General features: G+C 46.7%; 2 protein-coding genes and 1 long non-coding RNA gene across 3 annotated transcripts in view; 2 read left to right on the top strand and 1 right to left on the bottom strand.

The window, feature by feature from the left end:
• The first annotated feature begins 7,721 nt into the window (after positions 1-7,721).
• On the top strand, positions 7,722-14,206 carry LOC116913811. Its single transcript, XR_004389643.1, has 2 exons — positions 7,722-8,331; positions 12,914-14,206. It is a non-coding gene; the product is annotated as an uncharacterized LOC116913811 (long non-coding RNA).
• A 599-nt stretch (positions 14,207-14,805) lies between these two features.
• On the bottom strand, positions 14,806-90,191 carry Grap2 (GRB2 related adaptor protein 2). The gene is made up of 8 exons (XM_032918113.1): positions 90,091-90,191; positions 40,035-40,126; positions 29,691-29,782; positions 25,806-25,925; positions 20,812-20,980; positions 18,347-18,571; positions 16,697-16,813; positions 14,806-16,197 (listed from the first exon to the last, which is right to left on the bottom strand). The coding sequence occupies exons 2-8, from the start codon at positions 40,110-40,112 to the stop codon at positions 16,018-16,020; spliced, it is 981 nt and encodes a 326-aa protein (XP_032774004.1). The 5' UTR covers positions 40,113-40,126; positions 90,091-90,191; the 3' UTR covers positions 14,806-16,017.
• Positions 90,192-98,082: 7,891 nt separating this feature from the next.
• Positions 98,083-119,436, top strand: part of Enthd1 (ENTH domain containing 1) — a 115,849-nt gene continuing 94,495 nt past the window's right edge. The window contains exons 1-2 of the mRNA XM_032890885.1: positions 98,083-98,132; positions 103,015-103,506. Of these exons, the coding sequence (XP_032746776.1) occupies positions 103,158-103,506 (349 nt within the window). The 5' untranslated portion in view covers positions 98,083-98,132; positions 103,015-103,157. The remainder of the gene's footprint in view (positions 98,133-103,014; positions 103,507-119,436) is intronic.

The following is a 119,436-nucleotide window of genomic DNA, read 5'->3' as shown; positions in this document are numbered from 1 at the left end:
GACAAACTATAGAAACCTCAGCTTTGTGTATTTATTGATTTGAGTCAGGGCTTTGCTGTGTGGCCCTAGCTGGCTTTGAACTCAAGACCCTCTTGACTCGGCCTCCAAACTGATTGAGTGGATTATAGGTAAGCCACCTCTGTCTGGGACTCGACCTTAGTAGCCTCTATGCTGTAGCTACAGTGGAGCCACTGAGGGTCGAGAGACTGACAGGATTGTAACGATCCAGCAGCAATTGCTATGCCAGGCACCATGCTAAACATTCAGTGTTTCCTTCGAATGAACTGTAAGTCCCATTGGAAAGTCTCCCATTCTTGTTTTCCATGGGAGTTAGGAGAACACAGAGATGTTTAGAGCGCACGTTAGCCTCCTCAGGTTGCAATGCTGCCTTAGTTGAAGATCCGAGAAAAGGAGAGTAGGAAAAGTGTTTGCTTTGTCTGGTAATTTAACCCCTTCGGTAGACACTTGCTAAGGGCTTAGCCTCGTGCTTAGAGTCAGAAGCCATTCAGTTTACCAGCCACTTACCAGCTCTTTAAAAAAAAATAACTTTTTATTCCTTCTTTGTGAATTTCACATCATAGGCCTCAATCCCACTCATCTCCCAGTCCCTTCGTATCAGCCCTCCACCCTTGCAACCTCCCTGCCCCCCCTTTCAAAAGAAAAAAAAAAGAAGATAAAAAAATAAATCTTAGGGTTGGGGATTTAGTTCAGCGGTAGAGTGCTTGCCTAGCAAGCGCAAGGCCCTGGGTTTGGTCCCCACCTCCCCCCCCCAAAAAAAAATCTTGTCATAGAAGCTATAGTGTGTCCCAGTGTGTCCCAGAGTACACCCTCTTGTCCACACATCTTACTTGCAAATGTTCATTGCAGTGAGTCCTTGGTGTGGTTTGAGGCTTCTGGCTTCTGCTACACTCTGAATACTGGATTCTCACTGGGACTCCTCTTGGGTATCCTCGTATCCTGTGTCGTGGAGATCCTGCAGCTTTGGACCAGCCCCTTCATGCACTCCAGCAGTTCATAGATGGGATAGAAGTTGGGGCAGGGCAACTCAAAGCCCTGGATCTGGGCCTGCTTGGTAGCTGAATTGGTCAGTCTTCCAGCTCTCCCACTCTTTATCGATCCTTACCGAGCATCAGGCCCTGTAGAACAGGGAAGCAGCTGCAAGCCAAGCCAAGCTCACTCCAGGCCTACACTAAAGAAGAAGGATTAAAACACATTTCCCACAATTCAAGAGCCACACATATTATGTGACAGGACTTGGGTTTGGACAGAAGAAGGTTAGACTATTTTAGAAACGACTCACAATGGAAAAGATCTTTCTACATCTGATGGGAAACACACTGGTTATTAATAAAGCTCACTTTTACATACCAAAGACATACTTATTCACTCTACATTTTTGAGAGGTTAATAAGTACTAGGCAATATGCTTGCCACTGGGAATAAGAAAGAAGACTGGTACATCATGGGTGACTTCTCTGGTGCCTCCTGTATGTAGTTCAGGTAGATGGTAAACATTCACAATAACAAGAAGCTGGGGTCGCTCAGTGTAGATCACTTGCCTAGCATGTGTGAGGCCCTAAGTTCTATCCCCAGTCTTGATCTTCATAAGACAGGTGATAGTGGCAGAAGGGCTGTGGGTAGGGAGACAGAATGCACAATTACGAAACTGCATCTGGCTTCCTCTCCCTGAATCTGTTAAAGTTGGCTCTGAAAGGGATTGTAGTGAGATGCTACAGGTGGGCAAACTGAGGCTTTTAGAAGTGAGATGTCCCCTTTAAGGTCAGTGCTGGGACACTTAGTCATATGGCTTCACCCCCAGACCTTCACCCTACCCTATAGCTAAACACTATAGATTACTGTATAGATAAAAGAAAAGAAAACAAATAAAACAAACACTCTGATTTCCTTTAGGTACCTGTAGTAATCTTAATGGCTATATGATCTAGGTCCCCCTAGATCCAAGGGCACCCTGGGAAAACCCCTGATACATTATTGGTCTCTCTAGTTCTGGGTCTGGAGTTTCCCTGAGTTGGGTGGGGTCCACCCTGGTGGCATTTCCAACTCCACCTTGACCAAGGTGACTGCTGCCTTCTGAGAACTGTGCCTCCCCCTAACAAGTCCTTTCCTGCTGGCTCCCTCCTCCTTCCTCTGCAGGACTACCCCCCTCCCCCTGGATACTTGGCTCCAAGTCACCTTCCTCTCACCCTCCACAGCACTCTCTGCAGGCTGTGCCTTCTGCATTCTGTAAAGATATGACACCTTATAGTTAACATTAATTGTAGCTGTGTTCAGCCCCATGCATGTCTATTTTCCTAGGCCCTCCTGTGTAATTTGAGTCCCAAAATAACCCATCTCATGATATATTCTTAGATAAGTTTCCCAGGGGTGACTTTTTTCCTCTGTAGCAATTTGTGTCACGAACGCCTGTTATAAAACTTTGGGGACTCACTCACACCTTGGTTAAAAAAGATTTTTTTTCCCTTGCTGCTGTGTCCCAGAGAAGGTGAGAGAGTGAGGGGAAGAGGTTTCTCTCGCATCCAGAGGAACATAGATCCTGGGACCACAGTGGAGTAACCTTGCTCCAAGAAACACGTATATGGAGACCTCTTGCTTGCCCCTAAAACTTTTCGCTATCCATTGAGGGGGGTATGACCTTTTATGTGTACTGGTATACATGAACCCATGCATCCCACATCCCAGATATCTCATTGCCCTTGCCCCTTCACCAATCCTCTGGTGGTGACCTTGGTCTGCATTTACCAATAATCCTGTTAGGCTGGTTTTCTCCAGAACACCCCCACCCTACGCATACACCACCAAGTCATTTCCTCTTTGTTCTTTCTGTTCCTGCCCACCCTCATACACTAGTCCTTTCCTATAGGTAACTGCCCTCACAGTCTGTTTAAAGTTCAGACCAACCCCTCTACCCCAGTATTTATCCTTGCTTCCTCTGTAAATACATTCTCCCTCAGCGTGCTTTACCTCGTGTATCTGTGAATGATGTTTCCTTGAACAGATACCAGCCAAGTGAAGGAATTACCCTCAAAGAGACAGCACCATCCTGGGTCACTGTTAACTTCCCTTGGGTCTCTATTCTTCGACCCCATCCAGATCAAGCACCTTGTTGCCTAGACAACTTTACCCCGTCACTTCCTTCTAGAAACTAGGCTGGGTTGAGGCAGGTCATCAGGATGACTCTTGCTTGACCCCTGAACTTTGCCCTGAATTGCCATGTATTGCTCTTCTGATAGTGTTGAGTAGGTCTCCCCACCTGGCGGTAGGTGACCTTCATTTCTATTTACTTCCATTCACATCAGCTGTTCTCCATCTTGCTAATTCTACAACCCTTTGATATCTCATGCTGTGGCGACCCCCAATGACAAAACCATCTTCATTTCTACCTTATAATTGTAATTTTGCCATTATAAATCATGATGTAAATATTTGACATGATTATTTGATAGGCAAACCCCAAAGGGGTCATCACCCACAGGTTGAGAACCGCCGAGAGTTCCCAAGGCTTCCTAAAGTCACCTTTGTCTCTACCCTCGACCTTCTGTCTGACCCTTCTTCCTGAGTGTACTCTACCGGTCCTAATCTATGGACCTCTAGCATGTGACTTTCAGGTTCTAGGTCACCAGGACAGGGATCAACAAGCACTCAGGAAGTGATCATTCTGGCATAGGTCCTTCAGTTGGTGTGGTGACTGTTAATCTTCACTGTACTCAGGAAGCCACGTCTCTAGGTATGCCTGTGAGGACATTTTCTAAGAGGTTTCACTGAGGAGGGAAAACCCACCATGAATGTGTGGGACACCATCCAAGAGGCTGCTGTCCTAGACAAAGCAAGCAAGCAAGCAAGAAAGAAATAAAGAAAGAAAAAAGAAAAAGGGAAAAAACAGCAGTCTTCATTTCTCTTTGCCTCCTGAGTATAAATGTATTGTGACCAGCTGCCTGCCCCATGCTCCTGCCGCCATGCCATCTCTGCCATGATAGACTGAGCCCTGGAGCTATGAGTCAGAGTAAACCCTCCTTCCTTAAATTGCTTTTGTCAGGTGTTTGGTCACAGCGACAAGATACGTAATGCAGCTGGGATCAGAGCTGTTTTAGAAATTGTCTCCAAATGTCCCTATGACCACCAACTCTCAGGGAGAGGAGACAGTCCACTGTAGTGGCTCTCTGCCAGATTAGGGTAAGGCTGGTCTCTGCTTGTGAGAGTGCTCTGTCCTGAGCCTGTTTTGTGTTCCTGCCTACAAAAGGGAAGAAAAGACTCTTCCTCTAGAGGAGTCCCTTCTATCCAGTGTCTCCTAATCTCAGAAAGGGAGATACCCTCTTTTTTATTTTTCAACCAACGAAGTTGCCAGAGTCTGTCTTAGGCTCTCCTCAATTATGTTCCTGAGCACCACTGCTGCTGCTGTTTGCTCTGGGTTAAGATTCACTATGTAACCCAGGGTGGTCTTGAACTTGTGAGCCTTCTGCCTTTGTAGGATTATAGATTAGTGATACCACACCAGTTCCAAGTACCATTTAAAATGAATTATTTTCTCTCTCTCTCTCTCTCTCTCTCTCTCTCTCTCTCTCTCTGTGTCTGTGTGTGTGTGTGTGTGTGTGTGTGTGTGTGTGTGTGTGTGTGTGTGTGTGTGTGTGTACAGGCACCTGAGTAGGCCAGAGGAGAGCATCAAATTCCCCAAAGCTAGAGTTACAGGCAGTTGTGAGCCACTGGACATGGGTGCTGGAGACTGAATTCAGGTCTTCTGAAAGAGCAGCAAGTGCTCTTAACTGCTGAGCCATCTCTCTAGCACCACCAAGAACCATTTCTACCCTGCCAGTCCATTTCTAGCTCTCAACCACCAACAGAATTCAAACAGCTTGCAATTCAATGCAGGAACTTCCGTAAAAATCAGTTTTCTGCATCATCTCTCCTCTCTGTCATTCCCCATCCCTGAGATACACAATTTACCTATTCAGACACATGTGCTTACAAACAAATTTACTTACACACACACACACACACACACACACACACACACACACGTCGTGAATTGCACTAGACGGTGTAGAGTACAACTGCATTGATTTACACATTCATCTGTTCGATACTCTTTCAGGATTCAGTCTGTTTCATGGCTGAATGTTCCTGTGTCCTCGCCTTCAGCTCCCTCTAGAATGCCCCACACTCATCTTCCAAGTCTCCAAGGCCTTTAAGAACTAGCTTGAGATGGGGTTGGGGTTTGGGTGGGTGCTGGGAAATGGTGGTGGCTCACACCTTTAATGCCAGCACTTGGGAAGTAGAGGCAGGCAGATCTCTGAGTTCGAGGCCAGCTTGGTTTAGAAATTGAGTTCCAAGGACAGCCAGGGCTTCACAGAGAAACCCTGTCTCAAAACAACTAACCAACCAACCAACCAACCAACCAACCAACTAAACTAGCTTGAGGTTCACCTTCTGGAAAAGCCTTCCAAATGTCCAGGCCTCTGGTAGCTCTTCTTTTGAGTTCTGTAACAGCCAGTGCCCCCTGAAAGAACTTTCTATGACAATTCACACGTTCACCATAAGGTAACCACCCCACCCCACCCCCATACCCAGCCAGGAGCAGTACCCAGGTAAGAAACACAGAAGTCCGGGTAGGGCGGGGGAGGACTCAGGTTGATAGCTTATCTCCTTTTAGTGAGACCTCAGTTAGGGTCCTGCATTCAAGAGTTCATGGTGGGCTGACTCTGACAGATGACCGGAGCTGGACTGGGAGAGGGGCAAAGGCAGGGGATTCATAGAAAGGGCACACTCTGTCCTTTTCTGATCCTGCTCCTCCTCCATCAGTTGGAGGAAGGACCTCATTTGGTCTGTGCCTTTGAAATGCTTGCTGCCTTTCTTTTCCTTTGTTTTGTGTTTCATTTTATCTGTCTGGGCTTAAACTCTTCTTCCTCTTTCTCCCAAGCACTGAGAGTACAGATGTGCGCCATCTGTCAGCACTCTTGTTTTCTAGAAAAAATGATTGAAAATGTGCACCGTGTCATATTTCTGACAAAACAGCCTTGATAAATGCACACGTGCATGTGTGACCTTCCCCCCGCCCCCATCCATCCACACACAGATACACAGTCATGACGTTGTCCACCTGAATGCTGAAAAGACACACGTTCAGCTGAGTGGTCTGCCTTCCGTCTTTTCACCGAGGTGGGCATGCACTCCAGTGCTGAACTACATCCCGGTCCCCGAGGCTATCAGGGACCTTACATCTTGGGGACACAGACCTTCAGGCCCCTGAGTCTGAGCACTAACACAGTGTATGTATGCAGAAGGGACCAAACCAGTTCAGGAAAGACACTTGGGAGAAAGTGGCAACTAGGTGAGAACAGAGGACCTGGGGAGCCTATGCAGGTAACTAAGAAATGTGTTTTCACAGTAGGAGCCAAGAGCAAGGATAATGGGGAACATTATCCAGCAGAATGAGCCACAGAGGTGGGGGCTGGGACAAGACACTGGTGGAGAAGCTCTTGAAACAATGCAGAATGGCAGTGGTGAGGAGGGGAGGGTGGTGGAATCAGGGATGGATAGGACTTGAGGGAATAAGACAGAGGAAGCCTTTTTTTTTGTCCAGTGACTGTGAGGAGAGGAAGATAATGAAAAGGAGATATTCATTTTGGATGTGGGAACTTAGGAGGACCAGGAAAGGGACCCTCTAGAATATGCGAGATGGGAGGTGCCATGGGATATCTGACAAGAAAGTCCTGACACACTGATGTGAAACTGAGGAAGGTGTCCTGGGGTGAGCATAAGAATCAGTGAAGCAGCTGGGGTAGTAGTGGCTCACGCCTTCAATCCCAACACACTGGAGGCAGAGGCAGGTGGATCTCTGTGAGTTCGAGGCCAGCCTGCTCCACAAAATGATTTCCAGGATAGCCAGGGCTACACACAACAACAAACGACAAAGCAAAACAAACAAAAGAATAGACTAGAGCGTCTGAGGATGTGGTGCAAAGGTAGAGCACTTACCCCGTGTGCACGAGGCCCTAGGTTTCATACCCAGTAAGTGGAGAAAGAGAAAAGGATGTGAAGAAAGAGGAAGAAAAAAGAGCCAAACTCCAGGCTCAGACATGGAGCTGGGGAGCCCCAAGGTCTCAGAGCTTGGCGGCTCATTCTTTTAATTCCAAAACAGGAGAGGTAGAGGTGTGGGTTTCTTTGAGTTCGAGGGCAGCCTGGTCTACATGAAGAGTTCCAAGCCAATCAGGACAACATGATGAAATCCTGTCTTAAAACAAACAAAAGTTCAAGAAGTTAAGTTTACCAATAGAAGGCCGAATTGCCACAAGTTCTTAATGGAAACGCGTACTCGATAATCCTTCTATTGCTTTTTCAAAAGAGACACTTACTTCATTCCTTGTCTGCACCCAGCCTGAGTTGTACCTTGCCTAAGAGGGGTCTGTGGACCAGTTCTTCACAGAACATATGCTGTTTACACACACTAAGGGTTTAGAGCAAGAAGAGAACCAGCCACGCCTTCTGTTTACGGATGAAGAAATTGAGGTTCAGACAAATTAAAGCACTTCTTTAAACTCCAGTAGCTCTGGAGAGAGTGAGGACAGCCAAGGCTGCTGTGCATACCCCCTCCTTTTTCTCTGCACCCCCCCAACCCATCTGGACTTGCCATGGTAACTAAGCCTCCTCCAGCGTGGGAAGCAGTTTCCTAGCAACTCCCCATAACCAGGTCAGAGCTGGGGAATGAGACGCCACTTGCTGCCTCCCCTGGGGAATTCAGAAGTAGAGAAATGGGATGGCCACAGATGACCTGCACAGAGGGCTAACTGGAAGCACCTAGGTAAAGGGATTTCACACCGGGGTCAGCAGAATGCGACGGCATAGTCCAGGCTAGCCCGGACGTTGTCCGCGGAGCAGACACAAAGCCCCCTCCCCGCGTGCAGCGCTGATTCTGTTGAATTAGTGCGGATGAAGGAGTCCATCGAGAAAGGCTGGTGGACGGCTATAGACATCTGTGTTGACGCTTCATTTTCAGGGAAGCTGAGGGCTAATCACTCAGCCTCCTTCTTAACCCTTTATTGTGCCAAGAAAATGTTTATGGGATGGCCTGCTGGTCATAAACAAGCTGGTTCTTCCTCTAATATTCCCTGTGTACCTGATCTCAGCAGTCATCCTCCACGCCGCCCACCCGCATCTCCTCCCCGTGGGCTCCCGGGTTCTGCCTTCTATAGGTAGAACCTTCTCTCTCTAAAGGCTAAGCCAGTGATGGTTGGCTCATTCTCTTGGACGTGGCGGGTTGAGGAGTGGCATCCGGTGTTGCCCGTGGCATCTAGGAAGATGGCTGCTGAGAACTTCTGGGTAGGTTTATTCCACTAATTAAACTTGGGGGTGGGGTGGGGAGGAGCTCTTCTTCACCAGACATTGCCATGTCTGCCTGCCATACCGGGAATTGCAACAGCCACTGAGAGGAGACAGTGCTGATGCTCAAGGGATCAGGGGATGGCACCGTTGTACCCGTGAAGCAAGCAAGCTAGGCATTGCCCACTCTTAGACTCCTCATTCAGGTAGAAATGGCAACCTGTGTTTAAAGTGCTTCCAGTCCAGGCTCCATGATCGCCATCTCAGGTTCAGACTGAGTGGGGCTCTCGGTAGATGCCTGGGACAGGTCTTGAAACAAACAAACAAGCAAACATCCCCAGGTAAAAATCACTGAACATGCATCTTTCTGAATACATCTAAGATAGGACCGGCTCCCCAGTCTTTTATCTCCAGGCTAGATCCATGGTCTACCTGCAGCTGCATGCCCAGCCTCTTGCACATCTGACATCCCTTCCACACCTTCCCACGCCTAGGACGCTTCACTGGAACAGGAATGAGGTCATCCTGCAGTGGGTTTCCATTTGTTCCCCAGAACCAACCAAACACACGTCTCTGCCCCACTGCAAGCTCAGTGAAGTCCCCCACGGTGACAGATTATCTATCTATCTATCTATCTATCTATCTATCTATCTATCTATCTATCAATCATCTATCTATCTTATCTATCTATTTGTAGAATTTTCTTTTCAGTGATTTTAGGCTCACAGTAAAACAGGAGATACAGAACTCCCCAGAGGGCATGCATGGCCTCCCCTAGTTTCAACAGCCAGTGACAGAGTGGTGTGTTTTCTGTAATTGATGGATTTGTACTGAAGCATTGTCACCTGAAGTCCACAGCTAATGTCAGGGGTCACACTTGCTGCTGTCGTTTCCATGGTTTCACAAAACAGATATGGACCTACTCTGTATACCACACAGAGTAGTTGACCTGTCCTAGAGGGTACTGGTGTTTGGTCCAGTCATTCCTCCACCCCCTGCGACCCTTAGCAAACCGACCCTTTTACTCTTATCACTCGAAAAGGTTCTGCTGTTTTGGCTTTGTTGTGACATCTTCATTCATACATATCTTTACACTGAGTTCTTATTCCTTTTTCCACACTCCTCCCCTTTCCCTCTCTGCCCCTTCTGCTGCTCTCTTGCCTCCTGACACGCAGTTTCCCCTTTAGCCTTCATAGTATATATAAGTATAATATTAAAATTTAAATAAGATCCTTTATATAAAACTGTAGATGTGTTATTGCCTTTTCTGGTTTCTCCCTCCCTAAGTTGTCTTTGGCAAAGATTTTCTTGAAGGCTGTGCTTTTCTTCCCGTTCTTCTGACCCGCAGATTCTATATCACGGAATTGGGAGAGAACACTAATCAGTGCTTTTCTCTCAGAGCTGCTTGCCCTACCAGCAGAGCCTGCGTTCATGTATCAGCCACGCGCTGATCTGTGATCTGTTTGCCTTGAGCTATCCAATCTAGGTGTGGAGGCAGGTCAACAAATCATCCACTATAGCTTAGTGTTTTGGGTACTGGGACAGAGGCAGAGCAGGGTGGACCCATTCGTCCGTCCTAGTAAGGTAGCCACTCACCACGCAAGTCTATTGCATTCGCTTGGTTTAAAGTATCAGTTGTGAGCTGGGTGTGGTGGCACATGGGTATAGTCCCAGCACTTGAGAAATGGAGGACCAGAATTTCAAGGTCATCCCCTGCTACATATCCAATTCAAGGCCCTTTCAGACAAACCAACTAAATAAAAATTTTAAAACATAATAACCAGAGGCTGGAGAGATGGCTCAGTGGTTAAGAGCACTGGCTGCTCTTCCAGAGGTCCTGAGTTCAATTCCCAGCAACCACACGGTGGCTCACAGCCACCTGTAATGGGATCTGATGCCCTCTTCTGTCATGCAAGCACACATGCAAACAGAGCATTCATTTACATACATACATGCATAAATCTTCAAAACAGTACAACAGCCAAGTATCTAATAGCGACACATAGTGAGTGGCCACCACACCGAACAGAACAGTTGCAGGACTAATTTATCATCATTCTAAAAAACAAAAACAGTGAACGACAAAGTGGGAAAAAGACAGTCCAAGCAAAAGGGACAGGAGGTGGGAAAGTCAGAGGCTGGAGGTAGGATGACTCATCCTGGGACCTCAGTGGGGCTGATTGAGAAGGCTCAGGAGAGGAGAGCTGGGGACGTGACTGAACAAATATGCAGCAGGCCGATGACAAATGCCTTGGGTGGAATGCTAAGGACTTGAGACTGAGAGCTACGGGAGCCCCTGAAGGATCTGCACAAGAGCCTAATGTCATCTGCTTTACATGTTCATAAGCTCTGTCTGGCAGCCATTGGAGGCTAGATCAGTGGGGGCCTAGGTCGGATAGGAAGCAAGGGAGCCAGAGGAGAGACCAGTGTAGCCACTGGGAGTAAAGTGAAAAATGAGGCAGCTGTGGGGGAGCCTCGGATTGGACAGAGCAGGGAGAAGAGAGCGAGGAACTCTGGGGCTGATCTCATCAGACCCCAAGAAGTGCTACATAAACATTTGCTGATTTAATGACCTAACTGTGGCCAAGCTCCAACATAAAACTGTGCTATGCACTGGCCCCTATGCGCACAGATGAAGCAGCGTGGGGCAGTTCTCTCCACCCGAAGAAGCAATGAGCACCAAGGAGGGAGAGCGCACAAGATGGAGAGAGGGGAAGGTTGGCATTCCTGTTCCATCTAATAGGCTCAGGTGAGAAGCACAACCAGCTCATGGGAGACTGGGAGGGACCCAGCCCAGCTGTGGTATACTTTTAGAACTGAGCATGGGCCATTCTCCAGCCCACATGGATCCCCAGGGCTGATTCCATAGCCTAAAGGATCACACCATTTCACCATCAGGCACATGTGATCGGGGTGATCCAAAACATAGTCAGTGGAGGATGCATGGCACGATGGACAGGAGCAGACGGAACAGGACTCTGTAAGTACCCAGGAACTCTAGAAGTACCCAGAGGAGAATCTGAGGGAAGTTGTAAAAGCTTCAACCACATGAACGTCACATGGAAAACCCCTTTGTTTGCAACCCCTGTAGGTCTGGCAAGCTTCAGGCACTTGGGGTGAATGAATAGACAAGATTGGGCACCTACTACTTGTTCATTGTTGTCTGACTATTCCGGGAAGACATGAACAAATGTCTATTCAACCAGACAGGGAAAAAGTATAGATACCACCAACATCCAGTGTGTTAAAGCAATGAGTTTACTGAGGTTACTTACAGGGGCAAGGGTAGGGATAACTTACAGGAGCCAACCCCACCCCAGCATGGGTGATAGCTCCTGAAAACCGGAAACAGAGTTCATTGCACAACCTTCAGGTAGCTCAACAGGTTGGAGAGTGTCCTTTCTGGTGGCTCGATTGGTCTGAGTCTCTTCCAGGCAGTTTAGCTGGTCTCTTCTTCTTCTTCTTTTTTTTTTTTTTCCCGGGCTTTTGGCTGGTCTTTGCTTATTCTAGGCTGCTTTGTTTCAGATTCTTCTAAGCATTACAGCTGTCTTTTCTGCTTATATACTACTGAGGAGAGAGTGGCCTAGTTAATCTAGTCAGTTTCAGGGACTTCCTGAAGGTATTTTGAGTTTTTACTTCCTGTTTTAACTTCCTTTCCTTGTAAGATAAAGTGTTTCACCTCCCTTTAGAACATCTTGTCTCACCCCCTTTTTCTCATTTTATGCCTGAGTTTCCCTCCAAGATGAACACAACATCATTCATTACACACATATGAACTGATACCTTCCCCATGTGCTATGAACATACAGCATCTACAAAACACAACAATCCCCACCCCAAGAAACATACAGCCTCAATTGAATGAGAGGTCCCACCACTCAATCTAGTGCACATGGTGTTCAAGAAAAGCATGGGACTCGAGAAGTAATCTAAAGAGATATTTTATTTCACATTGTGGTTATGAGAGGAAGTGACGTGTAAACCCAAGTCTGAACAGCAGTCAGCTGGAAAGCACAGGATGTGCATCCTGGGGGGACCCACAATTATGAAAACCCCCCCAGGAAGGTTCTTAGCCATCTGAAGGAAGGACAGTGGGGAAGGGGTATGAAAGTAAAAGGAGGTTGGAGAGAAGATCCCGAAGGGGCCAGACCTTGTAGGACCAAGTTGGGATTTTAGGTTTTAAGTGCCTGTGAAGAAAAAAGTGGTGTGATTGGGTTTGTCTGACCAAAGATTGTCTTGATGTCTGAGTGGAGAGTGTGGAGGAAGGAATGCAGGGCAGCAAGCACAGAGGACAGTGCAGTTGCTATGGGAGACGGAAGGGTGCCTTGGCTGGGAGATGAAGTGGAAGGACTTGAAAAACAATAACAAAAATAAATTTGTTTTAAAGAATTGCAGTGTTAGATTTTTTTCACACTCTCGTCTTACAGATAGTCACGTTGAAACTAGACAAAATAATTGTGCTATGCAATTATTTTGACCAGGCCAATCAGTCCCCTGTGTGGGTTGTGAGCTGAGATCTAGTGATGCCCCCCTGCCTTGCCCAGAGCCCAAAGTGATGGGCATTGATTTTTTTCTCCTTCAGGATTTCCGGAGAAGGCTTCTGCACCTACTACAGCTTCTGCTCCTGTTAAAGTGATTTCTAGTAGGGAATTCCTGTTGGAGTCTCCAGCCAAATGCCTGTCACTTGGAAAATTTCTGATTCCTGATGAAGATGCAAAAAGAAGTCACCGGCCGCCAAACAGAAATGATGTCATAAAGACAGTAATGAGTTGTGCCTGTCCCAAAGCCAAAGTGACTTATTCGCTAGCAACAAAGAGTAGTGGCTGACTATCCCCAGAAAAAGAATCCAATTAGGTCTGTGAGGCCGATGCCCTTGCTGATCAAAGCACCTGGGAGCTTGTTAGAGATGTAAGGCTGAGTCAGAACCCACATCTTAACACGGTCCCCAGACAACACTCAGGCACTTGAGATTTTGAGAAGCATTTCCTTAGATCAGCCCGAGACCATCTAGTGGTGAGTGGGCCACGGTAGCTGCTGGATATTCGAAATGAAGTAATTTCCAGCAAGTGGGGAGGAAGCCCTAACTGGTCCAACAGGAACTGGCTCTTCTCTGGAAGTTCTCTGCTCAGATGTCATGAGGTCGCACCTAAGGTGTGGCGGCCATAATCAGAGATTATGTGCTGGCAGTTGGCTGTGCAGCCAGAGAGAAGCACTGGGTGGACACACTCCCTTGCCTCTGAGAGGCTGGCATGTAGAAAGTAGATAAGAGATAAGAGTTGGGGGTATGATGCCTCATGCCCCCCACATAGTGGCAGTAGCAGAAGCCAAGGAGATTTGAGCCCCAGGTAGACAGTTTGGTCTTCTTGACTCAGTTCCTTATGAGTCCTTGGTCTCCCTCAGTGGTTTGGGTGACTCTCCTGTTTCCTTCTGAATTGAGCCCTGCTAAAGATAATACCTCAGTAAACATTTCTCCTACCTTCTCCCACCAGGAGAGCTTCTAGCAAGAGCCCGTTCCAGGGGTTTTAGAAACTCTGTATCTTCAAGCCTATCACCCCTGCTGCCCCAAAGTAGGAAGTAACCCCTTCTCCTAGGGCTGTGCCCCATGGACACCAGATCCAGACTGGCAAAACTTTATTACTGTATTCTCATACGAGTGTTTCAAGGCATAGTAACTAGACCAGAACCAAGCTAGTCATCTCTGCCTCAGCCAGGGCTGCTCCTCCCACAGAATCAGCCAAATGGATGAAGTTTGTGGGCTGTTTAAAGCATATGGTTTGCAAATACTGTAAAGCCAAACACCACTTTTGGCGTTTATTTACTGTAATGTCTCACATCACCTACTACCAAGCTTGCTGATCAGGCCCACTTTGCCTCAGCTTCCGGTCTCATTTTTCCTCTTGGCGCCTCCTCTGCTCTTTGCCTCCCTGCGATGCACTCTTTCCTCACCTACACTGGGGGTGGGGGGTGGGGGGTGGGATGGGGAGGCTTCTTTCTGTACCAGCTGCCCTTGCCTGCTCTCACTGCCCCACTTGATGCCGCCCCCCTCCCTGTCGCCCATCTTCTGACAACATTCCCTGCTTTCCCATCCCGGGGCTGCAGCTGCTCCTCACTCCTGCGCTGCTTCCCTGAACCTCCAGGCTATGTTCTCTCCCCTCCTGGTCCCTCTCTTTCTCTAAAGGGAGCCCAGGGATCAGAGGATTGTTGAATCAGAGTCACAAGGGACGGAGTGTATGCCACACTGCAGTGACTCGTGAGTCACAGACTGTTCTTTTGTCTCCCTCAGTAACAGACGCCCTCCAGTCCCTCCCTAAAGCAGGGGAGGACATGGAGACAGGCCCCCTCTGTCACATACGCTCTCCCCATCGCTTTCGCCCCAGCTCTTCCTCTCCTATCGGAGAACATACACACGGACACCCTTGTAAATGCCTTCTGCTAGCCTCCATCTTCCAGGCTCCACAAAAGCACCGAGCTTCCTCTCATGTCCTTCTCTGTGCTTTATTTCCGAGGTTGGGCGCCAGGACACACAATTCTGGTTTAAGGTGACAGAGGGACAGCGGCAGTGGGGTTCCTCTTCCTAGGTGGAGGGAGGCTAGGGGAGCCTAGCACTCAAACAGAAGAGGAAACTCTTCTTCCATGAAGCTCCAGTGAGGGTTAGAGTCCGTCTGTCAGTCTAGCTATCGATCTGCAGTCAGTGCTCTTGGCTTCCCTCTCATCCACTGGCAAAGATGTCCTCAACCACAGAAAACCGGGAGCAAAACCCAATTGAGCTCCCCAGAGACACTGTTGTTACCACAGAGTGAGGCTGCTGACACATCCCACATTCTCAGCCAGGCCTTCTCCGAGCACTTCGAAGAATTTAGGCTGCAGCTTTCTCTGCAGCTTGGGGAAACAGAAGCTGCATTCAAGTAAGCCACAGGGGCCTGTGGAGAACCCCTGTGCATTCCCTAGCACTGGGCTCTGCAGTGTTCCTGTGTTCTAACTCTCTTGTCAGCCATGGAGGAAGAGGATTACCCCAGGGACAGTCTCTGATGGAAAGTAAAAGTCCCAGCCAGTCATCGACTAGGCCTGAGCTTGTAGGGCTCTCCCACACCAAGCGGAGCCTCCCAACCACACCCTTGCCCGCTCCCTGCTCAGACTTGCTTGGTGCCTAAAGCCCTGCATCTGCTACACCTTAATTCTCAGGGCGCAGCCCCTGCTCTGGGCAGAAGAGGAGAGCTGCCCTGTAAGTGGACAGGGCCAGGTGAACTACCTAACATGCCCCGCCCAGCCCAGCCCCATGCTGTACGTTCATCCCAGGGGTGTGATCTCTGCTTAGCTGCTTGCTCTCTTAGACAATTCCCAAGCCAGGAAAGAAGCCGGTGAAAGTTCAAGGGCTGGGAAAAGACGATTCCCTGCCCTGCTCCCAGCTCCCCGCTGCCCTCTCACACAGAGAAGAGTCAGGCAAAACGCCCCCCTCTCCACCCCAGTTCCTTCTCACGCCAGTCAACCAGCCAACCCTGCCTGCCAATAAATTACTATTATAAACTGTTGTGTGTAGACATAGGCGTCCATATACATGTTGTGTGTACACAGGCGCACACATGCACATGTATGCATGTATGTGTAGTTATCGAGTTCAGCTTTTCTCCCTTGCCCCCGTCTTGCAGGAGGCTTCAGACGAAAAGCCCCTAAGCCTCCCAGCATGACTCATCGCATCATGGGGGCCACATAGTTGGCAGGGAAGAGACCCAGTTTGTTGTGCAGGCGGCCGGTCCACCAAGACGGGTTGGAGCTGTCCAGGACTTCGACCACCTCTCCACTTCTGAGCCCCAGCTCATCTTCCTCCAGGGCCTCAAAGTCATAGAGTGCCCTGGCCCAGCGCACTCGCTGTAAGGGAAACAGGAGACATTCTGATGAGCTCACTAGGCTGGTCTTTGGTACAACTGTTACACAGAGGAACCGTGAGCTTCTAGATTTATCCTGAGTACTCTGAGCCCTTCTGAAAGGCTGACCACACCGCGATCTAAAGCAGACCTGGCATGCGCAGCCCTGGGCACTAAGGTCCTGGGACTTACTACCTTTGCTCTTGATATGGTCTTGTTCTGCTATTGTGGTAGGGGGGTGGAAGCTGGGGCTTCAGCTATGTTAAGTAAGCACCCTATCATGTTAAGTAAGCACCCAATCATGTTAAGTAAGCACCCTATCACTGAGGAGGTCCTGAGGCCATGTGTACCGGATCACAGGGATAAAGCTCACCCATCCCCCACTGCCAAAGGAGGGAGAACAGGGTGAAACCTCAACAGAAAGTTTGAAAACAGCGTCCTGGGTGAGCCAGGTTAAATAAGCCCTCTCTGGAGACACCTCCTCCCACTCTCTACTCACTCACCCCTGCCGCTTGGAGTTGTACGGGGTCTGTATGTCTCCGGTGCATCAGGGTGGCATTCATCTCACTGCCAATGCCGAGGTGTCCATCGTTTATGTCCAGGCTGCCTCCACGACGGTCCTAGAGACAGGTAAGGGAGGGCCGCTGCAAGATCGGTAGGGGTGGCTGTCACAGACTACCCTACCCTGTGCCTTGCTTGGGGTGCTGTCTACAGAATTAACACCCAAGAAGACTTGTGATCATCATCCTTCATCTTGGAAAGGGCACAGGGGGGAATCTGAAGGGATCTTGGACTCTGAAGGCAAAGATGATGGCCTCCATTTATTCAATGAAATAGCAGTAATTTGGGGAGTCGTGTTTACCTAGGCCTCAGGATTGCAATCCATCCATCCATCATCACCATCATCATTATCACCACCACCACCACCACCACCACCACCACCACCACCATCATCATCATCATCATCATCACCACCACCATCATCATCAGTCTATGTATATGTGTGAGTGTAGAGGCCTGAGGGTGACATGGGGGGTATCCTCTGTCACTCTCTGTCCACTTGAAGGGTCGTTTCTGAACCTGAAACTCACTGATTCAGCTAGACTGGTTGACCAGTGAGTTCCTGGGATCTGCCTCAGCAGTGAGGTTAAGGATGCACCCCAATGCTAGCTTTTTTTGTGGGTGCTGTGAATCTGATCTCAGACCCTCTGGTTTGCCTAGCAAACACTTTATCCATTAAGTCATCTCTCCAGCCTTAGTTTTTTTCTTTTAATCTTAAGACAGAGTCTTGCTTTGTAGCTCAGACTGACCTTGGACTCACTATGTAGCCCAGGCTAGAGTTGGGCTTTTAATCCTCCTGCCTCAGTCTCCTAAATGTGGGGATTGTAGGCATGCATTGCCGTACCTAGCTTGTATGGTTCTTTTTCTATTTACAAATAAAAAAATCAGGAAGGTTTACTGGTTTAGAGGAAGAACCATATACAGTGATGTGCTAGGTGAACAGGAACAAAAGTGTCCAGGGGTGCCCAGTTAGATCATGGAAGGCATCTGGGAAGAGGTGATGCCTGGGTCAGGAAAGACTCATCAGGCAGACAGAGAGAGAGAAAATGCACTGAACCATGCAATGACAAAGTGTGGTGCCGTTTGCTGGATTGCGTGTTTGCTCGGTAGCAGGGGTTGGTAGCAGGATATGGGCCTGGGAAAGTAGATACAGGCAGCTTACAAAGGACTGCGTGCCCAGTGGAGGAATGTAGACCAATGTTATCGTGTTGTATTGTCCATCTCCGTAAGCCTCTTGCAATTCCCTTCTGGAACGGGCAGAGGTAGATAAACAATCAAGGTTGTGCAGGTGTTAATCCGGTTTTCTTCTTACAGGTTAAGGGGCAGGAATTGAATGCTGCTGACAGGAGAATTAGTCTTCGGGAGGTGTGTGTGTGTGTGTGTGTGTGTGTGTGTGTGTGTGTGTGTATGTGCACACGCGTTTGTGTGTGTGTATGTGTGTGTGTGTGTGTGTTGGGGGGATGGGCCCCGGAAGTCAATATCTTTCCGTCTCCCCGTCTGCCTTATGTTTTGACACAGCGTCTCTTCATGAACTTGGAGCTCACTATCCAGCCTTCGCTCTTTGCCCTTGTCCCTTCCTTCTCTTCAAATACCTGGTGAAAATGCTGCAGATAGCGCTGCTGTGGAGGGGGCTGGGGCCCTGGCGGGAACTGGGGGGGCAGCTGCTGGTGCGGGTGGAACTGCTGGGTACCCAGAGGAAGGTGGTCTGACAGCTTCCGGTTCATCAAGGGTCGGATTTCTTCTCCTGCAGTCCCACTTGGAACCTCCCTGGGAGGGCCTCCCTGGGTTCTCCTGTCCAGGCTGTTGCCCCGGTGACCCTGGGAGAGAAAACAGGAGATCCAGACCCATCCTTTCCCTAGCTCTCCCGTTCCTGTCTCTCTTCTGGTACTCACTGTGTGGTGGTGGTAGATCCTAAAGAAAATCAAAGGTTTAGACGTCCTCTTTATTAAAAGTGGCCTCCGAATTCTCAAGTCTTCCCTAGTTGAGGAAGTTCAGGCCTCTGGTTGACAATCTAACGGTTTCCATGTGGTCTCTGCCCAATCCATTCGGTCTGGGTTTGTTTTTCTCTCTGTAGTCAAGCTTAACTATTCTATTTGACAGACGGAGAGGTGGTTTGAAAAGGACACGCGTGCTCCCTCCCAGGCCGTAGCTGTTTTCAGGACTGGCATATTACAATCACGAGAGGACATGAGCACACAGGGGTTCAGAAGAGAAAGCAAAGGCCAACCAAGATCAGGTGACCAATAATCCGCATGTGGTCACTTGTTGCCAAACTGCCGGACATCCTACCCTCCAGATATCTCTGCTCTTGACTTTGCATCGCCTGGAGCTGTCATTTACAGCCTGGTGACAGCCACCCCAGGCAGCAACTTTCTGGCAGAACCATGGAAACCAGGCCTGGTGCCCCATGTGCCAGGAAGGAACCAGGTCTCTCTGTTTCACACTTGACAGCTCACAGAGCAGAAATACTTTATTGTCATTTTTTATTTAACAAACAACTGCACGGAGCCTTGGGCTCCGTAAATACTAGCGCTGTGCAAATATTAGCTCGTTTAAGCCAGTTTAACAAAACTTTATACTGCCTTTCTTATCTCTGAGCACCGCATCCTACTGAGTTAATACTTCTGTTTCCTGGTTAGAGTAAACCAGGAGATTCCATTGACCTTTATTTTCTTTCCTGAACTTCTGTGTGCTCCGGTTGGGAACGCCCTCTTCTCTGATGACTCCAACACCCCAGCCTTGAGAACAGCTGGTGACTTGGAAGGGCGGGCTTACTTCCCCAAAAGCACGAGTGTCCTTTTCAAACCGCCTATCCCTGGGATTCCAGCTTGGCCACTCAAGGCTCCTTCCTTGATTGTGCCTGTGTTCTTTTCTTTGAAAAACAGTTTGTCTGTGTGCACACCTGCACGCATGTGTGTGGACTCCCTTGTGCGAAGTGGTAACTTCTTTGGTCCCTGCCTGCTGTGGACCAGATTCTGCGGCAGAGCCTGTGGTTACAGCATCCTCAGTCTTTACAAGGGCCCAGCGAGAGCGATACTATTGTGCTTTCCATGCTGAGAAAACATATACTCAGAAAGTGTCTTTTTGTTTGTTTGTATGCTGTTTGTTTGTTTGTTTGTTTGTTTATTGGCAGTGTCTAACTTGCCATAGCTCACTATGTAGCCCAGGCTGGTCTTGAACTTGCAACCCTCCTGCTTCCACCTCCCAAGTGCTGGCTATGGTCATGTACCATCGTACCCAGCTTCAGAAAGTTATTTTATTTGTGGTACATGTCTGTGTATATGTGTACTATATGTGTGAAGATGCCCAAGGAGACCTGAATGGGGCATCAGATCCACTGGACCTAGAACTCCTGGTGGTTGCGAGCTGTGTGACGTGAGGCTGGGAATTAAACTCGGGTCCTCTAGAAGAGCAGCAAGTCACCTCTGCAGGCCTCAGAAAGTGTTCTGAAGTTGATCGGGTGACACAGGTAGTTAGGAATGAAGTCAGGATTAAACCTATGCAGTCCCTGTTCTCCTCGAGGCCACCAGGAAACTGCCTGGTGCTTTACACCTGGCCCCTAGGCTACTCTCTAGTACTACTGCTGTCCTGACCCTTGAGCAACCCCAGACCTGGGCTGAGAACACTCGTGTAAGACCCACAAAGAACTAGACAACAGCATCCGCAATATGAGCCAACATCTACAGTCTTTTGTAACGTGTGGTTAGGAGTGATGGGAGAGATTGGGAGACATCAGATTCTTATGCTCATAACCTCCTGAACCCTGTGTTTATGCCGTCTTAAAGGATGAGGAAACAGGATCTGAGGGCCTTCTAAAGCCACACAGCTAGGAGGTGTTAGGAAGTGTTCAGCTAGGATTAAACCTGAGATCTGACTGCTGGGATCAGCTCTCGGCTGGATCAGAATACCTTTCTTTTCTTTTTTTCTTTTTCTCCCTGTGTGTGTGTGTGTGTGTGTGTGTGTGTGTGTGTGTGTGTGTGTGTGTGTGTGTGTCTTACACAGGAATTCAGGCTACCTAAAATCTCTGGCCTGGAGTCTGTCTGAACCTAAGGCGTACCTGCTGATCTTGGGTTCCATCCCGAAGGAAGATCTGCTTCTGTTTGGAGATGGAAGTTGTCCGGTAGTAGTCCACCAGCTTATTTAGGGACGGGAACTTCTCAGTCCACAGGAAGTAATTGCCCTTGGTGTCTCGCATGACTTTGAAGTGCTGAACATCGTCCTCATGCCTGGAGATCAAGCAAACTCAAGTTGTATGTTGGATGGAAACAATACCCCTGCTGAGGGTTCTGTTTGCACCCAGGGATGGGGAAGTTCTGTTTGGACAGGCATTGTATGAACATTTTTTGGGGTCAGGGAATGACATAAGCATCTGTTTCACCTAGACCGGGCACCAATGACAGAATGAAGTAATGATTCCACTCTAGTCTGTCTTTGTCAACCAAGGAGTTTAATTAGAGATACTTATGGTACCACAGACAACATACCACGGAAGAGAATGTTTCTTTCCCTCAGCCTCTATTAACTGCCTTTATAGCCTTATGATCTTTTCCCCGTTTCATGACGAAACATGAGCCCACCATCTCAGGTAGGTCTCATGTAGGCAATCAGCTGCTGAGAATTTAAGAGGCCAGTGGCCCCGTCATGCCACAGAAGAGCTGCTCATTCTACAGCAGGCAATCTATATACAGGCAGTCTGAACCATGCTCTAGGAGCAGAAGGGTCTAGTAGTAGTGGGAGGGTCCATCAACAGAAGGTGATCAGGCGAACTAGAATCTGTCTTGGGTGCCGGACCAACATTTGAAAGAAGAAAGGGGGGCTCGTGAAATGACTTAGCAGGTAAAAGGTGTTTGTTAGCCCTAATAACCAGTTTGATCCACAGAGCCCACAAGGTGGAAGGAAAGAACCACCTCCCCCAAGTTGTCCTCTGACCTACACACACACACACACACACACACACACACACACACACACACACACTAAACACACACACACACAAACAAACAAACAAACAAACAAATATATGTAGAAAAAGGTAGGTCAAGAAAAGGAAAATGTTCCAAATGCGTTTACAATTTTGCCTTATTTTAAATTACATATATGTCTGTGTGACTGCCATGTGTGTGTAGGTGCCTGTGGAAGCCAGAAGTTGCTTCTCTTGGAGCTGGAGTTATAGGCAGTTGTTAACTCCCTGGTGTGGGGGTTGGGATCTTTTGCCAGAACTCTATGCTCTAAACCACTGAGTCATCTCTCCAGATCCGTTCCCAGTAAGGAGTAAGCAATCAGAGACCTTTCATAATGTTTATTTGAAAGAAGGCAATAGCAGAGTCCTGTCCTCTGCAGAAGAGGATTTTTTAAAAGACCCGGCTATTAGAAATGGCTCGACCCACCTCATTTAAGTCTAGAGCTGAGCGGCGGGTAAGAGGCTACCCTTTCCCCTAAGGAATTAATCACTCTATGCAATGAGATCGTCTTGATCTGGGTTTAGTTTATGTTTTGTATAAATAAGACTATAACGTGTTTGTACTTTGGGAGGAAACACATTGTACAGAGTAGTAGATTTAAATTGGAAAAGACCTTGAGGATAGTTTGGCCTTTCCTGGTTTACAGGCGAGGATACCAAGACTGAGAGAGACCCAAGGGCTTAGTCAAGGTCAATAGGTAGCAGACCTGAAGAAGAACACCCTGTCTGAACCAGCTGTGCTGGGTAATTATGCTGACCGCCTTTACATCCGTTCCTTTTGCTACCAGTCGGGTCTGCAGAAATCGGAATAACTGTCTGATGAAAATAAGGGGGTAGATTTTACTCTCGGCTCTGGTCTTTCTCCACAGCTAAGTCTTGGCTATCAAGTTTTGTTTTGTTTTGTTTTTCCAAACAGACTTGCGTTGGTGTGTTGTAGCTGTATGAGCCTCAGTGCTGTCAGTGGTTGGTTCTAGTGGTCAAGAGGTAAAGGGCTTTGGGGAGTCGAGATTCCTCTGAAGGTCAGTAGGGGATTCCTAGGGATAGTTTTAGGGGTTTGTGTTTGGAGGGGATGGGGATTCTGGCCTTTATTCTCTTCTTTAATCTGGGTTCTGTTCATTGCCAAGAGAAGTCAAAGGTTATATACAGCTACCCAACTGATTTGGGGTAGAAACTGACACACAGCCATCACTGCTAGTCTTCCCCAGGAGTTGGGACATTCACAGTGCCATTTCTTCAAGATACAGCATCCCAACTCATACAGGAGGAAGTATTTCTTGTATATAATAATCATATACCCAGTCCCTCTTAGCAATCCCAAGGGACATCATGTTGCTGCTTGACACCGTGTCTATGATGTAGGATGGCCTACTGGTACTGAGGAGTAAAGAGGGGGATGTGACTTAGCAAAGGCTAAGCAAGAGAACCATCACGGGCTCTTAACCCTTCGTGTCCATGCCATATGGTATCTGGACAAATAAATAAAAGTGGTTTTGCTTTGGGATGTATGGTACATGTTTTCAAAAGATAGTGTGGAGAATACTCTAATGATCACAAGAAGTTGCCTTGCCTCAGTACCAGGCAAAACTCTGGGAGAAGTAAGTCTAGGCTAAACATTGTATACAATTCATGTCAGTCAAAGAATATGACCCATAACTCCTAGCTGAAAAAGTCAAGGTCAAGATTCTGAAAATCAAAGGCACCAAAAGATGCACTTCAGGCTAACAAACCGCTCGGTGCAGTTTGTGACTGAGGCCCTTAAACACAGGTTTGATTGGGGCTAGAGAATTGGTTTAGTGGTTAAGAGTACAGGCTGGGGGTTGGGGATTTAGCTCAGTGGTAGAGCGCTTGCCTAGCAAGCGCAAGTCCCTGGGTTTGGTCCCCAGCTCCGGAAAAAAAAAGAAAAAAGAAAAAAAGAAGAGTACAGGCTGCTCTTCCAGGGAACTGGGGTTGGATTCCCAGCAACAATATGGTGGCTGACAACCACCTGTGATTCCAGTTTCTGGAGATCAAACGCCCTTTTCTGGCTTCCATAGGCACTTCACATGCATGATATGCTGACATACATGCCAAACTCATACACACAAAATTTTACCAAAAAAGCGAAATATAAAATTAAAATAGGATTGGTTGGTTTATTTATTTATTTTTTTTAGAATTATTTATTATATATGAGTACACTGTAGCTGTCTTCAGACACACCAGAAGAGGGCATCAGATCTCATTACAGATGGTTGTGAGCCACCATGTGGTTGCTGGGAATTGAACTCAGGACCTCTTAACCACTGAGCCATCCATCCAGCCCTGGTTGGCTTATTAATAGACCAAATTTTCTCTATTGAAGATCCAAGGAGTTTAGAATTTGATATATATACTAATATTGGCTTGAGCTAATATTTATGACTACCTGAGATAGGAAGTTTTAGTTAAGGAGAACTAAGAGTACAGGGCTAGTGACATAACTCAGTGGGTGTGATGGTTTGAATAAGCATGGTCCCAATAGGTTCATATATATAAATGCTTAGTCCCCAGTGAGCGGGGCTACTAGAAAGGATTAAGAGGTGTGGTCTTGCAGAGGAAGTGTGCCACTCGAGGTGTCTCTCCTTCCCTCTCGTCCACCCCTCTGTCTTGGCCTGCAGATCAGGATGTAGCTCTCAACTACTTCTCCAGCACCATGTCTGCCTGCTTTCTGCCATGCTTCCCACCGTGATGATAGTGGGCTCGCTCTCTGAAACTGGAAGCCGGCCCCCAATTACATGCTTGCCTTTGTGAGAGTCGTCTCGGTCATGGAGTCTTTTCACGGCAACAGAAGAGTAACTAAGACAGTGGGTAAATGTGCCTGCCACCAAGCTTGATGCCCCGAGTTCAGTCTCTGGGACCAACATTATGGTAGAAGGAGAGTCTCAAGTCCCTAAACACACACACACACACACACACACACACACACACACACACACACACTACATATATGTGTTCTTTTTGTTTTAGAAGATGTCAAGGTTGGTGACATTAAGGTGACGAAGGTATTTGCAGGCACACTTGAGGTTCACGTGCCTAGAGACAACTGCCCCACTGTTTATTAGTCCTTCCTGCCTATGCTTTAAAAAGTCTCTCTCTCTCTCTCTCTCTCTCTCTCTCTCTCTCTCTCTCTCTCTCTTTCTGTAAATAACAAAGCAGCCAGTTTATCACCAGAGATTAGATTTCTGCACTGGAAGCAGTAAAGCCTCACACCTTTAGAACCTATCAACTAAGGCAGGGTAGTGCTGCCTGTCAATTCACCAGGCAGGGGGTGTGGCCTGGGTAGGCTCTGGCCTCCTCTGTTAAGAGCTGCATTTCTTGCATTACATGGTCACCAAGTCTGACTTGCAGTCTTTGACATGTTGACCACACACACTGCATGCAGATCTAGGGTTTCTCAGTTCAGGTCTGTGTCATGTCCCTGTCTGGACTGAGTCACTTCCTGGAAGGTGAGACACAAGGGTTACAGTGTCGAAGTTCTTTCTAATCCCCCTCACCGGGTGCCTCCCTCATCTCTACCCTGCTCTTTTCAGTTTTGCTTTGCTGTGACCTTGCTGGGGGAGAGCGACCTTGGGGTTTCTGCTTCTCCAGCCTTTCTTCAGCCCTCTATTGACAGAAACAGAAATGGTTAAGATGTAAACTTCCGTAGCCAAGTGGGAGTTCCCTTTCCTTCTTCCTCTCCTACTTCCACAGACACTCCTTGATGTCTGCAGGGTGTCCGGTGCTGTTCAGAGCACACACATAACGCGGATCAACTTGCTTTCTGAAAATACCTGGGCAGTACGGAGAAGCAGATAAATGCACACCGTTCTTTTTTCTCTTCAACTGTTCTTAATAGGCAGCCTTGACTGTCCTGGAACTCACTATGTAGACCAGGCTGGCCTTGAACTTACAGAAATCAGCCTGGCTCTGCCTCTTGAGTGCATGGAATTAAAGGTATTCCTCACCACTACACAGGTCATTTTGAACAGAAATCCAAGTATGGATTTGTTGAGGACACATGTTTCTCGTCAGTGATAATCTCCCAGCTTCAGCAGGCTGAGAAGGATCAAGGTGGGTTTAGGAGTAGCCGGTACCTGACAGAGATGGAGAAGTCTCCTGGCGAACTCTGGCTGGCCCTGATGACGAAGAATCCAATTTCCTTGCCCATGAGTAAGTTTTCTGCCTGATGTCGAGAGAGGCCTTCATGGAACCACCTATCGCAAGACAGGGCAAAAGAATTCTTGGAGACACATGATGGTGGCGCGGAGGGAGAAGGGACATGGAGAAGCGGTGACTCAAGGGAGGGGGTCAGGGACCCTGAGTCAGGGTTTGGGGCATGCATTCCAAAACCAAGCAATGCCAGCTAACTGCTTTCAGGGAAGCAATGGACCTCTTCTCTCTCTCTCTCTCTCTCTCTCTCTCTCTCTCTCTCTCTCTCTCTCTCTCTCTCTGTCTCTCTCTCTCTCTCTCTCTGTCTCTCTCTCTCTCTCTCTCTCTCTCTCTCTCTCTCTCTCTCTCTCTCTCTCTCTCTCTCTCTCTCTCTCTTCACGTCCTTCAAGAAGTTTCTCTCTAGCTTGGGAAACTTGAATCATGGGAGTTTGCTGCTGTACCCAAATGGGGGCCGTGTGGGACTGGTTCACAGTGGGGTGGAGCTACCTATCACCAGGAAAGGACTTCAGAGCAGAGAATGCATGGGGTAGAAAGGGCTGCTGCAGGCATGGAGGCCGGCGGCCAAGCCAGGATGGCAGACAAGGCCTGGGCACCCATTCCCTTCCCGAGATGTCAGTGGCCGGGCACTTTTCCCCAGGAACATTTGGGATGGTTCCAGCTCAGGGGTTAGGCTCTTTGGGCTAACACTGGAGCCTCAGGGGCTTGACATGTTGTGTCCAGCAGAGACTGCCAAGTGTTCAGAAAATCTTACAAACACTTGGAGCTGAGCAAATCTAACAGCAACCTTTACAGCCAACTTCTTTAACTCTTTTTGTGAGCCATTCCCTGCCCTTCGAGGTCATCCACCTAAAAATATGAATCCAGGTCGGATGATTCTTTATGGAGGAAACAGAGGTATAGAAGAGAAACTAAATTTCCCAGAGTGCATACAGTCAGGGCGACAGTGACCGGAATGTTCCAAAAAGTCAAACGTACTGGGTTAGGCGAACAGTGGCTGCAGCTTCGACAGGAGAGCACAAACTCCTCTCTACTCCGGAATGGAGGTTTCTGTCATAGCTGGTAGAGGCTGAACCCTGTCACATTGCTTCTAGGTGGCTGCTCTAATTGCTGCCATCGAAAGGCTAATTAATGCTCAAGTCCCTTTAGGGCGAATGCGGGGGAGGCCTCTGTGCTTCATAGGATCTGAGGCCCCTGACTCCGGACTCAGATGACAGGAGGGACATTCTCTCTCCAGACCTGGGCCACAGCGGTAGGCTGGAGCCTGGGGTTTCTGGTGTCCCACACCTCTGCAGGGCTGAACAGTTGATTGCCACATGGAGAGCACACACCAGTGACAGGAGTAGGCAGGTGGTGTGGGCCACCTCAGCCATAGCTCCGAGGGAAGTTTATAGCAGAGGCAACAGGCAGAGAGACCTTTGGAAAGGCAGAGGCTACGTTCTCTAACTAGAATAGAGTATGAGATTTTTGGTTGCTTTTTTTTTTTAAAGACTTCCAGAATTTTCCACACATTTTGTGTCGGACACAAGCGGCCAGGGTTCCAATCTTCCTTATTATTCCAAGGCTTATTTTTCATTTTATTTGACATCTTTTATTTATATTTTTGTTTGAATTAGTTAATTAATTACATTGAAATAGTATATCTCTACACAATCCTGGATATCCTGGAACTCACTGTGTAGACCAGGCTGGCCTCAAACTCACAGAGATCTGGCTGCCTCTGCTTCCCAAGTGCCTGGAATCAATGGTGTGCACCACCACACCCAACCTATTACTTTTGTTTTGGGGGGACAGGGCCTCACGTAGCCCTGACTGAATTTAAGTTTGTTATATGTTAGAGGCTGGCTTTGAACTTCTGATTCTATTTCCTCTAACCGTAGGTGCTGGGACTAACCTTTTATTCCACTTTGGCTGGGTCTGGCGGCTTTTACTGACCACCTTTGAACACTTGGGACCATTTTCTTGATACTAGGAAAATAGTGGTGAACAGAGCGGACAAGTGACTTCACTCTCGGGAAACTAACATTCTAGGTGGCCCGGGAGACGCACAATAACAAGAAGATAATCAAAAATGGCACACCAGGGGATCATGAGCCAGGAGAGAAAATGGAAACAAAATGGACAGGATGCTGGGGGTGGGAAGTCATTTAAATTGGTCAGGGGAGATGGCTTTGAAAGCGTGAGAACCTGAATTGTTATGGTCCCCAGTTCCCACATAAAAGCCTGCCATGGAGATGGGCGCCTTAACCAGCACTGGGGAGACCAACACGGAGGATTCTTGAGGCTCACTGGTTGGCGAGAGAGACCAGTGAGAGATCCTGTCACAAAAGAGGTGAATAATATCTCTACAGGCATCCTCTGGCCTCTGCATATGGTATAATCATACACACCGCTGGGGAAAAGGAAATGGTAATAAGAAAGGTTTACTGGAGACAACATGGGGGGTGGGGTTGGAGGGTGGGGGGAGCAGGGTAGCAAAGGAGCCTGAAGAGGAGAAGCCAGGGCACTGGAGGACCAAGGAGAGGAAGCCAGAAGAAGAGGCACTGTGGAGGTGACAGAGAATGTTCTAATGGGAAGACGTCCCATGCTGCCAAGGTGGCTGAGAAAGTAAGGCTGTAGTCTGTAGCTGGCTGGGACCTTCTTGAGTCTGGGGGTGCGTGCGCGGACGGAGTTGGTAATAGGGAAAGCAAACACCTTTGAGGGAGTGTAAGAGAAACCGGAAGGAGCTGGGAGCAACAGTTTTGTGGTTCTGTTTTTCATTTGGGTCTTTGGCCGAGGACGCGGTGACTACAGTGAACTGGTCATCTGAGTACAGAAGGTAGGTGGGAGTAGGGGTGGTGGGAGTGGGGGTGTTTATGGGCGAGGCACCGGGCAGCTGCATCTGAATGTGGCAGCAGGGGGTGTTGGCCCGGTGGGAGTGGGCCTGAGGGTGGGGGAGGAGATCGAGGTCCTTCTCTTCCCGTGGTTTCCCTCGACAGTCATACACCTGGGAGGAAGGTGGCAGAGCTGAGAGGTAGGTGGGAGACTGAGTGGCCTCGAGTGGCCGCCTGGTGGATGACAGCAGTGCTAGGGCCCATGGGGGAGGGGGTTTGTCAGTGGTCAACCTGTTGGCTCAGTGGTCTCTCCTGGGTCATGGAAGGTGACTGCTTGAGTCACCAATATTAACTATGATTTTCTTACAAAGCCTATACTCTTGGGGCTTGACCCTGGCTCTGAGACAAGATTAGATTTCAATCTAACACTTGTGGTCAATTCTTGAGACAAACACAGCCCAATCTGTGTTTCACTTCCTCTTTCTGGAGGGAATCCTCCCTTCCTCCCCCCACCCCGGACTGGGGTGAGCAGGCCCATACAGTTTGGGTTCCCTGCTTAGGGTGGAAGGCAACATTAGGCAGTCAAGAACTTTGCGGAATGGCTTTTGACGAGTGATGTCCAACAGCGCCCCCTTTGGGATTCTAGGAGATCCTGCAACTGCATTCATTATAGGTGATGTTAACAAGCTTCCCCTCTCCCCGCCCCTCTCTCTATGTGTATATATATATATATATATATATATATATATATGTATATATAATTAAATAGGCGATTCATGCACATGGTGTAAACTTCAGAAGGGAATGTGATGCCATGCAAATAAATCTTCCTCCCACCCTGGCCTTCCGCTGCGGGGTTCTGGAGGCTGGGGAGGGAGATCTCCAGAGGCAGCCATTTCTGACAGTTCCTTGGGTATGCATAGATAATTTTAGTGACGACTGAAAAAGTAAGGGGAGCATGTGTGGGCTGACCCATCTTGGCAGGCTGGAAATACTTACTCAGGAAACTCGATATCTATAAAATTCTTAGGCACATATCCTTCTTGGCTTCCAAGCTCCGCCTTGAGCCACTCCTCCTGGTTGCTTAGGATCTAGAAGGAAAAGAACAAAGAATTCTGATGAGAGGAGCTGCACTGAGCAGCAGAAAGGGGCTGCAGAGCCTCGAGGAAAATCAGCCTAAGGGATTGGACGGGACATCAGCTCTAGAGCTTAGTGGGAAGGAGGGTAGAGCATGGCTTGCTTCTCTAGAATTTGGCTTCTCTTTACATCATTATTTTTCCCCACTCATGTCACCCTATCAGAGCTCAGACCTGGTGCTCAGAGACTGCCCTGAATCCCTTCTTATAAGTTTAGTACTTTACATGTCTTTATGTGCATGCATTCATCTGTCTGTGCGTACGAGTGCGCCAGAATGCGTCTGTGGAGGTCAGAGGACAACTTCTGGTTCTTCTCCTTCCACTTTGTGGGCACCAGGGATCAAAGGTATCTACTAGCTGTCTTGTCAGCCACCAATCTGTTAACTCATCCCTTATTATTTTTTTGAGAGAAGTCCGTATGTAGCCGAGCTGACCTGGAACTCACTATGAGGAATGGCTTTGGACTCCTGATCTTCCTGCTTCTACTTTCCAAGTGCTAGGGGTTATAGAGGTATAAAAACCATGTCTGACCAAAAAAATTATTTTTAAACCAGAGGATTAAAGCTTAGATATCCAAGTGAGACCAGCTTTCTAAACTATAATGCTTTATATTCTAGACTCCCGTTTTGAATTTTGAAAATGGGGGGATGGAATTCAGGATACTTGGGATGACAGTTCCGGTATGTTCCGGTGTCTCATGCCTGTCATCTCATACTCAGGGAGGTGAGGCAGGAGGATTTCTGTCAGTCCGAGGCCTGCCTGAGCTGTGTGGTCACAGTGAGAACTTGAGAGGGAGGGGTGCTCTCTACGGAGATTGCCCTGCCCTTTGTAAACAGCGTCAGAAGAAACCAAGAGTCTCTTCTGTTAATACAGGGACCTCTGTGACTGATACCCACATATGGTCACCTGCATCAGGCCACTCACATGGCTGTATTGATTTCAGAAAACAAACAAAGAAACAAATGAGACAACCTTGAAAGTCTTTGCCATCCCCACTGAGAAAGTTTCCAGAGAATGTGGGCTTAGGCTAGAACAGTGAGTGTCTCTACCCAAGGATGGCAGCATAAGAGACTGGGAAAACTTTGATGGCGCCCTCAAGCCTCTGGAGTCACTATCCCACAGCCCCCTACCCCTACCCCCTACCCCCTACCCCAACCCCTTCCCTGGGCTTGGAGGAATATTAACTCTTTGCTATTGTTCTAGTCATTGTTTCTCTCTTGTAGCTGAAAATGTTTCCATGGGTAGAGATGCTAGGGTGGAAGGAAGAGCAGAGGGTAGATGGGAAAGACAGCGGGAGACCTCCCCAGGCAGCCAGATGAGCTAATTGGTCCAACTGTGATGACCCAAGACTCTCATCTGAGGTACATTCTTGGAGTTTGGTGGCTTTGCTCTAGCTGGGTTTTATTAGCTGGAGGAGGGCTTTGCATAGGGCCTTGCAGCCCATGGTTGGAAATTCTGGATTTTTTTTTTTAATCTTCAGACTGATAAAAAGGTTTTTAAGTCAGGAAATAACAGTAAGAATGAGAGTTGAGGAGGGGCTTGGAAGGGGAGCTGGGGGTGAAGCAAAACCAGGGGAAGGACAGAGGGAGATGGGTGTAGCCCACCCAGTAAGGGACAATGGGGTCTGAGCTAAGAAGAGGAAAAGACCTGTTTTGGAGGATTCGAGGAAGTAAATGCCGGCAGGATTTTGTAACCATTTAGGGGAGCTGAGAGAGAAGGGGATTCTGGGAAAACTTTGGGTTTCTAGCTTAGGAGACTGAGTGGGTGGTGATGTCTCTTCTGAAATAGAGAGGAGCAGGAGCAGGAGGGACCCGTGGGTTTCAGCTTGTAGCGGGTGAATTCCGGCTGTACTTCTTCAACCGAGAAGAAACACTCAGTGAGCGGTGGGCGCTGTGGATGTATGTGTTGGACGTAGGAGAGAGCTGGGGGCTGGGGACTGGGGTTTCCAAGACTCAGCCAGGAAGGGTAGGTGTGGAAGTCCTGACTTCCTTGGATTTCTCTCTTCCACATCAAGAGCTAATGCTGGAGAAACCCATCCCTCCCTCCCTCTCTCCTTCCCTTCCTTCCTCCCACAGGGCTTCAGCCACCAAATCCTGAGGCAGCCAAGGGTGGTCGGGAGTTTCTGATCTTCCCGTCTCCATGTTCTGAGCGCTGAGGTTATAGGCAAACAACGCCACATCTGCTTTCTGCTGTGTTGGGAAAAGTCTCCAGGGCTCTCCACATACCCCGTGAGCTCTCTGCTCCCTGAACTTCATCCCCAGCCCTAGACTCCACATTTTAATTTCTCTCTTGAGATAGGGCCTCACGATGTAGTCCTGGCTGCCCTAGAACTCACAATGTAGACCAGGTTGGCCTCGAACTCACAGAGATCAGCTTGCCTTTGCCTCTCTAGTGCTGGGGTTAAAACTGGGGCGCCATTGCCTCCAAGATCACTGCTGAGGTGGAAGAAAAGAGCCATCAGGTTTGGAACAGGAAAACCTGGTTTCTAGCTTGAGCTCTGTCACTAGCTGTGTGACACAGGACAAATCAATTAGCCATCTGAAATGCAGCAGCTCACTCGAGCCTTACAGAGCTTGGGTGAGGACAGGTTGAGCTCTGGCTTGTGTTTTTTCCTTCAAGACAGGGCTTCTCTATGTAGCCCTGGCTGCCCTGGAACTTGCTCTGTAGACCAGGCTGGCCTCCAACTCAGATCTGCCTGTGTCTGCCTCCCAGTTGCTGGGATTAACCAAGCTGGCAAAACATTCACACACACACACACACACACACACACACACACACATATGTATGTGTATACACGTATGTATGTATATACATATGTATACTCACACATATATACATACATATGTGTGTATATATATACATCATATGTATATACATCGTATGAATATATGTATACACACACACACACACACATATGTTTTGTTATCTTTATGAGGGAGGACTCCAGTTCTAATGGACATAGAAGGGCTTGTAATTCTTGCAAGCATTGTTCATGAATGTTTGGGCTGTGATCATTCGTTTCTGAAGCAGTTAAAGCACGTCCCATATTTGAGCTCAAGAATTGCTGAGAACAGAAAACTTTCCAACATCAAATGTGTCTCTCAGCTTTGCTGAGGATGGGTGTGGGTCTGTGTGTGCTGAGGGAGTGAGGGGGCGGGAAGGCACAAACTAGGTCAAGGGAAGGCGAGGAAACTCAGCAGTGGCGTCTCGTATCCACTGAAAAAGCACGAGAACGTTCCCCTCCATGCGCTGCTCTGGGAATTGACAGCTTTGGAATTAGTTTCTCCTGTCACAGTCGACCCTGGGGGAGGTGGGGGTTGGCCAGGGTAACCAACATCAAATCCTAATGGAGCAGAGGTGAGGGGGAAGGAGGCCGCCGTTCGGAAATTGGCTTATCACAGTACGAATCACACGAATCACACGCTGTAGCTTGCTCTCTGACCGGAAACCAGCCACAATCCAAGTAATCATGGCTAGCACTCATCCACCTCCTGTAGAAACTAAAGATTGTCCGGGGCTGCCAGCCATTTGTCTCTACCGCCTGGGGCTTGATCTGCCTGAGACCGTGTTTCCAGAGAGGTGAATTTACAGGCCTTTTTATGGTGTAGAGAGGCTTTTTTTTTTTAATCTCTCATTTTCTGCAGAGAAAAATGGTTTATTTTTTTTCTTTTGAGGGGTGGTGGCTTCCTCCTGCCGTTGTGGGCCCTGAGCCCCAAAGCTTCCTGTTCTCATCTCTTCGAATCAGTTCCCCTATCTCTTTGTATCCCTCATGGAAGCCCGGGCAAAGAGTGTGGCCCAAACACATGAAGTTCTACACTTAAATTGCTGTGTCGTCGTCCTTAAGATGTTCCCTAGGAGAATAATTTTCTGGGTTACATGGCCTGAGAATAGGCTAGGTGTGGGAAGAGAAAGGCCAGCGTATGTCTGGGAAGGAATGGAAGATTGGATGGAAGGGCAGCTCTTGGAGGCACGGCGGAAAGCCAGAGCATCAAGGAAGTTAATTGTGTGGGATTAAGTCAGTGCTTTTAGGCCTCCCTTAGTAGGAAGAAATGGGGTCGGCTTGGACACATTATAGAAACAGGTAGGAACAAATTGGGTCAAAAGCCGTTTCCCAGAGCTGCAGGCAGATCCCAGTGTAGACTTGTGCCCTGCGTAGCCACAGGTACAAACTCGAGGAGTGTGATCCCCAATGTCCTTTCCAAGTGTTTATTTCCCTGGAGAATAAGGAGCAAGCCGCTTGGCAGAGGTTCCTCATCCACCATCTTGTCTGCTATCCCGTGTGGGTCAGCATCTAGTAAGCGCCTGCTGTTTTAGCTGGGAAGGCAGAGAAGGGGCAGGAGAGAATAGCCGGTAAGCTAGCCAAACACGTCTTTGTACTTCTCTAATGAAAAAAAGTCTGCTTAATCGTTCGAGCTGAAGGCCAATCAACCTGAGCACCTCCAAGTGACTTTCTAGGGCACTCAAGGGCTGCCCTTGAAATGGTCTGCAGCGGTCCCTGGGCGTGTTTTCTCAGGCTAGCGATGACTGACATGATCACTAATGGCCACCATTCAGACATGAGAGCTCTAGCACGGGCTCTCTGTGGTTTGCTCTTTAACCACTATGGCTGCAAATGTGCAGAACTGGAAAAGGTGGACAGAGTTGGCTTGCTGATAGGAGTCTAAGTGGCCACATAAATGGCCGTTCCCCAGGTCAGGGCATATGTACTGGGTCCCTGTTTGGGGACGTGGCTTGTGGTAGATGCTGGGAAGGTACAGTCTCTCTGCTCTCAGGGAATTTCTCAATGGAAGAGCAAACCACCATTCATTCATTCATTCATTCATTCATTCACTCACTCACTCATCTAACATTGTTTCGAAGTAACTTTCTGCTCCTAGAGATGCTGAAGTATGTGTAACCCTCTTCCCTACAAAACTTTGGCCAGTGGGGTAGCCAACAGGCAAACGGGCAGTTAAGATCACATGTGGTAAGGAACTATGGTAGTGACAGATGGCCCTGGAAGTACAGCTTGTCTGAGGCAATATTGTAAGTGTGTGAGACCCTGGAAAATGTATCTAAGAAGGTTTAGTTTTGCTTGGAACGTGGGGAGTAAGGAAGAGAGAGGATCAGGAAAGGTGGGAGGGGTGTCTCTAGAAAGATGGTCGAATTCAAAAGGACACTTGGAGGAAGAGGGAGGGGAGGGCTGAGATAAGATGATGTATACCACAGAGGGGAGCAAGGACAGTGTCCTCAAAGATGTGTGCTGTGTGTACGTGTGCACCCACGGGCCTGCCTGTGAGACTGGATAGTAGGTTAGATCTCGACAAGTTGGTAATGGCAGTCATGATGCTTTTGAGCAAGGAAATGATCTGATCTGCTCTGTCTTCGGAAAGAGTCCTTCTGGCACCAGTGTGTAAGAATGATCGAGGGAGGAAGAGACAGGAGATGACGACATCAGACGACCGTTGGCCAGTTATCCGAGAGGCCGAGAGAGCAGGAAGGTTTGCCGTCGTGATAATATGACCACTGCTTGCTCAGTATCTGCTTTGGACCAGGGCCATTCCCTTTCATTCCTCTCCTAGACTCTGCAGGAGAGGTCATCCTTTCGCAGAGGCCAATACTGATGCTCAGAGCGGTGGTGCCTAGGCCCTGGCTACATAGCTCACAGGTTGGGAACTGAATCCGTATTCACGTGGTTACAAGTCTGTGTTCCTTTGTTCCAGCTTCGCACTGTTCCTTTTTCTAATGGAGAAGGACTTCCCTTGGGGGACTTAGGGAAAGAAATGTATTTAGAACAGAAATAGTACACAGGGAACAGAGAGAGCTCCACGCAGGCCCTGGCTCAGTCGCTGTCAACCTGTGTGATTTTGACAGGTTGTTTCATTCCTCAGCCTCCCCGTTTCACATGGATGGAATGGAGAAAGTGCTCCCGACTTCCTCGGTTTGCTGGGATGCCACGATAGTACACGCATCCCCTGTGCCAGCCCAGGCTTGCAACAGAAACTCAGCTGGCAGCAGTCCCGAGGATTTGGCAAGAGAGGTGTGTGGTGACTGGACTTTGATGCTACTTTGATTACCGACAGAGGAATGACTTGGGTGGAAGTTGGGTTGGGTGGGTCTAGGGGGTCGTGTGAACCCGATGGTAGGAGCTAGAGTCTATGAGGTAACGTCCGGCAGACAACTGGTTCTGGGGTTCAAGGAAGAGGTTAGTGGGGGAGCAAGGTACAGAGTGGGGCACCTTTAGAATAGAGTCAGAGAAGGGGGTGAGGTGGTTCTCAGCAAGAAGGAGAATCAGAAGGGCACGGACAGAGCTTCAGGGAAGTGAATATATCAGATTAGAGAGAGGACAGGAACACTCACAAACAAGACCGGTAGGAGAGAAGAGAGGAGGAAAGGGAGGGGAGGAGAGGGAGAGAGAACAGGATAGGAATACCATTGAGAAGGGGAAAGAGCCCGGAGAGGGGTGGCCAATAGAGTCTCTGATTTGTCTTCTAGAAAAAAGTCCTTCTGGGAAAAAAAAAAAAAAAAGAAAAAAAAAAAAAAAAGAAAGAAAATCCTTCTGGAATGTGTGTGGAATGATTGTAGGAGGAAGAGATTGGAGGCAACAACTTCAAGGAGCTGTCAGCCAGTCATCTGAGAGGCCAAGAAAACGGGAAGGCACATGGGTGTCTTGGTAGAACATTCAAGGTCATGAAGGAGGTTGCAGCACGTGCTGGGTAGTTTTTAACTTGACACAAACTAGAGTTATCTAGGAAGAGGCACCCCTCTTGAAATCACATTGGCCCATAGGCAAGTCTGTGAGACATTTTCTTAATTAATAATTGATGCGGGAAGGCCCAGCCCACTGTGAGCGGTACCATTCCCTAGGCAGGCGAGTTATATAACAAAGGTAGCTGAGTAAGTCAAGAGTCTGAAAGCAGTGAAAGCAGCAAAAGCAGTTTTCCCCCTCCTCCATAGTCTCTGCTTCAGTTCCTGGTTTCAGGTTCCTGCCTTGAGTTCCTGCCCCTGTCACTTCCCTCAGTGACGGACTTCGATGTGCAAGTGTAGGATGTGCAAGTGTACTTCAAACAAAATCCTCCCCTCCCCAAGTTGCTTTTAGACACGTTTATCCTGGCAACAGGAAACAACCAGGACACAAAAATAAAAGCAGACTTCAAAGGGCCATGGAGCCAAGAGGAGAAGTGGAGGGCACCCAGCACAGAGAACTGTTTCCTTTTAGCAAAAGGGACAGGAAAATCAATAGGGAGCCAGCCTGGGGAACAGAGCTGAGGAAACGCTCATTTGCTCGGTTTTCCTCTTGCTCTTCTGGCTAACAGAAGATAACAGGGGAGCTTAAGCAAGGCATTAGGTCTGTGTATGATGAATATGGTGGCAGGAGCTAGGCTGAGCAGTGGGCGCTTCTATGTGCCAGTATCTGAATGGTCACAGTGCCCCACAGAGGAGGGAGGAGAGACACATGACAAGTGTCTCTGTGACCTCAGTAAGGATCTGAAGATGCAAAGGCCACATTTTCCTCAATCAGTAGCCTAACTTACTTGAACTTATAAGACTTCAAACTTGGGGTCAACCACAGCCTAAGATCTTTCAAACTGAAAGCAGTTAGAAAGTTATACACTAAGTGCGTGTGTGTGTGTGTGTGCGTGTGTGTGTGTGTGTGTGTGTGTGTGTGTGTGTGTGTGTGTTAGTTAAGTGACAAATGAAGTCATTCATTCTGTTCTACATGCCTGTGCTCTGTGGTTACTAACCAGGTTGCCCTCTGACACTCCAGCAAGGGCCTTTGTATAGCCCACAATTCTCCGTGGCAAGACACAATAGTGGCCTTGCTGATTCAGACCTGTGAGGGGACTACCTGGACGACTGAGGACAAGAGATGAGGAATGCTCTTGGAGGGTGCCCTGAGGTCAGACAGGTGTACACTGCCACCACATAGTCCTGCGTATCCTGTGGACAGGCGTTTATATTCCTTGGCAAATCACAAGGGCTAACTTTTGGAGTATGTGGATGGACACCCGGAATGTGGAAGAAGTCCAAGGCCACTTTGGCTCTGCAAGTGGCCACTACAACCCAAGTGGGACCCGGAAACAAGTTTTAAGGAGCCTCTTAGTGGCTGGGTATGCATGGCCTCCATTGAGCCACCTCAGGTCTGTTGCCTCTCTCTGGCTACCTCCACCTGCACCTTTTTCCTTTGAAGCCTGGCCTTGCATTTCTTTGAGTTTTCTGTTTCCTGATGTTCCCACTGCCACACTTTCACATGGCCTACCCTTCAAGGTGGAATCCCATGTTCCCCACCCCTGCTCCTGAGCACTGAGCTGAGAACATCTACCATGGCCTGTCAGAGGCGTGTGCTGCCCAGTTCACGACACAGGTGGGAGAAGGAGGGTGACTTACACCAACTCTGAGTTTCTGTCACCCAACCTGGTGTCTAGCACACAGGTGCCCAGAAGGAACGATTTGGAGGGATGTGGACTTCTCTTTAATGGAACTGAAGTGGGCAAGGCTTCTTTAAGGATGGCATCTCTGAGGCTGGAAGAGGATTCAGGCAGTAAATAGCCCACCATTCAAGGTCTTGAATTCATAGCCCACCATGCAAGCATAAGGTCTGTAATTCAGATCTCTGGATGTGGAGGCCTGTCTCTATGATCCCAGCACAGGGGAGGTAGAGGCAGGCGGATCAGTGGAGCTCATGGGTCAGCCTGCCTAAGTCAAACAGGTGAGCTACAGGTTCGGCGAGAGATCCTGCTTCAAAAATTGAAGGTGGAAAACAAAGGCGGAAGATGTTATGAGATATAATGTGGTGAGGGGCTGCAAAGGCGGGCTCATGCTGAGGTGTGCCCCTGAGTAATTACACCATGCAACAGATCTGATATAAAAGGGGCTACTGGGGGAACAAGATTGGCAAGCCCCACACTGTGCCATGCAAGGTGACAGGCTGCTGTGGCTCTGTGCTGGTGCGTCTCATCCCTGCCCCCAGAGGCACTGGCATTGTGTCTGCTCCTTTGTGCCCAAGAAGCTACTGATGATGGCCGGTATAGATGACTGCTACACTTCAGCCAAGGGCTGCACTGCCACCCTGGGCAACTTTGCCAAGGCCACCTTTGATGCCATCTCCTAGACCTACAGCTACCTGACCCCTGATCTCTGGAAAGAGACTGTGTTCACCAAGTCTCCTTATCAGGAATTCACTGACCATCTTGTGAAAACCCACACCAGAGTCTCTGTTCAGAGGACCCAGGCTCCAGCTGTGGCTACCACATAAGGGTTTTTATAAAAGAAAAATAAATGAATTAAGTCTGTTAAAAAAAAAGGGGGGGGGGCTTGCTTGGGGGAAGGGAGAGCATTGAGGACCCCGGGGAAGGAGTAGAGGCAGCAAACAAGCCATGAGGGTGGGGTGGAGGGCAGGGAGGGAGAGAAAGGAGGAGAGAGAATACCCAGGACAGAAAGTGAGCTGGGGTGAGGGGCGGTCATTTTATAAACGGCACGCACTTAGCACACCTGGTGGCGGCCAGCAGGTAACAGCAGTAGTTGGCGTAAGCTGTTGCTAGGTCTCTGAGAGGAGCCTAGTGGAAGACACCTGATATAAACTTCTGGACTCTACACTTATGGGCACACATGTACACAGGCATGCATACACATGTGCACATGTACACGTATGCATGTGCATGCACATCTTCATACACACTTACATGTACACACACATACAAACACACACACACACACACACACGCACACATACATGCATATATACATGATGACTCCTGTTTGTCCAACTGGGGAGCTCTCATGATGAGGGATGTAACACTGTGTCCTCCCTATAGCAAAGGCCTGTTCCTCTGTATGCTTTCCCGGCACTACTAATGGGATAAAGGCTTGGCACTAGCCAAAAGCTGTAGTGTTTTTATACACACAGGTCATCAGTAGATTACCAAGAAAAACTTTGGTGCTCCCCCCATCCCTCCGTTTTGTTTTGAAATAGGGTCTCATGTAACCTAGACTGACCTCAAACTCACCATGTAGCCAAAGCTGGCCTGGAACTCCTGATCCTTCTACCTCTACCTCCTGAGTGCTAGGGCTGTGGGCATGTGCCCACATCTGGTTTTTGGGAGAAAAAAAAAAAAGAAGTCTGCACGCTTTTTTCAGCAACAGAGGCGTAGGTTGCCAGGTGGCCTTGATGACCAGGCTCAGGGACCCTCAGCCCCTCACTGCTCCCCTGGGACCCGATGTCACCTACCTTCAGAATATCTCCAGTGTGAAAGCTCAATTCGTCCTCACCCGAGGCCATGAAATCGAACTTGGCAATAGCTTCCATGTCTTGACGAGAAGCTGGAAGAGAAACAATGTGGTCATTGTGTCTTTCCACCAGGGACGGGCTGCAGAGCAGATGGTGCTGCCTGGCAGGCTCAGCAGTGGGCAGGAGGGTGGCCCAGTGGATGTCTGCAGGCTGGAGAGCTAGGCTCAGGCGGTCGAGAAGGCCGTGCAAGGCCGGAGCTCATGTTTGCAACAAGAGCTGCTGCAGCCTTCCAGATCTGGTTCCCAAAATCATTCTCTAGATACCAGAAATAGGAAATACAGCCAGTGACAGCCCAGCCCCTCTCCCTCCAACTCCCTTACCCCCCTAGCCCCTGGCCTGTCACTGCTTCTGGGGCCATCTCTGTTTGTCACTGATAAGGACAGAAGGCTTGCTATCAACTGGAACTTGAGGCCCAGGGGGCTAGAAAAGACTGCTCAGTAAACACTGTCCCGGGGCTGTCCCTCAGGAGTTATATTTAACCAGGCAGTGTTAATTAGACAGATGCCATTTTCCCTTTTACATCTGAATCATTTAGGAGAATTAGACAGTATTGGCCAATGGGGAACTCGGCATCCTTCTGCCCAGTTTGACAGTAGGAAAGCATTTTCGTTTTTTTGAACTGGGAAACATAGTTGGTCCGATAGCTTATTGTAACGTCCTGATGTAAGCCCAAGTACATTTCAGAAATTTCAATTTCGACAGTTCTGAATCAAATTAACCTGTCTTGCAGTAACCCCTGTGTACTACAGATCACTTTGTCTATCCGGCTAAATATGAAAAAAGTTCAAATTCAAGGAACTGAGTGGAAGTGGTATGTGTGTGTGTGTGTGTATGTGTGTGTCTGCATGTGTGTGTGTGTGTGTGTGTGTGTGTGTATGGCTGTATGATATCAGTCAAGTAATTAAACCTTTGAGAGTCTCAGTCTCCTCATCTTTGGAATGGGCATCTTAATATCCAGTGGATCAAGTTGTGAAATGGAGTCAGATGATAGTCGTGAATACTGCGTAGAGTAGGGCTGGAGAGTATTTGTGTTTTAAGATCGTTTTATGGGCTGAAGAGGTAGTTCTATTGACGGAGTGCTTGTCTAGCATGCGTGAGGAATTCAATATCCAGCACCACACAAACCAGCATGACAGCACACCCCTGTAATCCCGGCACTCAGGAGGTAGAGGCCAGAGGGTAAGAAGTTCAGGGTCATCCTTCACTACATAGTGAGTTGGAGGCCAGCCTGGGCTACATGGCATCCTGTATCAAGATAATAATGACGGTCCTAATTTTATGGGATAAATCTCTCCCCAGCAGAGGCAGCCAGAAGCAGAGAAGAAGACGATATTGCCCATCTAAGCTGTTCCCCCTCACTGTGGCATTTAATCAGCAGGACTGTCACATCCTCTGATCCTCTCCTGAAACAGCTTACTGCTTACTGTCAGGGCTGCGTCTGGAAACTTAGGGTTCAGCGCTTAGGTTTTACAAAATTTAGCTAATTCTCAAGCTCTTTGGGTGGGTTAGTAAGTTAACCCTTGGACACAGTGGGCTCTCAGTGATCAGGAAACTGTGGATGCAGATAGTTTCCTCCGGAACTTCTATCCCTCTCAGCAAGATCCGGGGAAGGCAGCAGCAATAGGTGGCAGGGTGCAGCTGGGAGCTCTTGGCGGATTAGAGCCGACTCACTCAGGATGAAAGCAGGGCGATATCAAGGGGCTCAGGATGCTGACTTCCTGCATTTGCTTTGTTTCCCCGAAAGGCGGATGTGTGAGGTGACCATTACCAATCTCCAAAGGCAGACAATGAGTAAAGCATCACTCAGGAGTCAAATAAAATGCCGTCCGTTGCTGACTCCGTGTCTCCCTTTAGTCACAACTTATCTCCATGTAGTGGCAATGCAGATGCGCTCTTTTTTGTACTCTTTCATCAAGATCTGTCCATCTGAGGCAAATTAACGCGTTGGTTGGTTGACCCACAGAGCAGGGAGGAATACTCTGCCCTTCTTCCTTAAGGCTAAATGCTTTTGCTGAATGGACTCGCCCCATTCTGCTGCCACTCTGGAACCTTTCCTAATTAAAGCCTTGTCTCTGGTTCACAGGGAGACATGACTTCCGGGGGTCACCATCACGGTATCCACAGTAGATGCTTTTGGTCACCTCGAGAGATCAGGTGTCGGGTGAACGGTCCTGAAAACCATGATCCCATTTCCACGCAAATTTACCTTAATAAGCGAGGTGAGAACAAGGGAAGGCAAATGCTAAGTGTATTTAAAAGTCACACAAAGTGGAGAGGAGAAAAGCTGTGAGCTCTAGGTGTGACCTTGAGCTTGGGAGGCTCAAGCCTGAGTGCTTGGCTCCCGGCAGCTGTAAATCACTTGGGTGAGAAGGCCCAGGCTGAGGTAAAATTGCTACAGAATAGTGTCACTTTTCTGTCTTCCCCCAGGGAAGGCTGGCAGTGCAGCAGAGCAGAGGTACGGACGTATCACACAGCCCCTCAGCTTGTAATATTAATCCTGGCTCTGAAAACCCAATTAAACAAGCCTTCTCTTCCTGAGATCCACTCCCATTTCCGCTTGTGAAATAAAATCTGTTTGGCTGTGGTTTTATGGGAGAGAAATATTCAAGGTGGGGGAGGGCGGTTTGGTGAGGTCACAGGGCTCTGCGCTCCCTCCCGTCCCTGTCACCTTCAGTTTGGCTGTTGAAAGGCATGGGCCTTTTCTAGTTCTTGGTTCTTATATATTTATTAGTGTTGATTTGGAAAAGTTTAACAAGGACCGCTAGGGAAGAGGGAAATTGAACTATCGATATAGTTTATTCGGTAAATATTGATTGGTTTTTATTTATTTATTTTCTGTAATAGTCTGCACCTGTCACCACTACATTTTACATCTGGGAAGCAAGTTTCTATATTTATATAGAGATGACTAGATTTCAAAAAAAAAAAAAAAAAGGTAGTAATGGTGAAAGGAATGAGGGGAGAAGGCAGGGAAGAAGGTGGGGAGAGCGCAGCCTGGATTCAAAAGTGTCTTCACGCTGTCCTCTGTAATTTCAGCGCTCCTGACCTCTGGGAGAGATGAAGAGAGATACCCCTTTCCAGAGTTCTCCATCCTCACAGATGGACTCAATGCAGGTTCCCTGCCAGGGACTGGCTTTAGAAATGGCTAAAATGCCACCTGCCACACAGCATGAGAAGCTGCAGCCTCCAGGGGCAGCCAGCCGCCTCCAGCAGCCTCCCCCCAAGCCCTACCCCACAGATGATGCCATTTGTGGGGCTCTAATGCCAGCCAGCTTCCCTCCTGCCCTTTGTAGCTCTCTCACGCATTCTCCATTAGCAGCCCTGAGACACAGATCAGCCTCCCGGCAGGGTGACACCACACAGAAATGCCTGGGCTGATCATCTCTGCCCTTGAATTTCCTTGTAAGCTGCTTTTACTAGGGATGGGGGCGGGGGGGGATCACCCTGGAAAATATTCAACTGATATACAAGGAATTGTTTATCTACTTTTAGAACCTCATCGGCACAAAAGGCACGAGGCAGTTCTTCAACTCGACTCCACTTAGAAGCCACATTAAATAGATTTGTTTGAAGAACTAGTTTTCATCAAAATGGTACCAGGCTAAGAAACTTCTTGAACAATTTCAGCTCCTCCTAAGTTGGCTATGAATAGCCAGGGCTTCCATTTTATGTCTCTCTTAAAAGGAGCAATTGCATAACAGCACATAGCTAAGTGAGACTCAGGCTCGGGACCCAACCGAAGAGGAAGCCGGGTCCTAAATTGAATCAGCCAGACCACTTCCTATTTTGCTGGGGACAGCTCTAATTTGAATGCGTGCCCCAGTTTGGGTTGTAATTCAGACAGCAGAATGTCTTTGTACGAGAGAGAGAGAGAGAGAGAGAGAGAGAGAGAGAGAGAGAGGAAGAGAGAGAGAGAGAGAGAGAGAGAGAGAGAGAGAGAGCTTTTATGAATGCTGACCACATTATTTATCAGAACATTAGCCTAATGTGATCTTTGTTGGTTTATTTACGTAGGATACAAAGAGAACAGTGATGAGTTTACCATTTCTGAACTTTGGGGTTTGGGGGACAAAGAAGAGCTAGAACAATTCAGTAAATATTGATTGGTTTTTATTGATCTGTCTTCTGTAATAGTCTGTACCTGTCACCTATCAGGGGTGAAATTATACCCCGAATGCTTCATGATGCAGACACCTGGAGGCTCCAGCCTTTATACTGTTATTGTTATTATTATGCCGAGATGGGGTCACCTGAAGTATTGCTTTGTCAATCAGACTGGCCTGGAACACCTAGGCTCAAGCAGTGCTCCTGCCTCAGCCCTCTAAAGGCTGGGTGCAAACAGGCGAAGCCCCTCTTGCAGACAGTCACTCAATTACTGTTCAGAAGTAGGAAACCTTATGCTGCTAAGTCCCACTGAACACAATGGGAAGGTTCTTGGAAAGTTATTCTGAATAGACTGTAAATGGCATCGTATTAGCATGTATTATAGAGACTCTACACTACAAAGGAGCCCTGCGGTGAAGCCCTTACGAAGTGAAAAGGAAACTTTGTTATGCAAATAACTACCTTTTAATTGATCCATTTTAAAGTCTGAGCTTGTAGGCATTAAATCGTAAAAGGAACACACCTGTGTATCACCTCTAGCTTCCCCACGCTGGGGGCCAAGTAAACATTACTTGGGCATCTCGCTCAGCTCTGAAGGTGCTTTTACAAAGCTACTGATAGAGACGGAACGTTCTACCTTGGAGTGTTTTTCAGGAAAGGGCCTGTAGCTTTGGGGGTGGTATGGTCTCCGTTATGTACTGTGGTGGCCTCTAGGTCAGCCACAGATGAATGGGTATGGTTGGGTTCCAGTCATAGTTTATCGGTGAACATTGGCATTCATTTCTTCTTGGGTTTGAATAAGGTCTCGTTGTATCCCAGGCTGATCTCCAACTGGCTTAGGGAGACTAAGGTGTCCTTGAACTCTTGGCTTCCCCTGCCCTGCTGAACTTATAGTCAAGCACTACCACAGTAGGCTTAGCAGTAGACTTCTTAAAGGGAGAGGTGATAGCTAGTGGAGTGAGGGTTAGGAGTTCAGAGACATGAACTGGAATCTGTAATAGGCTGCCTGCTTCCTAGCTGTTGTGTTATCTCTTCCACAAAACTGTAAGAACCACAGGTCCTTTTCGTGTAGCCCGTAACCAAGATATATGCAGTAGCCGTGTGTGTTATTCTTACAGTCTTCACAACCCCCAGGCCGTGCTTAGTAGATATTTCATAAGTGTTTGTTGCATTCATAAAGGTGTAATTAATAACGTACCACCAGAGTGACATTTCATTCCATCAGGGGAAGGGACCTGGGCACCTAAGTTTACAAGGAACAGTTAATTTCCTACTCCAAGGTGCCATGACTAACACAGCAAATTCAGCCAGAGACAGTGAAGCACACACCAGCTTTAAGAAATCTGCCTCATTTAATCCAATAGAGGGCAATGGTGCACCCTAAACTGTGGTTTGCACCTTGTAACTTTTCTTTTTCCTCCTTCCCCTCTGAGGCCTTATAATCTTTACCTACGCAGGTTTGGTGACTGTCCCCATGCTCCCTTGTGAGTTGTGAGGCTTATAAACCGTCTCAGAGTCTAGCACCTAGGAGACTCAACCTTGCTTGGATGGCAGAGAATTAGACACCACCTTCTCTCACACACTTTCAGGGGTTTAAATTCCTTCTGAATACCATGGGAAGATGGTTCCTTTCATTTCAGGGTTCTGTCCTTTTTTTTTTTCTCCTGCCCTTCAGAAACAGCATCTCATTTTGTAGCCTGAGCTGGCCTCATATTTGCAAAATCCTCCTGCGGTAGCCTCCAGAATATTGGGATTCCAGGTGCATGTTAGCATGCCTGACTTTTGGATTATATATTAATGATCTTGTGTTAAAATCTACATTGTGTCGCTTCCTTCTTCCTTCCTTCCTTCCTTCCTTCCTTCCTTCCTTCCTTCCTTCCTCCTTCCCTCCCTCCCTCCCCCTCCCTTCCTTTCTTCCTTCCTTGTCTTTGTGGTTTACATATGTGCGTGCATTCATAGATATTCATATGGAGGTTTAAAAAGCAAAATTGGATGTCTCTCTCAATCACTCTGTACATATTGAGGCAGAGAGTCTCTGGCTGAACCCAGAGCTTATCAATTCTGGCTACTCTTGGTCTTGTGAGCCCCCAAGCCTGCCTCAGGGAGCACTTCTCTCTTGCTTCCTGTGATTATAGGCAGCAACAACGACTGACTGGCTTTTAAGTGGGTTTAGGGATTCAAACTCTGGTCCACACTGCAAGCACCTTCTCCACTAAGCCACCTCTCCGGTTCCTAGTGTGCATCGCTTTCCTCTGCTACAGCCTTGTCTGGGACCTTACTGCCTTGGTGGGCACTTAGCTTAGCAGGGGAGAAAAAAAGAGGCAGAGATAGATAGCAGGCTCCTGAAAATCTGTAATCACTGGGTGGGACAACGATCCCTCAGCTCCCAGTCACCTTCTGTTGGACTAGAGGCACAAGCCAATTTATCCCGGGAGAACATGTGGGATGCAGGAGGCCTGGCTTCTCTACACTATGGGCGCTCAAATAACGGAAATGTTAGCCTCCTTGCCCAATGTCTAACAAGACATACACGTTTCCTTACTAATGTGTCTTCTCGAATTGTCTCTAAGGCATCTTCTGAGCCTTTACGACAGTGACCTGTGAATTCCTTTCTACCAAGAATCCACTTCTGTTTCTTCAAAGATTTGAATCTAAGGCCAGAGAGTGGAGTGGGCAGTACAATGGGACAGATATAGTTCCTGGTACTCTTCTCTTGCTCCAGATCAGGGCTGCAGGTGGCCTTGAATTTAGGGGTGACCCTCAGGGCCCTCTTCATTGATTTGTAGCCAGTGATTCCTCTAGATACTGGTCCACTTAAGTGAGAGACTCCACCATTTCTTTTTGGTTTAAGGTTTGTTTGTTTGTTTGTTTTGTTTTGGTTTTTTGTTGTTGTGGGTTTTTTTTGGAGACTAAACAGCCTTCTCAGTGGAGTGATCTCCCTCCAGAAAAGTAGATGAACATTTCTGATTTTGCTGCCTCCGAAGAAGGCAAGACTAGCAAAGCACATGCCACCAAAACCACTTCTGTCCGGGACACTGAGATTTCCGTCCCCTCTAAAGTGGCTCTGTGCAAACAGGGCGATTCTTATTTTTCTCCTGCCCTCATTATTTTCTCACTCCTATGCCCCAGGAAAACGCAAACCCCTCTATCACGACTGGCAGGGGTGAACACATGGAACTCAAGGGGGGCCCTCTGGAGCTTGTCTGAGAACAATAATTCATCAGCCCGGAGCTGCTGGTGCCAGTCTTGGAGACCCAGAGGAAGTGGCTTATGAATAGAAGCCTCTCGGCCCCACCCCCAACTCCCATCCATTTCTGTCTTGTGCGCAGGTGTGTTCCCCGAATAACAGTTCATCTTCTTGCTGCTTCTCTCCTGCAGGAAGCCACCAACAGAGCTTGGCAAACAAAGACAAAGAGACAGGCGACAAAGGGGCAGCTGGTCTGGCAGCAAGGTGCTGAGTGGGCAGGCAGGGAAGATGATACTTTTCCCTCCTCATCTGGAGAAGCCTGGGGCTCTGTCCATCATTGCCCTGACACTGTGGGGGTTGGGGGGAGCAGGCCATTCCAGGCCTTACCTTACATTTCACTATTCCCTATCACCAGGCCCCGCCTGGAGACCTTGGCCAACCCGGGATCTGTTGGCTCTCTCTTATAGTTTTCTAATTTCCAAATGGGAAGCTTTTCTGTGGGTTCGGAGGCACTTGGTGTTCAGGTTGTGGGGAGCATATAAAAGCAGGATGTTTTCCACACGTGGAGACAAACGTACACACGGGGAGAGCCCCTGAAATCCCCAATATCCTTATTTAATCGAACCACTGCTCTGCAGGTCCTGCGCTGTGATTATATGCATGTGTTTCCTCTCTGGGAGCCTGGATTTTTCTTTCTTAATTAGCCCCTTTTTCCCCCTTCGCAGAGATTTTTTTTTTTTTTTGGTTTGGAGGAAGGGTGGGGAAGAGAGGAAGTGAAAGGAAGAGAGATGTGAGGATGCTGTCCCCAGGCAGGTCCCCTCCCCTTCTGCCTAAACCCCAGTTTCATCACTATCTTACGCCCTCTCTGTAATCCCCTCTGCCTGGCTTATATAATCAACTTTTTTTAAAAAATGCTTATCACACACTATCTTGTTCACCTCCAGACTTTATTGAAGAAAAATACCCTTTTCTTTTTTTCCTTAACTCTAACACACAAGTTCTATTAAACTCAGACAACTCCCACCCCATTTTTTTTTTAACCTGTCAAACTGTCAGGCAAGGCCGCCTCAGAAGAAGGGAGGCTCACAGAGGGTGGTGGTGGTGGGGCGTTGGGGATGGGTCAGACAAACCTGCCTTTAAACCCCTGTTTGCTTACTTGGTGGCCGAGGAAGTTTAGTTCTCTGTGCCTCAGTTTCCCCTCTGAGGATGTAGAGGGCATCCTCGCTCCGCCACCTTTCAGGGAAAGTGAGTGCAGCCACCTCTGCTCAGCCCTGGCATTTGCCTGCATAGTGTCTTTTCCCCAAAGCATTTTGGCATCAGAGTATTCCACCAACATTCCTTGTAGAGAAAAACAAATGTCAAAACTGCTTTTAAAAGTGTAAATCCACCAAACATATGCTCCTTTTTTCTCGTTTGAAGCCTCCATTTCCCCTCACTTCCCCTGGGCAGGTGCTAACTTCTTTCTCCTGGCCACGAGCCCCGGCTGTGGTGTTAGCCAAAGATACAGCCGTGGCGTGGGATGGAGACCACTCACTAGGTAGGAGGAGAAGGTTGACTAGCCAAGGGGAAAGGAGGAAACTGAGTTGGCTTCTACACTCGGCCCAAACACCCAGAGTGAGAGCGTGGTGTGGCTGGCTTAGAACAGGAAGCCCAGGACAGCCGGGGAGGGAACACACCACCCAAGTTTCACCAATGCCTAGAGACAAGAGCTGGCTAAGACCAAGCTGCCAGTGTGTGCTGTGGCCTAGGACGTGCCAAGGTTTTTACTGGTGGGCACTGATTGTAATTTTGGGGGAGGGGCAGAACTGGGAATCAAACCTACTAGAGCTAGGCAGGCTCTCTACCACTAGGCTACACCCCCCAGCTCAACACTTACTGTTGTTAGTGAGCAGACATGGGAGAAGGAAGCAAGATATTAGAATGTGTGTCTGATGGCTCCTAGGGCTTATGTGCTCTCTCTACTTGGTTTCTGGGCCTCTTTTGGTACTAGCAAAATCACTGGGCCTTCCTCCCACGAGGTCAGGATAATTGCTAACTAGCTTAGGCCTGCTGAACCTTCCTGGGTGGCAGGCTGTCAGCTAAGAAATTGACAGCAGCAATTCTCACAGACCATGGAAATTCAAGCCCATTACTTCTTGGTCAAAGAGGCAATGACTGCAATAAACTGACTGACCCCAGAATGGGCAATCGTGGGCTCTAAGGCAATTTTAGAAATGGGAACTGTGTCACTTCACACAAACTACAGTTCCCTTCCCTCCCCCCTTCCTCCTCCCATCGCCTTCTCCCCTCCCCCTCTCTCCCACCCACCCCCTACAACACATTCAAGGGTTTTCAAGTTCACTTTCTCCTTTAAACACTAGTCACTTACCATGGCTATATTTAGAATGTATGTTTTAAAGTTCTCCTGTTGTTTTTATTAAAACAACACCATGAAAACCTCGAAACAGCAACATTAAAATGTCAAGATCTCACCGGCCCTACTAGAGAGGTCCCTGACAGCCCTACTGGGTTCTGGCTTCTGACCCAGCAATCCTGTGCTTTAAGGCAAGGATAGAAATGGGAGAAAGGCTGATGCATCTGTGGCTGACTGCTCTGTTATCCTTCAGGTTTCCTAGAGCCATAGCAATTGTCTACAGACGCACCGTGCTGCAGGGAAACTCCAGACGGAAACGAAGCATTACAAATACCTTCCTGACTCCGAAAGCATTTTGTGAACCCTGTCAGACGGGCACCGGGAGCGGCTGAGGTAGATGAAAGTAAAGGGCAAGAAAGGGACAGTCGTACAGACCTCTAAAGAAGCCCGTCTTCTTTGCCCCTTCCCATTTTCTATTCATGTCACGGTCCCCCTTCAAACACATTGTGAGGATTTTATGGGGCCTCCACATTCCTTCCTCCTCTTCTTCCCTTCTGCCCATTTCGGGCTTGTTTTTTATTGATCTGGGCTCTGAAAGTTGGTTATATTTATCATGTGTTTGAAAACCCTCCATCTTTTTTTGCTCTGTGCTTTTTTTGGGCTGTAACATTGCTCATACACATAACAAACACACTCCCTGTCATCTCCTCTCTCCTCCCTCCCAATCTATGCCCGAGGTTCTCGTCACTCATATTTGACCAACACACAAAAGTGTAGCCCAGAAGACTCCGTGATCACAGCTACCTTAATCTTTTTGTCACTTTTCCTTGTGTCATCAAATCTCCATTTATCATCGGAACGCTGGCCATTTTTCAGCTCACTGGTTTCCAAGCTTGCAAAAGTGAACATTAACTCAGACAGTCACTTGCTGCCTTCAGTCCATAAGTCTATCCCTGAAAACCTAGGGGTGCTGACAGCTTCATGGAACAAGTCACCCCGAAGAAGCGCTAAAAGCTGCCAATCAAAGGGGTGATATTAGCTGGGCATGGTGGGGGTACATGCCTGTAATCCTTAACACTTTGGAGGCTGAGGTAGAAGAATCACAAATTTGATATTGCTTTGGGAACTGTTAATTTGGTGAACCCAAAATTTGGGATACATAGATATCTCTCTCTCTCTCTCTCTCAAAAAAAATTCAGTAACAAGACAAAAAAAAACCCAGTCAAGGGATACTATTTTAAATTTTGCTGCTTAAGTATATAGTTAGAATTTTTTTCATTTTAGGAAAATGTAGGCCTTCCTCAAATAAGTTTGGTTAAAGAAAGCCATACCTGCTTTTGCCTTGTAGAATATGGATCTATCTATCTATCTATCTATCTATCTATCTATCTATCTATCTATCTATCTATGTCTATTTGTCTATCTATCACCTATTTGTCTGCCTGCCTATCTATCCATCTATCTATCTATCTGTCTGTCTGTCTGTCTGTCTATCTATCTATCTATCTATCTATCACCTATTTGTCTATTTGTCTGCCTGCCTATCTATCTATCTATCTATCTATCTATCTATCTATCTATCTATCTATCGATCAATCATCTATCTATCTCCATACAGGGTCTCATACTGGATACATACTTAAGGCTGGCCTCAAACTCCCAACAGAGTCTCTGCTTTTGTTTCCCCAGGTAATCTCACAGCCAGCTGGTCTCGCTTTCGTTTTTTTCTTGGCAGTTTTGATCAAGGAAGGCCTCCAATTTTGGGCTCACCAAGTTGGAAGCAGTTCACAAAGCAATTGAGTTTTTCCTCGGAGGGCATGTGGGTGCAAGGGAAGCAACCTGGTTGGAAAGCATAAGTGAACCATTTGGTATGTCTGCTACATCTAACAAAAATGTCTCTCCTCATTCCAAACATTGCTCAAAGAGAAATAACAACAACAACAACAACAACAACAACAACAACAAACCAGACCACCATAAATCCCAGGTTCTTATTCCTCAGTGTGACTGTTCCAGAATCCCTTGATCTCTGGTCAAGGTCCAAAGGCCTCATCTCAGTCCTCCTCTTGTTCCAGGATACGTCACTGGACTTGAGTTTAGTATTCAGGATGTGGCCTGAGCAGGGTTGCGCGTTATAGGATGATCCAATTACTTTCTCTGCTGCTAGCATTTGGTAATTGTGTTATACATGGCTGCTGGCTGTTCCGGAGCTAAAATACTCTAGGGATGCAGGTGTGTTAGACAGGAAGATGGCGACGCTAAGTCACTTCTATTGTGCGACTTTTGAACCACAACACAGGGTTTCAGGTGGCCCTCAGCATTTTATTTCATTTTCCTCCGTTTCTTTCGTCAACTACCAGTCCAGTTGGCATGCAGGCGTTTTGATGTTTCTTCCTTCTCCTCTTCCTTTTCTTCCCTTCGCCTCATTTTATGAGACAGCCTTTCACTGGGCCAGAGCACACCGGTTAGGTAGGCTGGATGACCGGCGAGCCCAAGCATCTACCTATCTCTAATTCCCCTGTATTGTGATCACAGGCACACACAACCACACTTGACTTTTAAATGCAGGTCCTGGGGCTTGAACCCATGTCCCTATGCTTGCAAGGTAAGCATTTTACCTACTGAGCCATCTTCTCAGGCCCAGCTCTTTCTTCTTAAGTGAACTGTGGGACTTTATTCTACAGTAATTATATATGACCCATGTATGGCCTTTTGGAGCTAGGCACAGTGGGATTAATGTCATGGCTCCTTCCTTAATCAGCTGTGTGACCTTTGCCAACTGAGCTCCATCCCTTTACCTAAAGCCTCCTTCTGTTGACCCATTAATCAAGATTATTTCACTGTCAAGTATAAACACAATAAAAAAAGATTTATCTGTTTTCCTGTCTCCCTCTCTTTCTTCTCTTCTTAACGGGATCACAGGTAGCCCAGGATGGCCTCAAACTCAAGAGTAGCCAAGGATAACCTTGAACTTCTGGTCCTTTTGTCTCTATCACTTGAGTGCTGGCATTAGAGGCACGCGCTACCACACTTGATTTTAAAAAAATGTTTTTAAAAATTGTATTCTTCTCTTATACATTACATTCTGACTGCAGTGTCCGCCCCCCAACTCCTTCCAGCACCCTCCCATCCTCCCCTTCCCTCCAGATCCACTCTTCCTGTTTCCCTTCAGAAAAGAGCAGAGCTCCCAGGAATATCAACAGAACGTGGCATAGCATGTTAAATAAGACGAGGCACAAACCTTCAAATAAAGGCTGGACAAGGCAACCCAGTGAGAAAAAGTCCTGAGAGCAGGCATGGCCAGCCCCCACTCCCACTGTTAGGGGTCCCACAGGAACACCAAGCTACACAACCATAACGTATGTACAGAAAGCCTAGCTCAGACCCACACAGACTCTGTGGTTGTCGATTCAGTCTCTGTGAGCCCCTAGGAGCCCTGCTTAGATGATTCTGTGGGTTGTGTTCTTGTGGACCACACCCAATTGCATGTGGTGCTGAGGATGAAACCCAGGCTACAAGCTAGATAAGCCCTGTACCTCCTTATCCTTCCCCACCCCCTACATAAAGCAGCTACAAGCTTGTTTTAATTTTTTCCTTTACAATCTGTAACAAATGCCAATCCCAATACCAAAGACCAAGCAGACCGTGCCTATGACCCTTTCTGTATATGCCATGGGCACTCGTGTCCCCAGAAGTATACTGTCATAGGGTCAGCTCCTCCTCACCACACTTGGCTCTCCACAAGCTCATCTACTTTCTTGTCTGTTCTCTCTCGCCCTGTTTTGTTTCCCTGTCCTGTGCTTCTTTGTAAACCACTGAGTTTACTTTTCTTCATGTCTGAAAGGGCCGCTGTATGTTGCCTTCTATCTTCCTACGTCCCACTCTTCCCACCAGAGGGACCAAAGACCTCTGTGTGCTGATACTTTCTGACACATGTTTTCTGAGGATTGTTTTCCCATTCAGAACCTGTCCATGTCACATCATTACATGACCTCTCCTAGTCACCCAAGCTTCTCTCATTATCATGTCAGGCATTCAGCAGTTCCCCCACCCCCGCCAACCTGTTTCTCAAAATTGACTTCAGAATTCCAACTACCTGAAGCAAACACGTCTCGGCAATGGCTTCTTGTTCTCCAGACACCCCAGCTACGCAGTAGCCTCTGCCCTAACATCCTTCTGTTTAGCCCATACCACGAAGTATGGCCATGCAGGTTGCTCACTGTACAAGGGTCCCGGCCTCAGACTATAGCTGAAGTCCAACCCATTCCTCTTCTTATTAATCTGCAAGTCTTGGCGTGGATAGACATGTCTGTCTAAAGTTAAGAGTGCATTTTCTAGCCAAGCGGTGGTGGTGCATGCCTTAAACACCAGCATTCAGGAGGCAGGGACAGGCAGATCTCTGAGTTTGAGGCCAGTCTGGTCTAAGGAGTAAGTTCTAGGACAACCAGGGCTATACAGAGAGATCCTGCTTGAGTAACAAAACAAAGAGTACATTTTAAAATCTGATATTAAGATTCCTTCTTACTGGGGCCTGTCTCTGTCACAGTGAGTAACCCCACTCTCTCTGACGCTTCTTTGAGACTTTGGTGCATCTATGCCTTGTCTGAGGCCATGTAAACCTGGGTCTTCCACAAACTCTGTGGGCAATGCGACTCTTAGAAAGTTATCTAAACACATCAAGCCTTGGCTCCTCCTGTCGGGACCTTCCTGTGTAGTGGGAGCTGGCCTCACATTCACAATCCCGACTTTGCTTCTCAATACGTGGGTTACATCTGTAATACCCAGCATTTGAGAATCTTTGATAGAAGGCTGGCCATGAATAGGCTACAGTGTAAGAATGGGTAACAAACTGGGTGGTGGTGGCATACACCTTTAGTCCCAGCACTTGGGAGGCTGAGTTCCAGCCTGTCTAGGCTACAGAGAGAGAGAGAGAGAGAGAGAGAGAGAGAGAGAGAGAGAGAGAGAGAGAGAGAGAGAGTTTCAGGATAGCAAGGACTACAAAGAGAAACCCTATCTCAAAAAACACACACACACACACACAGAGGAAAGAAAAAACAGGACTAACCATACCAACTTCATAGTGTTTGGGGATGACGGAGTGAAAGGTTGATCTTTACCATTTAGTAGAGTGTGTGAGCAATGAGCATTGGTTGTTGGGACCTTTAAAGCATTAACATATTTATTTCTCCCCACAGCTAACGAGGGATGAGTGTGAAAATGAAGCTCCTTCCGCCAGGTTGCCAGGTAAACTGCGCGAAGTATCCAATTACACTTCAATTTCAGATAAATAAGTTGTTAGTATGCGCGTGCTGGGAATGTTTACCTACTCCACAGTAATCTCTTAAGTGGCAGCTGGGAGTCCTGCTGAGAATAAAGGCCAGGAGCCCTTTGCTCCTGCCTCCCTCTCAGCCCCTTTCCTGACTCTTCTCCCCTTACACGAAGTCTGCCCCTGAAGCCTGCGCAGAATGCTAGCAATCAGACAGGCAGCTGCAGAAGGAAGTCTGTGGAATTCTTATATATTTGGTTGTGAGCCTAGCCTTTAACGGCTGAGCCATCTCTCCAGCCCGAGTCTGTGGAATTCTTATAACATTTTCTGCATTCTTGGGACAGAGCTCAGGGCCTTGTGCATGCCAGGCACATGGTCTGCCACTAGGCCAGTCTCCAGGTGTGAGGGGAGGGTCGTACGCAGAGGTCTATATTCTCATTCGTGCATCCTATGAGCCTCGGAAGGTGGTCGCGTCTCCACCACCGTGGGTGATTTGCGACTTTTAATACTTGTGGGTCAAAGCTGGGCTTTAGCCATTATTGGTAGGTTTTGTGTGTTGGAATTCCTGCTCTCTAAGCTGTTCCTCTTGTAACCCATTGTGGGCAGAGCCGGGATCCTCCAGACCCTCTTCAGTATTCCGAGGTTTCCCTTGTGATTCTTATGGCATTTTGTATCCTTATTTCAGAATCACTATCCACCTTCTCATACCTGTATCGTTTCACATGCTTTCCTCTTTGGCATTTGCACAGAATTCCTGGGCACCAGCCCCAGGAAATCATTAGTAATCCCATCACGTAGCCACCAGGTTGACATTTGCCTGTGTCGCCCATGTATGTAGTCCTGGTGACAAATACTCCTTGAATGTCTGACGACACCTCATCCTTTCTGTGTGTGATCTGTGCCTTCCTAGAACCTCACTCCTTCCTGAAACCGTCTTAGAGGAAGTTACAAAACCACCAACAGTCCCGAATGTTCATCTGTTCTCTCTCTCTCTCTCTCTCTCTCTCTCTCTTTCTCCCTCTCTCTCTCATTCCAAATCCTCATCACTGAACCCCTGCCCAGATTTTCTCTTCATTTCAGGAAGTGACCCCTTCCCCAGGTTATTTTCAGTGGCTTGGCTTTCACAGAACTCTTTCAGAACCCTTTCTTTGTTTTGTTTTGCTTTGTTTTAGGGGAAGTCTCACAAAATCACTCTGACCCGCCCAGAACTCACTATGTAGCTCAGGCTGGCCTCGAACTTGCTACTCTACTGCCACTGCCTCCTGAGAGTCAGCACTACAGATGTACATCCTCGAGCTGAGAAGGGACATCTGACTCTGGAGTGTCTGAGGTTTCAGGCACCATACTTTAGGTGGTGCTCGGAATCACAGTCCTGGGTCTCTGGTTTGCTAGACCAATGCTCTACCCACTAAGCTACAACCCCAGCACTAGGGGGAAATCTATCTCAGTACTTCATGCATTCATTCAACAATCTCTTTCAAGCCAAACTTTCCGCCAGGCACTTTTGCTGAGCAGGGAGACTCAGAAAGGACTAGAATTTGGGGGATGGGGGCTCACAGCTTTGTCAGAAAGATAGATCAGTCAACCAAAGACGTGGGCCATGTTGATAAAGGAACCAAACTGCAAGTGTCAAGAGGTTCAAAGGAGAGGCTTCCCCAACCAAGTGACAACTGAGTCTCGTCTTACAAACTGGAAGGCAGGCAGAATGGAGAGCCCAGTAAGTGGGACATATACACAATGAGTGTCATGAGCAAAGGCAAGATGGGGTCCTAGTCTTTTCATTGTAGTTCTTGTGGAGTAGCAGAAGGCGGGGTGAGTGATTGGGGTCATGGAGGCGGGTCACGGAGTGTCTCATTCAGTTGCCAAGGGCTTTGGGCTTCATGGAAAATGTACTGCGGAAGTGCGGAGGTTCCATTTGCCTCCGGTGGCAACGTGGAGATTGGAAGGCAAGGGTGCCTGAAGACGGAGAAAGTGGCTAGACAGGACGACAGAGCAGCACCACCATGGGGACATTTTAGTTGATGGCCCTGACACTTCCTGAAACAGGGAACACAGACAAGAAGGGATCTGGGAGGAAATCTGAAGAGCGAGACTCCCGTGAAGGGTTAGGCAGGTAGGGCATTTCATTTCTCAACATCCACAGACTGTATAGAGATGGGGTTTGGGGGACTAATCCAAAGCAGTGAGTACTGTTAAAACCCTGAGTGTGTGTGTGTGTGTGTGTGTGTGTGTGTGTGTGTGGGCGCTTCTGCTACTGGGCCTGCACTGCCACGAAGGGCTGCATTCTTGGAACTGTAATCCAAAATGAGGAGCGATTTAATGAACACACCCTTGTCCTTTTCCATCCAGCTTCTTCCAGTGGAGACATCTTAACGCTCACGGCGCAGTATCAGAACTAGAAACCTCTGTGCCGTGTAGACAATGGCAGGAGCTACCTTGGGTCATCAGCCTGGAGCCTCCACTGGCTCATTTATTCCTTGACAGCCAGAAGTGTCATGAATTCAAAGAACCAGAATGGTGTAAGCTGCAAGGTTCAAGGGTCAAGAGTTTGATGTATTCAGGAAGTTTCCTGTTCCCTAAACCCTTAGGCCAAAAATCTTTCCTCAGACCACATGTAATCCTCGCCAATATTCTGTGACCAGACCAAGCGCCCCTCTCTTCACTTGGCTGTCTCCTTGTCAGGGAGGATGGTGAAGGTGCACAGGTCGCTCTACGGTTCGCATTAGTGTCATGGTTAGGAGGCAAGGATCAGAAAAAAGGAGGTATGTGTTTCTGGTCACACTGCCTACCAACCCAGGTCTTGCTGAGTTCAAACCCAAGCTCCTGTTAGGACGTCACTTTAGCAATTGGTAGTTCTTTTCATTGTCTACATGGCAGAGAGCCAATAGGTTAGGAGGAAGCCAGCGTTCCCGATGACTCCATCCACCTTGTAAGTAGAGAAATTTTCAGAGGGATGTTAGAGCCCTCCACCACAGGAGACCCTCCATAAGTGCCAGGAATGGAATCAGACTGATTTCTAGTCAGGCGCATTTCTCAAAAGTAGAATCAGACAGAGCCAGTACCCAGAAGTCTCCTTGCTTCTAGGAAACAAACTCACCAACACAGAAAATGACGTAGACTTGTTGGTAACGGTGGCTGTTCATCCAGGGTTCAGCCAAGGCAAATAACCCATCGTTAATGGAGGGAAGAGAGAGTTCCTTGTGTTTCAGCTTTAAGTGGTAATTTGCTAACGGGTAAATATAGAATGACTTTCTTTCTCCCTTGGAGACAAATGAGTTCTGGTTCCCAAGAACCACTATATCTGGCAAGCGGTAGAAAACAGAAAATAAGAAACAAACCAGGTGTTTTGCCTGTTAAGATTTGAAAAGAAGACAAAAAGGTTTCAAAAGTAAAGGGAACATTTATTTTGGACAGTTTGGAGAGAGGGTTTGGCCTGGGAAATTTCTGAGCTGCCAAAGGAGGAGGCTAGACCTGGGCAGAGAGGTGTCTTTACGGAGAGTGAATATTCTAAGTGACAGCTCTGCTAGCAAAGCTCTTGATTGACTGATTGAATATGGACTTTTAAGTTTTTATTTAATTTTTATGTGTGTATGTGTGTACGCTGTAGCTGTCTTCAGACACACCAGGAGAGGGCACCAGATCTCATTACAGATGGTTGCGAGACACCATGTGGTTGCTGGGATTTGAACTCAGGACCTCTGGAAGAGCAGTCAGTGCTCTAACCGCTGAGCCACCTCTCCAGCCCCTAGGCATGCAACACCCGGCCTGGCTTATGTGTTGCTGGGGATCAAACCCAGGGCTTTGTGGGTGCTAGGTCTGAGCAAGAACTGTTGTGGATCAGGTCTAACACTGCTCGTATTATGTTAAATTGGTCCCTAAAATTGTACAAGAATCTACATGCCCACACGTAAGACACCGAGGGACCCCGCCCCCAGTTGGTTTTGATTGGTAGATAAAGTTGCCAGTGACTGGGCAGGGAGAGAGCGGGCCTTTAGGATTCCTGGGTAAGGCACTGAGGAAGGAGCAGGAAGTGAGATAGCTGTCATGCCAGTAAAGGAGTAGAAGCCACGCCTGTGGTGTGGCAGACATTGCTGTCATGTAGGTGCCTGGGAACTCAGCCCGAGAGGCTGGGTCCTGGGCAGTCAGGATGGAATATAGGTTTTAGTAAGTAATAACTCAGGAATATCGAAGGGGAGTGTATTAGCCACGTGGAGGTTTGGAAGTGGCCTAGCCATTGAACTGTTTAAGGCATATTAAAATGAGAGGAAAGAGAGAGAGAGAGAGAGAGAGAGAGAGAGAGAGAGAGAGAGAGAGAATGTGCATGCGAGCGCATGTGTGTGTGTGTGTGTGTGTGTGTGTGTGTGTGTGCGCGTGTGTGTGGGTGTCTATCTTTCATTCGAGAACCCAGAGCATCAGGGCAGGTAGTGAGGAGTGCCACCCCCACCACCCGGATGATTTGAATAGAGGTAATTGGGTTCAGCTACAAAGAACTCCTAGAAAGAAGCCTGTGTCTGCAGACACTGGAAGACTGCTTAGAACTGCGGTACTGTTGGGAGACTGGAATGTTGCAGGCCCAGAGAGAGGCTCATTACTTTATCCTGGGCTAGTTCTAGCTCTCTGCAATGGCCATTTCTTGCCCACCAGCTGTGGCATATGTAACATCTCGTGACTAATAGATACAAAACAAAACCCTTTTAGAGTTTATTAACTTAGCAGACCACCAGCTTCTGATAACCCAAAAGCTTTTGGGTCCATGGAAAAGCCTCCTCTGTGTCTCTCTGTACCTGCCTCCCTGGAGTATCCACCAATGTATTCCCTGGGGGTATTTTATATCAGCCTTGATTTATGACTTTCTTTGTTCTGTAAGCTATAAGACTTCATGAAATTCTTTCCACATCGGAACATGGGATTTGAGGTAACCTGTCTATGGTTCCAGGCTTTGGTCACTCAGAATGGCTCCAGAACAAACCATCCGGCTTCTTCTAAAATGAAAGCTGTGGTGTTTGTGTCAACATGGGCAAGGCCTCTGCCACCGGGACGATGTATTTGGTATGCCTGCACCTTCCCATGGATGTCCTCCATACAGAATTGACAAATGCAGGCAGGCAGGCCTGAGAGCAAATTTGCAGTTATAAGGACAGACTCTGGGCCAAATGTGACAAGCCTGAAACATGGAGTCCCCTTACTTGGGTGGTGCCATTGCAGAGGGATGTCAGCCATCAAAGGGTGAGAAAGAACAATGCACACGTGACCAAGGTAGAGAAAATGGCTGAAGTCAAAGGATGAGGGGGAAATGCCGCTCCTTTGATGGACGGCACGCTTCTGTCCCTGCTGTCCTTCCCAACAGTGCAACTGGGACATTTGCATCTGACCCCAGCCATTTGTTGTGAGAGGAAGAGATGTATCTGCACTCTGAAGTGTGTGCAGTGGGCTCTCCAGAACCCACTCTCCAGGCTGACAGGGATACGGCCAGATGTGACAGAAATGAACCCCTTTTCATAAGCCACTTAAAGTCTGGAAATCCCCCCCTGATTCTAGACCACTGCAGGGGACTGTTTTTACCATGGTCTTTCAGCCCCAGCTCTGAGACATCAGAGGCCTTCTCGCAGAAGCCCCGCAGCAGTGGAAGTCTTCGGCAGTGCCAGGAGCCCAAGGCGGCAGAGGTGGCGGGGCTTCCTGCGTGGTCACACTCCCCCTCCTGCACTTTGAACTGCAGAGAGAGAAGCCAAAGGAGCCACAGCCAAGAGGGCAGAGTGAAAATGTGCTCAACTTGGCATCTGCTTCTTTCTCCTTTCAGCTTTCGTGAGGGGAGAGGTGGGTATAAGGAGGGGAAAAAAAAAGAAGAAACAAGGAGAAAAAAGTTCCCTTCTGGGGGCGGGGGAGAGTGTATTCATCCTGAAGTCTCCCTGTGCCTCCACTTCAGAAGGCCAGCATCTACCTTTGCTCAGCTGGGCGACACGCTGGGCTTGAGCCAGTCTGGGGCCAGGCACCGGGTGGCAGCTTCTGCCTCAATCTTTCTGCACTCTCCCTTCCCCATTCCAATCATGATAAATATATTTATACTCCCTTGATTATGTCAGCCAGACAATGCTACCCTAATTGGCAGTGATCAGGGTTCCAGAATTGCTCTGGTGAACCTGCTGTCTCTCTATCAGGCAGAGCACAAGGGGGGCCGCTAACACAGTTCCCATTAACAATTTCCAATGGAATGAAAAGCCATCCCTGACTCACGAATGGTGATGCCTTTTCCCACCGGTTCCTAAGAGCCAATCTTTGGGGAACTTGGGGTAACACAGAGCCACCCACCTCCTCTTATCCACCTCTTCACCTCTACCCCCTCTTTCCCCCACCCCTCCTCCCCACCGCACCCCTTATCCCTCCCCCATTACCTACCTCCCCACCCCCTGCTGTTGCAGTTAGGACAGAAACAAACAAACCCAGAGCTACTTCTTTTGCTGGAGCGGGTTTTTTCTTTGTCTTTTTTCTTTTTTCTTTTCCTCCCCCTTTTACTGGGCTTCTGGAGCTAACTGTCATTTTTGGTTCTTGGGTCTTTGTAGATTTCAGGGACATCTGGCATACACTTTACTGCATTTGCTAGCTCTGGTATTTGTAGCTCGGCTCTCTGCGCTCTGTGTGCCTGTTAACGCACCGCATGCATAATTTATGCATGCATAATTTGGAACTCTGGTGCATAGGTTTATTTTGACATTTGAGGAACTTTATGGTGCCCATCATAGGTAATGGCGAGATACACGGTTATGAAATGAGTGAATGTACCTCGGAGGCACACATGGACAGCCATCATTCATTCATTCGACAGATACTGAATGCATGTTAGGTACCCAAGCACTGTGGTAGTTATGGGTGCGTGCTCGGAGTCCTACCTCTCAGGGGGTTCCTCACTGAGGAATGGGAGGCAGACACGTAAATAGACAGCTGCCATTTTATTGTGAGTGGAACTGGGCACAGGGACACACTCTTTGAATTCTAGCACTTAGGAGACTGAGGCAGGAAGATCTTGAGTCAACACTAGCTTGGGCTACACAGTGAGACCCTGTTGGAAGGAGGGAGGAGGATCAGGAGTTCAAGGCCAGCCTCAACCATATAGTAAGCTCAAGGCCAGCCAGGGTTATAGAGTGAGGCCTTGCCCCAAACAAACAAAACACCATAGAGACACAGTGACAGCACCCTGTACAGGCAGCTTGAACTCTAACAAGGGAGGCCTCAGTTTACCTGAGGAGGAGCCTGAGACCATGGAGGGTCTTCTAGAGGTAGTGAGCCTTTTCCTAGGGACACAAAGCTTCGTAGGAAGACCACACAACCAATGACTAGACATAAAAATAAGAGTGTTGCTGGGTGTTTGTGGCACATGTTTTTAATCCCAGCACTTGGGAGGCAGAGGCAGGCGGATCTCTGTGAGTCTGAGGCCAGCCTGGTCTACAGAGGGAGTTCCAGGACAGCCAGGGCCACAGAGAAAACATGTCTTGAAAAACAAAAAGCAGCTAGGCAAGGAATTAAGGAGTTGTTACGATGAGGTGGGAGACTCAGGTCAAACCATCACTAGGGGCATCTAGGGTGAAATAAGGAGACCTGTTAGGTCAGGGTGCTACTGAACATGTCCAAAAATGACCCTGGACTTGTGCATGTGCTTCAAAGGAGGATTTGGACAGACCACTGGGACGCTGCTGCAATGCAGGTGGAGACGTCTAAGTCTCACACCGGGTCAGGGTGAGTACCGTGTCCCCGAGCACAGTCTGGCTTTTTTATCAGTAAAAGAAGGCAGAGTTCAGTGTCCAAGACAGCTTGGAGCTTTTATGATCCCAGTTGCTTCCATTCTCTGAGGTCTGTGCATAGCTTGCACTGGGGCCTATGCTATGTCCAAAGCTTGAAAAAAGACGAGTCCCAGCAGCATGCAAAGTATCTGTCCCCACTCCAAGCATGACAGCGAAGAGGCATAAATGTGTGTGCATATATGTGTATGCATGTATGGGGGGCAGGTTGCATGCTTGTATGTTGTTACATGTGCACCTATGTACAGAGAACAACCTTGAGTGTTCCTCAGGAGCTTTCTGACTTGCTATTTCTTTTTTCCTTTTTTTTTTTCTTTGTTTGTGTCAGGTTCTCTCACAGGTCTGGAGCTCACCAAATGGACTAGCTTGCCTGGCAGAGATCCTCTTGTGTCCAGCACACGGCACTATGCCCAGTATTTTTAATGGAGCATTAGGGATGAAGACCAGTTCCCAGCCAGGGTCAGGATCGCAAGTTAGATAACACCTTCCACAGTCAACTTATAGCTACACCCTGTTAGATTTGCTTCTCTAAAGTGGTGGTTGTCAACCACAGTGGTTCCCTCAGACCATTGGAAAACAGATATTTACACTACGGTTCATAACAGTAGCAAAATTACAGTTACGGAGTAGCAACAAAAATAACTTTACGGTTGGGTTCACCATAATATGAGGAACTGAATTAAAGGGTCACAGAATTAGGAAGGCCAAGAACCATTAAAGCATTGCTCAGCTTACCTCCATTCTACTAAAGAACTCGATTTACATAGAAGACGACATCAAATGTCCTTACAGTGGCATTCGAGGTCACACCCCATCTTCCCCAACCGTGCCTGCTCTCCCCCTCACTCAGTCAGCTGGGACAGTGCTCACCAATGTTCCCCGTATCCTGCCCTGCCTCACTGGGTGCCTCCACCAGAGGTCTGGCTCTGAGTAAAGGCCATTTCCTTCCAGACGGCTGTCTGTCCAGCCTGTTCTTCTCTGGACCCTGAGCTGTTCGCTTTGCTTTGGAGGTTATGTTTTGTTTCTTCCACTATCCAGTAAGCCCTCGAGGGCAGGAACCAAGCCACACCCCTTTCCACAGTCATGGCCCCTCCCACAGTAGCCCAGTCAAGATATCATTTCCTTAGTATTATAGAGTTGCGGCCCAGAGTTCTTTTCCTCATGGAGAAAAAGAAAGCCTGGAGAGAGGGTGACTAGGGGCAACCGTTTTGGAGTAATAACAACATGGGACACTCCTCCCACAAGTTGCAAACAGTATTTTACATGTGTTTCTGGGGAGTTTCAAGTCCGCCCAGGAATGAGCTATTTCGCAGATCAAAGGAGCATATGTGCAGCCCGCCATGGGGGACAGTCACGCTGCTGAGTTTAAAGGGAGAATGATGGAACATGCCAGCCTCAAAGTAGAAATGGTTTCGGAGCACGTGGCTAGAGAGAAACATGAGCGGCTTAATTTCTGGCTCTCGGGGCACATGTGCCGGTGAGCAGCAACCGGGGTTTTTCACAGGGAGGGACTGGCATAAAATCAATATGGAAAAGCAGCATTTCTTTACGGATCCAATGGCGCTTAAGGAAGCCAGTCCTGCCAGGGCCCACAACTGTGTGGAATTTGCAACTGGGCTGTTAATACCAAGATCTAAGGTGGCAGCTGGGGTTTTCCCAGAAGAGCTCTGGAGAGGAAAAATAGCTCACTGCTCCCTTTCCAATTGGTGTGTGTGTGTGTGTGGGTGTGTGTGTGTGTGTTTGTGTGTGTGTGTGTGTGTGTGTGTGTGTGTGTGTAAACTGTTTTCACATTTGTTACTGTTGCTTTTCTGTTGCCTTCCCTCATGGCCAAAACAAAGGACTGCTTCTTCAACCACATGGGAATCCATTCATCTACCAATAACTCTTATTGATTATTCATCGGAATTCAAACATAGGTTCAGACGTGGGTATGGCACCATGTGTGTGATCCTAGGACTCGACAGACTTTGTCTTCCTCTCCTCTCTTCTCTTGTTCTCTCCCTCCTCTCCTCTCCCCTCCCCTCCCCCCTTCTCTCTCTCTCTTGATATATGGTCTCCTGTTGCCCAGGTTGGCCTCAGACTTTCTATGCAATCAAGTGTGTGAACATGGACCTCTGCGCATTTTGCCCCCACATCTTGAGTGGGATCATGGACTTACACCATCGTGGTTTTATGCGGTGCAGGGGATCAAACCCAGGGCTTTGTGTATGCTGGGCAAGTACTCAATCAATTGAGCTACTGCCTTGCCCTGAGAGCTTATCTTAAAACAACAAACAACATTCTCCAACACCTCTATGATTGTAGGTATTGGGAACGAAGATGGAGACAAGAGGGACAAAGTCACTGACCTCAAGAAGTGTGTGCTGTAGGGAGTGTGTGCTTGTCTGTGATTGGATCGGAAACTCCAGGCTAGACATAGACATGGAGGTACTGCTAACATCTTGACTGTCATAACGGCAGGAAATTAAAAATGGCTGCATACGATCACCTCAGCTCCTATATGTCAGGCACACTGAAGGGTATTGAGAGGGCATGGCTAGTAAGAAATACACGGCCTGCTCTGCATGGATCCTGACGCCAGCATGATCCATGTCCTTGAGCGCCTCTCTGAGGAGATGGGTTTTTGCCAGCTTGTGTTTATTTACCCTTGTGGGACTATGGCAGGGTCTCCCTCACCGGAAGTTTGAGGTTTCTTCTGGATTCTTCCGTCTTCTCTTCCTGCCACTCAAATCTGCCGCTCATTTCTAATAGGTCCCTAAGCACTGTCTTAGTTATTGTGTCTCTGTGTGTATTTGTTTAAAGGCTGTGGTCAGCCTGAGGTGTTGTTCCTCAGACACTCATCCACTTTGTATTTTGAGACAGGGTCTCTCACTGGCTCGGGACTCTCTGAGTCTGTATTGTCTGAGGTTCCTATTCTGCCTCCCCAGTGCTGAGAGGGAATATCTGTACCACCAGGCTAGCTTGGAACTCACCGAGTGGCCCAGATTCTCACTGAACTTTATCTTCTTGCTTCAGCCTCCTGGGACCAGAGCAGCTAGTGTGATATCACTGTCCCCTACCCCTGATCTCTCTCTGTCCAGGAGTTTGAACCAAAGGCCTCATGCCCCTGTCCATTCTGGGCAAGCTCCATGCCACTGACTATAATCTTAGCACTGTCTTTTAATGCACTGGTTTGTTTTGAGACAGGGTCTCACTGTGTAGTGCTGGCTGGTCTGGATTCCAGACCAGGCTTGTCTTGAACTTTTAGAGATCTTTCTGCCTCTGCCTCCCAAGTGCTGGGATTAAAGGCCTCTGTCACCATGTCCAACTTCAATCTACTTTAAATCAATTATTTCCTGTGGCCTCTCCAAGGTCCTGGTTTCATGGCCTGACCTCTGACCTCCCACTCCTCCTCAGTGACATTTCCCATTTTCCCTCTTTAACACTTCTGGAGTGACACAGGACATCAGGCCATGGCTCTGCTGTGCTCTGTAGCTTTGTACTTGCACAGTGGACTCATGTGTCCTGACTTAGCTCCAGCTAGCCCTAGCCCCAGATAGCTGTGGGTTTCTACTTTCTTCCTAGACCCTAGACCCCAGTCATTCCAGATCCAGTCACAGAAGGACACATAAAGGTCACAGGTCATACAAATGAGCCCTAGGCTCTCTCCCTCCAACGCTTTCCTTTTTCTTCTTCCTTCTTTCCATCTTTTATGCCACTCAGTGGTCACTTTCCTGCCTAAGAGGGCTTACTCCACAGTCCCTTGGCCTGAGAGAATCCTGGCCTGACTTTCACCTCACGAGCACTCTGACAGACAGGTCCTTGCAATGTTTTGCTTACTTGTGTGTCTCCCTTTAAGGGGCTCCCTTGTGAACACTTCTGAGTAGAGAGTAACTTATCTGTGGCCCAAGAGCACAATACAGAGCCTGGTACACAGCAGGTTCTCAATAAATGTTGAACGAATGAGTAACCCGTGTCTCTTCTAGTTTGGCCACTGACCTACACATTTCCGAATCCGTGGCTTAGACAATACAACAGCAGCCAGTACGACCAAAGAATTCAACTGTGCTCTTTAGAACACCAAGTTTTAGACATTTGAGCTAATGGGATGCAGATGATAAAATATTTCAAGACTATCCTCTCCTTGACAATGTTTCTGTGTGCTCTGCATCTGGAGCTGGTTGGGAAGTTCAAATAAATGATTAGAGCATGTAAAACAGACCCATTAAGAAATCTGGTTCATTTCCTGCAGGAGAGAAACTTAAAGAGATTTAATAATGGTCCTTAATGAAAGGAAAGCTTGTGCTCCAAGGATGGCTAAGCCTCTCCATGAAGACAAAGAGGAGGCTAAGACTGAAGTGTCTGCAAAACACAAATTAAAAATTAAAATTAAAATAAAAAAATCACTAGTTTCCTATTTGTTCTGTAGCCCATTTCAGCTAACTTACTCATGTAAGGCCAGCAAGGTGGCCCAGTGGACAAGCTACCTGCCACCAAGCCTGACAACCTGGGTTTCATCTGGGACTCCCATGGCGGAAGGAGAGAACCAACTCCTGTCCTCTGTATATATACATGTGCAGACATATATGTGCATGCAAAATAATAGATTTTAAGTATGATAAAAATAAATAAGGAGGGTCCGTGAGACGGCTCAGTGGGTGAAGGTGCTTGCTGCCAAGTCTGATCACCTGACCCAATCCCCAAGACCCACCCAGTGGAAGGAAAGCGATTCCTGCAAGCTGTTCTCTGACCTCCACGTGTGTCCTGTGAGCTAATGCACAGATACAAAGACACATGAGCACATGCAAAAACAAATGACTAAATAACACTATGACATCATCTGACCTGTCACTGAACTCATGCTCGCTCTTCTTAGCTCATTATTTCCATTTTATAGATGAAGGAATGGAGGCGCAGGATGGTGAAGTTAACTCACCCGGGCCATGCAGATGACATGTGATGGGAGAACGGCAACCCCATTTAGCTGGCACTGTCTCTTTGATTTTCCTTACTACCTTGCTAGAGGCTGAACTAGATGTCAAGCTGCCACCGTTGGGGGCCTGAGGTGGAGCTCAGGAAAAATTGGTAAGTCCACATGGCCATTTTAAGTCACTCCCCACCTTTTCCCTCTCTTTTTCTCCTTTAGCCTCATGACCTCAAACCTGCAGTCAAGCTCAGGTTAGCCCTGGACTCAAGATGCTGCTGCCTCAGCTTCTTGAATGCTGAGATTATGGGCATTACAACAGTTGGCTTAGCTTGACTTTAACCTTGGCTATACCAAGAGCCCTTCATCGGTAGACTAAGTACCTTTTCTTCCTGGTATTCACTGTACAACTCTCTCTCTGTGTCTCTCTGTGTCTCTGTCTGTCTCTCTCTCTCTCTCTCTCTCTCTCTCTCTGTGTGTGTCTCTGTCTCTCTCTCTCTTTCTCTCTCTCTCTCTCTCTCTCTCTCTCTGTGTGTGTGTGTGTATCTATGTGTAGAAAAGTAAGAGTATCCATTTTTCTTCTTTTTTTAATTGGAGTCTTCATAGGTTGACCTCAGATTCCTGGGCTCAATGGCCCTCCCACCTCAGCCTTCTGGGTAATTGAACCTACAGGTGTATATGAGGCGCTCTCTCTACTATGGTGCCCTGCTCATTTCCCCGTTCTTTATCCTGGAGAGCTAGCCTATCAGTTCTCATTCCGAAGATGAGACTGAAGTTGCTTTTCTGGTTTGCGTTGGGCTGTCAGGGCCTCTATGTTTTAGCCTCCACATGTGTGCATGTATTTATGAAACCTGACATCAATCAAGTCCTATTTGTTTACTCTAACTTTACCTCCAGAGCAATGGCACTTACTGTGGGGGCCAAAGAGCCAGCATTTTCTTCCCTGTTATTTATTGTTTTTGCAAGGCAACCTTGTTTATCCTGCCTCGGGGATATGCACAGTGGGGTCACTGTGGTACAGAGCAGGGGCAGCTTGTCATGTAACTCAAAGGCGACTCCAAAGTCTGTGCCAAAGAAGTAAGCATTCGAAGCCAGAGTGATTGAGCGCCGAGCTGCACAAGTTCCTGAGGCCTGGGGCCAATTCAGGAGAACTGCAGCGGCCCACAGGAGCCCCTCAGGAAGGGTGTGAATGAGTCACCCGATTTCTCAGGTTGACTGAGATATCTTATGTAGATTTGCTTTGAATCAAGTCACGTCATCAGCACTTGCATGTTGGGCAAAACGGGAAGGAGCGTGGGGATTGCTTTCTTGACAATAACCGGACCTCAGCAGGATGACGATAAGATGGAGGGCTAGATGTGACTTAGCAAGAGTGTTACAGGCAGTGCATGAGTCCCTTGTGTGTGCTGGGGTGCAGGGGCAAGAGGGTCTTCCTGAGAGAGAACACAGTGTGCACTGGAGCAAGTGTCTTTTGATTTAGCCTCACTGATACATTGGAGGCAAGGTGATGAATTTGTCACACCTTAGGCCCAGAGTCTTGGAAAAGCATTTGCTTTTTAACTTTGAGTTCCCAGGACAAATCAGATGAGTTATTGACACCCTGTTTAAGGTCCTGAGCTTTAGGAGTTTACATAATTTTTCTGACCTCAGTTTTGCCTTTCTGTCTGTCTGTCTGTCTCAACAGATTCTTATTATGTAGCTCAGGTTAGCCTCAATTCACAGAGATCTGCTTGCCTCTGCCTCCCGAGTGCTGGGATTAAAGATGTCCGCACCCTGCATGGCTGTTTTCTTCTCTTTAATATATGTAACAGTGGCAGTATTCTGTAGAGTAAGGTTAAGTAGATCAGTGCATGGGAAGGGCATAGATGGTTTCTGGTAGATAGCATTAAACTCATATTTATGTTAACGTACACATCGTGAAGGGAAGACATTTGATAAGAGCCTGAAAAAAAAAAAAAGAGCCGACCTGGTGATCCATGTTCACAAACAGAGCTTAACTCTAATGAGCCTGGACTGTCCTTAGTCGCGTGATCGTTATTCACGTGGATCCAATTTATGTAGTAGAGATTATGTAACAAGACATTGGGAGAAGCACAGCTCACGAGAACCTTCTAGAACTGTCACCAGCCAGTGTGGACTGTTGTCCTTCACACAGCACATTCGACATGCCAGGAAGTGATACAAAAGAGACTCGTCCTGACCGATAAAGGACTTCTCCCACATGGAGATCCCATGGCCCACTCCCTGCATTTCAGTTGATGTGTTTCATATCACCAGCCCCTTCTAGGGCACTCAACAGACTTCTTATTTACTCTTTACTCTTCTGTAGCTGCTGTAGTAGTTGGCATCAGCTGGCTGCATACATCTTTAATAAGGTGATTTAATGTTTGCTAAGGGGACTATCCCCAAACCTATTAACAGCAGATGCTTGGTCTATAGCAAAGGTCGAGGGAACCAAGAGGGTACACTTATCGGAATACATGGCCTAATCTCTGAAGCGAGGCATTTCGGGAAGAGAGGTTGAAGCATCTCTGCCCAGTGGGTGGGAAGGGAGATGGATGAAGGTTATGCGTGACGTTAACCACACAAGTGTCACTGGAGAGTTAGGTTGGGGAACAGCTCGCAGGAGGCAGGTGGTAGAGGCAATGACTCTTAAGTAGAATCAAGAGATGGGTCTAATGTAATGAGAAACTTTAAGACTTCAGAGTGCAAGCCGTTAGTGACTCTGGACTGACTAGATATAAAAAAAGCAACAACCAAACCCCTGACCTGTAGTCACCTAGCAGCTACCATTCCTACAGTGGATTCTCCAACCAGTGATGCAGCAATTAGTATAAAGATATATAAGGAAAACGAAAGGAACATTATGTTTTAGGGTGCTGGGACAGTATGCCAAAGTACCTCTGTGTAAGGTCAAATCCTAGCAAGTGGTCACTTTGAGGGTATCAAAAATTAGTTTTTATCAATTTCATACCGCTCAACCCGATACATTGAGGTTAATTGACACTAAATCAAAACACTTCCATGACCTTGCCTCTTACTGCCTTTTAACTATGACCATAAAATGAAATTGGCCAATTTTATGTCTTAGCCTCTTTGACCTTCCAGAATTTCCCCCCTCTAGGTGCTAAATAAGTGTTTTGTTAATTGAGTGGTATTTTCTGTTATCACCTCTCAAAAGTTAGGCTTGAATTTTGCTGTGCTACTTAAATTCTGAGGCTGTCCCTAAACTATAATTAATAAAACGTTGGCTTCATTTCAGTTCTCGTGATTTAGATAAATCTTTCCTGTTCCTTGTTTGGGCAGCGCCGGGAAGCTAATTAATATATTATTAATATATTTCACAGGCAAGCAAGACTCTGCTTGCTCACACGGCCATGACAAAAATAAATTCAGGTCAGAAATATTTTTGCAATTATGGGAAAATGTTATTATAATAATGAAAAATTATTGTTTATATAATAGGACTCTGCACATTAGAACACATTACAGACTTCCCAACAAGGTGAATGGCAACCAGGCAGGCTCTTTCTCAAAGGTGCCAATTACTCAGAGCCCAGTTGGAGTGACAGCATGCCCCGTGATGAACTGGAAAAAGATAACTTTCCGGCATCCCAGAAGAACTTCATTATCATCGTCTGAAATAACCTCCATAAAAGGTTTCGATAAGAGCTGTGGTAGGTTGATTCCAAATTTAGCAGCAAATTCTGAGACGGCCGAGATGGTAGCATGAATTCTGTTTTCCGCTCACAAAATCAAATGCTTCTGGGCTAGGGGTGTAGCTCAGTTGGTAGAATGCTTGCCTGGCAGGCCTGAGGTCTTAGGTTTGATTCCTAACATCATATAAACTGTGTGTGCTGGTGTACTCTTAGCCTGTAGGAGGCAGGAGGATGAGAAGCTCAAGGTTATCTTCAGCAATATCATGAGTTCCGGGCCAGCCTGGACTACATGAGACCTAGTCTCAAAAAGCGAAAGTGGGCTGGGAATAAATAGTGAATATCTTGGTGACAGTATGTTTGCCTAGCCTGTGTGAGACCCCAAATCCAGTTCCCAGCACCAGAAGGGGGGAAAGTCTATCTTCTACAGTAATCTAAGACATGTGGACTGGTCAAGAGAGGGTTAACAAGCCGTGTGTACAGCATCTCTTCTGGACCTCCGGTTTCCCCTTATTGTTAACTATTCTGCCAGAGAATATACATCCTTTGTACCACTTGGGGCTGTGTGGATAAACAGTCAAGGTCTTAAAATGCTTCGGGAGCCCGAGTCAGAAAGGGTCTATTATTGAGGTTTGCTTAACCTGGAGCTGGGACGGTGACCACGCCACACACACAATTCCGAGAAAACAGAATTGCTTTCAGTTCTGAAGAGAACCACAACCCCACCTATGTCTAAATCATTTATACGAGCCAAACCTGTGGGTAAAGGAGGAGCTGAGACTCCAGCACAAGTTCAGTGCCCATCTGAACTTCTCCCACCAAGGCCAAGGGTGTTCCTTGGGTTTTTCCTTTCCTTTTTGGATAGAGCATTCACAGTTTGTTCTGATTTGTGCTGACCAATGGGATCCTAACGCCAACTCACGGGCTCTACAACCAAAGGGCAGTGCCGATTCTAGCTGAGCCTGTCCAGGGCAAGAACAGCTCTAGATGCACCAAGAGGCGACCAGTTACTGCCCACACAGCAGAGGCGAGCGAGCTGTTGGAGCAGCAAGAAGAATTAGCGTAGCTTAGGAGCAAGGTCCAGGGATTTTGTTCAGGTTCTGATCCAAGCTGACAAAGGTATGAAAAATAATGGATAGAGCTAGGCAACTCTGCATTTCCCTTTTTAATTCACTGAAAGCTCCCTAGTTTGAAGGCTTTGGGGGAAATCTTGAGGAGAACAGGATGCTGCTGGCAGGTGAGGGGGAAGTGTGTTGTTAGGAGCATTGTCTGGGGTTTGAGGTTAGGGTGTGTGCCAGGACTGCGTTACGTGGAATTATTGAGGGCTGGGGACGCTGCTGAAAGGGCGGGAGCTGCGCTTCAGAGGTTGGCTCAGGGTGAGGGCTCCGGGCCAATCCTTCATTACATTAACAGCACAGCTCTAATCCGGTATGACAATAAATCCCCTCACATGAGCACGCATCCCATCGCTACTGACGCAGTCACAAACTGTTCTCAACAATGTGGGGGGCGGGGGGGGCTGTAATACTTCTGGATCTTTTTTTCTCCAACTTCCCATTTCTGAAAATGACTTCTAATGTGCACCGAAAAGAGAAGCAATCAGAAGCCATTCTTGTCGGTTGTTATTTTAAATAACCAAAGTTATCTTTTGTCTGGGAGTGCATAATCTTTTAAAAAAAAATCCATGTATTGAACACATATCGTGTATTTGGCAGTTGCTCTATGGCTAACCTTTTGAAAGATGATTCCTTAAAAAGTCATCTGGCCGAAATAGAAAATGTCTGGTTTTGCTAATGCATTAAAATAACAAAACAGGGGCGGGTGGGATAGACTCTTAGTCCCTAAAGTGCTTGCCACCCAACCATGATGCCAGTACCCATGGTAAATCTGGGTGTGCCTGTAATCCTAGAGTTGGGGAGGTGGATAGACAGAGGCTCCCTGGGGTTACTGGATAGTCTGGTTAACTCAGGGGGTGCCAGGCTTAGAGGATTCTGCCTCAAAAACAAGGTCGAGAGTAATGGAGGACACCTGCCACCTTCCTTTGGCTTCTACATTCACCTGCACATGCGTCATGCGTGCACACATACAAACATGTACATGCATACAACCAGCCACAACCAGCTCAGGGAATTGCTTTCAGCTGTGTGTGGAGAGGATTTTGTTATTTAGCCCAGGCTGGCCTTGATTTCTGATGCTGCCTCTGCCTCTCAAGTGCTGAGAATAGAGGGGTATATTATCACACCCAGTAAGGATTTTTTTTTTTATCAGATGAGGGGTTGGGGATTTAGCTCAGTGGTAGAGCGCTTGCCTAGCAAGTGCAAGGCCCTGGGTTCAGTCCCCAGCTCAAAAAAAAAAAAAAAAAAAAAAAAAAAAAAAAAAAAAAAAAAAATCAGATGAACCACAGCCAAGCTGGAAAGCAAAGAATGCCACTCACGATTCAAAGTGTGGGAAACTTTTAAGCCTGAAAAATCAAGTTATGAGAAAGCATAGATCTGATGTGGTCTTGTTGTCCTCAGTTCAAAAAATAGAAAACATATAGACAAGTACAGAGTATAAATTTTATGTTCATAATGTTTACATATTTTTTGTAGGGGAATAGGGTCTTGCTACATAGCTTAGGCTGGCTTGGAATTCACTATGTAGCCCAGCTTGGCCTTGAATGGCGAGATCTTTCTGCCTTGGCCTCTCCAATGCTAGGATAACAGGTATGCACACTACCTTGTCTAGCTTGTTCTTTCTTTTGAGACAGTCTTACTGTGGACTGCCCTTGAACTCATGACCTTCTTGCTGTACCCTCCCTAGTACTGGCATCAAGGGCTAAATGCTGGGATAAATATAGGGTCTTACTACATAGCCTGGCTGGTCTAGAACTGGGTAGGTAGACCAGGCTGGCCTCAAACTAACAGAGATCTGACCTGAGTGCTGGGGTTGGAAGCGTGAGCCACCACGCACGACTCTCAAATGTAGTTTGTTTTTTGTTTTACTTTGTTTTGTGCCCCACCATTCATAGGATTTTGATGAGTCTATTTCCTAAACCCTGTTTGTTTTGGAGAGTGGTAAAAGGTACAGGCTTCCAAATCTAGGACGAGCTCTTCTGCAAGACCCATTTGGTAATGCAGTTTTCTCTTTTCAGTGGTTTGAGCCGCTGTCTCCGTTTGCCTTACAGGGCAGTACTGGAGGGGGGGTTGAGGGCTTCGGCAGAGGTCTAGGTCTCGCTTCACATCAACAGTTCACAGTTGACTCCAAAGTTGTGTAACTGTCATAGACTGACAAGACCATCTGGACAAACAGAATGTTTCCATCTTGGAGGGGAGTGGGAAGAAGGTATGGGTTTGAGGCTAGCCCTTGAAGGCTTGGAAGGGTATTTTGAAAGTCCTTGGCTCCCCTAGCAAGAACAGAGGCCCTTTGTTCTGGAGTAGTGAGCAGATGAGTTCCTTGGAACTGTGTGTGCCCTCAGCTCCATGGTGTGCTTTCCTTGTAAAACCTGTTGAGAAGCCTGCGGGCTTATGGATGGATGGAAGGGGCGATATCCTAAATTGTGTAATTTTCTATTTCAGCTCTGCTGTGGAAGGAGCCTTGGCTGAATTTTATATATCATCCAGTTGCCTTCTAAACCCTAAAGTCATATAATACAGTTACAATGTCTTCTAGAGAGCGTGCTGCAGTTTACAAATTGCCTTTTTATACCCGTTATCCCATTTGCTCTATATAACAGCCCGGCACTGTCCCAGTCACATCTCTGAAAGCTCTTCCTTCTCCACAGTGACTGCTGGTTAGAGAATCAACCCCCTGGAGAAAGCAGCACCTTCCACAGCAGCCACGTTATCCCAGTAGCACAGGCCAGCTGAAGCCAGCAATTCAGGAGGAACGGAAGGTGAGGGCCCAACACAGACATGGGGAGTCCCCGGAGGCTGAGATGGTGGCTTTGGGAACTGACTGAGGTTGAAGGGGACAAATATGCAGCAGAAGGGAGAAGCTGAACCAGTGAAGAAAGCAGAAGATCCTCAGTGTGGCACAGACACATACTAGGCCCACACTGAGCGCTTGCTGCAGCTACTAGCAGGGCTAGTGTGTAGCTTGATCAGTGCCCTGTGACAATTCCAAAATGCCAGAAACAGAGGAGGAGGAAGAGGAAGAGGAAGAGGAAGAGGAAGAAGAGGAGGGTGAGGAGGAAGAGAGGAGAGACAGAGGCAGAGAGAGTGGGGAGGGAGACAAAGGGAGGGAAGGATTGATCATTTTGGTCTTGAGGTAAGGTCACATGTAGCTAGGCTAGCTATGAGCTTGGGGCTCAGGGTGGCCTCAAGGTCTTGATCCTCCTTGCCTGTCCCCACCAAGTGCTGAGATTATGGTTGTGTACTACCACACTAAACTTATAACTTCATACACACACACACACACACACATACGCACAGAGAGAGAGAGAGAGAGAGAGAGAGAGAGAGAGAGAGAGAGAGAGAGAGAGAGAGAGAGAGTGTGAGAGGAACCCAAGAACTGGGCCTCAGGATCTGCCCAGAGAGGCATGCTCATCTGTCTGCTGTATCTGCTTTCTGTCTCATTCTAGAACATTCCATCTATCATAAAAAGCCCGTCCTAAAGTGGTACACTTTGGCAAACTGCTTTGTGGAAGGGAAAACAATCAGGACACCGTTACTGTTGCAATTTAGTCAGGGTAACTCTGATGGATGTTGGCAGCATTAACGTACCATTTAAGCCTGCTGAAAATCAGTTTACTTCCCTACTTAGAGACTCGATATGAAATGAGATTAATCCAGTTGCCGCGAATTCAGCTGCACAAATCCCTCTGCAGCTCGTTTGAATCAAAACCCACATGGCAGTGGAGTGCCGTCTCCAGAGCCTGAGCGAGGCATTGATCTCGGGTTTATTTACAGTGAAATTCACATCAGAACACTTGTCGATGACTGCGAACTCTCCTGTCCTTAGACAAGGGTCACAGGGAAAACATTTGCGGGACAATCGAGATGTTGCCCAAGGATGATTGGACCAGCTAGACTATAAACTCAGCCAAGAGCTACAACTCCCTGGAGGAAGGAGAGAGGGTAAAAAGCAACAAGGCTGTGAATGCTCTTTTCCAATCTCTCTCTCCACGGCCAAAAGGGCAGTCTACACACAGGATACTTTAATAAATATCTTTTGGTGGTAACACTTGCAGGCGGGCAAGATTCGGGGGGGGGGTGTCCAGAGGGTCAGAGGGCCACGTCAGGGTGTAAAGTTTGTCGAGAGACGCCTGGGGCAGCAAGTTAATAGAACTGTGACTCTGTAACTGGACTAAGGGGCAGCTGGGTGGGGCACAGTAGGGTGTGTGTGCTGGGGAAGATGAAAGAAAGCTCCTCTGGTGAGGGGAACTCAGGGGTCAGGAACGGGGACATTGTGGTGACTTGGATGGTTTCTAAGACATCCTTGGGAAGTCTTTCTCGAAAAATTTAAGACTGGAGGGGAGATAATCTTTTGAAATGTCTTAGCTTCCCTGTTGGGGGGAAATGACATGGGGGTGGGGAGTACTGCTCCAGTTCTCAAACCACCGTGTTTTTTTTTTTTTTTTTCAGTAGTCAGGGTCAGGACTCAGCTTGCTTCTTGGCTGCCCTTCTCCATAGCTCAGAGCACTGGACCTCTTCTTGCAAGTCAACCATACTGTGGACTCAGCAGAAGCTTCTCTTTGATGGGGAGGGATTAAGAAGCTCACTGGAGCTGAACGCTTACTTAGCTGACCCTACCACGGGTCACCCTCTGCAGCTGGCATGGCTTTCAGGTGGCCCAGTTTTAGCCAGTGGATTCTGCCTCCTCCTTAAGTCTCTTCTGACTGGATTTACCTGAAATCCCTTCTGCTACTCCCTGCAAATGCTCAACACACTTTCTTGTTTTCCAGGCCTTACAGGATGTTGGGATCATAAGAAAGTATTCACTCTGGGGTTGGGGATTTAGCTCAGTGGTAGAGCGCTTGCCTAGCATGCGCAAGGCCCTGGGTTCGGTCCTCAGCTCCGGAAAAAAAAAAAAAGGCAAGAAAGTATTCACTCTACTGCTGGCCCCCTTCTCCATCTCTCCAGCCCACCCTACCCAGCCCTCCTGCAGCAGTCACCTGGCATTCGGTCCCTGAATCACAGCTCTGCTACTTAAACTGACTGTGCATAGAGCTTTGGCTATGACCTGTCCAAGATGCCCCCTCTTCCCGGCAGTAGGATTCTCTACTCTCCGTCCCCTCCCCAGGCTCCCAACATTAGCTGTGTGTTTTCCTTTCCCTGGCCATATGCATGGCACCTACTAGTCCCCTACAGAAGGGTTTTCCCAACTTTGTTGCCCTTGACATCTAAGCCAGCAACTGAGGGGACCATTTTGTTCAGGGCAGATTAGCAGTGTCTCTAGCTTCTACCTACCAGCAGCACTGCACATCCAAGTGATGACCACCAGAGGCATCTCCTGACCTCGACAAACGCCCCACCTAGGGATGTGTTGTAGTGAACAGGAGTGTGTGATCTGCAAAGACCTAGTAAGGCAAGGGCATCTGAAAGCCAGTGATAGACACCTTGAGAAAAGACTGTGCACACTGGGAACATTTAAATCTGGTAAAAACTAATGACTCTCTGTATTGTCCAAAACACCACGGGGGGGCTGGCAAACTGTGTTGGAATGCAGGGTGGGCAAACCCAGTGAAATCTCTTTACCCTGCATCAGGCCTTCCCAGATGTCACTGTGCCCAACAGTCACCAGGAAAAGCTTTTTGAAATTCGAAATCAGCTTCAGGAGGTTTGGGGAAAAGATGGAGAGCCTCTCTTTTTATTCATGTTTACTTTCTGGTATGTTGGAAGGAACTGACTTCAGATCTTTCCTCTCATGCTCACCGGCAGCAGATGCTACTGATGCTGGACCAAGCACAGAAGCTCCGGGTCCCAGATGCTCCTGAGGGCTGACGGAGGAACTGCTGAGCATCATGGTCTCAAGATCACACGAATTAGGTTAACGTTTGCATTAGAACGACAGCTTAGAGAAGTGGAGGGACACCACCCGCCCCTTTCTGCAGTGAGGTAAACCGTATGTGGGGTGTTTAGAAATAGACACTTGTATTAGCTTGAAATTATATATTGGGTAAGATACCCATTAGCTCTCTGTTGCAGCCTAAAATGATGATCTTCAAATTCCTAGTTTGCTCAGATTTTCAGAGGTTTCCAGAGTTCAACAGACCTGCTAAGCTCAAGGTGTTTGCCGGCCATGTGCACTATCTAGAGAGGACAGCGGGGTTAGAACTCGGCAAGAGAGGAAGGTGTGAAGACAGCCGCTTGATTTAAAGTTTTTAATTACTTAATTCATTTTTCTGCAGTGAAGTTTGGGTGGTGGTGATTTTTGTTCCCCTCTCAGTGCTGTGGATGGAATCCCAGAGTCTTAAGCATGCCAAGGGGTGCCCTGCCACTGAACCACGTCCTAGCCCAGTGGAAGAGTACATCTGCATGCTTGTTTGTGTATCATGTGTGTGCCTGGTACCCACAGAGGCCAGAAGAAGGCATTGGATTCCCTGACACTGGGGCTACAGACAGTTGTGAGCTGCCATGTGGGTGCTGGGAATTGAGCCTGAGCCCTCGGGAAGAGCAAAATCAGTCTCTTGGCTGTTGGGCCATCTCCCTAGCCCATGTTTAAATGATTTATTGCTTAAAGTGTTTCTTGGCTGGGGCGATGGCTCAGTCTGTGAGGTGCTTGCTGCCCAAGAATGAGGGCCTGAGCTCCCCCACTCAGAACCCATGGGAAATGAAATCCTAGCCTTGTGGGGGGTGGGGGGCAGAGACACCAGAACTCCAGGCCTTGCCGGCCAAACTGGTAAGCTGCAGATTCAGTGAGAGACACTGAATACACCCGACATCAACCCCTGGCCTCCACACAAGCACACAATTGTACACCTTGCACATGCACACACAGAGGAGACTGCAGTTCTCTTACTTTTTATATCAGCCCAACACCAACTGCCTCCTTCCTTCCTCCCTCCCTCCCTCCCTCTCTCCCTTCCTTCCTTCCTTCTTTTCTTTCTAACACAGGCTCTTACTATGTAGCCCAGGTTGCCCTAGAACTTGCTACATAGACCACACATGCCTCTACCTCCCAACCGCTGACCATTTTTTTTAGGAATCTACCATTCTCAGTCATGTTGAAGAGTCTTTCAGGAACACGACAAAAAATTCATCATGGGAATTAAGGCACAGAGAGCTTGTGCTTGTGGCCCTGGTCACACGAAAGCCATTCCTAATTCCCATGTTCTGTATACCATTCAAGAGTCACCTTCAATCGATTTCACAAGGACAGGCCTGATGGCATTTACTCCAGTGGCAAATAACTTTACTCAAAAATTATATTCACCCCACACAATGTTACTACAACACCAAATCAGATAACCCAGTCATATCTTTGGAGTAGTTTCATCAGTGAATGCCCACTAGCTGTAACATGTCGTGGTAAGTGTAATCAGAAATCAGATCTTCTGAAAGCTGCCCAGAGCCTGGCACAAAACGTCTCCTCCTCTCACAGGATACTGCTTGAGTTCACATTGACTTTGGATTTTATATATGCCTAAGCCTTTGTGTAACCCTAGAGAGGAACCGGGTCCTCCCATTTGTTGAGTGTTTTACAGCGAGGTCCTAGCATGTCTAAAGATCCAGATTTCTGCAGGGCTGCAGATGACTCACAGAGAGGAAAGAGAACGCAGTGCAGAAGCCTTTGAGGCCAGGGATCAGTGTGAGATTAGCTGTGCTGCTACACTATCGGATGAACACTCACCGTCCCCCCCACCGTGGGGGAGAACTAATCTGCCAAGTCTGGACTATTCTGACAGGTTGTTATCACTGTAGTCAGAGGTAATAAGCATAAATGTCACTGTGAAACCTCTGTGCCTAATGTTCTCTCTCTCTCTCTCTCTCTCTCTTTCTCACTCTCTCTCACACACACACACACACACATACAGACACACACGCAGAGAGAGACACACCACACAAAACACACACAAAGGGGGAGAGAGGCTGGAGGGGGAGGAAGAGAGAGAAAGAGGAAGAGGAGGGGAGAGGGAGAGGGAGAGGGAGAGGGAAATGAGATGAGTGCTAGGCACGTGAGAACTCTGGGGTTCTAGCTGACCACGGTTTCAGTATGAGTCAGCACTGTGACATAACTGCCACAGAGCTAATGCAGTCGTGGGCTGTGTAATAGACACAGAGGGAGAAGGTCCAGGCAAGAGTCACCCTGTGGCATTTGTGCCACCAGAGCTCTGTTCCATTCTGAGCATCTTGGCACAAGAAGAGTTCTAAATTGAAATCCTTCCGGAGAGGGACACTCCAAATAACAGCAGCAAAACTGTGGCCCAGGAACGAAATGAACCAAGATTTTTTTTTTCCCTTTCTTTTTTAAAAGACAACACCAAGGGACATGATGGACTAGGGAAGAGAGAGGTTCCTCTTCGAAAGAGCTCCAGTCGAAGAAACTTAATTTCCTGATCCCCTATGTGAAATACCTCATGAGAGCCTTCTTACGTTTTGCTTGCAAAATAACATTTTCATTTCTCTCATGATTTCCTCGACATCATATAAAATGTTTAGGAAGGGGCCGGGCAAATGGTTCAGTTGATACAGTGTTTGTCTCTCAGGCCTGAGGACCTGAGTTCAGATCCTTAATATTCTCACAAAAGCCAGGCACAGAGTCTGCAATCCCAGCACTGGGTGGAGCAGAGACGGGGCGATCCCTAGACCTAGCCGGACAAGCAGCCTGGTGAATCACCGAGCTCCGGGTTCCGTGAGGGATCTCATTTCAAAGAATAAGGTAAAGGGGCAGAGAGCCAGCCCAGTGGTTAAGGAGGCTCTGCTGCTCTAGCAGAGGACTGGGGTTTGGTTCCCACCACCCATGCTGGGTGGTTCACAGCTGCCTATAACTCCAACTCCAGTTTCTGTGGGCACCACATACATATGTGTGTGTGCGCGCGCGCGCACACACACACACACACACACACACACACACACACACACACACACTTCTGGATGCATCAGTGCCTCCTGCTCTCAAGAATGCCTCCTCCAGGAAGCCTTCCCTAAAATCCTCTAGGCATTTTCTCTGTGGTCCCCTTGTCACAGACTTCCCACTACAACAAGCATGTTCTTCCACATCCCCTACTTTTCCCGAGATAATTCATTCCCAGTGATGAGGACTCTGTCATGTTTATCTTCCTAAACATTCCCAGTGCATCCAGGTCCTCGTCAACAAGAGACTGAGAGAATTTCTGCAGACAGCAGCCAAACAATGAATTCAAGTATCCGGACAGGTAATCTTTTATAACATCTACATGACGAAGCATTATGGCTTCCCTCCTGATGCTAATAACCGAGCCTTTGGTTTATGACGTAACGTGAGCTGACAAAGCCGGCTGTGGCATACATCTTACTCCCTTCCATGTCCATGTGTACATGTGGAAGCCGCTCATCTATCCTGGAGAGAACTAGCCTTCTGTCTAAAGCTGCCCCTCTCTTCTCCAGGCAATGTGCCCGCCTCTCTAGCTAGGGGGCCTCTTCCCTTCACAGCTGCCCTTTATTTATTTGGATATTTGTGGGGTACCGCATGTTATGATGCTGTGTGGGCCTTTGGTTCATAGGACGTACTGTGACGTCTAGTTATAAATATTGATCTAAGAAATCAAAATGCCACAGAATGACTTTGTTTAAATAAGGAAGGACCAGGCAAGACATTTTTCCTGGTGAGATGCTGTATGTTTTCAGTTATACAGAAGTGTTTGGGGTTGTCATGCACGAATCTTCTAGAGTCTGCTGTGTGTTGGGTTAAGGAACAGTGTTGCTCTGTTCAAGGACAGAGCAGTCCTTGGGCACCACGAGCCATCTGAGAGGCTGAGGATAGAACACAACATACAGGAGCTTCGTTCATGCTCCATCCCTCTCAGGGTAGGGTGTACTGTTGTTATCCTCAATGCACTCAGCGTAGGGTGCAGTATTACTTCCACCACTCTCAGTGTAGTTTTACCTCCAAGGAATGGCATGGTACAAAGTGCACACTTCTTTGGGAGATATAGATAATGGCCCCATGACCTAAAGTCAATTTAGAAACTTTAAAAAGCAAGAGCATGAGAAACACAACTTCAAGTTCCCATCAACAGCAAATCACAAATGCAGGCAGTCACCTCTGTGGCTAGCCACCTGTCTGTCCTAACGGCCCTTGAGGAAGAGATCGTTATGTCATTCCTTGGTTTCAGGGCTTTTGAGCTCCATGATTCTCCAGTGGCAGATCCCATTTCAGAGATATTACTCTGTGTGTGTGTGTGTGTGTGTGTGTGTGTGTGTGTGTGTGTGTGTGTGTGTGTGTGTGTGTAGATAGGCATGCATATGTTCAGATATGTGCAAGTGTGTGTGTGTGTGTGTGTGTGTGTGTGTATGTGTGTATGTGTGTGTATGTGTAGGACAGAGGTCAATGTCTTCCTCAATTGTTCTTCACTTTACTGCTTGAGGTAGGGCCTCTTGTTGAACTCATTGATTCAGCAAAACCTGCGAGCCAGTGCTCCACCAATTCCTTCCTCTCTCCCTCCCCAGGACCAGGATTATGGGAGCATGCATCTACACTTAACCCTTTCCATGGGTCCTAGAACTCAGGTCCTTAGATGCGTGTGGTGAGCACTTGACTAACTGGAGCCATCTCCTTAGCCCCAAGGCTGTAACTCTTAATGAAAAATTATGTGGAAGGCGTTGTGTCCTTCCAGAGAGACAACCTCTTTGGGGAGACAGGGCTTATCAGCTCTAAATAAATCCATCGGCATGACTTTCGTCCACGTTGCACTCTGAACCGCCCATGAGGGATAAGGAAATAGTGTGCTACAGAGCACAGGGTCAGGAGATAATTGCTGTAAAACAGCCCTGCAGCAAATGAGGTGCCCGGCGGGATGACACACAGTGGCCTGCAGAGGCACTACCGGTATTTATTGTTCCTAATACGATTTGGATCTTGCAAAGGAATCTGTCAAGACGGAGGCAGACACCAGCTCTCAAGACTTACAGGGAAGGGTGAGGGGTCTCGCCACAGAGGGCAGAAAGAGTCATTTACTACCTGATCCTGGAGGGATCCTTCATAGGAAACCGGAGGGTGTCTGAGAACATATGCTCTGACCTCGCTCTTGACCAGAGCAAACTGAGGCCCAGAGAAGCTTTGACCTGCTCAAGGTCACAAACCTGGTTCTCTTAGGTAGGTGAGGAGGGTCCTGTGATGGGAGAATGACATGCCCCTAGGGAGGGAAGGAGTCCCAGCTGGTGTGTGTACCTTGAGTGAAGAACTCAAACTTTACTTTTCCCTCTCTGCAAGAATTAGAGGTAAGACACGCGCTCGGTTTGAGTGCCTCGAAGACCTCATCTGACATCGGGCGAGATAGTGTGCGAAAACCTGTCTTTAAAATCTTGTCGCGCTCAGAGTGAAATAAAGGTAGAGAAATTGTCCTTTGAGCTTCTATGGATGGACATCAGGGAGAAGTCTGTGTGGAGGGGTGGGAGGGAGGCTGAGTGCAGGCATGGGTTTCTCTGCCTGGGGTGACACTCTCCCCCCCCCCCCAGCACAGAGAACTCTGTGTTATGGCTATCCGTTTTATTCATTAGGCGATAAAAATGGCTGATATATAAGGTGTTGGAACTTGTTATTTTTCCTAGGCTTAAAATGACTGAGGTCTGCCCATTACACCCATGTGCTCATTCACTAACACACACTTCATAACGATTCTATGTAGGAGAGGCTTTTCTTTTGAGTGTGTGTGTGTGTGTGTGTGTGTGTGTGTGTGTGTGTGCACACGCACAAACATCTGTATAGTTTCCAGAGGTCAACATCAGGTGCCTTCATCAATTATTTTTACCCTATTTATTTTATTTATTTTCAGACAGGGTCTCTCGCTGAACCTGAAGTTTGATTCTGTTAGGTTGGTTGGCCAGCAAGCCCCAGAGATCTTCCTGCCTCGGCTTCCCTGGCTCTGGGGTTACACATATGAACTGCCAGGTCATGCATACTGAGAATCCAAACTCAGGGCCTCATGCTTCTGTGGCAGGCGTGGTCCCCACCGAGCCTCCTCCCTCGCCCTGACTTCACATCTTGCTTTACAGAAGATTAGAATCCCCAGCTTATAAAACAATGAACAGAAATCTCAAGTTACAAATCAACTGGTTCCCCGCCGCCCCTATTTCTGTTCTCCCCTGTTAATATTTCTTACTTATTTAGGTTCCTCTTGAAATTCATACTTAACAAGAGGACTATCCGCGCATTATTGACTGCGTTCCCACCAAGGTCTCAGTGGTTTGTGTGCAATGTTTTCCCATAAAGCACTAGACAAAAGGCTCAGATCAGAAACCATTTGTAGGGCTGTCGCGTTAAAAGCATTGGTTCTAGACGGCTGAGGGGTGGGGAGAAATAAAAAAACCCAAAACAAATGAAAAGTATTCTTTGTTACCGATTGATCAATTAGGCTGCTTCTCATTCAAAACCATGAAAAGGCAGAAGTGACAGTGGTGCAGTCAAGAAAGGCAAACAAGCATTGATAACACCGGGTTCGTCTAACACACTTATTTTTAGTTCTCTTTAGAAAATTACACTTGAGAGCTTTCCCTAATAGCAATTTAAGGAGCAGATAGTCACAGCCCTGGAACCCACTTGCAATGCTAATGAGGGCTCAGACCAAACCCTGGCTGGGGAGGCTTTGGCTGGCTAAAACTGTGCTTTTTCTGAAGTCACAGATTGACTTAGGCAAGGCCTGAGTGGCCTAGGTAACCAGCGGGGGCATTCCTACCCACAGCAGACATCCATCGTCCTGCAAGGAAGCCCAGTGTGGCCTTTAGGAATTGGACAAGGCTTATATTCCAGTGTTTTAGTGGTCAAATCTTTTACCGTACAGGAATGTGAAAAAAAACGAGGACTCCTCCCTCCCGACATATCAAAATCCCATGTTCTGCTGCCCTGAGGCTTTGAGGTCTCATCACTTCTCTCTTGAATTAGTCTTTCCTACTTCCTGTCCCTGCCTTCTGAGTCTCCTCTCTTCTCGCCCAACCCTTCCATGTTCTTGGATGGTTCCAAGAGATGTAAATGTAACAACTATACAAATCTACACTTTACAGAATGCTGTTCTGATTCGGAAGATCAAAACCTGCAATGTGTTTGGGTGGCCACGTTAGATTTTCAACTTCAACCCTGGTATACCCGGCCCTGCCTGTTTGCTGATTTTTCCATCCATCCCTCCTTCCACGTGCCAGCCTTTATAGAGAATGTTCTGGAATGAGACTCCTTGGGGGTCAAACTCTGGCCCTACTGTGAGTGACCTTCTGCGAGGTACTCTGGCCTCTTTGCACCTTAATTTTCTTAGGTGTGAAAGGGATGACATCGCCGGAGCTTTCTTGGCTACGCCGGGGGAAGTAAACAGTTTAATGCCTGCCAAGCCTTAGGTTGGCACATGAGATCCTGAGGTGGAGTTTACAAGCGAAAGGGGAGGTAGAGAAACAGATCGGCCACAAGGCAGTAACAGCAACAGCACCAACGACGCACTGTTTTGGAAACGTGTATAAATTATTCAATCCTCAGACAACCCCACCTGCCTCCTCCTCTCCTCTCTCCCCCCCCACCCCTCCTTTGCAGCTCAAGAAACAAAAAAACGGCGAGGACTGGGTTTTGTTCAGTTCACTCAGCAAAATGGTGGGCTGGGCTCGCATTTAGGCTGTCTGGCTCCACGGCAAGTATTCAGCCTGGGTGACTTATTATTACTACTGCCATGTGAACTTGTGCACTCAACAGATAAATACAGCTGCTGTCACTAGTGGTGACCGAGCACATCTTATGCATCTTCAGAGTATATTAAAAATAGATATGCGCACCGACGGAATATTGATTTAGGCAAAGACGAGGATCTAAAGTCATGAGATGGGAGCAGTTGGAAATAGATGCTAGCACAGTGCCGCCCCCTCCAATTACTTGTTAATTGTAATTGTATAAGTACCCTTATAAAGAGAGAGAGAGAGAGAGAGAGAGAGAGAGAGAGAGAGAGAGAGAGAGAGAGAGAGAGATCCCCAGAGCAAAATCAACGCCTGGAACCAGATCAAACTTGGCATCGCGGCTGGTGGAACAATCCAGAGCGGTCTCGCCTCCTGATTCCGTGCAATATGGAGCACCCGGTGGCACCTTATGAAGAATGTTCCATCAGAATCTCGACATGAGCCGGTAAAGATGCTTGCTGCCAAGCCTGACAGCCTGCGGTCGATTCCCAAATCCCACATGGAGAAGTCAAGTTACCTCTGATTTCCACATGCGTGCTGTCACCCACGTGTCCGCACCCATGCTCGCAGGGCAGATGAAGAAACGTAAACACCAGTCTCAGTAAGATTTTAGTTCTAACATGGGGTTAGTTCTAACAAGAGGCAGGGTGACAGGTTAGCCACGGAGTAACGACTGATTCAAAACAAGGGGGGAGCATTTTGGCAAGATCGCTGGCCTAACCTTGGGGAAAAAAATTCCAGCGTTGACTAGAGAAATATAAGGATTAGATTCTGTTTTTTTTTTTTTTTAAGTTTTTTTTTTTTTAAAGTAATGGTCTGGGTGACAGTTGGAGGCAATGGGGAAGATTAGTATGGACTAGCTATTAAACAGTAGGTATTAAGGACGCCTACCTTCGTAGGCACAGTGATGGCGTCGTGGTTATGTAAGAGAATGTTCTTGTTCTTGGGTGTGAACTGAATTATTCAGGAGCAAACTGTCATTCATCTGCAACTTACGGAACACTCAGAGAGAAATGCAGCAGACAGAGCGAGCGTGAAGGAGGTTATATTTGTAAAGCGGAGTGGGGCACGCTTAGCGTTTCAACTCTCCGCTACCTTTGTACATTGTTTTTTCATAGAGTCTTGCTATGTAGCTGTCTAGCTGGCCTGGCGGTCTTGAGATCGCACCAATCCTGGCCTCTGCCTCCCAAGTGCTGGGATTGCAGGCATGGGCCCCCAGGCCCTGCTTAAATCTGTACATAAACTCACTTTCTTTGTGAGATGCATGCTTAACATCTTCGAAGAGCAAAGATGGTTTCTATCGTTGTGGATCCTGCTGTAGTTTTATTAAATTCTCTAAAACTCTGGACTGTGCTCATATACCTAAAAAGAAAACGACTTTAAAACGTTATTTACTGAATTCTTATTGGCTCGAGTCTCTTGGAACCCATTGTGAACTTGGTTAGAGACCTTGGTGCCCGAGTGCAAGTATTGGCACAAAGCAGTTGCTCAATAAATGTTAGTGAAATGTCTGTTGAACGGAGCTGTGATTTCCTGAAAATTCTCCAATGCTATAAAAATATAACAATGAAGAAAACAGGCAGATGCACATGGAATTGAAGTGCCTCTTTGTATGGAGATGTGCGGAGTGAAGACTTCAGTCATACAACACGAGGCTCACCTACCCTACCCTTTGGTTCAATAACTACACTGTGACTACCCTTGAACTTTTAAAAATATTTGCTTACTATGATTTTATATTATTTATTCTTTACGTGTGCATCATATGCTACAGCATAGATGCTGTGTCAGAGAACACCTTGTAGGGCTTGCTTCTTTCTTTCTTTCTTTCTTTCTTTCTTTCTTTCTTTCTTTCTTTCTTTCTTTCTTTTTCTTTCTTTCCCACTTCAACAGAGTTTGAGCTTGCTTCACGGCAGCTCCAAGATTCTGCCTCTTAGACTGACCTGGCGGCAACTGTTGCTCAGTTAAGAAACCCTGATGGAATCGCGCTTAATGACATATTTGTGAACAATTATAGACTTTTCTAGAGTCAGGAAGAGGGGCACACTTTGCTCGAGTTCAGGCCTGAGCTCTTTAAGCTGCCAACACCAGCAGGTGCTGTTCTTTGGGAATCAACAGACATGGAAATCACTGGGAATCAACAGACATGGAAATCACTGGGAATCAACAGACATGGAAATCACTGGGAATCAACAGACATGGAAATCACTGGGAATCAACAGACATGGAAATCACTGGGAATCAACAGACATGGAAATCACTGGGAATCAACAGACCCATGGAAATCACTGGGAATCAACAGACATGGAAATCACTGGCAGCTCTTCCAGAAGGCAGTGGTTCCAAAAGAGCAGGCTCTGGGCAGCGAGAGAGACACGTTTGGTACAAGAGATGGGAAGGAGAATGGTTAAGATTTAGAGAAATAATAATGCTCCCATCATGAGTTTTCACAGTGCCTTTCCCTAAGGTACATGGTATTTATGTTAACTCTTGTATTCTTACGGTGTCCCTACGAGGCAGGTATAAAACAACTGAAGGTCTCAGACATGGAAGCTACTGTTAGAAGCAAAGGCATTTCTTCATACTGAATAGATTGGTCACCTCCTTCCCCTCAGCTTCGGTAAAGTCATTTTTAAAAAGACGAAAGCCATTACAATTTAGGGAGAATAAGATTACAGCTTACTATGTGGGAGACTCCGAGTTGAGTTTAATAGGGCATTTTCTTCAGTGATGTGGGGCTGCCTCCTTTTACAGAACGCCAGAACACAAAACACAAAAAAATCTCAAAAAGGGGATAAGTCAGAAGTTTTTAGAACTTGGCATTGAAATACACTACTTGCAGGAGGATCTCTGCGAGTTCGAGGCCAGCCTGCTCTACAGAGTGAGAGCGAGTTCCAGGACAGCCAGGGCTACACAGAGAAACCCTGTCTTGGGGGTGGGGGTGGGGTGGGAAGACGCTACTTAAAAGTGGCTGCTTTTTCAAGAGGACCTCTCTAACATTATACTATGAATATCAAACTTTGTAGGTCATGTTGAGTCACTCACTAGAAGAGACCAAATTAAACCAAACGTTCTTTCTGAAACCAAAAATGAAGATGGGACCGGATAACAAAGTAACAGTTTATAATAGACGTGCCCATATGCAAGACTCTTCCACTGACATTTCTCACCTGCCGACAACGTGTGCTTATAACTGCTTTATCCCTGTGGGGGTTTAGGTGCCAAGTAGCCCCCTTTAATTTGCCTCTGGGTGTGCACTTCTGATGATATACGAATTGGTACATATGCCGGGTTAACAAGGCTGCCTTTGAGGTGAGTGGATGCGGTCATGGTTAAGTTAGTGAAGTCTTTGCATTCCCTCCTCATGTCCTGAAACAGATGGGGACAGGAGCCGAAACCAGAGATGGCCTTAAAGATGCCGCATAACTATTAATAAAGAGACAAAGATAGACAACACCCTCTCCTCATATCTTCCCACGTGAAGTTTCCTCTTATTAAAGGCACCCAAACCAGTGTTCTTAAAGAGAGCAAATGCCACCAGAACTAACAGTTTGAGTTGGTGAAGAAATTGAGCAAGAGAGAGAGAGAGAGAGCTCCTGGCCTCAGAGTTCTCTTCACGGATGCTCAAACCCCTGCTACCTCCCGCTCCTCAACCTCACTATTGAAGAGAGATCTCTGGGACCTCAACCTCCAAAGTCTTTTCCAGAGATTGCTCTGAAGCCAGTTAGTGGAAAATGCTGTTTTTCTTTTCTGTGAGTCGAGTAAAGACCAAGTTTTCTCTAGTTCATTTGACAGAAGTTGAATCCAATCCCCACTAACGTAAGCCAGCGAGATGAGAAACCTAGACGGTTGAGCTGAAGTTTAGAAAAACCAGTAGGGCCAGCTTTCATTCGATTTGGCTTATAGAGAGCAGAATCTTTAAAGCGCTCAAGGTTTCCAGAGGGTGTGCACCCACGGTGCATGACATACCTTTGGGAAGCGAAGAGCCTGAGTTGAGTGTGTATCTTGGCTTTGACAACGAGTTATTAGATTCGTCTTTTGCCGGTGGGAAGATGCACTCAAATGTCAAGTTTACCGCGCCGCCTCAGCCTACAGGTCTGTCTTGAGCTGGCTTCCTAGCACCACACGGAAGCAGGGCACAAGCCCCAGATCCATCAATACGGCTTCCTCCTCCCTGCCTCTTGCTCTCCCTCCAAGCTACCCCCAGCCCGTCTGCAGTCTGCAGGCAAACCACACAGGAACTAGCAGACACCCTGCTGCGCAGAGCTGGGCGTGAGCCTTAGATTGTGTGGTTTTGTTTTCTTGCTGCTAGAGTCGAACCAAAATGCAGGAGGTTCACCGAAACATGCATGCTCCTTTATGTTTCAGTTTTAACAAAACCCGCCTGCCCTCAACGCTCGCATTTGCATAAGAAAACTTCTGATTTTGGATATGGTCCAAGAGGCTACTGGCCTCAAGAAAAAAAAAAAAAAACCTGTCTTCACATCCCTCCATCCAGAGAAACGCAAAGGCATCTGGGAAAAAGTTAAAGTCTCCCTGATCAATTTATGATTAGTTAAAAATCTCAGAGAAGTCGCTTGCTCAGTGTCTCCAGCCTATTTACCTAACTCTTAGCTCGCGATACAAATCTTGACCTAAGAGAGAAGGAAGAAAAGGGGTGGGAGACTCTCTAAGCCAGGAGTTGGGTTAGGGACACACACTGAGTTAACAAGCGGATGAGGCAGGGGTTCTAAGTCCAGGTTTGCCGCCATCGTGTGCGAGGGTCTTTTCTTGGACCTGTGTGGACTTCACATTCTCTTGAGCAAGCTGGACCCAAGGTTCTCTGACAATTTAAGACTCATCATCTCCCTCAACGTCCCTAGTTCTCACCTTCACATTTCTAACTCGCCCTGCCCCCACACCACCTGCAGCCTGTTCAAGCCTGTGTCTTCCTTTCTCTTTGTTCTTGTATCTTTTGCACAAAAAAGGAGGCATATTTCATCTGGCTAAGCAAGGCCTTTAGAGTTTGGAGGGGGGACCCAGGGTGAAGAGGGACATTTTGGGATGCCAGTGGCTTTAATCTTGGGATAGATTTCTCTATTTGATTCAACTTGAAGTTCTGAAATCCTGACTTAATCTTCATTCCTGCTTTCTGTGGTGGCTTCTCATTGCTTCTTTAAATGATTTCTAAAAATCTATTTTATTTTATTTTTAGTGTTTTTGATATAAGAGTTTCTTGGAACTTGCTCTGTAGCCCAGGCTGGCCTCACTTGCACTACCTCAGAGTGCTGGGATTAAAGGCCTGTGGCACCACCACTGGGCTTGAAGATTTATATTTTAAAAACCCCCTTCTCATTATAATCCCTCACTTTTTTTTTCTTTTTTTGAGACACGTTTTCTTATGTACTACCTAGCCCAGGCTATGCCTAGAACTCTCCGACTTCGAGCTGCAGCCTGAAGATTTGGGTCCAGCCGACTCAAGTGCTGGGTTGTAGACGTGTACCACCATGCCTGCTTGATGATGCATTTTAGTTGAAACAGGAAAGAAGAAGTCTGGCATAGAGCTGGCACGTTCCCTTGGTCATAGTAGGTGCTCAGTAAACATTCATCAAATGGGCTAGAAGAAGTAATCTGCAGCCCCAACTCCCTGGTAATGGGATGTTTAACGATTTTCATCTTAATTACACATGTGCACATGTGTAGGCACGTGCATAGGAATGCAATGCCCATGGAGACCAGAAAAGTGCTAGGGCTCCTAAAGCCAGGGTAACAGATCAGAGTGAGCAGCTTGACATGAGTCATTTCCTCACCTTCTTTTCTTATTAATAAAAGTCTGTACAAATTTCTTAAAGCTAAGTTGCATGTAAACTGGATAGCCACTGTTTTCACATTACAAAGAATTTAAAAAATAAGGCATCTCAGTAACACTGGCTTCAGGGTCCCACCTTTGTGATCTAAGGACCCTCTTGGGTCCCATCCTTACGTTAAACAGCTCCACCGACAAGCCCCAGGGCTCTGAGAGCCCCTGGCCAGCATGTCTTTCAGTGGTGCTTCCCAAGTCAGCGGCACGGAACGGTTAAACATGACTCCCTCGGCTTGCAAGGCTGGGGTGTGGGCAGGAAGGGGAAATGGCAAATGGTTCTATCCAGAACCTCTTAGAGGGGTTTCACCAGGTACTTTAATATGAAATACCTCCCCTTCTGAGTCAAGGACAGAGTGCAGAGCAAGTGCTGACTGACCGGCGGGCTCGATAGGCAACACAGAGTCAGGGATAAAGCCACCTCCGTGGTTTACTTCACGTCAGCTCTGTGACTGAAGGAGGACAAAGTCACTGCGTAGGAATAAAGTCCCTACTGTAAGGACATCTGCATTTCAGCCTTTGCTGTCAGGGGATACATAGAAAAACAGTGAGTAATTGGGAGAATACAGGATGTGTGAAATCCCACTTATCCTCAATGGAGAACGTTTCTTTAAAAACCACACTTGCTTAAAAAAAAAAAAAAAAAAGATCCAGCGATTCCTTTTGAAGTTCATAACAGAACTTATGTGCAATCGAGCTTAATTTCATTTTAGAGTAAAATATATACTCCGGACTCAATAGAGTGCATTCAGATGTTTGATCACTCAATAAAGTTCAGACACTTTCTCCACGTTTGTCTCTAGGGACAGGCTAGGAATGTTCTAGGGAACGTGGTGCAGCCCTTACCTTGCTGAATCCTACGTTCGGGTAGAGAAGAAGCAATACCACAAGTTGAGGAAGTCAGCCTGGTGGATATCTGGGGTAATAAGGACTCAGTTACAAAGCCTTAGGATGAGAATGAACTCTCCACAGAGAGTGAAGCAGAGAAGCGGGTTCAGAGGTCAAAGAGGACAGAGCATCAGACAGAGCCCTGTCTGCTGTAGCAAAGCCTCAGAGACTTTATTCTGAGCGAGCTGAGAGACAGTGGAAGACTCCGAATCTAGAGTAATGTGAGTTGACTTGAGGTTTAAATTTCACAAGGATCCTCCCTGACTGTTGTGTAAGCTGTCCTCTGAGTATAATAGCCATTGCCATCTGAGACAGAGCATCTGTGACCATGTGCACTCACGTGCGCATGCACGCATGCAGTTCTCAAACCCTGGCTTACTGGCCTTTCTTCATAGCATTCCTGAGGGGCAGGGGATGGCCCTTAGGCTGAGATCCAGCCATTCCTTCCTGCACCCTTCCCCACTCCAGCGGCAGGTAACTTTGTGCCAGCAGTAAGTGGTCTCAGTCGGGGAGGGTTAGTCAAAGTGGGGGGATGAAACTCCACCTACGTATGGGGAAGTCACTGTGGTGTTGTGGGGTGATCATGTTCCTGTCAGTAACCCCTCACTTATGCTCTTACAGCCAACCAAATGAACTCATCGGTTCATTAAGTTCAACTTGAGCAGAACTCACTTCGGTGTGCTTGTGGGTCCCTGTGTGGGGTAGAAGACATTCGTTTATGTTTCTCCGGGAAACATAAACGAACCTTATACTGTAAGGCAGTCCTCAACCTTCCTAATGCTGGGACCCTTCAATACGGTTCCTCGTGTTGAGGTGACCCCAACCTTAAAAGTATTTCGTTGTTACTTCATAGTCGTTATTTTTCGGCTGTTAGGGATTGTAATGTGAATATATTTGGAGACAGAGGTTTGCCAAAGGGGTCATGACCCACAGGTTCAGAACTACTGTTGTCTGGGAACTGGAGGAGAAGCTCGGCTGCTGCCCAGGCCGTTACTCTAACAGTTCAGGCAGGAGCCAGTGGTGGCCAGGACAGTGAAGTGGCAGGGAACGGCTGGACTCTAGACACAGAGGGTGATCATGAAGTATAACCAGTCCCAACACTCAGGAGCCCAAGGCAGAAGGACTGACACGAATTCAAGCCCAGTCTAAGCTACATTGTGAGTTCTAGGTCAGCCTGGGTTCTAGTGTGAGACCCTCTCAGGAGGCAGAGGCAGGCAGATTTCTGTCAGTTCAAGGTCAGCCCGGAAACATTATTGTATCATCTACTGGAACATAGCACGGAGAGCCCATTTATGGTAGCCATCTTGTATCTCAAAAGGAATCTGATGATTATGATGTAAAGTAAAAGTCAAGCATCCAGGAGGACTCTGGGGCTCACAGCCTGAGAAACTGGAACAAGGCAGTGTCACTGAGACAGGAGACGCTGTGAGGGAGCCTGAGTGGAGGAAAGGACGCACCGATTTTGAAATGTTAGTGAGACATCCTAAGAGGGAGGTCAGAGCCCCTAATAGACACGTGTGAAGAGACCTTGAGAGTTGTGGGTGTAGAGGGGTTCAAAGCTGGGAAACTAAACACTTACCTCCTGGGGCATGAAGCTAGCTGGAGAAGAAACCATTTGGAGAAAGGACGCCTTTAAATTGGAGAGCTAGTTGCAGTGGGCTTACTGGGGTCAGAGGAATTCTAGAAGCTAAGCAGAATAAAATCCATTGACTTAAAAATCTCCCAGTTTAGAAAATTAAAACAATCAATCAATCAATCAATCAAACAAACAAACAAAGCAATAACAAAACCCACCCCACCAAGCAATTCATTATCAAAGAACATTTGTACTGGGTGGGGGGTGTGCTACAGTATTGCAACTAAGTTGTGACACCCCCAAATGGAGGGAAAGAGTTTTAAAGGCTCCCCCTTGCCTAATATTACATTAGGGGAGCCTAATTTCAACAGTGTGGGCCCACTCCCACTTCTGCTAAAGCTAAGCAACCATTGGCTTAAGTCAGGCTGTGAGCCCCAGAGTCCTCCTGGGACTCAGCCATTGGCCTCTCCGTCCTTATGGGGGGGCTGCAGTCTTTGGGTGTGACTCATCTATTTCCAACGGCCTCACCAGTCACTTTCTGTGTGCCAACCTCCTCAAGGCTTCCAGAGTTGGCTGCACACTTTCTCCCCGTCCCACTTCTCACCACTAGCCCTGCTCCTAGTAGTCCTCAACTTGCAGGATCCTCGTACGAAACACGTCCAAACCAGAATTTATCTCCTTTTCCTGTTAAGCCATCTCAGAACATCATCTGCCTAATCTTGATGAACAACAGACATTTACTGTCACCCCAGAAAGAAACCGGACAGACTCCTCCTTTTCTCTCATTCCTACATGGTTTTGAGTCAAGCCCAGGGACTTTAATGACAGCACAATTGGAATGCAATGCACACCACGCCCCTTACAGCTGTTCTCCTTTAGATGGAGGAAACAGGCTCAGACTTCAGCGGATGCTTGACACGCCAGTGCACCACACCCTTTATGAACTATGGTTTTTCTTGTATATGCATATCGATGTGTCCATGATACTGTTCCACTTGGACATTAGGCATAGTAAGAGGTGACTAATGGTGAAGAACAGCTGTAATATACTCCAGGACATGTTACATGGAGGGTAGGCATACCTTGTTTAATCTTAGCACTCAGGAGACCGGCAGGGGGATTTCTATAAGTTTGGGACCAGTCTGGTGGTATTCACAGCAGAGTTCCAGGTCAGCCTGAGCTCCATAGTGGAACTATCTCAAAAAGCAAAACAAAACAAGGGGCTGGGGAGAGGCCCTAACAGTTAGGAGACCTTGTTCTTCTTGCAGAGGACCCGGGCTTGGTTCGTAGCACCCACTTGGTGGCTCCCAAGCATCTGGAACTCCAGCTACAGGGGATTCAATCCCTTCTTCTGATCTCCTTGGGCACCAGACACACTTTGGAGCATAAGACATACATGCAGGGAGAGCACTTAAAAGTATCTTACCGTAGTGTGTTCACCTTTTAAAATACAGTTTCTGCTTGGTGGCAGGAAATAAGGGCAGCAGGCATTGTGAAGTAATCTTAGGCTACCATAAAGGGGAGCAGGCACTGTTAACTAGACGTAAGCTACTGGAGTAGGTTATTAAGCAAAGTACAGCCATGACTCAACAATCCACCCGATAGCTGTTAAGTGGCTAGTGGAGAGACAATATATACAACACACCTGCATTGGAAAAGGGGGTATTTGGGGGTCCCACATGGAATGAAGTGGGGGTGTTCAGAGCATTATGCACTGGATTCGGACTTTATGACTTTTTAAAAATATTATTCACTTAGTACTTCTGGGTTATGGTTGACTGTGAGTAACTGAAACTGAATTTCAGGCTGTGGTGAAGTGGGTACTTCTGCATTTCTGTCTCAGGATCTTGTTCACACATTCCCAGAATTACCTCAGCATTCTGTCCTCTGAGGTCTTCTGAGCACATGCAAAAATTTCCCTCTACAAGAGAAAATGGAATCGTTTTTTAAAAATTGCAAATCTCTGGCCTCACGGTACAGCAGGTAGCATGGTGACTGGAAATATCAATGGGACCCAAAGTCAAGGGTGGGAGATCATCTTTAGACAGGGGGAGCGAGGACGGAATTGGTCACCAGCCACTAGGGTTGAGGGTCTAGTTAAATCACTTGCTCATTGGCTATCCTAAACAATCCTTACAACACCCTTGTGTTCCTACAAGCTTACCTCCTCCAGGAACTCTTTGATCCCACCATACTCTATGGCTGCCTTTACCCTGCAACTTTTTATGCGGGTGACTTTGATCAGACTACAATTTCCTTGCATTCTCATGGTTTAACATGGCACCTAGCATATGGCAGATTCTTAAGGCTACAGAATGAATGCAGTTCTTCCATATGTAAAATAGGATGATAATGATCAATTTTAGCAGATCTTTGAAATGTACATTAGAATGTATGTGAATGATAACTCAACATATAAATTACTTGTTTGTGCCCTCACTACCTCGTGGAATAAAATTTAAATATCTTAGACTGACAGTCGAGGCCCCAGACAATCTGACCTCCAGGCTGCTCTTTTCATTTTGCTTCTGGTTATGCCTTCATTATATCATCTCCAGTTAAGCAATATTTCAAACACACCAACCTTTTCCATACATCTCATGATTTCATATTTTACTTCCCTATCGACAGACACATCAGTATCAAGTAACATCGACGCTGTGGAGGATAAAAACGATCAACCCTTAATTTCTACTACAGAGTATTCTCCTACTCTCTCCATCTTTCCACCCTGGTCAAGATTTCATTCAGTTACCAGAGTGTTTTAAAACACATACTGCCAATGTCCACAGGGAGGAGGCTCTTTGGGATTTGTCTTTCCTGTCATTTTATCTCCTCCACTGTTGTTCACTAATGGCTTTTTTTCTACAGTCACAGCCACTAGAGGACTTGTAGTTTCACTGAGATAATAGGAGTCCTCTGCTTTTGTGCCTTTATACATGATATGTCCTTTGTCTCTGATGTCCTCCTCTTCTTTGTCTACCCCGTGAACTTCCTGTCATCCTTTGAGATTTAATTCAGATGTAAAGTGTTCTGTGAAATCTGCCCTTAAATACTCCTTGGCAGAATTAGATGCTCTCTCCTCTCTCATTATGCAATACATATCTTGTCACAATCTTCTATGACTGCGCCTGTCACCTCCACTAACCTGTAAACTCTTGCAGCACAGGGCTATGCTTTAGTTCTGGGTCCTTCCTGCTGGGTACAAAGGCTGTGCTCACTGCTGATGGGCTGAATATATCAAAGAGTAGCCTTCGGTGAGACCTGGAGCTGTCCTCGAAGCTACTGCGTCGCTGACCATTAGACTCACTGCTTTCCACCTCTAGGCTATTAGTTGCTTCAAGCTCCGAGGTGGCAGTCGTGCCTTATAGGATGGCGTTTCTGGTCCATTACAATTACAACAGGAACACATACTGTAAAAAAAGAAATCTAGAAAGCAATATTAGAACAGTGCCACTGGCTGAGACTGTATAACAAGGACTTTTGCCTTCCATCTGTTTGATCCTTTCCGTACAGGTCAAGCAAACCTGCTGCGATTCCTTGCTAGAGGCCCTGCAAGTGGCGCGCACTAGGGGGCCGGAAGTTAGGAACCGGAAGCAAAGAAGCCGAAGCAAGGAAGCGGAAGTTGGCAAACGGCATGGAGCTTGGGTTTCTTTGAGGAGGCCGAAGAGCCTGAGGGTTTGATTTTGATGGGGAAGAGATCCCCAGGTAGGTGACTAGAAGGGCCCAACGGGTAGTAACCTCTAGTGTGGAGGTGGTGGATGTAGGGAAGCCAGCTGCCTTCCCGACTAACTTTTCTGTTGCCACCATTCAGCCTAGGCACTGAACAGGTAGGCCTCCAGTCCCTGAGGCTGAAGCTACCAGATGCCATGCGGCTCCTCCCTCCTTCCAGAAGTTTCTTCAGTGAAGTTCCCCATCTGGGGAAACTGTGTTCATTCTTGTACAGTCATCAGTATGGGTCTCTTGTGTGACTCAGTGACCCGGCTTACTATTCCAAACTCCATGTTGAAAAATGAAAAAGGTGCCTGGAAAGACCCTGTCTAGCGGAAGTTGACGCTCTCAGTCTTTACCCTCCGTTTTTCAGAATTCTCTCCAAATCCCTTGTCTTTTTTCCTTGCCACTGCTCTATACCGTGTACTTTATGCTGTAGATGGGGGAACTAAGGCACAGAGATGACATTAATTAGGGACTGGACCTCAAATCCCTGCGGTTGATCTTAAATGCATGAGGTGACACCTGTCAAGAACACAGCCATCCCCTTGGCGGTTGCGGGTAGGGTGGGAACTATGCCTTGTGCACCTGTTTCCCTTATCCCCTCCTTCTCTAGGGTGGAGGTTACCATGTAATAAGTTTTGGGAAAATCGCTGAAGGCAGAAATGGCTCAAAAACGTTTCCTGGCCTCTTTCTTTCTTTCTTTCTTTCTTTTTCTTTTCTTTTTTTTCTTTCTTTTTTTTTTTGGAGCTGGGGACCGAACCCAGGCCTTGCACTTTGCTAGGCAAGTGCTCTACCACTGAGCTAAATCCCCAACCCCTCCTGGCCTCTTTCAGTGTAGAATTCTCTCCATCCAAACCATAAATCCTTTCAGTGCCACGGTATTCTCTGTAATGGCTTGACTAACACTGTCTTGGCCAGAACTAGTTTCCTCCTAAGCCAAACTCAAGTCTGTAATCAGAACACAAAGAAACGAGAACTCTGTTTTCCTCCCAGCACTCTCTCACATGTTGTATTTCCAGAGATACCTGTGGGCACTCGTTTTCTTAGATTTTAGTGTTAATATTGCCCCAAGTCTGGATAGTTTTTCTAGGTTTTGTTTTGTGTTTGTATTTAATTTTTTTAAATTATTTTTCCATGTATTTTGTGTATGTGGACATCTGTGCACCTCATGTGCGCAGTACTTGCCGAGGCCAGAGGGGGTGTCAGATCCCTTGGAACTGGAGTTACAGATAATAGTATTAGCTACCATGTAGGTGCTGGGAATAGAGTCCTAGTTCACTGGAAGAGCAGTCAGTACTCTTAATCACCAAGCCATCTCTCTAACCCTCCCCTCTGGTTCTTCAATACTTTATTTTCAATTACGAAATCTGAAGTTTCGAAGACCAGTTTCCTCTTTTAACTTAGTAGTGAAATCTGAACCGAAATGAGGTCATATATTACCTTTATGCCAAATATCTACAAACTTTGTTGCAAATATGTTGGTAGGGCCTGATGCTCAGAGCATCCCTACCCCTTGCTCTGTGTGTTCTGTAATGTATGGTACAGGCACTGCAGTGCTTTTCAAAGGAACAACAAAACTTCAGTTCAACTGGCGTCAAGGAAACTGTGGGATTGTGGACCACTAGTTTAACATCATCTGATAAATGCTTTCCTGTCTCAATTCTGGTAAAATGACAGGGAAGGAACAGTGTTGGGGAAGTGGGCAGAGCCAAGGAGAGACGTAAGAGAAAACTAAGAGACTTTTTCCAGGGTGCACATGCACGCGAACACAGAAAGAGAACAAGATTCAGCTTCATCAGAAATATTTAATCAAGAAAATTCCTTGAGGGGTTGGGGATTTGGCTCAGTGGTAGAGCGCTTGTCTAGGAAGTGCAAGGTCCTGGGTTCGGACCCCAGCCCCGGAAAAAAAGAAAAGAAAAAAAAAAAAGTTCCTTGACTAAACAGAAAGTTTTTGGCCATAGGAAACACGATTCACATTCCTTCACAATGCTGTATCAATGGTTCTTGAGAGATATTTTATTGCTTTGAAAATATTTGCTCAAATTCTAAACTTTTACATACATGACCATTATAGGGGATTTTTTTATGTCATATTTGACACTGAAAGCTGTAGAATCCTTTCCAGGTTATCCCACAGTAGACTCATTTAGTCATTTGGTTGTTCTGTTCTCTCATGTGTCCTGGGCTCCCACCATGACTAGGTTGGTCCTTGGGGGTAGGATTTCAGTGGTAAGTAAGACAGCAGGTCAAGGTCTCTGCCCTTTGAGAGCTTCTAGTCTGATGTTATTTGCCATGATCAAACAATGTGTAGTTAAGAACATATTATTTTAAATGTCATAAAAGAAATATAAGTGCCAAAAAAGAGATCAATTGGGTGTTGAAAAGAGTATTATGGGATGACCTTTATAGTGGGATAAGAGTTCAGGGGGCTGATGAATCTGAGACATGAATTGCCCTTTCCCCTCTTATTTCTCAGTGTGACAGTGACACAGGTAGCCAGACAACGGAGAGTCAAGTGTGGAACTTGCTTCCTTGCCACCAGTCTTGTCTGAGATGCCATATAGTCACAAGGGCAATAATGACAGGGGCACATTCTGAGACAGGCACTGTTAGGTGGAAACAGACATAGAATATATATTTACCCAATCTCAGATGGGTGTGATGTCACCAGGTGATGTAATTTTGTGTGACCACAGTCATATATGACATCCTCGCCTGAAGCACCTGTGCAGCACATGACTGTGTAGTTACAACCTCCAGGTTACCTGGGGGGTAAGGAAACATCATTTCTCTATAATTGAGTGTCTAAACATAATAAGCTCACAATATTCACAACTAACACCAGTCACTGGATTCTTTATGGTAGAATGGTAGCTCATTGTGTGTGTGTGTGTGTGTGTGTGTGTGTGTGTGTGTGTGTGTGTGTGTGTGTATGTGTGTGTGTGTGTGTGTGTGTGTGTTCATGACACTCTGTGTGATCAAGTGATGTTAATTTACCTAGACTTCTCTCTTTGTGGCATTTGTACCAGTTGGGAGAGTGTTTAGTTTTGGCATGGTATTAGGCACATCCATTTTAAAATACTGTTTTGGGTTAGAAGGCTCTTAATTTTTTTTTCAGAAAATGGAAAATTTAAGAAACCATTTCAAAAATTTGAGGATGCAGTTTAGAGAACACAGGAAAACTGAATGATAAGTGTGGTTTTTCCAAAATATAGCTAGATAGCTATAAAAACAAAAGGCTTTTTAACAACTGTTCAATTCCAGCAAGTTATAATTCTAAGGCAGTTTTTTTTAAAAAAAAATAGATTTGTGAAGACATAGATCAATATTTGTTATTCTAGGCTGGTGTTACAGTGCAGCTCTGCACTGAATGAGGTTGGTAGAGGGGAGAGAAAGGACAGTAGAAATTGAAAATTTTAATAGCATACTGAACCATTATAAATCAGGTTTTCACTGCAGGAGGAAGTCAGACAAAATGCTCGTATTCAGGGTGCAAACGAGGCAACCAGAATGTCACAGAAACACACTTTCCTTTTTCTTCACAGGATATGGTCTCTTTCTGAGAAATCTTAATCAAATTGATTATATTTTCTGTCTCATTTATTTGAGAGTACATTGGGTTTTAATCAAAAGGTGGAGGGGCTGAGGGTTAATGATCTCCTGTTTTTTGAAAGGTGATAGTTCGTTTAACCATGCATCTGAAAATTATGTTTTCCTTTGACACACAAATTAATCAGGCATGAGCTAGGAGCCAAGGAGACCAAGGAAACAAAACTAAAAATACAGAACAGTCGTTATGAGTTTGATTTTTTTTCTCTTGGATGTGTGCAGCTTTGATAGCAAAATCTGATTATAGTTCATCTAGGCTCCGTTGGGTCTGAATGTTCATCAGGGCTTGAAATCAATTTGGCACAGTGCCTTGGTCCCTGTCGGAGGTGAATCACCAGAGAAATTACAAACTAAGTGACTCACCTTCCTGCAGAGTAATGAAAAAGAGGAAGGGACAGTTTCATGTAAATTAGAAACTGATCATTCTCGAGCATCTTTTCGAATTCTTGGGGTTGAGTACCCGTTTAAGTTGAATGTGTTTTCATATTAACCTAAATGATTCCTCTTCTATGTATCTGGGAGGCTGTCAGATTGATGCAAATCACTCCAGGCCTTAGGAAGTTCCTCACGCCATATTATTTGTAAATACCACTTTGATCCTGTTGAATGTTAAAAACCACACCCTTTTCCCCTGAAATCGAGAAAAGAAAGTCATCGAAACTTTCCCTCTAGTTTGCTAGGCTAAAATGCTGGCTTTGGGTACCACACATTAGCTGTAATCCAGGAGGTAGATAGAATATTTGTCTTAATGCCAGCTCCCTAGATGACAAGGAAGGAGCATCTACTCAGGTTTGATGGGAGTGCCCTGTGGCTCCGCAGACATCGTGGTTGCGGGCACGAAGAGGTCCTCACACTCAGTTTTCACCACAGTTCAAATCGTTTTCAGGACATAGCGTTTGTATAATGGCAGCATATGTTAAGAAAGATGTCAGAGTACCAATTCCCCCTGAAATACTAACCTGTCTCTTCTGTGTGTCAGCCTTTAAATTTGCTGAGGGGCTTGAGCGGTATCTTCTGCAGAAACTTCTAGGAGCAGACCGACTGACTACCTTTGTTTCTTTGGATAACAGAGGTCAATCTTGTGAGGGATTTTCCCGTGCTCATCCTAAGCACACCTATATAGAGCCCTCTCCTCCCTCTGGCTGCTGAAGTAACAGGCTGTCTTGGAAGCTAAATCTGGATTTTTTTTTCTTCAGACTAACTTGGTCTTCTGTAGACATTTTTTTTTAAAAGAGGAACTTACACATTTTTCGTACTTTCCTTGCAGGAAATCGATACTGTACCATGTGGAGATGAATCATTTGTGTTTGAGAGCTGCAGAACCTGGGACAGATCTGTCAGGCGCTCTGTAAAACCAGTCACTCCAGACCCCTCGCTTTCACCCCCCTCACCTTCAGACTCACTCTAGCTATGTCATTCAGGAGGCAAGTGAAGAACTTCGTGAAAAATTACTCAGAGGCTGAGAAAAAAGTCAGGGAAGCGACTTCCAACGACCCCTGGGGCCCCTCTAGCTCCCTGATGTTAGCCATCAGTGACATGACTTTCAACGCGGCCTCCCTCTCGGAGATCATGCACATGCTGTGGCAGCGACTCAGCGACCATGGGAAGAACTGGCGCCACGTGTACAAATCCCTCGCCCTGATGGACTACCTCATCAAGAACGGCTCCAGGAAAGTTATTCAGTATTGCAGAGAGGGCGTCTGTAACCTTCAAATGCTAAAGGATTTTCAACACGTAGATGAAGCCGGCAAAGACCAAGGTAACAGTTTGTAAAAACTAGACAGGGTGCCCGTTAGACAGACGTGCAGAGCAGTGCTTCGGACCTTCAACAGGAACAAGGTGGCCCTTGATTTTGAGAGGGTCTTGTTATGTAGCCTAGGCTGTCCTGAGCTTGCCCTCCAGCCCCAGCCTCCCACACGCTAGGTTGATGTGCACACCGTCATCACCCTGGACTTGAAGAGTTGTCCTTAAATGTCCCAGCCACCATTTTCCTTAGTCAGCCATGAGTCTCATTTCCATCCTCTGTGTTGACTGTGGCACTTGGGAGAAGAGTGTGTTTGTTTTCAAAAGAACACAGAACACACTTAGGTCCTGATCCGGTGATGCCTCATAGAAAAGCAAATAGAGCAAATGAAAGGAGGAGACACTGCAGTTTGTGTATTGATGTCACTGTAATTCATAAGTATAATTAAGTTGGGATTTACTCATAAATTAGAGAAGTGTTTCCAGGGACTCTGGAGTCTCTGAGGGCTATGGAGATGGGCTCCCTCAACAGAAGCTCAGAAATTCAGGTCATAAGATAATTCTGGGTGTGGAAAGGAGACGGCATAGGAAGACAGTGTAAAGAATTGAAGTGGATGAGTGCCAAATACTTTGCAAAGGAAAAGAGCCAACATTCCTTTCCTTTGTGTTAGAAATGCAAAGTTATAATTGTGCTTAAAGTGATAGGCTTTAAGTCAGAAGAAGAGAATGAAGTTCACTCTTCTCTCCATGGTTACTGCATTTTAAAATGACACTTACAGAAATACAAAAATTAGACAGAAAATGGTGTCTATGTAAACTATCATCTCTCCAATTTCTAACACCAGCGCGGTGCATTTGCTACAAGTGGCAGCAATGCTGATACTGTGGCGCTGGCGCTCAGTTTATTCGTGTCATAGTTCTGTAGGCTTTGGAAAGACTGTGTCCACCACCCAGTATCACACGGGGTCTTTCACTTCTCTGAGGAAGCCTCATGATCCGTCCTCACCCTCTTCGCCCTGGTTGCCACTGGTCTTATAGTTTTACCTTTTCCAGACATTGTAAATCTTGTTTAGCCTGGTTTCTCTCACTGGCAGTATACCCAAAGGTTCTTCCATATCCTTCCATAGGTCGGAAACTTGTTTCTTTTTATCTTTCCTCTTTATAAAAAGTTTTGTTGAGATATAATGCACATACCACACAAATCATAACTTAGATATATACATAATGTAATTTTACTTATAAAATACAGGGCCATTTATATAAAGTATGTGTAATTATAAGGTTGTTTATTATAACATGTGATGTCTATATCAGCAATTGGCATTTTGTATCCATTTGTATTGATTTTTTTTTAAATCAGAATCTCATGTGGACTTGAGTTCACTAAGTAGCTTAGTTGAATTGACCTTGAACTCCTGATCTTCCTACCTCCATGTCCCCAGGTCAGGGATAAGCAGCCTGTGCTACTGTGCTGGGTTCATATTTCCATTTGTAAGTGTGCCATTTGGTATGTTCACACATTTACTGTGTTGTGAAGCCACCACCACTCTTGCTTAAACCTTTTAAAATCATGGTCAACATTAAGCGATAGCTGCTCGTTCCCATTCCACTGAGCCTCCATTTTCTATCATGATTGACTTGGCGGTTAAGCGCACTCACATTGAAGTGGAATTTTCCTGTGTATTTTTTCTTTTATTAGGTTTCTTTCTCTCACCCTATGGTCCTTGAGTCTCCTCCGTGCGGCAGGATGTGTCAGCATTCCATACGTTTACAGCTAAATAACATTTTATGTTCTGTGCTTATGACATTTAAGCAAATCTGTTCCTCTGGGGTGGTTCTACATGTGAGCCCTTGCAAATAGTGCTGCAGTGAACATGGCTGTGTGGCGGTTCCGGCCTCTGCCGTCCGTGCTTGCCTTGCTTAGAGAACAGTAGAATGGCTGGAGCATGCTAATGTCCGTGTCTGGCCTTTGGAGAATCTCAGCCGGCTTTCATTCCCATCACAGTGTAAGAGGGTTTCATTGTTCCCGTGTCCTTGCTAACACTTGTTTTGTCCGTCTTACACTTAGGGTTAATCCTAATAGCTCTGAAGTTGGCCTTTGTTGTGCCTTTGACTTACATTTCCCTAAGACTTATGATCCCAAGCATCATGTCCTTGCTGGCGATACAACTGTTCGTTGTCTTTTAGAACTGTCTTTTTGAGTCCTTTGCCTATTTTCAGAGGAGTTCTGTTATTGTTGAGTGTTAAGTTTCGACAGTTCTTTATATATTCTTGGTAAACAAGACCCTTATCAGATAGGTGGCTTGAAAGTATCTTCTGCTATTCTGTAGTTGCCTCTGCTTTCTTGATGTGTCGGTCCACCTATGCACAAAGTTGTATTGTTATTTTTAAACAGAGTCTACTATGCATCCTTAGCTGATCTTGAACTTTGCTATGTAGACCAAGCTGGCCTTAAGCTCACAGAGATCCACCTGCCTCTGCCTCCCTGGTACTGGGATTAAAGATGTGCACCAGCACATCTTGCTAAAAGTATTAAATTTTGATGAAGTCTATCTGTTTTTCATTTGGTTGTTTTACTTTACTTATCATACATAAAGCAAATTATTGTCAAATACAAGGCCATGGAGGCTTACACCTATATTTTCTTCTAAGAGTTTTAGAGTTTTTAACTCTCTTGTCTCAGTTAGCATTTCTGTTGCTATGTTGAAACACCATGACCAAAAAGCAAATTAGAGAGGAAAGAGTTCATTTGGCTTATATTCCACATCACGAAGGAAGTCAAAACAGGAGCTCAAACAGGGCAGGAACCTGGAGGCAGGAGCTGATGAGGAGGCCGTGGAGGGATGCTTCTTATCGGTGTGCTTCCCCTGGCTTTCTCAGACTGTGTTCTTATTCAACCCAAGGCCACCAGCCCAGGGATGGCACCACTCACAATGGCCTGGGCCCTCCCTAATCAGTCACTAATTAAGAAAATGTCCCGCAGCCTGATCTTATTCTCAGTTGAGTAAGGTTCCCTCCTCTCAGGTGACTCTAGCTTGTGTCAGGTTGATGTAAAACTAGCCAGCGCACTTACTCTCATTCAGATGTAAAACTAGCCAGCGCACTTACTCTCATTCAGATGTAAAACTAGCCAGCGCACTTACTCTCATTCAGATGTAAAACTAGCCAGCGCACTTACTCTCTTATTCAGATGTAAAACTAGCCAGCGCACTTACTCTCTTATTCAGATGTAAAACTAGCCAGCGCCTTACTCTCTTATTCAGATGTAAAACTAGCCAGACTTACTCTCTCATTCAGATGTAAAACTAGCCAGCCTTACTCTCTCATTCAGATGTAAAAGCCAGCGCACTTACTCTCTCATTCAGATGTAAAACTATGCAGCGCACTTACTCTCTCATTCAGATGTAAAACTAGCCAGCACTTACTCTCTTATTCAGATGTAAAACTAAGGCCGCGACCTCTCTTATTCAGATGTAAAAACTAGCCAGCGACTTACTCTCTTATTCAGATGTAAAACTAACTGCCTCTCTTATTCAGATGTAAAACTAGCCAGCGCTTACTCTCTCATTCAGATGTAAAACTAGCCAGCGACTTACTCTCTTATTCAGATGTAAAACTAGCCAGCGCCTCTCTTATTCAGATGTAAAACTAGCCAGCGACTTACTCTCTCATTCAGATGTAAAAACCTAGCCTTACTCTCTTATTCAGATGTAAAACTAAGCGACTTACTCTCATTCAGATGTAAAACTAATAGCGACTTACTCTCATTCAGATGTAAAAACCAGCGCCTTACTCTCATTCAGATGTAAAACGACTTACTCTCATTCAGATGTAAAACTAGCCAGCGCGACTTACTCTCTTATTCAGATGACTTACTCTCATTCAGATGTAAAACTAGTGACTTACTCTCATTCAGATGTAAAACTAGCCACTTACTCTCATTCAGATGTAAAACTAGCCAGCGCACTTACTCTCATTCAGATGTAAAACTAGCCAGCGCACTTACTCTCATTCAGATGTAAAACTAGCCTGCGCACTACTCTCATTCAGATGTAAAACTAGCCAGCGCACTTACTCTCTTATTCAGATGTAAAACTAGCCAGCGCACTTACTCTCTCATTCAGATGTAAAACTAGCCAGCGCACTTACTCTCATTCAGATGTAAAACTAGCCAGCGCACTTACTCTCATTCAGATGTAAAACTAGCCAGCGCACTTACTCTCTTATTCAGATGTAAAACTAGCCAGCGCACTTACTCTCATTCAGATCTTGGATTTCTGTGAACTAAATATTTCCGTATGCTAGGGAGCCTACTTCAATATCTTCACACATGGATGCCTCACCAAACCTGTTGAAACAAATGCTCTTCCCTGTTGAGTACACTGGCCCCTTATGAAAGTGATTTCTGTATCGGCGTCCTCACACATCTGTGTCTCTTCATATGCCAGCACATTGCTCTGTCTTTAGTAATATTCGAAATCAAGGAGTGTAAGGACTTCAACTCCAGTCTTCCTTTTAAATACATTTTATTTATTCAAGGTCCCTTGCATTTCTTTGTGGTTTTAGTGACTTCTCAGTTTCTATTCAAACAAATGGCAGATAAAGCTTTGGTTGGGATTGCATTGGCTCTCTAGACAAATTGGGGAAGCATTGCTATCTTATTATGAATTTTTCTTTAATTTTTTTTTTTTACTTTTTGAGTTTATAATATAATTATATCATTTCTCTTCTCCTTCCAAACTCTCCAACATACTTGGGCCTTGCTCTTTAAAACTTCTGGCCCATTTTGTGGGAAAATTTGGCTGATTAAGGTCGAAATCCACCATGACTAGATAGCCTCTAGGGTAGGTGAATTTGGGAGACTCCCTTCATTAATGGAGGTCACCTTCTCGGACCTTGTTTGGGGAATTCTAAGCCCCACATATGCCTCTACCTGAGGAATGTCAGGTAGCCTTAATTAGATTACTCCATGTCCTTTCTCCTGGTCAGCTAGCACCTGCAATTCCTGAAATGCTTCCCCATGCTAATGAGGCATTTCAGTACCCTCAGCCAATGACATTTGCTCATCCTGGATGTTCCTATCCTCAGTCCCCCAGAACTTTATAAGCCTTAAATCACTGTAAGTAAAGTTGATCTGCCATCTGATAGCTAGTCCTGTGGTGGCTATTCACAAAACGTACTCACAGGGCTTCTGAACACCCCCAAACCTCCCAGCCCCATTGTCTCTGCTCCCTTTGTCCAACTAGACCATATCAGGGCCTATGATCCATGAGACAGTAAACAGACAAATGCAACCTGATCAGTCTATAAAATGTTGCCTGTGTGTATATGTATTCATAGCTGACCATTTGGTGTTGAATAACTAATTGGTGTGCTCTTCTCTAGTGAATATTTCTCCAGCTCTAGGCATTTTTAGTTACCTGTAGTTCTTTGTCTATGGTTGAGGCTTCACGAGCTTTCTTCCCTCCAGGTTAGCTCGTCTATTGGTATTGTCCATATTCAGGTCTTATTTAGGCAACCATGTTGGTGAGACTTCATGGGTGTAGCTTCTGATGTTTCTAGGAGGCATTATCTCTCAGCAAACTTCCTGTTCCTCTGGCTCTAACAACTGCCTTTTGATTGGCTGTTCTACAATGGGTTCCCTCTGTGGCAAAGAGATGTTTCCTCAATGAAGCATGAGAACTACACTTAGCTGTGAGTATGAAGATAAATATTTCAAATCTAGTTAGGGATTATACTGGATTAGTAAAATGACAGTTGTAGGCTCTCCTCCAAGATTCGTGACTTCAGTGCCCTTGAGTAGTTGGCTAGGTTTCCAGAGCCAGGCACAACTTCCTTCTTGTTGAGCAGTCTTAAGCCCAATCAGAAAGCTGTTGGTTACTGCCCCAGTGTGCAGGTCACTACCTCACCCTTAGCACCATTGTGTCAAGCTGGTTGTTGATGTGGTCGTTGGCATCACAGCTGGGTACACTGTTTGTTGTCACCCTTCTTGGGAAGCTGAACGTCACCTTCTGGCACCATGAAAACTAGTCCTGAAGGAGGAGGCTTTCAGGTCAGATCCAGCTCAGGTGCTGGGGCCTGAGTGTCTGAAGTGCATGGTGTCTTCAGGGACAGGGCTTACCTTCTACCTCCTGGGGCAACCAAGGACAGCAGAGTAGCCTCTAATGTTTGTGTTTAAGGTTCTCTTGGACAACCCTGGCTAACAACTCAAAAGAGGGCTTCTCATGCCTGGTTGTTGTTGTTAGATAATCTGTGGCTCTTGGGAGAGAGTGTGGTCAGCCCAGATTGGACATTTTCATTTAAACTACATACATATAGTTATATACTGACTTATATGTGTTATAGGTATCTTTAGGTAGATTGGTAATATATGTGTGATGTCAACCTGACATCAGTTATAGCCATCTGAGAGGAGAGAGCCTTAGTTGAGAAAATGCTCCATACGGTCTGGGCATAGGCCGGCCATGGTGTTACCTGCTGTGAATTCCAGCACTCGGGAGACAGAGCAGGAGATTCTTTGTAAGTTCAAGCCAGCCTGGTCTTCCTTCACAGGGAATTCAGAGATAGCCAGGACTACAAGGAGAGACTGTCACAGCAGGAAGGCATAGCAGTGGGTTGGCACAGTGGCTGGAAGAGCTTCCTGCTCTGACCACTGTGCCTAATCAGTGCCATGTTCCCATTATGGCAGACTCTTACCCGTTGGCACCATAAGACAAGCAAGACCTTCCTTTTGTAAGTTATTTTGGTCATGGTATTCTCTCCATGGTGAGAGTAGACAGCCTTCCCTTGATCTTAGTTTTAGGAGAAAAGTTTTCAGGCATTAAATATGATGTTACCTATGTTTTTTTTCCTTCCTTTCTTTTTTGTTTTGAGACAGGGTCTCACTATTTCGCTCAGGCTAACCTGGAACTCACAGTCCTCCTGCCTCAGCCTCCATCTTGAATGCTAGGATTACAGGGATGTGATACCATATTGGTTAGCTGTGGGCTTTTTATATTTGCTCAGGCTGAATAGGTTTTATTATTTTCCTGATGCGTTAAATATATTTTAACTTTATTATCATTATTACTATTCTAGTGCATGTGTGTGTGTGCGTGCGTGTGTGTGTGTTTATGTGTGTGTTTGTGCATGCAGAGGTCTGAGGACAGTTTTTAGGAGTCAGTTCTCTCCCTCTAGCATCCGCAATGGTTTTGGGGATAATTGGGTCATCAGGCGTGGTGGCAGGCCGCTTTACCTTCGGATCTGTCCCACTGGCCCTTGCGTGTATTTTAAAACTAAGAAACCATGTCAAGTGTTGTCAATGCTTTTTATGCATCTTTCAAGGTGATTATGTGTTTTAAAAATCCTTTTATCCTGTGAATATGGTCTACGACCTTGATTTTCTGCATTCCTAGCATAAATCAGATTTAATCATGGTGTGCATCTTACTTTTTAAGTGTTTGTTTTAGATTAGGTTTTGGGCTTAGCGATGAAATTGAAGAACTCTCCATGAGTTTTTATCCTGCTGTGCTTGATTCATTCGGAAATTTTTATACAAATCAACTTCCATGATGATTAAGTTTTTATTTATTTATTTGATTAAGGTCTCACTGTTTTACTATGCAGTCCAGGCTCAAATCCAGTTCTTCCTGAATTATGATATCAATTCATTTTTACAAGGTTAAACAATGCTAATTTAAATTTGCAGGTTTCCCCTTGAAAATTCCAGGACAGCTATTTTATCACTGGACTAAGAACTTGGGGGACTCTGTAAAGCAGAGAGGCTACTTCCTGCTCTAAAGAGCTCAGGAACTATTCTGAAGAAGGAACTTGAGAAGTACAGAATCACAAATATCCAGACAGGCCTGTTTATGCATTCATTACAGCTTTTCTGTGAACACGGGTTTGAGCACATTTAAATCCGTCTTCATGAAAGTTTTCAGATTCTCTAACTCTTGAGCTTAGGACCAACACTGCAGGTTCCTCAGGGACTGGTCATCCCTAAGACAGCAAGGAAACCTCAGATGAGAGCTGGCTTGTCCACAGAGGATCAGCGCTGGCGTGTCCATAGGGACATCGGGCATGTATCCGTTCACTCTGGAAGGGGCGTTGGCACACGTCACATTTGTTAATTGAGTATTTACTAATAAATGACAATCTTGGCACAATTCAGTTTATGTTGCAGTGTGCCTCTGTGAGGATGGCGGATGTGCTGAAAGGTGTTATTGATGGGTTTCTAGTCAGGAGGTTGGGAGGTTGGCTCCCAACCTGTCTTTGTGCTTTTATCTCATTATCTCATTGTTGCTCTGTCAACAAGCTTTGCTAATGTATTACTTTGTATTGTACCCCAGAAGTTCTTTACCCTCAAAAATATTCATTTCTTGATGTCGGATGACCCTTTAGTCTTCCAGTCCCCCTCAGAGACCCTTTCCTGCGTATGCCCACTCTCCTTCCCCTCCCTGAGTAGTAGTGTGTGCTGTATTGTTTATTCATGTCAGCATGGTGCCTTTCGGACCTGCTGTGTGGATATGTGTGTTAGGTGTCTATGTAATCTCCTTAACCAGACTCCTAGGGCACACACCATGTGTGAGTCTTCTTTTTACCATCAAACTTTCACACATTAAAAAAAAAAAGGAGGCACCCAAAATAAGGTGTTGGACCATCACAAAAGTGTTGGATAAAAATGTTGTTACTGGATGAGAGAAGGAAAGAGGTGTAGTTCACTGTCTCTCAGAAAGTCCAAGAACACGCTTTGTGACCCAAGTAATTCTCACTGGAAGCCCGTTTGACTCACAGATCGGCAAGAGACCAGATTCTCTTTAAGAAGAAAAAGAGACTTCTGGCTTCGTTGGTTGACCCCTAATTTTGCTGTTCTCCTGGTATGTTTTTTGGGGGGATTTACTTTGACTGCACCCCACAAAGTTTAATAAGCTGAATTTTCATTCCACTCAATTAAAGTCAGTTTTGCTTTCCCCCTTCTTTATTCTTTAACCCATGTATTATTCAGAGTTGTGTTGTTTAATTTCCAAATATTTTTGGATTTTCTAGCTGTCTTTTTGCTGATGTCTAGAGTAATTCTGCCATGGTCTGAAAACAGATACTGTGTGATTTTATATTCTTGTAGCTGTATTGATGTGTGCCCTGGCTTAGAACACGGCCTGTCTTGGTGACTGATCTGTGTGAGCTTGATGAGAAGGAAGTAGCCTATAAATGTCTAGTGCATTAGCTTCTCTCTGTGGATCGTGAGGCTCTTGTTGGATGTGTCGGTGCTAAGGACTGTTTTGTCTGCTCAGAGAACGACACCTATATTGCCATGCAGTGCCCTTCTTACCATGGACGAGCTTCCTTGGTCTGAGTTCTGATGCATCTGAGATTAGTTATGCTCGCTATAGCTGCTCATGCTTTCTTTTGATTAGTGTTAGTCTGGTATATACTTATAGGTTTATTATTTTTTAATCATGGGGCATGAGTCTTTGAAAGGCTATTCATAGACAAAATAGTTTTTCTTACCACCCCCTCCCCGTGTGTGTGTGTGTGTGTGTGTGTGTACTGAGGCCAGGGGAGGGCATCCGTGTCCTCTTCTATCAGTCGCTGCCTTATTCCTTTGAGCCAGGGTCTCTCTGAACATAGGGTTTATGTTTCTCAGCCAGGCTAGTAGTGAGCCAGCTCCACCAATCTTCCCGCCTCCCTTCTTCACAGTGCTGGGCCATAGGCTGGTGAGAGGACATATCAGCTTGTAATGGGGGTGCTGGGATATGAACTCAGGTCCTTGTGGTTGTTCAGGTTGTTGTGGTCTTTAGTCATTGATCCGTCTCTGTTGCTGGTAAATGTAAGACTTTTTCTTCAGGAACAGCCATATCAGGCCAGTTCATCTTCCTGGCCCCTAAAGAGTGTCTCACTTTGGTACTCAGACCAGCCTCCAACTTGCTGTCCTCCTGTCTTAGTCTGCCCAGTATCTACGACTACGAGTACAAGTCACTATAAGCTTCTCCATTTACTTCTACTGATTTCTGATAGTGGGATTAATAGCTGCCATTTTTCTCATGGTTGCAATCTGTTGACTTTGGTTTTTGTCTCCTCCCTTCATCCCTTTCCTTCCTTTACTGGTGCTTAAGTATAAGACATGATGTATACCAACTGTCTTTGTGTTTAATTGGCAGTTTTATATGATCTCATTTTCTCTTCTCTGGTGTGTCAGCTCTACATCCTTTTCACTCATCTTTGTGGACCTTGGAGTTTGTAGTATACATTACAGCTGATCTGGCATCATTATTAAATAACACTATGCTATGGTTTGGCTAAATATCTGAGAGGCTTGGTTTTTAGTTAGTGGCACTATTAGGGAGTAGGTGATGGACCTTTCAAGAGGTAGAGCCTAGTGGGAAGCCATCGATGGCACAACTTTGAGGAGGATTTATGAGACCCTAGTCCCTTTCTCTTCTCTTTCATGTTTTAGCCATGAGGTGAACAGTTGTTTTGTTGTTTGTTTGTATTAAAAAACCACATTCTGCCTTATTGTAGGCCCTAAAGCAGAAGGACCAATCAGTCATCATGACCTGAAACTTTTTTTTAAAAGATTTATTTATGTATCATATATAAGTACACTGTAGCTGTCTTCAGACACACCAGAAGAGGGCATCAGATCTCATTACAGGTGGTTGTGAGCCACCATGTGGTTGCTGGGATTTGAACTCAGGACTCTTCATCACTGAGCTATCTCTCAACAGCCCCATGGCCTGAAACTTCTAACAGCAAGAGTCCAAATAAATCTGTCCTCTGTTTAAGTTGCTATGTGTTACAGCTAGGGAGCGCTGACTAGTGCGTGCTACACAACCTTGTGGGTAATGCTAGTATCTTATAAGAACAAGGCAATTCTAGTTTTCCCTCCGATACCTCATATTATTACCATCATTCATTTTGCATACACATAACAAATGTATTCTTACCACCATTGCAATAGGCTCTCACCTAGCCAGGCTGGCCCTTGAACTCACCCTGGAGCCAAGAATGACTTTGGACTTCGGATCCTCCTGCACACACCTCCCAAGTGCTACTGGGATTACAGCTATGGACTACCTAGCCAGGTTTGCAAAGTACTGGAGTCGGTACCGAGGGCTCCCTGTGTGCTAGGCAAGCATTCTACCAACTGAGCTGCATCCAGCCCCAGCGTTAGTTATGATTCTGAAAAACACTGCTGTGAGATTCATAAAGAATAGGAAAGGAAACATGTTTTCCTTTCACTTACACCAACTCTGGTGCTTTCTTCTTCCATGAAGATCTGCTTCTGGCCTTTGCTGTTTTACTTCTTATTAAAGAAGTTCTTTGAACATTCCTTTCCAGGCAAGAGCTCTGACAGCAGATCCCTGAGTTTCGGTTGGAGAAACCACTTCCCCTTCTCATTCGAAGGGCATTCACAGGGTGCAGAACTCTAGCCTGGTGCTTTCTCTTGCATCAGTTTTAATATTTCTCGTCGTTTCCCTCCTGGTTGCATGGTTTCTAAGGAGATGGTGAATATGAGTCTTGCCTTTGCTCCTTTATGGGGAAGGCTTTCCACCCATCTGGCTTCTTCCTCTACCTTTGATTTTCTGGGGTTTGAAAAGGATAAGCCAGGTCCTTTTCTGAGCTAACCTGGACCACAGTCTGACATACCCTCACTTGACTGTCGCTGCATATTTGGACTTTTAGTTTCTTTCCCTCTCTCTTCAATCCCCACCAACAGCCATTAAGTCATGGCTGTCCTGCAGTCCACTCTGTTTCTTATTCCTGCATTTCTCTCTGGGTTTCTCCAGAGATGTTCTCAACCTGGAATGTTCTTTGCTTAGCCATGTCCTGTCTAAAGGTGCTCTTTGGCGTTTTTCATCGTCATGCTTTCCTTTTGGTTCCCGTTGCTTTTCCACCCGTGCCTGTGCTGCATCTCTATCATCGCTCGCCACCCTGTTATCCCTGAGTACCGCCTGCCTCTCAGCCTTCGCGGTTTCATGGCGATTCCAGCATCCCTGCCAGGTTTGATGGTACTTTTCATGCTTGCTCTGTCTTCAGACTGTGCTTCTTGCCTTTCAGTCTGTCTTGTAAATCTTCTCCAATCACTGGGCTTGATGAACAAGTAGGAGGGACTTGGTAAGGAGAGGAGGCAGTGAGAATGTGCTTGCTATGTCTGTTTAGTGAGCCTGTGCTTCTGGGATGAGCGTCACCTGTCTTTCCACTTAACTCCTGCCCCCTCTTCAGTGGTGGGACCGCTAGACTGCGTAGATTGGAGTTGGGTATTTCTCTTCTCCCGGATTGGTGAGGCTCAGCATAGCCTATCAGATTAGTGCTAGTTAACACCTTTCTCTGAGAGAAGAGCTTAAGAAAGTTAGAGTGCTCTGGTCTATTTTAAAAACCAGTTCTAATCCTATCTCTCCCCCAACAGAAGGAACTTGGATTTTCTATGCCTGACTTATAACTGGACATCACCACAAGCACACAGATGTAGGAAAAGCATCTGTAGGGTTTGGACTATCCATAGCTTGAGGCACCTACTGGATACCTTAGAACATATCCTAGGGGAAGGGTTCTGCTGGGAATATCATCTCTAACAGAGACAATGAGGTAAAGCTCAGGGGATGTAAGGATGCACAACCAATAAACTGAATGCAACTAGAACTCGTGCATCCCATAAGTCATGAATGCACCCCACTTAGTCATGTTCTGTTACTATGCTAAACATCCTGTCATGACTGAGCCTATAAAATACCTTAACCAGGGTTTGTTGAACTTCTAGAATGTGCTTCTTAATTAAAATTGTTTAGAAAATACCCAATGAAATGTGAAACTTGTCATACTATCAAATCATACACTTAGATAAATATGGTTTTGTTTTACAAGACAGGGTTTCTCAGTGTAACCAGCCCTGGCTGTCCTGGACTTGCTTTGTAGACCAGGCTGGCCTCGAACTCACAGAGATCCACCTGGCTCTGCCCCCTAAGTGTTGGGATTAAAGGCATGTGTCAGGACGCTCAGTGATATTCTTCTTTTTCTTTTAAGATTTATTTGAGAGAGAGAGAGAGAGAGAGAGAGAGAGAGAGAGAGAGAGAGAGAGAGAGAGAGAGAGTGAGAGTGAGTACACATACATTGTCTTCATCCACACCAGAAGAGGGCATCAGATCCCATTACAGATGGTTGTGAGCCACCATGTGGTTGCTGGGAATTGAACTCAGGACCTCTGGAAGAGCAGTCAGTGCTCTTAACCGCTGAGCCATTTCTCCAGCCCCAGTGATATTCTTCTAAAGCTAGAGTTTTGAAAATATGTTCATTATAGGTTGTTAAGTGCCTTTTTATTCTGAACTAAGTGAGTTGTGAAATTGCAGTTGCTTTTATTTACATAGGCCATTTTTGCATGTATCCACAGATTTAAATTAAAGGCATATTTCAAAAATGGACACATTTTACAAGAACAAAATTTCAGTGTTATTAGAAAGCTATGTTAAGCCATTTTCCTGGAAGTAGCATACATTGGTACATTGCTATATTGGCTTTCTAGGGCCATCCTCAGCCCCTCTCTTAGGAAACAAGGCAGCTCATAGCCATATTCATGGCTAGTTTGTACACAGGGTGCTTCTGCTTCTCTGTCCCGTCTCCAACAGCGATGGGGCCACACCAAGAACTTATTCACCCTCCAAACTTCAAACGAACTAAGCCTTTTAAGCCCCCGATCACAACTGTACATTAAGCGTAGAGGCAAGTATTCTAGAAACATCGTGTTTTATTTATATCTATATTTAGGCTATAAATGACTAAAATCTCTTGTGGAGGTTTGGATTCAGATTCCCAAAGAAGGAAAGAAAACACCAGGTATTTGATTTCTTAAAGATTTAGACAGAGAAGGAACACAGGCAGTGTGGGCCGGAGGGAAAGCAGAACCAAGATTGTATCCTTTCTAAGCAACTGTAAGTAACTCTAAAGACTGAGCTCTTTACAGAAGTTCAAGGAAAGAGAGAAAAATAACCTTTTTCCTTTTAAGATAGGGTATCTCTACATAGCCCCACCTGCCCTGGAACTCACTATGTAGTGAACTCACAGAGATCCCGTCCACTACCATACATGGTGGAAAGATGGCTGGGCCATTAAAGGTTGGGCTCACTACCAAAAGTGCAAGAAAAGCACCCCTTTGAATGCAGGAGTATTTGCTTCAGATGTGATTAGTCAAGGCTGCAAAGTCAAACAGCTGCAGTGGAAGCATTAGCTGCAGTGTGGAAGCATTAGCTGCAGTGTGGAAGCATTAGCTGCAGTGTGGAAGCATTAGCTGCAGTGTGGAAGCATTAGCTGCAGTGTGGAAGCATTACTCCTTGTATAGAGACGTCTAGACGTGGGGTTGCAGGAGACTGACGGCTCTCAGCCAGCATGAAGCAGCAGCTAAGTGCCATGGAGGGAAAACTCTCTAGCTTCAGAGTGGGTCAGACCTAACGTTTTCTTTCCCCCCCTACTCTGGTCAGACAGCACTAGTCAAAACTTTAATCTGATGTGTGGTTGCAGACTAATAAATGCAGGTGTAGATGCTCAGTGGTACAGGGCTAGGAACACAGGCTCCCTGAGTAGAGATTCCTTGCAACAGTCTTTTTTATGAAGAAATAATTTCCTGTAACAAACACATTACAGGTTTTGGGTCATCATGAGCCTGTGGCTTTAAGTTATATCACGGTGCATTTAAGCACAGTTGTTTATTTAACACAGTGGCGTGTTTCTGCCATTTGTTCCCTTTCAACAAATTGAGTTGGACTGATAATTGTGAGAGCAAGAAGCAAGACGTGAATTCATTTAAAGTTGAAAGTGACCTTCACCCACCTGTGTAGTCTTCCCGCCGTATTCCTTATTTATTGTGCCCAGCAATTGCAGAAAAGCAAACAGAAAAGAGAGAGGCAGGCGAGTGTTGGCAGTGCTGTGTCAACACTGTTACTCTGGATTCTCATCAAATAAATAGCGATGGATCATAGGCCAAGGTCAGTCAAAGAATTGAGGTGTGCACTGTTGACTTTACAGAGCCTGTCTCTGCTCCAACTCACTAACACTCTGACTTTGGGCGAGTTTCTTCATCACCTCAAACCTTGCTATTCTCCTTTGTAAAGTGGACTTGATAATGAACTCAGAGAGTGCCTGTTGGCATCAGAGATGTGTTTGAGGGTCAGCCATATAACAAGCTGTCCGTCAGTCTGATACTGTTAGGGCCCAGTCTTTTGTTACCTGCATTTCTTGGGACATGCACTCTCGATGAAAGAGACAGAGCTCAGAGTGCTCAGGTGGAAGGCCTTGCCCGTGGTCCTGGGTAAGGGATGCAGTTCTCTGCCAGCCCTAGCCCTGTCCCCATGTCCATCATGTCCTTAGTATATGGCATTAAGACCTCAATTTACAGCCAATTCTCTCTCTCTCTCTCTCTCTCTCTCTCTCTCTCTCTCTCTCTCTGTGTGTGTGTGTGTGTGTGTGTGTGTGTGTATGCACGCACGCACACACCCGTGTTGGTGGGGGTGGTAATGAGGTCCCTTTATTTGCATGTTTGGTTTTCATGGGGAGATGTTGAACATTTGCCTCCTGAATGACTGACAGTCTGGTGGGGTGGCCAGTGTGCCTCTGTAGGCCTAAAGAAAGGACTGGTGGCTCATAGGTACAGTGTGTATGGAGGGTGGGCAGGGGAAGTCACCTTTGAAAAATTGTTTCATTATTTATAATAATAAGTCACCATGGTAAATAATATGAAAAAGAGTAAAAGGAAATGGGGGGAATGTTAATCCCATTTTTATTATTGCAACGAAATGCCAAAGGCAACCAATTTCTGTAAAAAAAGGAGGTCAGTTAGCTCACAGTTCTAGGGGTTTGGAGGCAGGGTTCCAGTACATCTAGAGAAAACTTCATGGAAGCTGGAGTCCCAAAACTGGGAGGAAGGAATCCATCTCAAAGCATGAAGCCAGAGACTGCGGGTCTTTTACAAGATCGTGGT

The sequence above is a fragment of the Rattus rattus genome, chromosome 1 (assembly GCF_011064425.1).
Source record: "Rattus rattus isolate New Zealand chromosome 1, Rrattus_CSIRO_v1, whole genome shotgun sequence".
In the NCBI taxonomy this organism is placed as follows: domain Eukaryota; kingdom Metazoa; phylum Chordata; class Mammalia; order Rodentia; family Muridae; genus Rattus; species Rattus rattus.
The sequence above is the reverse complement of the archived record's forward strand: the minus strand, read 5'-3'. Positions and strand labels throughout refer to the sequence as shown.

Bases quoted from the DNA above. Each gene is read 5' to 3' on its own strand.
- Grap2 (XM_032918113.1), bottom strand. From the start codon at position 40,112: ATGGAAGCTATTGCCAAGTTCGATTTCATGGCCTCGGGTGAGGACGAA. The intron at 25,926-29,690 runs GTAAGTATTTCC...GTCTTGCGATAG, and splicing joins ATAGATATCGAGTTTCCTGA to GTGGTTCCATGAAGGCCTCT. The intron at 20,981-25,805 runs GTACCGGCTACT...CTTGATCTCCAG, and splicing joins GACTTCTCCATCTCTGTCAG to GCATGAGGACGATGTTCAGC.